At 40.4% G+C, this 121,896-nt stretch overlaps 1 protein-coding gene across 3 annotated transcripts; it reads right to left on the bottom strand.

Annotated features, from left to right (window-relative positions):
• Window positions 1-18,433: 18,433 nt before the first annotated feature.
• TBC1D19 (TBC1 domain family member 19) lies at window positions 18,434-118,656 on the bottom strand. Of its 3 annotated transcripts, XM_054030378.1 has the most exons (22): window positions 118,447-118,656; window positions 107,936-108,008; window positions 103,988-104,033; window positions 100,854-100,929; window positions 89,769-89,843; window positions 88,595-88,658; window positions 87,523-87,569; window positions 83,781-83,891; window positions 81,267-81,339; window positions 80,346-80,384; window positions 74,520-74,632; window positions 53,593-53,667; window positions 43,348-43,410; window positions 38,258-38,342; window positions 34,003-34,047; window positions 33,090-33,176; window positions 32,597-32,629; window positions 30,485-30,594; window positions 28,453-28,544; window positions 22,973-23,088; window positions 21,727-21,797; window positions 18,434-20,667 (listed from the first exon to the last, which is right to left on the bottom strand). In XM_054030378.1, the coding sequence occupies exons 1-22, from the start codon at window positions 118,543-118,545 to the stop codon at window positions 20,593-20,595; spliced, it is 1,668 nt and encodes a 555-aa protein (XP_053886353.1). In that variant the 5' UTR covers window positions 118,546-118,656; the 3' UTR covers window positions 18,434-20,592. The 3 variants fall into 3 exon arrangements, with proteins under 3 accessions (XP_053886353.1, XP_053886354.1, XP_053886355.1); XM_054030379.1 differs by lacking the exon at window positions 33,090-33,176 and having other exon boundaries at window positions 118,447-118,654; XM_054030380.1 differs by lacking the exons at window positions 103,988-104,033; window positions 107,936-108,008; window positions 118,447-118,656 and having other exon boundaries at window positions 89,769-89,838; window positions 100,854-100,926.
• Between the last annotated feature and the right edge of the window lie 3,240 nt (window positions 118,657-121,896).

Genomic DNA, 121,896 nt, shown 5'->3' with positions numbered 1-121,896 from the left:
GCCAGATCCAATAGCCTCCCCCCACTCCCAAGGTGGGCTCCCAGACCATGACCCTGGAGAAGGTACTTCTGGTGAGTGACAGCCTGATCGGAGCCACGCGGTTGTGGGGGGGGGGGGAGGAACCCAGCCGCGCTGGGCTGTTCACATTTAGTTTAAAGGGCTCATCCCTGCTCAGAGCCTCATCAGAGCCATGCAGTGGGTGGAGGGTTAGAGGGGGGTGTTGTGTGAAGCAATCATCCCAGAGAGCCCACAGGCCCTCCTTTTATATGGCAAACCCATCAGGCATTGCTGAAAGCAGTGAAATGAATGTAGAAGAAGCAGAACCCTCCGTGCCCCTAGGCTGCCTGCAAGCTGAGTTCTGTTGCCCAGCCAAGTGTGATGGCTTACTCACACCAAAGTGTCCCCTTTGTTCTCTGAAATGTATCTTTTAAAATACTATCTTCCTTTTTCTCCTCCTGCAGGTGCAAATGTTTCAACGCGGCCCCTATCTACTCCTTCCCAGAGACTGGTCCAGATTAGAAGGCGGAAAAAACAAACTCGGGACGACATGTTCACCAAGCTCATGCAGTCCCCCCGCACTGATTGCCTCCATGCATTCAGCTGGGCCCTAACAATTGCAGAGTCCTGTAAAGCATTACAGGAACACGAAGAGAGGAGGGACGTGCGTGATGAGAGCAGGCAGGACGCTATGGTCAAGCTCATGGGGGAGCAAACTGACATGCTCTGCTGTATGGTGGATCTAATGCGGGAAAGGCAGCAAGACCACAGACTGCTGCTTCAGCCCCTGTATAACCGCCCTCCCTCCTCCCCAAGTTACATAGCCTCCTCACCCAGTCACCCAAGAACACGAGGGGGGAGGCTACGGGGACCCCCACACTCAACCCCAGAGGATTGCCCAAGCAGCAGAAAGCTGGAATATGCGAACTTTTGATTTGGTTTCTGGCCTTGTCCTTCCCTCCTCCTCCTCAACTCCCCTAACCCAATACTCCTCCCCTCCCCCGGTCTACCTTCTGATTTCTCTCAATGTGTTGTGCAACAAATAATAAAGAACAGTTTTTAAACAATTTTGACTTTATTTCCTTTCATAAGAACATAAGAAAGGCCGTACCGGGTCAGACCAAAGGTCCATCTAGCCCAGTATCCTGTCTACCGACAGTGGCCAATGCCAGGTACCCCAGAGGGAGTAAACCTAACAGGCAAGGATCAAGTGATCTCTCTCCTGACATCCATCTCCACTCTCTGACAGACAGAGGCTAGGGACACCATTCCTTACCCGTCCTGGCTAATAGCCATTAGTGGACTTAACCACCATGAATTTATCCAGTTCTCTTTTAAACTCTGTTATAGTCCTAGCCTTCACAACCTCCTCAGGTAAGGAGTTCCACAAGTTGACTGTGCGCTGCGTGAAGAAGAACTTGCTTTTATTTGTTTTAAACCTGCTGCCTATTCATTTCATTTGATGACCCCTAGTTCTTGTATTATGGGAATAAGTAAATAACTTTTCCTTATCCACTTTCTCCACATCACTCATGATTTTATATACCTCTATCATATCCCCCCTTAGTCTCCTCTTTTCCAAGCTGAAGAGTCCTAGCCTCTTTAATCTCTCCTCATATGGGACCCTTTCCAAACCCTTAATCATTTTAGTTGCCCTTTTCTGAACCTTTTCTAGTGCCAGTATATCTTTTTTGAGATAAGGAGACCACATCTGTACGCAGTATTCGAGATGAAGGCGTACCATCGATTTATATAAGGGCAATAATATATTCTCAGTCTTATTCTCTATCCCCTTTTTTATGATCCCTAACATCCTGTTTGCTTTTTTGACCGCCTCTGCACACTGCATGGACATTTTCAGAGAACTATCCCCAATGACTCCAAGATCTTTTCCCTGACTTCTTGTAGCTAAATTAGCCCCCATCATATTGTATGTATAGTTGGGGTTATTTTTTCCAGTGTGCATTACTTTACATTTATCCACATTAAATTTCATTTGCCATTTTGTTGCCCAATCACTTAGTTTTGTGAGATCTTTTTGAAGTTCTTCACAGTCTGCTTTGGACTTAACTATTTTGAGCAGTTTAGTATCATCTGCAAACTTTGCCACCTCACTGTTTAGCCCTTTCTCCAGATCATTTATGAATAAGTTGAATAGGATCGGTCCGAGGACTGACCCTTGGGGAACACCACTAGTTACCCTTCTCCATTCTGAGAATTTACCATTAATTCCCATCCTTTGTTCCCTGTCTTTTAACCAGTTCTCAATCCATGAAAGCACCTTCCCTTTTATCCCATGGCAGCTTAATTTACATAAGAGCCTTTGGTGAGGGACCTTGTCAAAGGCTTTCTGGAAATCTAAGTACACTATGTCCACATGTTTGTTGACCCCTTCAAAGAATTCTAATAGATTAGTAAGACACGGATTTCCCTTTACAGAAACCATGTTGACTATTGCTCAACAGTTTATGTTTTTCTGTGTGTCGGACAATTTTATTCTTAACTCTTGTTTCGACTAATTTGCCCGGTACAAACGTTAGACTTACCGGTCTGTAATTGCCAGGATCACCTCTAGAGCCCTTTTTAAATATTGGCGTTACATTAGCTAACTTCCAGTCATTGGGTACAGAAGCCGATTTAAATGACAGGTTACAAACCTTAGTTAACAGTTCCGCAACTTCACATTTGAGTTCTTTCAGAACTCTTGGGTGAACGCCATCTGGTCCTGGTGACTTGTTAATGTTAAGTTTATCAATTAATTCCAAAACCTCCTCTCGTGACACTTCAATCCGTGACAGTTCCTCAGATTTGTCACCTACAAAAACCAGCTCAGGTTTGGGAATCTCCCTAACATCCTCAGCCATGAAGACTGAAGCAAAGAATCCATTGCAATGACTTTATCGTCTTTAAGCGCTCCTTTTGTATCTCAATTATCAAGGGGCCGCACTGGTTGTTTAGCAGGCTTTCTGCTTCTGATGTACTTAAACATTTTGTTATTACCTTTGGAGTTTTTGGCTAGCCGTTCTTCAAACTCCTCTTTGGCTTTTCTTATTACATTCTTGCACTTAATTTGGCAGCGTTTATGCTCCTTTCTATTTGCCTTACTAGGATTTGACTTTCACTTTTTAAAGGAAGTCTTTATCTCTCACTGCTTCTTTTACATGGCTGTTAAGCCACGGTGGCTCTTTTTTAGTTCTTTTACTGTGTTTCTTAATTTGGGGTATACATTGAAGTTGGGCCTCTATTATGGTGTCTTTAAAAAGCGCCCATGCAGCTTGCAGGGATTTCACTTTAGTTAGTTACTGTACTTTTTAACTTCTGTTTAACTAACCTCCTCATTTTTGCATAGTTCCCCCTTTTGAAATTAAATGCCACTGTGTTGGGCTGTTGAGATGTTCTTCCCACCACAGGGATGTTGAATGCTATTGTATTATGGTCACTATTTCCAAGCGGTCCTGCTATAGTTACCTCTTGGACCAGCTCCTGCGCTCCACTCAGGACTAAATCTAGAGTTGCCTCTCCCCTTGTGGGTTCCCGTACCAGCTGCTCCATGAAGCAGTCCTTTAAAGTATCGAGAAATTTGATCTCTGCATTTCGTCCTGAAGTGAAATGTTCCCAGTCAATATGGGGATAATTGAAATCCCCCACTATAATTGAGTTCTTAATTTTGATAGCCTCTCTAATTTCCCTTAGCATTTCCTCATCACTATCACCGTCCTGGTCAGGTGGTCGATAATAGATCCATAATGTTATATTCTTATTAGAGCATGAAATTTCTATCCATAGAGATTCTATGGAACATGCAGATTTGCTTAAGATTTTTACTTCATTTGATTGTACATTTTCTTTCACATATAGTGCCACTCCCCCTCTCCCCCCGCACGACCTGTTCTGTCCTTCAGATATATTTTGTACCCCGGAATGATTGTGTCCCATTGATTGCTCTCAGTCCACCAGGTTTCTGTGATGCCTATTATATCAATATCCTCATTTATCACAAGGCACTCTAGTTCACCCATCTTATTATTTAGACTTCTAGCATTTGTGTACAAGCACTTTAAAAACTTGTCACTGTTTATTTGTCTGCCCTTTTCTGATGTGTCAGATTCTTTTTTATGTGAATGTTTATCATCTGATCTGGATAGGGGGCAGGTAACTTCAAGAGAAACAAACACAACTGTCACACCGTACCCTGGCCAATCATGAAACTGGCTTTCAAAGCTTTTCTGATGCGCAGTGCACCCTGCTGCACTCTTCTAATCGCCCTGTTGTCTGGCTGTGTGAAATTGGCTGCCAGGCGAGTTGCCTCAACCTCCCACCCACCATAAACATCTCCCCCTTACTCTCACAGATATTGTGGCGCTCACAACAAGCAGCAATTACAGTTGGAATATTGGTTGTGCTGAGATCTAACCGAGTCAGTAAACTGTGCCAGCGCGCTTTCAAACATCCAAAAGCACATTCTACCACCATTCTGCACTTGCTCAGCCTATAATTGAACTGCTCCTTACTACTGTCCACGGTGCCTGTGTACGGCTTCATGAGCCATGGCATTAAGGGGTAGGCTGGGTCCCCAAGGATAACTATAGGCATTTCAACATCCCCAACAGTAATTTTCTGGTCTGGGAAGTAAGTCCCTTCCTGCAGCTGTTCAAACAGACCAGAGTTCCTGAAGATGCGAGCGTCATGCACCTTTCCCGGCCATCCCACGTTGATGTCGGTGAAATGTCCCTTATGATCCACCAGTGCTTGCAGCAGCATGGAAAAGTACCCCTTACGGTTTATGTACTGGCCGCCCCAGTGTGCCGGGGCCAAGATAGGGATATGCGTTCCGTCTATCGCCCCGCCGCAGTTAGGGAACCCCAGTGCATTAAAGCCATCCACAATGGTCTGCACATTTCCCAGAGTCATTACCCTTGATAGCAGCTGGTCAATGATTGCGTTGGCTACTTGCAGCACAGCAGCCCCTACAGTAGATTTGCCCACTCCAAACTGATTTCCGACTGACCGGTAGCTGTCGGGCGTTGCCAGCTTCCACAGTGCTATGGCCACTCGCTTCTCAACTGTGAGAACTGCTCTCATTTTGGTGTCTTTGCGCTTCAGGGCAGGGGACAGCAAGTCACAAAGTTCCATGAAAGTGGCCCTACGCATACCAAAGTTTCACAGCCACTGGGAATCATCCCAGACCTGCAACACTATGCGGTCCCACCAGTCTGTGCTTGTTTCCCGGGCCCAGAATTGGCGTTCCATGGCATGAACCTGGCCCAATGCCACTATGATCTCCCAATCACCACATGCCGTGCTTCTAGGACATCTGTGTCCATGTCCTCATCAGTATAGTAATCGCACTGTCGTCGCGTCCTCGCCCAGTTTTGCAGGTACTGCACATTCTGCTGGATAACGCGCGAGGTATTTACAACGGTCAAAACTGCAGCGGAGATCCGAGTGGGCTCCATGCTTGCTGTGCTATGGCGCCTGCACGGGTAATCCTGGAAAAAGGGCGTGAAACGTAGGAGAGCTGTTCGGTTCAAGATGGCCGATAAAAGGTGGTAAATGGTTGTCTTCTGTAGTAGCTTTCACTGAGTCGGGAAGCTCGCTAGAGCTGCAAGAGCGGGAGAGCAGAGTTTGCGGCAGACGCATGAGCAGAGTTTTCGGCGGAAGCTGTGCGGCTAAGTTCACGATGGCCAAAAAACAGCGGGGAATTGTTGCCGTCTGTAGCTTCCACGGAAGCCCAGGGCCGACACCATGGAAAAAGCTGCGGAAGCTGTGCGGCTCAGTTCACGATGGCCAAAAAACGGTGGAGAATTGTTGCCTTCTGTAGTTTGCACATGAGCCCAGGACAAACAACATGGAAAAATTAGCTAGCGATGCAAGAGCGGGAGAGCAAAGTTTGCGGCGGAAGCTGTGCTCCTCGGTTCACAGTAGCCGAAAAAAGGCAGGAAATGGTTAGATAGAAGAGTAGATAGAAAGATGAGAGGACATGCGAGGTGGATTCATAGTACTAGGAGAAAAGCGGTGCACCGTACTGCACAGTCTGCTGGCAGTATGGCGTCTGCCGTAGCTTTCACGGAGGGAGGAGCAAGTGACGGCACACACCCAGAAACACCCGCGAGAATGTTTTTGCCCCATCATGCACTGGGAGCTTAACCCACAATTCCAATGGGCAGCAGGGACTGTGGGAACTGTGGGATAGCTTCCCACAGTGCACCGCTCTGACATTCGATGCTAGCCTCAGTACTGTGGACACACTCCGCCGAATTCATGCGCGTTAGTGGGGAGGCACAACACCCAACATATAAAATCACTTCCAAAAACTCAAATAGAGTAAGTTCGAATTAATTTCATACTGTAGACATACCCTGAGACTAGAATAGTAATATTAGAGACAACAGCTCTCCAAATCCTCTAACATCACCATTCAATCTACACATTCCTTTTCAGTTATACATTTATTTTTATTCAATAAACTAAGTTTAAAAATACTGAGACAGCTGTTTCATATCTTATCAAAACAACTGTACAGTGTTTTTAAGGTTATAGACACTTTAGATTGTGGCTACTGTATTATATACACATTTGTTTACCTTTTTACAGACTGTTCTCACCTTTAGGCCTAAAGTTAGTCAGCTTTTGCCACCTAAAGGGCCTCAGTTCTGTTCATTAATGATGAACTTGGACTCTTGTTCAGTATTTCTGAACCTGCCATTGTGTTAATGTTGCTTCTGATGCAACTTCCTTTAAGTCATACCTTCCATCCTGTCAATGAATATGAGAGTGGAAGGGTAAATCATCAATTTTTGAATTTTTGCACCATATACTGGATTCGAGTTAAAGTTTCTATTAATACTTCAGAACACAGGAAGGTCTACAATCTTGAACTCCTGATATCACTTGACCCAAGAGGGAAGGAGGGACCAGAAATCAGCCTTCAGACTTGGTTTAATCCCTGCAGTTTTCTCCAAAATATAAATATGGACACTAATAAGAATCCAAGGAAGCAGGTTTGGAGGATAAACATAAATAAACTGCTCATTTTTATCAGGATTTGGCCCTTTACAAACTGTTCAGGCCTCAAGCAGAGAGTGTGGGAAACTCTGAAACTGCAACACACCTGATTCTAGAAGAAATACAGAAAGGCATAAGTCTCTTTATGCAAATGACTTCTGGGCATAAAAGGGTAAATGATACTAAACCTGGCATGAGGAGCTAAGAAAGAATTTCATAGGCAGAATGGCAAATTGGAGGGCACTAAAAAGACAGAATCTACAGCCCAAGGTGCAATCAGTTGAAAACAGAAATTGCTAAGATCCACAAAAAATTGGAAGGCATGGATGATACTGATGATTAGTCATCATCCCTGAAGGAGAGAAAGGAGAAGATTCTCTCTTTCATGAATAACTTAGTCAAGGAAATTTCTGTAATAGAGTTCTCCAAACTCAATTTTGAGATAAAAAGTCCTCCTCACTGTCAACTTCACAAAACCACTTGCTGATAAACTACCAAGGAAGAGGATATCCTTTGTTCTGGGGTATTGTGCTTGACTCAGAGGAATCAAGTTAAAGTTTTTAATAATTTGGAGGAAGTGATATCTTTTCTAGATCTCCTGGAAAACCAAGATGGTTCTAAACAACTAATATGACTCAAGTAGGCCTCTGTTACAAAAATTAGTTGATATGAGAAAGAGAAGCACTTTCACAAAAACAAAGTTTGAAAATTTTCAAACTGCTATAATGATGGTTAAAAAAAAGGGAAATTCTGTGAAAATTGTCAATATTTTCCCCATTTTTTTTTTATTTCAGGATTTTCAATTCAGAAAAATTTTAGCCTGATCTCTCAGTCAATAAAATAGCACAGAGCTATTGTCAAAAGCTGACTTGAAATTATTCGCCTCTTATATGTCAAGGAGTTGGTTACAACCTCAGTAACCCAGAGATAAAGTTTGGAAAACATGCAGAAGGTTTTACCAAAGCACTACACACCAAAGCCAAACATTATTGTAGAACATTTTACAGTAGAATGAGGAGGCAGAGTGAAACTGTAGCTGCGCATGTGGCAGGGCTAAAAAGATTTCAAATGAGCACGATTCAGTTAAATGTCCCAGTGGATATGCTGTGGGATGGACTGGTTTATTTTTTAAATAATTTATTACATACATGTAAAAAGTGAAGCAAAAGAAAAAACCAACACTTAAAACGTAAGTAAATGTTCCTTGTAACTATTTCCCTTATAGCCTCTGATTTGCATAGAGGCTTGTAGTTGCACTTGATTGGTAGTTTTTCAAATGGTGCTAAAGGTTCTTTTGTGGGACAAAGAGCCAATTTTAAGTGGTAGACGTTAGCTCTCCAGTTTTGTTGATAAAGTCCAAGTCTGTTTCTTCTTAAGACACACACTGGAAGAGGAAAAACAGAGAAAGGAAAATGCAGCTTTATGTCTTCTCTTGTTCAGTTGCTGGAAGACCCCTGGCACAATACACAAACGAACCAATTAGCCATTTCTGGACCCCAAGATTTACTTCTCCTGGCTGTGAGCAATATTTAATTCAATTGCTCTGATCTTCCTCCACCCTATTAGCCACTTGAGGTCCTGTCAAGCTTTTAAAAGAATCAAAACAGTTAAGGCAGCATATTTAGCATAAAATTTTATTTTATTTATTTTTAGTTTACAGCAAAGTGTTGCAATGTTAGATTTGTCCTGGCTGGCTACATGGACTCTTGTTTGGCAAAAACAGAGAGGAAAGACAAAGGTGGTAGTGGAAATTAATGCACAAGGGATTGGATGATGGTAGGTACCTTAGAAGTTTCCCATGGAGCAACCATGGAGACAGCAATGACATCTGGGCTCCTCTCTGGTCTAATCAAAATATTTTTCAGGGTCAGGAAAAAGGATCAAACATGTAATGGTAAATCCCTAATCAATGCTGCTGCTCCAAATCTCACTGCCATACTGCCACTGTACATGCCAAAAGGAGAAATTGTCCATATATGGACACTTTATTGAACACCACATTAGAGCCTTTTAAATAGTATGACAATGTTGTAACCTCAGCAGAAGCCCTCAATTCTCCTAATCAACAGGATTTTTAGTTCAAATAAACTCAGTTGCTATCACTTCTGTGATTATTTTGTGCTTTCATTGAACAGCAATTTTACATGAACACATTTATATGTTAAAATGACCTACCAGCCGCTTTGCAGCCTCTCTCTTCGGACAATTAAACAGTGGTGGGAACACACGCTTCCTGAAAACAACAAATGCAGAAGGGAGCACAAATGAGTTCACTGTGCTGATCTTCTACCCTCCATCATGAATTTCAGGACAGGGGTGGCACTTGCGTTTTCCCTTACCTAGAGTGGAGAGGAACTGGAGCCTTAGGTCTGGCCCTCGCTTTCTATCCTGCCAGCTTTAATCAGGGGTGACGGGAGGAAAAATCCAGACAGCCACATTTTAAGATTTTTTATGCTTAGCAATAAATAAAAAATGTCTGACAAAAAATGCTCTGTAATAGTGTGCTTGGAGGGCCAGTCTGCCTAATGGTTGTAATACTTGACTTTCTGCCCCCTGCTTCTGTGATCGAGGTGCGTAGGTCTTTAAGGCAAGGGGATAGGGGGAACCTGTACCTCCCACTCCACCACATCCCAGCCCAGGGCCCTGAGTAAGCAACCCCTGAGTAGGGAACCTCCCAGCAGGGAGTCGGTGTCCACTGCCCTGGACTACTTCAGACTGTTGCCCATCAGTTTGGGGTATGGTTCCTATAGTCCAAATTCCTGTGGTGACTTGCCTCTAGTAGTGCCCCCTGATGAATACTGCTGCAGTCCCAGGTTCTTCCAGGCAGGGTAACCATAAGTTTGACGGGGACAGAACCCCACAAGTTCTTGATGCTTTGCTCACCCACATTCATCTCAGGCCAGGTGCTTCTAGACCTCTTTCTCCATCTCCTTTGTCCAGGAAGATGGTGCTTGGTTCCTGGTGGTTGCCTCGGCTGGGACAGGCTAGCGATCCTTCCCTCAGGCAGGACAGCAGCTAGCTCCTGCCTCTTTGCCAGTCAGCCCCAAACTAAGCTGACTGCCTCCTTCTCTCTCTCTTGCAGGCCTGGCACTGGCTGCAGCTATAACAGAGCAGAGCTAGCTGGGCCCATTGGCTCTCTTTAATCCCTTCCGTACTTGTGGGCAGTTTCTCAACTTCACCACAGCCTCCCTCTATTGCATGCAATTAGCCCTAATTTCAGAGCAGGCTTTTTAGTTGAGTGTGGGGAAAAGTTATAATGAAAGTTACAATTAACTGAAAAATCACTTTTGAACACATTAATTTGGTATCTGCCAAGATTTTAGCAGAGCCTAAGGGAAAGAGGCTTCAGTTTCACTAAATAACGGTTACTCATCTGTAACAGGCGTTCTTTGTGATGGATTCTTTGCACTCACACTCAGGTGGACGTGCCAGCAGTTCAGCTCTGAGAGTGGAACGTTTCATAGCAGTGCTGGTTAAAGTGTTCTTGTGCCCCATCTCGCTTCCCTTCAGTGTTCCTGCACATTCTGAGGATGTCTGCTTTATATCCACAGATATCCTCATCCATGTTTGCAGATCACAGATGGAATGCAGATACAAATTTTGTATCCGTGCAAGGCTCTAGCTATAAGGTGGAAAGTCAAGCACCTCCATTCAGCCTCCTCAGTCCTCTCTAACCGCATCCTCAGGTCTGAGATCGTAAATAGGACTCCAAGGGAAAGTGGAAGTGAGTGGCTGCTGAACATTTCTGCTCATGGGATAGTTTGTTGAGCAGAACTGTCATCTGAGGAAGATAGGACATGGAGTTCTAAGTAAGCACTTTCTACCAAAGCACCACTCTGCCAAACTGATCATCATACCAAGAGGCTAAGTCTAGTGAATGTTTCGCAAACATGTAGCTAGAACTTCACATAGCAGCTCTGACAATTTCTACAATAGGAATATGCCGAAGGGTCTGCCGAATGCTAACTAATCTCTAATGGGAGAGGTACAGATACTAATTTATAGCTCTCGTCAATACATAATCTGTCCAGTTTAGACAGTGATTGTGAAGTAATTGCCTGGCCTTTTATTACTGTGTGCTGCAGTTCACACGCCAGGAAGGCGAGTGTCCTCCCGCAAGCAAGCCAGACACCTTGTGTGTGGGGTCTGAAGTGGGGAATACAGCAGGAGAAAGAGGCACCCTCTAAAATCCTGGCCTCTTCCCCTTCAGTTCCATCACATGATCTATGAGGAGTGAACTAATAACAAATATACATTTATAAAGAAAACAAACAAGCTAAAATGTCTAACATTAAAGCTAGCTATCTCAGAAATTTAAGTAAGGCACTGGGTCTTTGAAGAGGTTGGATCACTCCAGCGCGGTCCTTGACTACGGGGGGGAGCTAGGATTTATCTGAACCAGCTAACTTGAGTTAAAACTACCAACTGCCTTGTTTTACTAGAATTTTACCTCAAGTTAGTTACAATGTGTTAGCTGACATGAGTTAAGAGCACATCTTTTTTCCTAGTGAAGGCAAGATCTTTGTGACATCACAATGCCAGCCTGACCTAAGAGGCCCAGGCTAATGCCAAAATAACTTGCAGAAGGGAGAATGTAAAGATCTCATCTGAACACACAAAACAAAATTCTCCATAAGCTACAAAGTAGGCTTTCATCTATTGTTGAGATAGTTTTTCATGTTAATTTAGTGTGGTGAAGAGTTACTGAATTGACAACCCAGAGAACAGATGTTTTCTACTCATCCACAAAACAGATACCAGACTAGTAGCTGCACTGCAAGCTTCCTGTGCTGTCCCACTCATGTGCATTAACTCTCACCTCGGGGAACCATTGCATGTGGTGCAAGGGCAATTCAACCTTCTATTTTTTTTCAGCTGGCTGTTCTGATCAGACCGTCGACAAGGTTGCCAATTAGTGCCAGCTGAGTGAGAAGTTACTTGCCTGCTAGAAAGTGGACCAAACACCCAAACTTATTTCACTTATATGCCACTGAAAGTCATCAGTTTTACTGCTGCTGATCTGACCTGGTTTCAAACTGGGAAGTTTATCTGGAGGTGAAAAGTTCTAAATCCTGTAATAACTTATCCTTTGAGTGGTCCAGTCCCACCAAGAATTAGGGGTTTTTGGCATACTTCAGTCAGAATTTGGCTGAGTAAAACTCTGTGGCCTTGATCTGTTTGCCTTGGAATGTTTTCCTGAATGTTATCAGCAACATTTCTTTGTTTGAGTGTGTAGACTCAAATTAGGGAAGAGAAATACACTAAGCTCTTTCTTTAAAAAAAAATGCACTTCATAACAACAACAACAACCATTTACCATTGTGTTTTCAGATTAAAGATATTTTTCGAAAAGTAGATCAAAAATTCAGTCTAAAAGAAGTTAACAAGACAACTTTTAAGACTAAGAAACTTGCTTCAATAATTTTGGTTTAGAAAAGGTTTTCTCCAAGCTTTATATAATTTTAGAACTTAATGTTTTATCTTCTGAGGGATTCACAAAAAAAATTAGAAAAGATTTACCATTTAGAATAGTCTGCATAGAATTGTTTTGAAGTGTGAATAAAAAATATTAGTTCCTATCTATTAAGGGTTACTTATACTATAATGTTTTCTGCACTGTATATATCTTATTGTGCAAAGAATAGTTTTGTTTAGGAAAGACTATAATTTACTTTGTCAAAAATAAAAAGACAGGACTGAGATTTTTATGAACATGTTTAGAACTGTCCCAATGTACAAAAATACTGGTTGGGAACACAACAAATAGCATAATGTCTGTGTCTCAAATTTTATTTGCTTCTGATAATTGTAAATACTAGAGTAGGAAAATATAAAGAGATGCTCATAGAATCATAGGGTTGAAAGTGACCTCAGGAGGTCATCCAGTCCAATCCCCTGCTCAAAGTAGGACCAATCTCGGACAGATTTTTACCCCAGTTCCTTAAATGGCCTCCTCAAGGACTGAACTCACAACCATGGGTTTAGGAGGCCAATGCTCAAACCACTGAGTTATCCCCCCTGCTTATTAATAGGCAACAACCCCATTAATTGGAAGGAAAAAATCATCTCTGAAGAGACATAGATAGAGAAGCTAAGCTCAAATATGCTCTTCTTCCTTAGAAAGCAGCTTTTCATTTCAGGGGGGGGAGGGTCTGAACAAATCTGACTGCCATTCAAGGAATACACTACAGAGAACAGCTTGGACTTAAATCATCTAAATTTTTAAACCTCTACTCACATTTTACAGAACTCTATTGTACATGTCATACAAGAATTATTCTAATTTAATTATGTGCCTAATGCCTCCACTCGTTTTCTTTCAGTTAAAACAACACTACATTATTTCTCACTTTTTCTACATCTCTTTATCCTTATGCTCTAGAACCTTGTACAAATACTTCCAATGTACAAAACTAAGGATAAAAGTTCAAAATATGACAACTTCTAAACCAACCCACCCCATCTCGGAGAAATCACCCAAGAAAATTGTAAATTCCCTCATCCAAACGTCTTCTTTTCCCTGAAGCCATCCCTTCAGCAAAAGCCTAGTAAAATAATGACCTTATTAACAGTATAACAGAAGACTATAACAGGGTTCCAAAAAGAACTAGATAAATTCATGGAGGATAGGTCCTTCAATGGCTATTAGCCAGGATGGATAGAGATGGTGACCCTAACCTCTATTTGCCAGAAGCTGGGAATGGGCAACGGGATGGATCACTTGATTACCTGTTCTGTTCATTCCCGCTGGGAAACCTGGCATTGGCCACTGTCGGAAGACAGGATACTGGGCTATATGGACCTTTGGTCTGACCCAATATGGCCGTTCTTATGTTATGTTCAGTAGATTAATTACTATTATATTGTTAGGGTAGTATTGTAGTTACCTGTTTTAAAGTTCAGTTCAACCCAGCAGAGTGTCTCTATAAAACTGGCATTGCGAGATTCTATCTTTATTGTGACCCAATGTTTCTAAATCAAGCGTGTTCAGTGTACACAAGAAAATATGTTTTTTCACCTGCCAGGTCAGCAGATATGCTAACATCTAGCTTGGAATATTGAAATCCACATTCTAGTCCAGATCATACTTGCATGATCGCTCCTCTTGTCTCATGCTTCTTTTCTGATAGGAATCTGCTAGGTACTCTGCATACCCTTTCTTAACATCAGAACTTCTTCTGTCCTTACATGCAGTTCTTGTGAGACCCAACTGGCAAGAAAATGATCCAGATCATCAGCCTCTATTCATAGAATATCTGGGTTGGAAGGAACCTCAGGAAATCATCTAGTTCAACCCCCTGCTCAAAGCAGGACCAATCCCTAGACAGATTTTTGCCCCAGATCCCTAAGTAGCCCCCTCAAGGATTAAACTCACAACCCTGGGTTTAGCAGACCAATGCTCAAACCACTGAGCTATCCCCTATTGTCTTGGGGAAAAACCCCACCAACCATTTGTTCTTCAGTGGATTTTGATTCTCTGTTAACCTTTATTAACCTGATTTGCAGCACAGTATAAGCCTAATATACTTAATCTTTGCCTCCTGTGTTTTCACATTCCTGCCTGTATAGTTTATTTCTTTCTTAAATCAGCTCTCCATATTGATTACTTGTCCTAATAGTGTGTCAAAATTGCCATCTAATACCATGATGGATTGATATGAACCCTTGCGACTTCTTCCAGGATTTATTAGGCAGAGCCTTTTAACTTTGTTGTACCTTCTGTGTTTCCTTCATAACATATTACAGATGGCATCCCTTTGAGAAATAGGTAGTTTTCCTAAAAAGTCCTGTAGGGAGGAAAGTTTCTTTCTTTAAGCTATGGTTTGCAAATACAGGATTTAGGAAACCAAAATGGATGAAACAAAACTACATAAGAGTGCTGAATATACAAAGAAAGGGGAAGAAATCATGGCTTCCATCTGCATGTGTTATCTGTTTCAGCATGCTGGCCTTTCTCACAGTTCATTTTTTTGTTTGTTTTTTTAAACACAGCATTATCCTCTTAGAGGATTGAAAAGGCTATTTCTTTTCCTTGCAATTTTTGACCTTTACCATTACAAAGATACTGATTTTCTTCACAGCTTATGGAGGAAAAGCTTCATTTGGTAACAAGTTTGATGTTCAAAACACATATACACCCCCACCCCCCAAAATGGCATCATGTCTTTCATATTGGAGAGCAAGCCTGGCTCAAGATTTTAAGTTTAAAGCTTTTAAAATATGACCTGACAGCACACAGGGCTGTTTTACATGTTCATTGAGGTACAAGCCACAATAACAGGATGAAGCAGCACTATAAGGCCAGTAATGGGTACTGTTGTTCATTTAGACAACCTAACAGCCAGTAGCCCCTTTCCATGTTGCTAAATAAGAGAAAGGTGTTCCACAGAGTTAGGGCACTTTACAACTTCTTACTATCACTTGAGAATCAGTTTGTTTGTTTACCTGCCGCGTCCACGGTTCGCCGCTCCAGGCCAATGGGGGCTACGGGAAGCAGCAGCCAGCACATCCCTCGACCTGCACTGCTCCCCGCAGCCCCCATTGGCCTGGGATGGCGAACCACAGCCAGTGGGAGCTGCGATCGGCCGAACCTGCGGACGCAGCAGGTAAACAAACCGGCCCGGCCTGCCAGAGTGCTTACCCTGGCGGGCCACGTGCCAAAGGTTGCCAATCCTGGTTTAGATCAGTGTCTCTCAAATGCAGCCACCAGGGGCTTTTCTTGCAGCCACAGCCTTATGGGCAGTGATTGGAGGGGTGGGGGAAAAACAGTGGCCCCTCCCTTGGGACCACCAGGATGGGTTTGGCCCTGCCCCCCTCTGGAGCCACAATGCCGGAAGAGCAGACACCTGTGAGTTCCCCACCTTCCCAGGGCAGTGGGGCTCCAGCTTCAGCCCTGGGGCAGGCTCCGGGCAGGTTCCAACTGCACAGCAGCCGGCTCTGGTCACAGGTTGTGGCCCCCCAGCTGCAGGACCTGGCAGACTCCATCCCTTGACCCCTCCACCCCATCACCCATGGCCTCCACTACCTCCCTCCTCATCTAAAGCTTAATTTATCCCTAGCTTGCCAGGGCTGAGTAAGTCTGCTGTGAGAAGTGATATTAACAAACATACAAATATCATTTTTCACAGAAGCAGACTTACTAGCTAGCAAGTCAAACAAAAATGCAACCAAAAAAGCAATGAAACAACAAGACAAGAACATGCCATGCACATTATCTGTGTTTCTATTCTGTTTAGGTCTAGTAAAGAATAGAGACAACTGTACATTATTTTTATTATTCAGTCTGCAAAAAACCCTTACATAAATAAATTACTATGATTTGGATGTGTATATGTTCTTATTTATATGTTTTTCCTAAAGTTAATTAAGTATTTTAGGAAAAATTATCAAAAGTGGCCACCAGCAAGAGTTGGTGGCCGTACTCTGAGGCTACCAAAAAATTTGTTGTGAGAACCCTAGGCTAGATAATACTTAGCCCTGCCATGAGTGCAGGGGACTGAACTAGATAACCCCTCAAGGTCCCTTCCAGTCCTACGATTCTATGTATTGTAGGGTAGAGGGACAAGGTGGGGTCCTCTGGCCTGAATGTGGAAAGTGTGTGTTGGAGAAGCAGGTGTTAGTATCACTCTTCTTGCATTTCATTTTTAACAATAGCAGTCTTTGTAAGTTGGTTTTGGTAAAGGTTAATGTTTATAATACATTTTTAAGTTTAAGTGTTTGTGTTTGCTTTGTCTGGCATGTTCTAAGTATCATGAACTAAAATTAAATATCTAATTATATGTCTGTCAAGTTGGTGAAATCAAATTTTTCACTAGTAATGTGAATACTGAAAATAACTAACTTCCTTTGTAAGCTGTAACAATGCCAATTTTCCACAGTCCAACCTTCACATCAGCATCAATGAACCAGAATTGGCCTTCAAAGCAAAATTTTTTTTTTTTTTGGTAACCTAAAAGCATCTAAAGAAAGCGGAAAGAGGAAAAATATATCACTAGTTACAAAAAAGTTAGGATGCAATTCTATACAGATAGAAAACAATTAAATACCACTGCTATCTACAGTTCATTTGTACTGATTTAACATTAGTAAGGGGTCTTGGGAACTATAACTAATCCCAGTTTCAGATTTTCAGATGAAAAGTGCCATTTAAGTACAAAATATTTCTATGAACCCCCAAAAAACTGCTGGATAAAACTAACTATAGAGTGACTAGTAAATCCCAGAGCTTACATTGCGCCCTTGCTTGCCAAAATCTAATTTGTGTCCTAATCAGTAGGTATCTAAAGAGATTCAACTTATTTGTTAAAAAAAATACAAAGCATAAAAATTAGCCACACTCTTTGTCTTGCACAAATTGTGTTTACTCCTGTCCATTGAAAAATATAGTCAGCCTTCAGTTCACATGCCAGGTCCTAGTCTTCTGCGATACTACTATTTTAAAATAGATTTGTAATTAACTCTTTTGTTAGATGTTTGTTTTGAGATTGACTGCCTGGCCATAATCATAAGAGAAGTGTCAATGTACTCAAACTGACAAAGGGAGGTGTGGCTTCCATTTGCAATAGACTGCACCACAAACTGTCAGCAGAGAGAGGACTAAGGAAGTTGCCCCAAGGCTCTCTGGAATACATCCAGAGGACTTCCAGGATTCGAGTCAGACCAAGGCTGTGTGCACACAGGAAAGCAATAGGGCTCGGATGCTAGATCCCAGCTTAACATGGGCTTGGACCCTCCAGCCCTGCAGAGTCCTGGGACACTAGGTTTGAGCCCTAGGTTAACACATTGGTGTGTAGATGCCAGGGGGTTAGACTTGAGCTCGGGCTTATATTGCCATGTAGACATAGCCTTACTGTCATACATTCAGCATGCCCAATTTATATGCAAGGTACAAGCACTTTTTTGGGGTCTATAAAAAACTAATATTTGCATTGTTAATGCTGTATATGAATAATGCAGATAATAGTCTAGTGTAAATGGAAGCTGGATCTCTCAAAATATAGAGGGTCAAGTTCCACACACATCCATACTGTATTTGAAAGTAGAAACTGGTCCAAAATAAAATGATATGGTGAATGCAAGGGGTATACAATGTTATACACTTCACTCAATTTTGACTATAATCCTTTTTTAGGTATTAAAATGAAGTAATACATTAATCCTAATGGTTCTGTTTAGTCTTTCAGAATCCTTGGAAAAATCATAAAGAGAAATTATAATCAACAGAAGATGGGCCACCTGGTGGTCTAGTGACAGTGCAAGACACAGTCATGCAGGGATATGAGCTGAATCCTGAATTGAAGCCTGAGCTCTTGGACCAGCAGAGGCCACACACACACATACAGGTCTCGAAAAGGGTTTGTGGGATAGGGGATAAGAAAGATCTGCCATCTTAATTATGCATCCATGCTGGAAGAAAACAGAAGGCAATGGATGTTGTTTCATTAGGCTGCAACTTTATTCACTTAATATATCTGGCAGTACCCAGCAACAAATTGTACAGTTCAGGTTATCATTTTCTTAATTATTTCCATATAACCTCCAATGTTGTCCCAGCATTCCAATTGCTGGAACCCTTCCACCCTCCCCTTATATGAGGTGAAAGTGGGGGGAAGGGGCTATAAAACAGTGGGACTCAAACTTTTGTACTGGTGACCCCTTTCACATAGCAAGACTCTGAGTGCGACCCCCCATATAAATTAAAAACACTTTTTTATATATTTAATACTATTATAAATGCTGGAAGCAAAGCGGGGTTTTGGGTGGAGGCTGACATCTCACGACACCCCCCATCTAATAACCTCATGACCTCCTGAGGAGTCCCGGCACCCAGTTTGAGAGCCCCGGCCGTAAAAGAAGGGGAGTCGGCTCTTCACTGTTCCAGACATAGGAGCACTAAGCCCCCTTCCTTGGCTTTCTTAAAAGGGCCTAGGAAAAGGAGGAGGGTCAGTTCCCCACTGTAGAAGTAGGAGTCCCCAAACCCCCTTTACAGGATGCTTTCCTTCCAATCTTTTTCCAAACCACTTTATCTGATAATGGTATCCGTTCCATAATGAGTACCTGCACAGCACATCCGCAATTAGTTTTACTTACTAAGTTGTGACATTATAACCTAACCCCTCTGCTTCACCCCACTGGGTACCAGACCAGCTGTGGAAAGGCAACCCCCAACACCACCTCACTTTAGCCAATCTAGTGCAGAGGGAAAAATTCCTTCCCCGGTCCCAAGGAAAAGGGCAACTACTGTAATGCCCACAGCAAGTCAAGAGGTTTGCTGAGTTCATGGGTGGGTGGGTGCGGTCAGCCACGGCTGTATAGGGAATAAATACCCCTCCCCCACTGCCGCTCTTCTCATGAGCGGAAAGGGCAGTGCAGTGTCCTTCTCCAAACCTGCCCCTGCTCTCTGCCTTTTTCCTGTCCATCCCTGTAAGCTTCCCCCCTCCACCACACCCATTATAAAGGATTTCCTAAAGGTACAAGTCCCTTTTTATCCCAGTTAGCCAGCTCCATCTGGAAGGTTATGATGAGCACATTCTCCGGGAACTGCTTTGGCTCACTTAAAGCTAGGCTTTGACAAGTTCTGGAGAAAGCTATATCCAGCACTTTTTGCAAGGCAAGACTCTCTTAGGCACTTTTGAAACTCTCATCCTTTGATACTTAGTGATAGATATCTAAGGGTACGTCTTCACTACCTGCCGTATCGGCGGGTAGCAATCGATTTATCCGGGATCGATATATCGCGTCTCGTTAAGACGCGATATATCGATCCTCGAACACGCTCACCGTCGACTCCGGAACTCCGCCAGAGCAAGCGGCGGTAGCGCAGTCAACGGGGGAGCCGCGGCCGTCGATCCCGCGCTGTGTGGACCCCAGGTAATTCGATCTTAGATACTTCGACTTCAGCTATGCTATTCGCGTAGCTGAAGTTGTGTATCTTAGATCGATCCCTCCCCCTCCCCCCCCTCCCAGTGTAGACCAGCCCTTAGAAAGGCTGTGGGGGATCAATAGATTAAAAAGAAATAAGTAAAATGGGGAAGAACATGAAGAGGACTCCTGGAAAACAGAAATGGAACAGAAGCATTTCTCTGATTTCTCCTAGGAAATGACATAAAAGTTCCCAAAAGTTAAAGCACATTTTCAAGTGTTACTGTACTCTCAAGTTGACATTCTTGTAGCGGGGGCTTGAATAAGTTATAATCAGATGAAAGACAGTTTTCTCCAATCTGATATTAGTGGATCTGTTACGGCACTCATATTAGATCAAGAATTTAACTGCATTACCTTTGTTTTATTGCATTTTACATGCATTTTATACATTGATTTGCGTTATTTATATGCACAAGTAATGATTCTCATACCTCATCAGTTATATCTATTGCTGTTATGTTGAAATACAGCAGCATGCAAATGCACAGGTTAGTGTGTAAAGTTATTATTTTATATGTAGAAAAACTTGCATTTAACTGTAAAGAGAACATGATCTGTAAGTGACATATACATACAGTTTAATTTGGTTTTATGCAGACGTTGCATAGTTCATTATTAGTTTCTAATGAAAGACTGGATGTGTGGTGTCAGTGACCTTGAAGCAGATCAAGTGACAGTGGCAAACAGGAAGATCTGAAGAAGAGGCATAACCTTCAGGGTTGAAAGGTCAGCAAGTACAGCCTGGGAAAAAGAACAAAAAGGATTTGCTAAACTTGAAAATTGAATCAAATTTCTCTGAAGTAGTACCTAAGAAATCAGAAAAAGTTGAGGCAAACTTGACTGCAGAATATATTGACAATAATTACCTTCTAAACTCTATTATATTATATCAGTCTGTGGAGGTTCCTTTTCCCCAGATTTTTCAATCTAACATTTCAACGCGTTAAAAAAAAAAAAAAAAAAAAGGTGCACCTATATGAACAGACAGCAAGTAAAGTCACTTTATTTTACCCTTTAGACTTACTTCAAATATAAACCCATGATACCAGGCACAAGAGGTCTAACATTTCAACTTGCTTCTAAAAATAACTGTACATTATGAATCTTTATCCTGTGTCTTGGGTAGCACTTGTAAGATAAGTCTGTGACTTTAATGATGACTTAAAGTGAATCATCATCTGATGGAAGTATATATTTTAAAAAAATATAACTAGTCATCACCAACATTCCATAATATAGAATAGAATTTTATCAGCTTCTTGGGGGGGGGGGGGGGGGGGAATTAACAAAAATAGTAATTAGTAACAATAAGCTTCACTCTGGCCAGTTTTCACATATATAACAAGATGACATTTATGAAGATGAAATTTCAAATTCATTATTTGATAAAAGCAACCTTTTAAAATCTATGTAATATCAAAAGGCATAGAAGCAATTATCTTTTTATATTTATTAATAAAAATGAACGTACAAACCTCCCCAATTTTTAAGGGTAATATTCTTTAATCATATTAGTAGAATAAATTTAGACCACATACTAAAATAGTGGGGAAAAAACTCAGATACACAAAGAGCTCAATGAGAATGTGTTGTTTATAATATTTTATATGCTTTTGTCATGTGCCAAAAAAGGAATTTTATGCACTATATTCTTGTAACTTCCTCTGAGTTTTTACCTAAGATAAGAATTTAAGCATAGAGCTTTGTATTGCATGCCATGTACTTCTAAAGCTTAAATTGCTCTGGTTGGCAATGCATCAAGAACTATTTCAAACTCCTCTAACTGAAACTTATCCTTACTTCAGCTGCAGCCAGTGATGTCACCTCCATCAGGTTCACTGCTCGAAAAGCAAACACAGCAGCTGCCAGGACTGAAAAAGAATGCACAATATTTAAACTGCTGACGTATTAATTAATTGTTAGAATTAATCTTGATCTAAAATTAACAAGACACTCTCTCTCTTTAGCAATCATTCTGTTTTTGAAGGACAGTAAGTAGTGGATTTCAGTGCTCTAGTTCTTACCATGTGGCTACTCCTTCATAAAAATGAATAAGTATGTTACTGTGTTCTTTCAAAAAAGTTGAGTAATATGTTTAAGGTTTTAACTGTGTGAAAGACATGATTAAAAATAACATTTTAAATTGTTTCTTTTCTAGGCAGAGGATAAACATTTATTTAAAATAGCAAAATTTCAATGCATAAAGTGAACAAAGGGCTCATTTATGTTGCTTTTGGGCTGTAAAATTAGTTTCTCTCATAAAGGGAGATATTCTTTCTCTACATATGTCGTACAGATGCAAATCTAACTAAAAGGCTAATTGTCTATTCTTAGGCCAAGAGCTTTTTATTTTATTGAGCTTCTGCCTCAGGCTAGCTTCTTGCCTCACACTGTGCCTCTGTAATAATCAGATGTGTGATATTTTCAATTAAAAAAGCAAGCTTTTAATTCCACTCTAAATTACTTGTGAAATGCTTTGCAAGCTTGTTGTGAATGTAAAAAGATACATTTATAATTAATTAACTTAATTAATGATGTTACTAAAAAAAAGTAAATAAAGTTCACATTTCTAAAGAGCAGGGGTTTAGAGTAGTAGAAAATAAGGAGGATTTTTAAGACTCCTATTGATAGTAAAGGAGTCATCTTTTCCTGGGTCGGGGGCAGGGAGAACAACATCTTTTGTGTAGCAGTGACAAACTAACGTAAACTAGACTATGCACTACACTATCTTTGGGGCAGGGAACATACAAACCTTCTTTTATGTTCACAAAGCAGCTAGCATGTTATCAATGCTATCAAAAGAAAATACTACTACTAATAATATTGGAGAAGTAGTCACAATAAAACCATTTAATTCTCTGACAATTCCTGTAAGAACTGGAAAATGCATGAATTACTGCTTTACCTATTTAATATATATTGACTTTCAGCAAATCTATTTTCAGCAGTCATATAAAAGGAATTGAATTTTCCTCTCTTGATAACATCTATTTTCATTTAGCACGTATTATCTTTAAAATTATTGACAAATAAAATTTTCCATTACCAGCGAGAATTTCTAGAGAATTGTATCCTAGGATTCTGTCCCACAAAAGCAGAAGTTGGTCTGTAGCTAAGTAACCAGAGAATGCTCGTACCATCCATTTAAACGATATTCGTAGTCTGTAAACAATTGGAAAACAAGAAAGTATTATATTTCTCTCACAAATTACAGATACACCATTTCAAAAAGAATTCCATGACCTGCAAGTCTTTGTATTTATTATTATTAATATTTATGCTGCAGTAGTGTCCTGAAACCCTAATCAAGACTTGTAGGGAAACGTTCAGTATCTTCTATGTCTGGGCTCCAAATCAATTTTATTAATATAAAATTTCCTAATCCACGAAACCCACCGAAAGGGTTCTAAGTCACCTCCACCCAAAGCCCTGAAACCAAAGACACCCAACTAGGGGGGTGTGCTCTTCTTGACCGGCTGCACACAAACAGGGAAGAATTGGTAGGGGAAGTAGAAGTGGGTTGCAACCTGGGCAGCAGTGACCATGAGATGGTCAAGTTCAGGATCCTGACAAAAGGAAGAAAGGAGAGCAGCAGAATACAGTCCTGGACTTCAGAAAAGCAGACTTTGACTCCCTCAGGGAACTGATGGGCAGGATCCCCTGAGAGGCTAATATGAGGGGGAAAGGAGCACAGGAGGTCTGGCTGTATTTTAAAGAAGCCTTATTGAGGGTGCAGGAACAAACCATCCCAATGTGTAGAAAGAAGAGCAAAATACGGCAGGTGACCAGCTTGGCTTAACAGAGAAATCTTCTGTGAGCTTAAACACAAAAAGGAAGCTCGAGCATGCAAGAGTGTAATCAGGAAGGCCAAAGCACAATTGGAGTTGCAGCTAGCAAGGGATGTGAAGGATAAAAATGAAGGGTTTCTACAGGTATGTTAGCAACGAGAAGGTGGTCAGGGAAAGTGTGGGACCCTTATTGAATGGGGAAGGCAACCTAGTGACAGATGATGTGGAAAAAACTGAAGTACTAAGTGCTTTTGTTGCTTACATCTTCACACACAAGGTCAGCTCCCAGACTGCTGCACTGGTGAGCAGCCCTCAGTTGTGATAAAACAGGTTAAGGACTATTTAGAAAAGCTGGATGAGCACAAGTCCATGGGGCCAGATGCAATGCATCCGAGGCTGCTGAGGGAGTTGGCTGATGTGATTGCAGAGCCATTAGCCATTATCTTTGAAAACTCGTGGCGATCGGGGAAGGTCCCAGATGATTGGAAAAAGGCAAATATAGTGCCCATCTTTTAAAAAGGGAAGAAGGAGAATCTGGGGAACTACAGACCGGTCAGCCTCACCTGAGTCCCCTGAAAAATCATGGAGCAGGTCCTCAGGGAATCCATTTTGAAGTACTTGAAGGGAAGGAAGGTGATCAGGAACAGTCAACATGGATTCACCAAGGGCAAGTCATGCCTGACCAACCTGATTGCCTTCTATGATAAGATAATGAGCTCTGTGGATATGGGGAAAGCAGTGGACGTGATATACCTTGACTTTAGCAAAGCTTTTGATATGGTCTCCCAGCAAGTTAAAGAAGTATGGATTGGATGAATGGACTATAAGGTGGATAGAAAGCTGGCTAGATTGTCGGACTCAACGGGTAGTGATCAACGGCTTCATGTTTAGTTGGCAGCAGGTATCAAGCGGAGTGCCCCAGGGGTCAGTCCTGGGGCCGGTTTTGTTCAACATCTTCATTAATGATCTGGATGATAGGTGGGATTGCACCCTCAGCAAGTTTGTGGATGACACTAAGCTTGGGGGAGAGGTAGATATGCTGGAGCGTAGAGATAGGGTCCAGAGTGACCTAGACAAATTGGAGGATTGGGCCAAAAGAAATCTGATGAGGTTCAACAAGGACAAGTGCAGAGTCCTGCACTTAGGACGGAAGAATCCTCTGCACTGCTACAGGCTGGGGACCAACTAAACGAGCAGTTCTGCAGAAAAGGACCTGGGGATTACAGTGGACAAGTAGCTGCATATGAGTCAACAGTGTGCCCTTGTTGCCAAGAAGGCTAATGGCATATTGGGCTGCATTAGTAGGAGCATTGCCAGCAGATCGAGGGAAGTGATTATTCCCCTCTATTCGGCACTGGTGAGGCCACATCTGGAGTACTGCATCCAGTTTTGGCCCCCCACTACAGAAAGGATGTGGACAAATTGGAGAGAGTCCAGCAGAGGGCAATGAAAATGATTAGAGGGCTGGGGCACATGACTTATGAGGAGAGGCTGAGGTAACTGTGCTTATTTAGTCTGCAGAAGAGAAGAGTGAGGGGGCATTTGATAGCAGCCTTCAACTACCTGAAGCGGGGTTCCAAAGAGGATGGAGCTAGGCTGTTCTCAGTGGTGGCATCTGACAGAACAAGGTGCAATGGTCTCAAGTTGCAATGGGGGAGGTCTAGGTTGGATATTAGGAAAAACTATTTCACTCGGAGGGTGGTGAAGCACTGGAATGGGTTACCTAGGGAGGTGGTGGACTCTCCATTGATAGAGATTATTAAGGCCCGGCTTGACAAAGCCCTGGCTGGGATGATTTAGTTGGGGGTGGTCCTGCTTTGAGCAAGGAGTTGGACTAGATGTCCTCCTGAGGTCTCTTCCAACCCTAAACTTCTATGATTCTAGTAATTCGCTTCTTAAAAATCTGGGGAAAAGCTATTATTATTTATATTACACTATCATCTACAGGGGAACCAGGTTGGGGCCCCATTATAATAGGTGTTATACAAACATTACAGGAAATGACTGTCTCTGGCTCCAAGTGTTTATGCTGGTAAGTGCCATATCATAGAACCATAGAAATGTAGGAAAGGACCCAGAGACGTCATCTAGTCCAGCCGTCTGTACTGAGGCAGGACCAAGTACATCTAGACCATCCCTGACAGGTGTTTGTTCTAGCTGTTCTTAAAACCCCCCCAATGATGGGGATTCTGCAACCCCTCCCTTGGAAGTCTATTCTAGAGCTTAACTACCCCTATAGTTTGAGAAGTTTTTCCTAATATCTAACCTAAATCTCCCTTGCTGCAGATTAAGCCCCTTTACTTCTTGTCCTACCTTGGACATGGACAACAACTGATCACGGTCTTCTTTACAACAACCCTTAACATATTTGAAGACTTAACTGGTCCCTGCCAGTCTTCTTTTCTCAAGACTAAACACAGCTTTTTAAAAAAACCTTTCATCATTGGTCAGGTTTTTCTAAAACATTTAATATTTTTATTGCTCTCCTTTGTACTTTCCAATTTGTCCACATCTTTCTTAAAGAGTGGCACCCAGGATTAGACACAGTACTGGAGCTAGAGGCCTCACCGGTGCCGAGCAGAACTGGACAATTACCTCCCACTTCTTACATATCACACGCATGGTAGTATACCCCAGAATGATATTAGCCTTTTTAGACACACAACTCACTCAATTTATGATCCACTATAACCTTAGATCCTTTTCAGCAGTACTACCTACCCAGTTATTCCGCATTTTGTAGTTGTGCATTTGATTTTTTTTCTTTTTTTTTCTTCATAAGTGTACTATTTTGCATTTGTCTTTATTAAATTTCATCTTGTTTTCTTCAGACCAATTCTCCAAGTGTCAAGATCATTTTGAATTCTAATCCTGTCCTCCAATGTGCTAGCAACCCCTCCCAATTTGGCCTCATCTGCAAATTTTATAAGCATACTCTTCACTCCATTATTCAACTCATTAATGAAAATATTGAATAGTACTGGACCTAGGACAGCCCCCTACGTGACCCCCTGGATGTGTCCTTCCAGTTTGGCATCAAGCCACTGATATCTACTCTTTGATAACAACTTTCAACCAGTTGTGCATCCATCTTCTAGTAATTTCATCTAGACAACTTCCCCTCTATTCACTAAGCTGTCAAAGAAGGAAATTAGATTGGTTTGGCATGATTTGTTCTTGACAAATTTATAATGGCTATTCCTTATAAGTCTATTATCCTCTAGTTGCTTACAAATTGATGGTTTAATAATTTGTTCCAGTATCTTTCCAGGTATTGAAGTTAGACTGACTGATCTACAATTCTCTGGAGTCCGGTTTCTTCCCCTTTTTAAAGGCAGGTACTGTGTTTGCCCTTCTCCAGTCCTCTGGGACCTCACCCATCCTCTACAAGTTCTCAAAGGTAATTGATAACAGTTTCCGAGATTGCTAAGCTAGCTCCTTAAGATGAAGTTCACCAGGCCCCACCAACATGAATACATCTAACTTATATAAATACTCTTTAATTGTCCTTTCCCTATTTTGGTTTGTGTTCCTTTCCCGCTTGTTGTTCATATTTATTATATTGAATATCTGGTGACCATTAACCCTTTTAGTGAAGACTGAAGCAAAACTCCTCAATCTTCTTGATGTTGTCTGGTATTAGCTCTCCCTCCCTGCTAAATAGAGAACCATTTTCCTTCATCCTATACTTTCCTTTTGCTCCTGGTGTATTTACAGAACCTCTTCTTATTTCCTTTTATGTTCCTTTCTAAGTGTAATTCATTTTGTGACTTTGCCTTTCTGATTTTGTCCCTACATGCCTGTGGTATTCTTTTGTAGTCAACCTTAGCAATTAGTCCATATTTCCATTTTGTTGCAGGACTCCTTTTGTGATTTTCAGGTCATAAAAGAGCTCCTGATGGAGCCATATGGGCCTCTGACTATTCTTCCCATCTCTCCTTTGCATTAGGATAATTCACTGTTGCTCTTTTAATATTCTCTCTTTGAGAAGCTGCCAGATCAGTATCACACTGTAATCCAACCATCAATTCCCCAAGAAATAAACTAAGACAGTCCTAGCAGATCTGGCATGAATTATTGAAATCTGTTTGGAAATCAGATCTTTACTTCAGTGAGTTGGTTCCTCTGAGTTAATTTTTCAGTAATTCAATCAAAAATGTAATATAAAGAAAGCAGAAGTCTGTTTAATATCCAATCTTAATTGTAGAATCTGGCCTCTGGGTAAAATCACACATTGAGAATTTGGAATTTATATACAAGGCAGAAAAGATCTTAAGGATTTTCCTGATATACTATCTATCCTGTAGGCCAGGGAAATTCTTGTGAAGTTCCTTTTGGCTGCAATACTGGAATTCCTATGAGTTCTTATTCTCAGGGGTTTTATTGTTTGGGCATACCTTAAACAAACTGTTGGTTTAAGGTATGCCCAAACAAAGCAAATATGCTCACTCTTCAATTGTCAAAGAGGGAAGTACAGTGCTTACGTTGGAATTTAAAAAGATGCAAGCCCATTTTCTATTTTATGAACTGTAGGGGAAGACTTTCAAAAGCACACATGGAATTTAGGCAACCCACTCAAATTGACTTTCAATGTATGTTGGACACTTAACTGACCTTTGGGCTGTTAAAAATCTCCCCATAATTGTTAAGTTACAATATCACAGAACAGCATTTCTAGAACAACATGAGTTACAGTTATTGTCATGAATAAATGGTGAAACAGGGAAAAAGTACTTACGGTTGCGCCCCAATTTCTCGAAGATGATAGAAGAGCTGAGGGAGATGGGTTTGAAGAAGTGTCTCAAACAGCAAACATAGTGACACGATGCCCTAGCAAAACAACAACACCACACCCTGAAAACATATATTCACTATTACTCATATATTCAAATTTAAATATTAATCTAGTTTTAATGTAAGCATTAAGACAAACCATTAATACATCAGTGATACACAACTAGAGTAACGTGAGCAAACCAGATACCTTCAACCTCTAAGGCCTTGATCCTACAAGCACTTCCACTCCTGAGTAACTGTATATATAATGAGTAGTCACATTCAACTCCAAGTCACTCATGTGTAATATCTGTAGGGTTAAGGTCTAAAGGCCAGATTTTTATAAGTATGTGGACACTGAAAGATACAGATAGGTGCCTAAGCAGGATTTTCAAAAGCACTTAAATGACTACGTCCCATTGACTTCAATAGTAGTTAGGTGACTAGGTACTTTTGAAAATCACACTTAGGCACTTATCTGTATTTTAGGTGCCTAAATATCTTTTTAAAAATCTGTCTCTAAGTCTATTAAAGGCCCAGTAGTACACAACCTATGTGGTCTTAGTTTTAGTCTGATAAAATAGACTCCAGTTACACTACACCTGGTCACTGACAAAAACAGGGCTTTTTGAATTATCTTTTATAATTAGAAAAAGTGACAAATCAAATTATTACAAACAAGGACAAGTTAAGTGATCTAAACTGTGGAATAACATTTAAAATTTTTCCCCTTTTTAAAAATTCCTTTTAAAAATCATGAAACTAGCCTACATTCCCATATACTGGGGTACTATGCTGGTAATATCCCAAAGCATAGGCCCAATCGTGTAAATCTACCACTGTGATGTTTGTTTATTTATTTGACCATCAATGTGACTATTCACAGTACTAAGTGGTATTCCCAAGAGTAAGCATTTGCAGGATCAGCTTTAAGTCACATTTTAACAAAATCTGTATTACAACGGACTCTTAATGGCCCTCATATTTTAATTTTATTGGACATTCTTCTGTGCTGTTCACATAATTCATAATACATTGTTACATAATTGGAAATATGATTGCTCTCTTCATTAATAAAATCTCTTAATGGAAAAAACACGTGTCAGTTTAAAACGTTTTCTATAGCTTAGGTAGGGCAAGAAGAACTTGTAATCATGGGAATTTTCAAAATTGTATACTTAGCTCAATGAATACCATTTTCTTTTAAATAAAAGTATTTTATCAAAATGTAATTAATAACCAGATTTTGTACGAAATAGAAGAGAAAAATGTTATACTTTAATAGTTAATACTGCAGCATAAACAAAAAATAAGGCAACCAAAACTTTCAAAAATTCACTTGTATTTGTATAAACAACTTTGCATGCACAAACACTTGCACATGCAAGTGATAGAACTCACACAGATTCCATCACCTGCGTATGACAGTGCTTAAAAAAAGTGCATTCAAGTATGTTTATACACAAAGATGCGTGAGTAAAAAGGGGCTAGTTGAGACCCCTTTGAAAATGACTAGTAATGACTAAACCTATAAACTAAGACTCTTATGAGAACTGAGCATTAATAATAGAGGTATCCAATGTAATTCTAGTACAGAGTAACTTAAAGAACACTGCAGTCCATCATCTATTACCTCTGTATCACACACAAAACTAACTGGCCTCATTCAGGAAGGCACTTAAACACATGCGTAAATGCTGTTCTGAATTGAGGCCTATAAAAGCTTTGGCTCCCCCCAAAGCCTGACAGCATGACCACTGTATTATTAAATATGTCTTTGCAAGAGAATTTTACTACTATTATTGAGGTATAAATTATAGGATTTCAAATAAAGTTGTATAATGTTACTTCAGCCATGTGTGGCATTTTTATCACAGTTAAAGAGATATAACTCAGCCATGTACACTTAAGAAAATAAAATCATGCTACTATGCATTATTGTTCAATAACAAATAGAAATATAGACTGATTGGGTGTTATCCTAATGAACTTACAGAAGGATGAGAAGAGATGGAATGGAGTCTGAAGAAAAAACGCACATACATCTCACGGAATATCTGATACAATTTGGAAGGTTCATGGTACAGAAAACAAAGTGGAGCAACTGAAATGATAAAAGAATTTAATTGACTCAATGCTGTAAACTGTTAAAATAGTTCAATGAGCAAGTGCATGAAGTAGGAGGAAAAACGAGCCAATAATCTCTTTAGAATAATAAATTTATAAATTAGTTCTGATTTATTTAGAAAGATATTTATTTTTAATATTAGATCCTAGAATTAAAAGAAATGACAAGCAAAGGTGAATGTTGTAGCCCATGTTACAACCCTATAGATTTCAAGAGACAGAATGAACTGGATCCTGCCTATTCCATAGACCCGGCCCTGCATGAGCATCAAAAATATGTTTTGAGGATGGATGGTCCAGTGGTTCGGGTGCTAGATTGAGACTCAGGAGACCTGGATTCAATTTCGTACTCCACGACAGACTTCCTGTGTATGCTGGCAAGTTACTTTGTCTCTCTCGGACTCAGTTCCCCATCTGTAAAATGGGAATAATAGCACTTCCCTACCTCACAGGGATGCTGTGAGGGTAAATGCACAAAAGACAATGAGGTACTCAGATACTTCAGTAATGAAGACTATATAAGTATAATCAAAGGATATATGGACAGTTGCATACTCATTCTAAGATCTGGATGAAAATTTACATTTACTGGGCAACCATTATGTAGTCCTTTAAATATTAGCTGATTCAAAAAATTGCTATCTAATTAAACTAAGCTGGGTAGATTTCTAAAGGGTTGTTTCAATTCTAAACATTAAGTCATTTTAAGAGCCAGTTTTTAAAATAAACCTCCAGTCAGGTAGAGAAAGTGAAGGACTCCTGGCTGTGACTTCAACATTATCAACTGTGAGGAGGTTAGGTGGAGTTTGTAACCAAGCAGGTCAGTACTTAGAAGACCCAGATTCTCTATGCCAACCAGGGTTTAGGGTGACCAGATGTCCCGATTTTATAGGGACAGTCCCGATATTTGGGTCTTTTTCTTGTATAGGCTCCTATTACCCCTCACCCCCATCCTGATTTTTCACACTTGCTGTCTGGTCACCCTACCAGGGTTCAAACTGGATTCCATACTCAAGTGACAGTCCATCTTTTGTAGCTCAAACAGTGGAGAGAATAATGATTAAATCTGTATTGTTAATGGTAGGGAATGCAAGTTACTAATTAGGAGTAGTACCATTCTGACTTCCCAGGCTACCTATGCTCTTCAGAACAGAAAAGCTATTGAAAGTTATCAGAAAAAGCAAAAACTTAACTAAACAAAAACATTCCATCATCATCTGAGGCAGGACCAGTTTTAATTAGTACATTTGTACCGGATGCCTTGTCAGTTCTGAGTGCTAAAGGATTTTTCACAAAATACAGAATTCATGTATTTCTGGAATTCTTGTTGGCATAATGACATGTTCATTTAATCTAAACTTTTTTTTAAAATCAGGATTTCCAGAGAAGACATACTAATGCAGTAAAGGGAGAGAGTCCAAACCATCCAGTATTAACAAGCTGCTAATGTTTTGTGAATTATTCATTGTATTCACAAAAGACATTTTTGTAATTCCATTATATGATGCCACTCACTATGTGTCCCAGCCACATGCTTATGCCAGTGGGCCTTTTACATACAATTCACTTTTATAAGAAACCACTCTTCACACACATTTCTTGCCTATTTGCAGCACAAAGATAATGCAGCCTGGCAAGACATCCTCTCTCCCCATTTGTGTACATTGAAATTCAATTACCATGAATGAAGCTAGCTTCTGACTAGAGATCAGCTGCTCCAATAATAGTTCTCTATATAGGGATTCCCACGTTAGCAAGTTACAACAAGAGCAAATGAGATCAGCCTGGACATTTTTCTAATTATGCATACACACCTTGGATACACAAACACGTGCAATACATAAATGTTTAAAATGCATAAAAGAATAGTTTACATTTTACCAAAAATATGTGGATGGTGTGATATAAACTGTGGTTTATTTACAAAAAATTATGCAGAATTGTTACTTAAAATAGTAATATTTGAAAGTCATACTTACCATACATTGAAAAGCCATGAAAAGGAATTACACCTACAAAATAAGGAAGGTTTTTTTATCCTTTTATTTTTATCTATTTATCCATAGAAGTATTAATATTTATTGCTTTTTCAAATTCCTAAACTGAGCTTTGGGTTTCACAGGAACAACTAATGACATATTCCATATCCTGAAGAGCTTAGAGTCTTAGACCCTGATCTAAGCAAACACACATATGCTTAATTTAAACAGGGGGTATTCCCACTGGGAAGTGGGGGTATTCCCACTACTCACATGGTTAAAGTTAAGCATGTCCTTACGCACCTGTAAGATCAGATTAAGGACCTGATTTAGCAAAGAATATAAGCACATGTTTAACTTTAAGCATGTGCTTATGTGCTTTCATGAAATCAGGGCCCAACTTCAGATAAGATACAACCAGCAAGGGCCATACACTGACCAGAAGGATGGAACAGGGAAAAAAGAAAGTTACAATAATGAGTTCATGCAGTACCCAGTAAAGATATGTAGCCATCTTGGCAGTTGTGTTGTCTGTTTTCCTCTCTTTTCCAAATCATCTCACTTCCCATAGGTGACATGGCTGAAATGAGTGTTTAGAGAGGATTTGAATGAGGAGAGGGAAGTGTTTGGCAAATGGGTCTAAGGAGGATGCTTCATTCTTAGGGGGCTGCATAAAAGAATACATGGAGACAGAGGTGGGAGAATGCAACAGAGGATGTACCAAGACTGGCATCATTGCTGGAATGGAGAAGACGCAAAAGGAGACAAGGTTAGCGATACAGACACAAGACCAGTGACGTAGGACCTTGAAAGCAAGGACAAAGAGCATGAACTTGATATAAAGGGCAATGAAAAGCCAGCAGCAGAAGTCAAAGGGGAGGGGGGGTTGATATGGACAAAATGACCAGTGAGAAAAAAAGACAACAGCAGCAATAAGGGTAACATTAATAGCATTAATGTGATAAATATATTCATACATTCGTGTCTAAAAATCAAGACCAAATGTTCAAAAGCAGAAGCCTAAAATTGGCATCTCAATGGCATGCTTTCCAAAGGTGCTGAGCAGCTGGGGAGTAGCTGGATTAAGTGGTGTTCCAGTCAGGTCCCCTAAGCATGAATCAAGGAGACTGAAATATGAGCTGCTATCCCGACCCTATGCCATCAGAATATTCCCCCACATAGAGAATGCTTAAGTGGCTAATAAAGCTAGAATTAACCTGGCTTTGCAGTGGCGCAAAGCAACATAGCCCAGTGTGAGGTTCTAGCTCAATAACTTTAATCTCATTATACTATTGGCTAAGGTTCACTCTTATTCTGCTTATTTGTTAAGTTTAACTTATTTTTGCATTGCAAAAAGTAGTAATTTTCCCATCTTCCACTAGAGGAGGCAATAGTATAACTCTTACCATTTGGTGGATAAAAAACAGCATATTCTTCCATGCCAAGTTTTCCTGTGAATGAGCAGACATAGGTTTAAACACACTCAAATGATAAAAAGTCTCTTTAGAAACGTGAACTTTATTTATTTTCCAGTAATATCATTAAAAGTTCATTAATGATGAATTTTTTTATCAGTTTATATTGACCACAAAACATTTCACACGAGTCATATAGTAAAAGAAGATATAGTGTTTCTCAAATGTAAAACGCAGACGTGACACAACAAAGGAGATGGACAAACAATAGAGGGGAGATGAGGGAGAAGGAAGAGTTCAGTAATAGGATTGTTACGTTTTGTGTTTCGTTAAATAAAAATTAATAAAGAGTATAACTGACTCACTCACTGTGGGCCTTGCAGACAAAAGTGAGTTTTCAGAAAGGATTTAAATGAAAAGGAGAGTGCCTTGGCAGACCAGAACAGGGAGAATGTTCTATGCATAGGAACAGCACTTAGTAAGGTGCAAAAATATTAGTGAGAGGAAAAGGAAATTGTTGCATTAAGGCTGAATCACTGGAAGCGTGGAGGGGTACCCTAACTGAACTACTTTACCTATTTTTCTTTCAAATCTTAGAATTCCTATTGCTTCAACAAGCCCTTTTTTCAAATCGAATATCGGTGCCAACAACAAAAAATGAACACACAATTTCTTCTATTTCTATGCAAAACGAGCATGTGCTAATACTATACAAAATTATTTTTAGACCCACAATAAAAATATCGACCATCTATTTTGAGGCATACTTCAGTGCTTTTCTTAAACACAACTGCACCTATTTTAAAAGATGTTTTTAATTTCTTTTCTATAGTTTTAAGATAAAAGAGAACATTCAACTAAAACAGATATAAGTTATTACTAGTTATTTAAATTTATGGTTTAAAAATCTTAATAAATGATTATTTGTTATGATAAGAAAAAGGATCTCTTGAAAACATATAATATTCAATCTCTTGTTCTTTGCATTTTGCAAATGTTATAAAGTAGGATCCTCTGCAGTGAGAGAGAGAGATTGCCAAATCCAGCAGGAAACCAAGAAAATCTGTGTTACATTATATAGTTTCCTGTACAGTAGAACCTCAGAATTATGATCACCTTGGGAAAGGAGGTTGTTCATAACTCTGAAACATTTGTAACTCTGAACAAAATGTTATGGCTGTTCTTTCAAAAGTTTACACTGAACATTGACTTAATACAGCTTTGAAACTTTACTTTGCAGAAGAAAAATGCTGCTTTTAACCATCTTAATTCAAATGAAACAAGCACAGAAACAGTTTTCTTACTTTGTCCAAAAATTTTTTTTAAACTTTCCTTTTTTTTTTTTTTAGTAGTTTACGTTTAACATAGTGAATGTACTGTATTTGCTTTTTTTTTTTTTTTTTTTGGGGGGGGGGGGTCTCTGCTACTGCCTGATTGCATAGTTTCGGTTCCAAATGAGGTATGTGATTAACCTGTTAGTTTGTAACTCTGGTGTTGTTAATTCTGAGGTTCTACTGTACTAGGGAACCAATAGTACTGGATCAAAAGCTTCCCTGTTTAGCTGTGGCCAACTGTATATATACAAACACACATGAACCCTGTGGGAAGAGAAAGTTTGTCTACTTAATGGACAACTTAGTAACAATTAATCTGATTTTTAGATTTAATACTATCATATAAAGGAGAAGTTTAACCACAAATACATTAAAATATGGCTATTTGAATATACTGAGATTATATACACAAAAAATATACAATCATGCACAACACATACATAGTGGTGATATACATGGGATAACTTTGAGACTTATTAGAAGCTGCAGTATCATGTACATTCTGTCCACTAATTCATTGGAACCAGAACTTGTTCTAAACTTCTAAGTAAGTTCAAACAAATGCCATTTTTTTAAAACGACTCTGCTAAGAAACTCTCTCATCCTTCACCAAACTGTGGAGTTTCTCAATAAAATTACACTGAATGGAAATCCAAAATGGTCAACATTCAGTTTTGCTCCAATGGTAACTTTAATCTAGAATCTCATGAATGTACTAGCAATGAGAGTATACAACTGGAAAGGGAAGAGTCCCAGCTTTCCAAGATTATATACACCATTTGCTCTGGGCCTTCCTAGCACGACGGCCTAGAGATATTGGACTAAAGTTTCATAGGTTTATAAAATTTATTTGTTATATTCTTCTGTCCTTCCAGGTACCATGCAGTTAAACTCAAGCGGTGAAATCGTGGCTCTATTAAAGTCAATGGGAGTTTTTCTTTTATAAAGTAAGCAGTATATACAGAATACACGATAGTTTGACAGGGTAGGATTTTATTGGCACTCATTTAGAGTATCTAAAGTAACTCTCATGACTTCACCATTCATGAGTAATATAGCTAACTATCCCAAACTTATGTCAATAAAACTTTACACCATTTATTGTCTGTATACAGTAAAAGCTTGTTTATCTGGCATGTTGGAGAAATGGGGGGAGGGGTGCCAGTAAGTGAAAAATTCCGTTAACTAACAGGGAGGGAGTTTGGGTGCGGCAGGGGGTGCCGGCCCACCCCACCCCAAGTGCTGGCTCTGAGCTCCTATTGGCAAGGAGGCAGCATGCAAAGCTGCCAAACTGCACCTCCGCCTAGGAACAGCAGGGACAGGTCACTGCTTGCAGGGAGCAGCTCGAGGTGAGCGCCCGCCGTATCCAGCACCCCCAAATCCCTCATGCGCCCCAACTCCCTGCCCTGAGCCCCCTCCCACCAGGGCCAGCTCCAGGCACCAGCTTAACAAGCAGGTGCTTGGGGCGGCCAAGGGAGAGGGGCCCTGCGGCAATTCGGGGGCGGCAGGTCCCTCACTCCCTCTAGGAGCAAAGGACCTGCCGCCGCCAATCGCGGTTTTGTTTTTTTTTGCTTGGGGCGGCAGAAATGCTGGAGCCGGCCCTGCCTCCCACACCCAAACTCCCTCCCAGAGCCCACACCCCGTATATTAGATGAAGAGCTGGACAAGAGACTGTAAGTGGGACAGAAAGTGCAGAGAGTAAGGATAGGATATGATGGACAAAGAGATTGGGACAGGGACAAGGAGCTAGGGGTGGAGAAGAGATAGGTTGGAGGTGATGGGGCAAGGGGTCAAGTTTGGGGTGGGGAAATGGATAGAAGAACACACTCCTGTCCAGAGCCTGGAATGGATCGCAGATTCCTGAGTCCTCTGCTGTCAGCAAATATCTGTAAAAACCCTGACAAAAATGTCCCATCCCCCATAGTACTTGTCCACACAGAGGATGACAACCTGCTACTGCAATCAGTTACTCCATTAGCTCAAGTGGCAGAGGTCTGTATAGTGGATCTCAAGGTTCCAATCCTGCTGATGACCCCTATAGGTGTCAATATGATAACATATGATGGAATTTATTTTTTCAGTTTGCTTTTTTAAAAACCTAGGAAATTACACATCAAAAAAACCTAAGTTAAAATAATATTAAGGTCAAGCACTCCAAAAATCAGGAAACACGAGAATTAAGATTGCCCGTGCATGTGTGTATTCATTATTATATACTCTTCAATGACATGATCATATATTTCATGCTCTCTCTAATGCTGACCCTCACGCCTTTAAGAAATTTCCTGTAAACATCTTCAAAACATTAGCTTCCTCCAAAACCCTCCATAAAACTCTCCTTTGTCAATGGGCCTACGTAAAATAGACAAAAGCTATACACTGCTGGTATGTTGAGACTGTAGACTATCCTGATGACCAATATTGTCTCACTATTTCTTTGTATGCAACCTTTGGTCTGCCTGTATCCATCTGTGGTCTGTCAGACTGTAAACTCATTGGGACAGAGATTGCCTTTTTGTTCTGTTTGTACAGCACCTAGCACAATGGTGTCGTGGTCCACAACTGGGGACCCTATGTGCTAATACCAGTAAAATAAATAATTATAGTATTTTCCCAGCCTCAGCTGGCTCATTCTGTGCACTGAATAAGGCAGAGGTTCTGTGGAAAAAACAGTATATGATCATGTAATTAAAGACTGTTTCATAATGCACATACATAGGCAACCTTAATTCTGGCATTTCTTAACTTTTGAGTGTTTGACTTTGTGATCTTAACTATGTTCTTCTAATGTACTTTTTGTGTGCATATGTAATATACATAAATTAAGTCCATAGAGATTTGCTTTTTTGGTATACTACATGCAGCAATCAACACTACTCTTCATATTCTCTTACACAATACTTTTTCTTTACCTCGTATGTATGATTTGGGAGGAGTAGCACTATTGTAAGAAAAGTGCTCCAGTACTGATGTATCTCGGGAAAAACAGAGTAATACCTGCAGAAAGCAAAGTAAAAAAACATCAGCTGACTTGCTCGATGAACAAAACAGTGTCAAACATAAAATTATGCACTGGCAGTTGTTTCATTTTAAGATCTTCCTTACCGAATGCTATAGAGTTAATAGTGAAAAAACTCTTACGAGACTATTTTAAGTTTTGAAACATGTTATGGTCCAAGATTTCTATGTTTGTATTTTCAGACCAGTGTATGACGAGATGTGTGTGTAAACCATTTGTTCATGCAGTTATATGTATGCATGTAACTGACCACTTACATGTCTAGCAGGCTATTTCAATACCCAATTACCATGATTGACAGCCAACATACTAACTGCATAAACAAATGAAGCACGTGCATTTTTGTGTATGTGCAGTTCCTAACATTCTCCATCAGACACAGAGCCTTTACAGAATATCTTGATATTGTATATTCTCAACATTCACTTTATTATGAAACACCACAATAGAGCCGCCCAGAGGGGAGGGCAAGTGGGGCAATTTGCCCCAGGCCCTGGACCCTGCAGGGGCCCCCATGAGAATATAGTATTCTATAGTATTGCAACTGTTTTTTATGGAAGGGACCCCTGAAATTGCTTTGCCCCAGGCCCCCTGAATCCTCTGGTCGGCCCTGCACCACAATGGGAAAAATACCAGATTAGGAAGACAGCACTATATCAGCCGCTATCAAAAAGCATATTTAGTGTTTAATAGTTTAGGATAAGAACACAAATATATCTGTACATGGGAGATCATTCTAAATTCTGAAGAAGAAAAGAGGCTAGCACATTGTGAGCAATCCTAGAATATGTATAACTAGGGTGACCAGATGTCCCTGATATTTGGGGCCCAGCTTTTTCTTATATAGTTGCCAATCCCGATTTTTCACACTTCCTCTCTGGTCACCCTAGGTATAACAATAATAAAAGATGAAATATATGAATCTGAAGTTATAGAAAAATTGTGTCATATTAAATTATATATATTTGAAGATCTGAATGTTATCATGCAATCAAAGACTGTACCATCATAAACATACACAAGGTGGCAGAGTTAAAGTTGAGTCTGCTGTTTCCTGACTTGAGTGCTTATCTCTGCAATTTTAAACATTCTTTAATATAGTTTCTAATAGGGAATATTTTAAATCTGGCCTACAATTTAAAAAAAAAAAAAGAAGATCAAAATGTTTTAAATGTTGTAGTGCTGTTTCGTTACATATTTTCTGTATAATAAAATAAACTGTTTTTTTCTTTGAATAAATTATTGTGATTAGTTTTCAAATAATAAAACAGTTTTAAAAATAAATTAAAAAAAATTAAAAAAGTTTTCAAAAACATGCAAAATTGCGACTTTTGTAAACCACTTGCACTTCTATTTGAAAACAGATAATATTCTTTTTGTGATAACATTTTACCTTTTTTGAATCCCAAACTATTTCTCATATTTAAACATCTTTTTAAAAATAAACAATCTATCTTAAATACTCTAAATTAAATATTGTTACTGAATAACTCACAATCATCTTCAAACTATAACAATAAGCAGGCAAAGTTAATACTCAGTATATATTAACTGATGTGGGAGAGACTAATCGAAAAAGGAAATAAACAATGTTCCCCAGTAGGAAAAAGAATCTAACGTTTATCTGCAGCCCTGTCTTAGGAATTCTCGTGTCTGGAAGTTTTTAAATCAAGACTGAATATCTTTCTAAAAAGTATGCAATAGCTCAAACAAAGTTATGGCTCGATATGGAAATTACTAGGTGAAGTACTTTGGGCTGTGTTCTGCAAAGAGTCAGACCAGATGATCATAATGGCCCCTTCTCGCCTTAAAATCTATTAATACTGTGTCTCACACAGAAGAGAAATAAAGCCAAAAGAAAATCATGATAACACAAGCTCTTTTTAAAGTATACAAATATTTGACAAACTAACGAGGTGTTTAATTTTCTTCTTAATTTTGGACTAAATTGGACTAACCGCTAAATTCAAAGGATAAACCTAAAGTAATAAAATCATAGGGTATGTGATAAAGAGCAATTTTACAATGGATGTCAATGGAGCTGAATCATAGTGTAGGAGAGTTATAAAGTGGTAAAAATGTAATGTAGAAATCACATTAATGCAAATAATTGAAAATGATCAACTTTATCTCACTGTATTCTTCACACAAAGGATTATTTATGACTAAGGGTCTACCAAATTCGTGGCCGTGAAAATCAGGTCATGGACTGTGAAATCTGATCTCCCTTGTGAAATTGGTCTCCGGCCACCCAGTTCTGAAGGCAGAGTGGAGAGCAATGGCTGCTGGCCAAGCACTCAGCTCTGAAGGCAGTACCACTGCCAACAGCTGCACAGAAGTAATATGCAATCCTACACTTCTTTGCTGCTGCTGCTGGTGGCGCTGCCTTCAGAGCTGGGCACCTGGCCAGCAGCCACTGCTCTCCCGCCACCCAGCTCTGAAAGCAGAGCGGATAGCAGCTTCTCCCGCAGCCAAACTTGAGGCAGCGCCACCACCGGCAGCAGCAGAGAAGTAAGGATGGCAATACTGCGACCCCAAATGGGCTTGCCACCCCCTTTTGGCATTTCCCCAGTTTGAGAAATGCTGGAAAGAAATCACAAAATGTTTTGTAGGCTGGTCACTGCATAAATAGCAAATGTCTGTTTATGCTGTTACCAACCTGCGAAAAATTTAAGTAGACCCCTATTTATGACTAAATGAGAACCAATGGTACAACTCAATATTATTAATTATTATTATTTAATCTTTATATTATCATAAGCCCAGATGCTCCGGACAGGATCAGGGCCCCACTTTGGGTGCCATACAAACCTAAGAAGTAGACATCATCCTTTCCCCAAAAAGTTTACAATCTAAGATGTAATAACTAATTCTGCCAAAAAATGAAGTACTAGACAGACAACTGATTCCTATATTCCTTTTAAGCTGTAATTTTCAGTGTTCAAATTCTCTTACTTAACCACTTATCCCCCTCACTTATTTGGAATCAGCAAATAATACGCCATAGCAGAGTGATTCTTAAACTGTGGTCTGTGGAGCTGCTTCTTGGTGGTCTACAGAATGAAACAATTTGAGAACTAGTTGAAGCTGAAGATTAGGTAGGAAATGAAGGTTGTCTTTAGGAGATATACTTCTTTTACAAACCATTTTGCAGAATGGAATAAAGTACTAAATGGAATAAGACACAAGGAGTGATCAGAAGTTTAGGGTTGTTTTTCGAATCTTGGAACCAAATTTAGCTCTGCACTTTTTAAAAGCACACACATGGATTTAGCTAGGTGACTGTTGTTGAAGTCATTGGAGATTATGTGACTAAAATCCAATACTTTTTGAGGTTTTTGTTTCTTTGAATTCCTACAATCACATTCATCTTTATTACTCAAGACTTAAATGTTGAAAGGAAACAAAAATAAAACCTTCAAATGTGGCTATGTACTGAGAAATGACTGCAAAAATGTCATCAGATTTAGCATATTTGCTCTCCTATGTCAGTGTGACATAAACTTCCCAGCACTGATAGAGACAAGCTTTTATGTCTGTCATCACGGTAGAGCCAACAAATGATTCTTTCTTCATGACTGTCAGATAACTACTAACTGTAACATATTTATTGAGCCAAAAGAACAGTTTGATTTCAGCTCCCAACCTGAGATGCTAAGACTGACAGAAAAATTATATTCTATGTATATTTTTCTCTGTTTAGGAGTCAGAAGTATTTGAGACTGAATAAATATGGATACCTGGGATGTAATTTTTATGAAGTCTCTTTTCAGAATATAAATTACATTTTAATTCAGATATATTTTTATTTGAAAACGGTCATTGTACTTTTAATTGAAATGAAATAGAGATATAATTTGAAATGGACACTTAAAAGAATTGTGTAAAGTTTTATATATACAGATATATTTGAATAAATATATTTAATTACAAAATGTATACATTTTCTACAAGCAGCATTAAGCATAGTTTCTTGGTTATTTTTTCCTCCAGACCCTAAGCACAGATTTACATAGGGCACACTAACTTCAAAAGGCACATATTTAGTTTCATGTAGCTATGAAAAACAAAATTAAACAAGCCCACCCTAACAACTGTGACCAATCAAGCTGAAAGTGCTGTGAAAATGGTAAGTTTGCTCCATGACATTTATGCTGACACTGCAATCAAATACACATTAGGAAATTCATGAATGTAATCTCCTTCCATTTAAAAAGATTTAAAGGGAAGTAATGTAGATAATTCCATGTAAATTAACTAGAAGTTATTTGCTAGAAATGTTAGAAATGATGAAAAATGACATTGCTGCATCCACACATTATATTTATAAATTACTATATTTTTTATTTTTAAAATAGTTAACCACTTCATTACCCATTACAATAAGCCATTGTCAAGCAACATTTTTATTTTTAAACTAAGATTTTTGACTATTCTTCTCAAGACTTAGTCAATTTGTGTGCCCAACTCTACTTTAAAAAAAAGAAAAGAAAAAGAAAAAGAAACAACTAACTTATGACTACTGGAAAAACAAAGAACAGGCTGGCTTCATCCCTTTTATGTTATTGTATTGAAAAAACAAACAGGTAGAATCATTTCCAATTTGGGGGCTTCTGAATAAGTCTTTGTCTCCTCCAATACATTCCCATCCAAGTGTCTTGCTCAGCTTCTAGACTAGTCTTGTTCAAATTCAGAAATATTCTATTTGATAATTCAAGGGACTTCAGAAAGTCCAGGGCATTGACACAGGAGAGAGAGTGACCCTGGTCTTTCTACAGCATAAAGGTTATTTTATATAACCTATATCCAGAAAGTGATATTATTTATTCTTTGTATTACAGTAGCATCTACGGCCCTCAATTAGGGGCCCCATTATGCTAGATACAGTTCAAACAGGTACAAAAACACAGTTCCTCCCCCAAAGATGTTACAATCCAACAAATACATACTTTCATCTTTTCTAAAGCAGAACTAGCTACTTACCTGATATAAATAATCCTCAAATACAAAATAGTAGTCATCATTGCTTGCTGTCAGCTTTACATCCTACAATTAAAAAAAAATATAGCAGTTTGGTGCTGAAAGATAATTTTCTCATTTGGGCGATGCCTGCAGAATCTAGGCCCAGCACAGTGGTTGAGGACATTGTTTCAGCATTAGTGAGTTTCCTGTCACTTATCAGCTGATGTCATACACAGACTTCAAATTTACAATTACAACACAAAAACACTACAATGGTTTGATTACAATCATATTCTGGACTAAAACTCGGAGACCAAAAGCTCTTCCCTTGGTGTTTATTCAGACCAGCATCAAACAAAAAGCATCCTTGAGTCACCCCAAACATCAACAGTTTAGGGCTCAATCCTGCAGACAAGTCCTCTGTGTTCTTGTGGGGATTTTTAAATAACGACTGGATTCTACAATTGTCATTCATGCTAAAAGGAGGTTACTTACTTGTAACGTGAATACTTGAAGATGGACTCCACACATTCACACTCATGGGATGCATTGGCTGGTGCAGCTTGGACTGTGGAAACTTCTCACACCAGTGCCTGTTAAGGGATCACACATCCCTACTGCTGCTCCTGCCCCTCCTCTCAATGTTTGTGAACATTCTGAGAGTGAGGCTATAAAAGGGGGCATGGTGTCCCATCTCAGTTCCTTCTAGCCCACCGCAGAGTCAATATTTCATTAACACTCTGAAGAAGAGGGGAAGGTGGGCAGGGAATGGGAACGTGCAGCATCCCTCTCAAAGAATTCCAGTTACAAGTAAGTCATCTCCATTTTTTCTTCAAGTGTCCTCTGCATATACTGAGTCATGGGATAGTTTGGCAAGCAACACCCCATGACTGGATGGTGGGATTCAGTGTCGTAACTGAATAAAGATAGTAGTATGGATGCTCAGTTCAGCAGGGCCAATCTAGATGCTGGATCTAATGAATAGTATTTTGGAAAGGTGTGACTAGAGGCTCAAAGTAGCAACCTTACATATTTCAACAATCAGAACATTTCTGGACATGCTAGAGAGGTAACCACTGTGAAAGTCAAGTGTGTCTATAAAAGATGTGTGCCACGCCTGTGTGGCCCCTTGTGTCCAGACGCAGCAGTGCAGGTGCACCCTGTCTTAATTTCCCAGATTGTGTTGTATCAAATAGCGCCTCCACACACCCCTGTCCCCGCACACCTTCTGAGGGTCTGGATTTATTAACAGAAAGTTCAGCAGACACACAAGAAAGACTTTCACCCAAGCTTCTTAGCAGGGAGGCAAACTACATCTGAGTTTATTAGTCCCACCTGAGTCTAGCAATCCCATGGCCAAGCTCATTACCCGCAAGGCACTCTCGATGATGCCTTCCCTGTAACTAAGGGAGTCATAAGGAGGAGGGAGAAAACTTGTTCACCTTAGCCTCTAAGGATAGAACAAGAAGCAATGGGCTTACACTGCAGCAAGGGAGGTTTTGGCTGGACATTAGGAAAAAGTTCCTTACTGTCAGGGTGGTTAAACACTGGAATAAATTGCCTAGGGAGGTTGTGGAATCTCCATCTCTGGAGATGTTTAAGAGTAGGTTAGATAAATGACTATCAGGGATGGTCTAGACAGTATTTGGTCCTGCCATGAGGGCAGGGGACTGGACTCGATGACCTCTTGAGGTCCCTTCCAGTCCTAGAATCTATGAATCTATAAGGCCTCTGCAGGGATTTTGTGTTGAATATAGATCCTCACCTGGCAGCATGCAGCTCCTCACAGGCTGGGCCTTCTGCAACTATCTAGGAAGTCCCTCCATAAATTCCTTTTCCTGAGGATTCTATTGCTGTGTTCCCTGGGAGCACCTCTCCCTTACAAGCCTCCTAGCAGCACCCTCCTCCAACTGAGCATAGGTAGCTATTTATCAGATCCAGGTGTTTGTTAGCTAATTAACCTATTAACCTGGGCACTTAGCTGCTGATTTGTGGCTGACATGGGCTCATTTTCCTTTACGAAGTCCAACACAGGCAGACCGGTCCTGACATCGCTTAAAAGGGCCCAGACACCCCATGCCAATGTCCTAACTTCTGCAGAAGGAGGATCTAATGCAACTGTATATCCCTGTCCTATATGCTTTCTAACACCTAGATAATAGCATGACCCTTATAGTTGTCAGGATAAGAAATAAAAATTTTAGGAAACTTTTGAAGCTCTAAGAAAAAATGAACAAGGAGTACTTGTGGCACCTTGGAGACGAACAAATTTATTTGGGCATGAGCTTTTGTGGGCTAAAACCCACTTCATCGGATGCATGCAGTGGAAAATACAGTAGGAAGATATATATACACAGAGAACATGAAAAAGTGGGTGTTGCCATACCAACTCTAACGAGACTAATCAATTAAGGTGGGCTATTATCAGCAGGAGAAAAAAAAACTGGTGTAGTGATAATCAGGATGGCCCATTTCAAACAGTTGACAAGAAGGTGTGAGTAACAGTAGGGGAAAAATTAGCATGGGGAAATAGTTTTTACTTTGTGTAATGACCCATCCACTCCCAATCTTTATTCAAGCCTAATTTAATGGTGTCCAGTTTGCAAATTAATTCCAGTTCTGCAGTTTCTCATTGGAGTCTGTTTCTGAAGTTTTTTTTGTTGAAGAATTGCGACTTTTAGGTCTGTAACTAAGTGACCAGGGAGGTTGAAGTGTTCTCCGACTGGTTTTTTTAATGTTACAATTCCTGATGTCTGATTTGTGTCCATTTATTCTTTTGCATAGAGACCGTCCGGTTTAGCCAATGTACATGACAGAGGGGCATTGCTGGCACATGATGGCATATATCACATTGGTAGATGTGCACATGAACGAGCCTCTGATGGTGTGACTGATGTGATTAGGTCCTATGATGGTGTCCCTTGAATAGATCTGTGGACAGAGTTGGCAATGGGCTTTGTTGCATAAATTTGTTAGTCTCTAAGGTGCCACAAGTACTATTCATTCTTTTTTCTGATACAGACTAACACAGCTACCATAAATATGTAGTGTAGATTTTTTTTTTTATAAGCATGAGAGCTTGGAAAGGCAACCAGCAATTAACTGATTGATATGAAATCCAGACACCACTTTTGAAAGGATTCTAGGATGAGGTTTAAGGGCAATTTTATCTTTTGAAAAACAGTGAATGGTCAGGTCAGCCATAAGAGCATGCAACTCACTCACTCACCTTGCTGATGTAAAGGCTATTATAAAAGCTGCTTAAATAAACAAATTAAATAAGGAACCATCCACCTTATGTTCAAAAGTAGGATTCATAAGCTGGGTGAAGACCAAATTAATTTCCTATGATGGATTTGAGTCTTTCACTGGTGGGTACATATTAACTGACACTTTCATAAATATTTTAACTGTGTCATGTGCATCTATAGTACATGATGTGCTGCTATTGCTGTTACGTGTACTCTGAAAGAGGTCTAGAGACTTTACATGCAGTAAATATTAATATACTAAATTGGTGCCCACACAGAATCTATACACTTGTCAGGTCATGAATTTATACCACCTAAACTCCACACTTTCTGGGTGATTGCTTCCTGGAAATAACCTTCTAACATGCAAGATTTTTTTCTAGATCCATTAAAGTCCTATAACCCCTGGCAGTTAGATGTAGAGAAAGAGAGCCTGGGAGATGAACCTCCACGTCCACTTGTGAAAACAGCTTTTGCTGCCATCACTGGCAGAAGGTTGTAAACCCCCTCAGAGAAGTGAAGAAAGTCCTTATACCACCATTGTCCCAGCGAGGTGGAAGTTATTAGAATTACTCTGGCCCCATTGTGCTTTATCTTTATGACCCGCTGTATAAGAGGAAAAGGAGGAAGCAAATAACAGGCCCATCCTCCAATTCAGAAGGAAAGCATCCAATGTGTCCATTCTGAGCAGAAACAAGGGTATTTTATATTCTGTCTCGTGACAGAGAGATCTACTTCCAGAAACCACCAGAGAATGAATATGTCCTGAATTACTGAATCCTTAACAGAACATTCATGCAACTGCCTCACAGTACTGATCTATTATGTTGCTGTACTTGCCCCCTAAGTTCAGGGCAATTGGGTAGACGTTGTAGTGGATACAGCAGGACCATAGCTAGACTGCCTCTTCACACAGCTCAGATGAGTGAGCTCCTCCCTTCTCATTGCTGTTATCTTGCACTACTTTGTTCTGGATGTGAGACAGAAAAAATTTGAGAGCTAGACAGATAGCACTCATCTCCAGTTTACATTGTGGAAGCAGAAAAAGAACTGACAAAAAGGAAATTGCAATGCATAACAGTCTATTAGCAAGAGTCAGGCTAACTGTAACCCTAATAACGCGAAATTTGTAAAAGCGAGAATTGTGTAAGGCAAGTAAAAAAGAACTGTGTAAAAAGTTGTTGCGACCTTGTGTAAATAATATTGTATGTAAACTAGAGTCTAAACAAGTGAGGAAAACAAGATAGCAGAATGACCTATGTATAAACAAAATGCAGCTGTTGCTCATTATTGTCTGAAACAAAAAGTATAAATGCTTGCTGTAATTGTTTACCTGTTGAGAGACCTGTTTAGCTCTCTCCCTCTTCGCAATTGCTTGAGAAAATAAAGTATCTAACTTGCTGTACCCAAACAAAAAGTGAGAACTCTGTTATTCTCCGACAATTTGGGGGCTCGTCCGGGATGGTAACGCCCGCAGAGGCACCGGCAGCTCCTATGGATCGTTCCCCTTCGAACTCCATGGCACCACAATAGAGGTAGGAGACCTTTTAAAATCTCTATTGGGGTATCGGAGGAGAACTGTCCGTGGGGCCGTCAGTCCCTGTTGGGCTCACGCCATCCGAACTTATTAACTGTGCAGCAAGATCAGATGCAGAGCGGTTCTGGGGAATTGTTTTGCCGTCCCCAATAAGGTAGTTTTATGCGGTTCTGGGGAACTGTTACTTTGGCCGCCCCCATATGCATAAGAGAAATGCATTAGGTATGCACCAGTGCTGAGGGGTTGTTACCACCTCATAGTGTATTAAGTCCGGACATAAGGTATAGATGCATCGTGGTATTTAGAAATAGAGGCCTTGGTGTGTGTGTGTATGTACACCAGTGTAAATAAAAGTTACCGGAAGACGCCCAGAGTACTCTGCGAAGTCTTTTGGCTCGTGACCAGAACTACTCTAACGCAAGCCCGGTAACTAGAGGATCTTTTAGAAGATTCAACCCACGGTGGGCTAACTCGGCCTGGCATCGTCTGGCAAGGAAGCTACCTGGGTCTAGGAGTGTGTAAACCCATCTTCCCTCCCCTTCCTCTCTGTGTGAGCCACTGACAGTCTGATCATCTGGCTGGATGCAAAGAGAGTAAGCGGTGCCGTCTCCCACAGACTAGCCGACGCTCTTTGCTAAAGGAAGGTGTAAAAGGGTCGTGGCCATTCTCGTTAGTCTCTCCTGTGTAAGTACCCTGTAGGGAGAGATCCTTAGTTTATGTGCCGCTAGCGCGGACAGGGCATCCTCCCTGTGTGTGTAATTGAAAAATGGGTGGGGTACAGTCTAAGCATTCCCTCTCACCCCCTAAGGGTACCCCATCTTATTTCATGTACGTACATTATGGTCCTAAAACCTGCAAGTATTTAGAGAATTGGAATCATTACACACATGCAAATCCATCTAAAACAATACTCACTAGAAGGTACCTTCAATCTAAATAAGATCATACATCTCAGAGGAGCTTTTAATCACCAAAAAGCCTCTGACACACAATGGGAGCAATTTGTCTATTAAGGAAAGGAATGGGTTAATTTAAAATTCAGCTTGGTCCAGAGATAAAGAGAAAGTTAATCTGCGTTCAAGGTCAAGAATCAAAGCAGACCAGCCTAAGTACAAATAATAAATTTTGACAAGTTCCTGAAGGACCGGTACTTGCTTAGCAAGTGCTTCCTTTTCTGCCTGGAAGTTCTGTTTTATGGCTTGCAACTTGCCCTGGGTGTAGGTTTGAGTTACTGCCTGGTTTATGATTTATGCTTTTAATTGCTCAATTCTAGTTATCAAGTACACAACTCTTCCCTTTTCTTCAACTTCTCTATTAACCAGTCTTGCTACGACTGGGGTAGATCCACCTGACACCCTTCCCGGTTAACCGGGGTGGAGAGAGGAATGCTAAACCCCTCTCCGGTTTTTAGACTTCAGCTGCTAAATCTGCAAAACACTGCCAGGCATTAATAAAATGTGTTAGGTTTCTTTTCTCACAGATAAAAAAAGTGCTACCCAAAGACCCTAGCAGCCCTGCCATTCATTAAAACTAGGAAACTGAGTCTACGTAAAGTCCATCAATGAAAGACTGCTTTGGCTCCATGCTGAAAAGGCCCTTTCCAAGGCCTTGTAACCACCAACACTGCTGTAAAGTGCCAAGTACTGCCTACCTGAACCCATGCTTTTCACTCTAAAAAGACCCTTCCACCTCGGAAGAACTCTTCAACTAATAATAAGTCTATTTCTCTTTCTAGTTCTGCTGTGCCTTCTGGACAGCAGGAAAAAAAAAAAAACAAAAAAACAAGGCAATGTGCTAGTAACCTCTCCCCTGTGGAATGATAAGCCACACTTTTTTTTTTTTTTTTTTTTTTTTTTTTGAGAAACAAAGGAACACTTGCTTCATTAAAACCACAAAGTCCAGAAATTCCTGCCTACAAAAAAAACATTAAAAACTAATCAATTTTTAGTCAGTGCTCCTGAAATTACATCTGACATTTAAATGGGGTTAGAAAGTCAATGAACATTTTGGCCTTTAAAACCTCCACAGCTTCAGTGTATCCATAAACTGAAGCCAGGAGAAGTTGTTACTCTTCATAACTAAGTTTGCTGGGAGGATAGAAAACAAGAAACTACCCTAACAGAACACTTACTTTTTCAAGCTAATAATAGCTGTGTGTATGTTAAAGCCACCACATTGCAAAACATACATTTTAATTTCATTACCACTGCAGGCAATCATATTATTTACTGGCCTGCAGATAGCATTTTGCAAGTAGCCCTTAGGTTCCAAATACCCTTTAATTAAACTAGTTTAGTGCCTAATCAATTTCAAAATTTGCTTTCACTGTTACTAAAGGTTCAAAAAAATCTCTAAAATACAAGGGCAAATTCACATGCTTCAAAATACATATCAAGTTAAAAAGTATGCCTTTCATACAGCTTACAAAGTGTTTACTTTATGTACTAAGTATAATGTATTGTGCTTTATAACTAAAATTGTACAACAACCCCATCATATTATTGCTATGAAAATGTTATTGCTTGTGTTGCTATTAGTTAGCTTAGAATTATGTTATTGTTGTTACAAAGGACGTAATAATAGTAATACCTTTCATGTCCATGTTCATCATGCATTGTCATTACATCCAATCAAAACCCCTAAGGTTAAAGCATTTAAAGTAAAATCTAAATTCCAAAACTTAATGCACATAAAAATTTAAAAAGGTTTGTTGTACTAGTAGTACAAAAGGGGGGATTGTGGAAGCAGAAAAAGAACTGAGAAAAAGGAAATTGCAATGCATAACAGTTTGTTAGCAAGAGTCAGGCTAACTGTAACTCTAATAACGCGAAATTTGTAAAAGCGAGAATTGTGTAAGGCAAGTAAAAAAAACAACTGTGTAAAAAGTTGTTGCAACCTTGTGTAAATAATGTGTAAATAATATTGTATGTAAACTAAAGTCTAAACAAGGAAGAAAAACAAAATATCAGAATAACCTATGTATAAACAAAATGCAGCTGTTGCTCATTATTATCTGTAACAAAAGGTATAAATGCTTGCTGTAATTGTTTACCTGTTAAGAAACCTATTTAGCTCTCTCCCTTATAAGCAATTGCTTAAAAAAATAAAGTATCTAACTTGCTGTACCCAAACAAAAAGTAAAAACTCTGTTATTCTCCAACAACATACAAATCTCTTTTCTCCATAACTCCAATGGTCCTGAATTAACAGATCATGAAGGTGCACTGCCCATCTACTCTTAGACTCATCCAAAGTGACTGTCAATGGTGGAGTTATGAAAACTGAATGATCCCCCTTCAGAACATTCTCTTAGAGTATCCACGATGACAAAGATGAAAGAATTTCCTTCAGGAAAGACAAAACTCTGAACATACGGCATGTCTACCGAGCAGCTAGGAGTCTGCTTTCCAGCACAGGTAGACAGATATGTGCTAGCTCTGCCAGAGCTAGCACACTAAAAATAACAGCATGATTATGGTGGAAGGTCAGCGGCTTGTACTAGCTTCCCAAGTATGTATCCAGGGGGTCAGGCAGGATAGTCATATCTAAAACTTGGAGACACACCTTACTCTGAATTAGAACCGAAAATATCAAAAACTAGGTGGGAAGTCTCCTCTAAAACAACTGACAGAAGCGTTAATATTATAACCATTCTACCCATGAGATAATTAAATTGCAAATCCTCCAAAGGTGAAGAGACTGCAGCATTACCAACATTCGCATCAGGAGAAGAATCATTCTCAAGCTCTGGTTATAACTGCTGATATTCCATTTGAATTACAGGCTTCTCTTCTTCAGATAAAGCATCCAACACTATAGTGGGAAAGTGCTCTCTGTAAGTAGATACAAAAAAAGGTCTCGGATCTGAGGTCTGAACCTTTTCCTATCTCTAGTCGGAGATGAGTGCCTATGCTGGTAAGGCTAAAGAAGGTCTCTGTGATGCCTAGGCAATGGGCAATATGGCCACACAGCGCAAGGTGGCACTTGCCAATCCAGCCATTAACCCAACTATGGCAATATCTCATGATCCACACAGATCATATCTAGTTGTATAGTCAGGTTTTTGTGACTGAAAGCTCAGTTGAACATCAGTAACACTAATGTGATCCAATTCTTCTTCGGATTGTGGATCTGATCTCAGATCTGACAATCACACTATTGGCAAAATAACTGATCCTAGCATCTATTCTAAACAATGGATTACAATGGTGGGGAGGGGAACCTGGCTGACTCTTATGGAAGCAGCCAGAGAATACCAAGATAGATCCCTCTCTCTCTTCCTCTCATCTGGTGTAGAAAGATGACTGTCATTCAGATCTGGGAAACACTCCAACTGCGGCTCTGTGTGCACCTGAGCCATAGGAACCAGATGTACTAGCAACAAGAGTTACAGAGGTTTTTTCAGAGCCGATGCAACCCTCTGAACTGAGGAGAGATCCGTTGGGAGAGGTTTTCTCCATTCTGGATCATTTGTTCTCTCTGGCTTCAGAACAGTTAGGCTCTGATCTTGCTCAGAGGTATCTGAGGAATCCCCAGCATGTGGCTCTGTCTCAGCCTTCGGCGCATGCTTAGCCTTGATATTGTCTTTCTTGGAACCAAGGTTTATTGGATCTGTTGTGGCTTGGCTCTCACGTCAGAGGCCACAACCAATTGAAGTTTTAAGCGCTTCAAAGCTATATACCGATAATGCAATAGCCTTGGACCCAGAGCCCAGCTCGGAGACCAGTGTCTTTTGCACTGCAAGGTCTGGAAGGTTCTAGGCATTATATCAGTTTCCTATCTTTAAGCTTGGATTCTTTAGCAGAGTTGGAGCAGAAAGGCTTCACAGCCGGTGCTTCTTGTGACAGTAAAGCTTGTAGCCTATTCTGCTACTCCTTATGTGTTCACAGGGTAAAGGTGCTGAAGTTTGAGCATCTTGAAGAAGAGTGGCCTTCATCCAGGCATGCCATCTAAACATCTAGTGCGAGCATCTGATACTGGAGAGACCACATGATATCACACACACACACACTTAAAATCCGGTTATTTCAACTTTGGATCCACCATGGAACCAGAAGTCAGAATCAAAGAGCTGACTACTAACTAACTAATACTAACTGTACTAACGCTAAAGCTAGACTAGACTAAGGTACTAAAATCTTATTGAGATAAGGATCTGGAGTCAAAGCATCCGGAGAGGTTCATATCTTCCCGCTCCTGCAGCTGGAAGGAAATGAGGCAGCACAGAGCACCACACATTCAGAAACACTGAGGGAGGGATAAAAGGGAGATATGAAGACTCCAAAGAGCACTGCTACAAGAAGTTTCCACCATCCAGTCTGCAGCAGCCAGCACATCCCACGAATGGGAATATGTAGAGGACACTCAAAGATGAGCACGCTTTATTCCCATGCTCCATATAACCAGAACATTTGTGTTTTCTTTATACAGAGTTATTGCTTTGATCAGTAAATACTCACTAATTAATGAATTACTCACTTTGTAGATCAGGCTGTCCACTAAAAGATCATGCTGAATCACATTGGACTTAAGCTGTTCGTAGTACAAAATGTCCTAAAATGAAATAAATATTATTAATCATTCTTCAGTCTGAAATAAACCCCTGATTTATACTTATATAAGTAAAATAAATGCTGATAGTTACATAGGAGGGCATATTACTGAAAAGAAGGAAAAATTATAAAAAGAGATCCATATGCCCGTAAATATCATTTGAAATATCCTTCCCCCAACTGTCAAGAGATACATTCCATTGTTCATTCTAAATTTCCTCCATAAAACAAGTTAAAAAAAACTGGGGGAATGCATGAGGATCCACGTAATACAATATTATTGTTTAGTTGTACGTTAGAGGACACACAAAAAATGAGAATGAAGGGAAGGGAAGAGTTTGGACAAAATTGGAATATCTCAGTCTTCCAAACTTTTGCTCTCTCTAGAGCCAAGCCTTGCCTGCTTGAAAGTTCTGAAAGAACTGTTCTGATTATTCTCTCCAACAACTTCTAGTTTAATGCACTTCTGTTTTTATAGGTCCCATCAAATCTTGTTTAATATTAGTAATGTTAATATCAATTAGAACTAAGTCGGGCATTTGGATACAATATGAATATCCAAATATTTAAACCCACAAAAAGCCAGTCTAAATAGTATAAATGTCAAAAAGAGATCACATTGAAGAAAGGTTCAGACTTTTCCATGTTCATCTTAAATCACCCGGTTACTCCCTAAAGTCTGTGGAGAATATACTGGGGTGAACTCGTCTGCTTTTGCCCATGCTGCCCCCTATGAGTGGGAGGAGCTCCCTGCAAAAATCCACAAAGCCACTTTCTCCTCTTTTAATTCCCTCCTTAAAACTTACCTCTGCCATGATGTCACCAAGTGAATATGGCTTTACACAGTTTTACAAGGATTTTTAAATAATCCAGTTGCCCTCAGCTCCTTCCCTTCCACAGAACCCTTCTAGCTTCAGTGGGACTCCAGAGGACACAGTCAAACAGCTTGAATGATAAAGGCCCTAGACAATATTCACTGGCTGATTTCTTGTAAGTGCTGCAGCAGAAGTGGTTCTTTCAAGTGAGGGACTTGAAGAGTGAATGGGTAGTGGCCTTACGAGTAAGTTTGGGGAAAACATTTGCAAGGGGTAGCATGCAAGAAAATAAGAAGGTGGTGGGAAATAGTGGTTGTTCTTTTCATATGAGTATTAACATGAGGGTGGGAAGAATACTATGCTTAAATTAAATCAATTCCATAAACTGAGGGACCAGTTAAAACTAGTAAATTCTGAAACTAGGAAAAACACTGTTCATTTCATGTTAACTGAAAATAGCTCAGGAGAAAATATATTTTCATTTTTCTTTCCAATAAAGGGCAAATAAAAGTAATAAATCAGAATTTTGTTAAATATTTCCTTTAAACTAGTTCAGACATAAAATGTTCACAAAATGTAAATGATTCAGGATATGTACTAATTGTGCTTTTTTTAAAAAAAAAAAGCTTTGTACAAAAGTTTTACTATTCATGTTTAAAGCCACTATTTTGAAGCAGACACTGTAATCTAATTAAGAAACACAGTCAAATTAAAAATCACTGTCTGAATTTTTTGTTACTGCTATTACAAACAATGAAATACATTTACCATAAAATAGAAGGATTTAAGAAAAAATATCCCTATCTTTTCAGTTTATTTTGTGCATTTGAAAGCAGGCTGTTTCACGGTTTCCCCTTGTATAGGCAAACAGACTCTGCCAATGGGCCATCCTCTGTTGTGCTCAAGGGTGGCACTAACTTTTTTTTGCTGCCCCAAGCACGGCAGGCAGGCAGCTTTCGGCGGCGCGCCTGCAGGAGGTCCGCCGGTCCCGCGGCTTCGGCGTACCCGCCACCGAATCGCTGCCGAATCTGCGGGACCAGCGGACCTCCTGCAGGCATGCCGCCGAAGGCTGCCTGACTGCCACCCTCGCAGGGACTGGCAGGGCGGCCCCCCATGGCTTACCGCCCCAGGCACACACTTGGAGCGCTGGTGCCTGGAGTCACTGCTGGTTGTGCTACAAGCAGCCTGCCTCAGATTCCCCTTAAATGGACTTTTCAAATAAACTTCAAAGGCTTTTTTGTTCAATTATGCCCCTTCTCCCAGCATGTAATTTATTGACGTAAGACAAAAAGCAAAACTCAGTCCTGGGGCTTCTCTTCTTCCCATGCGTCTGTTCTTTGCAGCTCTTCCCTGCCTTGGCAAGCTATTCTCAGCCCTACCTGGCTGCAGTCTTTTTTACTCCCGTGGAGTCTGCTTTCTTTCCATCCAATTCTACCCCTCCTTGGGGGTCTGGTTTAATCAAAAACAGATCAAAATACAGTCTCTTCAAATCCATCAATTTACCCTCTTATCAGGGATCCTCCTAGGCTTTTCCCGTCTATAGACTCATTCCCAAATCCCAGGTCTCTCTCTTGGAGCCTACTCACTCATAACAGCCTCTGTATTCCACTCTGGCTTCCCTGAGCATCCCCACTTCTCTGCAGCTTTCTGCTACTTTTTATAGGGGAATCACCTGATTCCTGCTCAGATGTGCTTCCTTAGTAACTAGAGTTGGCTGGCCCCAGGCCTCTAGCTCTTAAAGGGGCAAGCCACCCTGTTACAGGCTCCAATATACAAATATTTATGCATGCGCTAAGCACAAAAATAGTCCTGTTTAAAATCAGAGGGACCATTCACATACTTAAAGTTAAGCACGTGAATAACTATTTGCAGGACTTAGGCTTTTTGCTAGTTAGTCAATTTCTCTGGTCTGTGTGGGTCTTTCACAAAGCAAAATGAAAAAAAAATTTAAAATATGAAATGTGATTAAAATCCACTAAAACAGGCAGAAGGTCTCAGGCTGATTTCAAGTTAAAATTTTTCTTTAAACAAAATCAAGTTCTCATAGAATTGTACTGTCTGTACAATGTGTTACCACAGCAATCTGAGGTGGTTGTCAAAAGATTGCGCACTAGCAGATGTCTACCAGCCCTAATTGCAATGAGAGCTCCATCATGCTACGCACAATGAGACAGGCTCTACTCCAAAGAGCTTGCAATCTAAATAGACAAGACCAGCACAGAGTGGACAACAGGAAGTATTAGATCTGTTTTACAGATAGAGAATGGAAAGTTTCAGTAACTTGCCCAAGGTCACACAAGAAGTCTGTGGCAGATATAGGAATTAACTCAGAACTCCCGACTTCTAGTCTAGAGCTTTAACCAAAAGACTGATCCTTCCTCAGTTATATGTAATAATGAATATAATGAACATAACACAGCAGTTGGTCCAGAGATTACAGCACATGAATGGGAGACAAGTTTTCTTCTCAACTGTGCAATCATGGGAAAGTCACTTAACTTTTCAGCCTTAGTTCCCCCACTTAAAAAATGGGGATTATAATGTTTACTTAACACTCTCAGATCTGTGAGGCTTAATTTATTATTGTTTGTATGGCAGTTTGAGCTCCTAAATTGGAAAGTGATGTATATATATAAAAACACTTTTAAGTATGTGTATTTAATTATACTTAAAGTGGAGTCTCCTTCCTTGGAGGTTTTTAAGGCCCGGCTTGACAAAGCCCTGGCTGGGATGATTTAGCTGGGAATTGGTCCTGCTTTGAGCAGGGGGTTGGACTAGATGACCTCTTGAGGTCCCTTCCAACTCTGATATTCTATGATTAGAAATAGCAATTTTGGCATATCTGAAACTCATCTGAAAGTCCTGAAATCTTTATCAGAACTATGCTATGTAATTATTTGAAATGCAATAGAGCCAATAGATAAGTCTGTATTTTCTGATGACTTTGTGCAACATAGTATCTTCATACTTCATTATCTTAAAAACACTGATGCTAGGGACCACCGCATTTTCTTAACAAATTAAATGTGCTACACATAGCTTTTGATCTACCAAGTTCAAAGAATGTCTAAAGAATTAAACATTTCTGCTGTCATCATAACCAAGAATCTGAAAATTGTACTAGAGGGCAGTGTGTTTCCTCAAAAGTAGCCTATATTATAAATGATTGTCTCCAGAACAGAAATACAATTAGACAATTCAGCAGAACCTCACTAATTTGTACTTCAGGTACCTGGAAACCCAATAGTTTACAGAGCAGCTCCACTCCTGTCACAATCACCATACTTTATCAGGCAGGATCAATGTAGATGGACCGTGTTCCTTGACTGGCCAATGAGGACCATCAACATCTCATATACACACAGGCTCAGAACCACGCACACTTCACATGTGGTTTCTTGATCAGTGTGAATGAGTGTGGTTTTACCATATTAAACAGGTACACATTATTATTCATTATTTTATTGCATGGTACTCACAAATATGCTTCTCAGAAAACACTAAAAGACAGGTCCCTGTCACAAAGAGTTTACACTCCAGATTATTTTATAGCATTGCATCTCTGTTATGAAACTCTGGAGTATTTTTGTCAGGCAGGTGAAAAGGAAAACTTCAACAATGGTACACACTGTCTGAAGAATGCAGCTCATGAGAGCTTAAGGCGAGGCAATCCTAGTTTGAGCCCCACATCTTTGAAATTTGCTACACCAGAAATATTCTTAAATGTGAAAGAGTTGCAAGATGCATTGATTTGTTAACCATGGCTTTTTCAGGGGACTTTGCTAACTGGCCATATAATTCTCTAGCTAAAAACTAATAAGGCAGCAGGAGAACATGGTATTTTGCTCCTTTACAGGGAATGTTAATGACTCAACTTTAGCTATGCAAGGTATGTCCAGCTACTACTGTAATGGGTGTTCTACAAATCTATGTAATAAAATCATAATCAAGCATTTAGGAAACTAAGGAAGCAGATATTATTAAAGGCCTAATTATTTAAAAGAAATACGTTGCGTAGCAGTGGGCTACAATAATTTTTTTCTGCTTTGTGCAGAGTGGGGAGAGAGAGAGGCTGTGACAGTTTTCTTTCACAATAAAGAACAAGCTGCAAGAGAGCAGTCCTAGGGGACATGAGGTCAAAGAACCAGCAAAACATTTCTGAGACAGCATACTGAAAGGCAACAATCACTTTTTCCATAACTAAGCATATCACTTAGCTCTTCAGAAAAAAATTATGCAGAAACATAGTATTAAGTAAAGTCTTCACAAACAAGTTTAAAATGAAATCTAGGTGAAAGCAGACTCAAGCCAAGCGAAACTTTTAGAGGCAATTTTAGAGCCAAAAATGGAGCTTATGTGGAACATGTCAAGAAGACAGATGCCATAGTTGGAAGAATAAAATTAATGACTTGGCATTCAAATGTCATGACAGCTAGCAACATTTTGTAGGTGGTCATTGTAGCTATTTCTGTGTAACATACAAATAAGGAAAAAGAATAGGATGAACAATATGATTCTGTTAACATGTTCTATTTTTTAAAATTGTATATGAAATTTAATAATTTGTAAAATATAAATATTATGGTCCCTGTGTATAGTACTTCAAGGAATGTTGTCAGCTTTTTCCATTTTATAATTTTAAGAAGATAATGTACTACATATATTAATCCACAAAGGATGGCCAGACATTTAAACAAAATTAAATCCAATCAAAAGCAATAAAAAAGAAACATATAGCCACAGATTATTTACTGAACAAGAACTAGATAATTTAGAACATATAAATAGTCCAGTTGTAAAATATACAGAGACCATGTAATATCCAATTAGGAAAAGATAGGTAAAACTATTCAGACACTGGGAATTATATTTAAATATAGACTTCTGGGGAAAGTTATCCTTTGCTACAATGCATGCAGAGCACATTTTCAACTCAATCAAAAACAATTTTTTTTCTGAACACAATCACACTTTAGGGTCACAAGTGGTTCCAGCCCACAGGTTAGACACCACTTATCTAGTTCTTGACTTCATATTTCTTGTTTTATCCAACTGGCACGATTTTCCCCCCACACCTGTTTGGGAGTTTTGTTACAATTATTTTTATTAAAATATTATAAAACTATAGCTAAAAAGTAATAATTTAAAAATAAATTTTCTATTTAACTTCATAGTCTGAACAATCTTACATTAAGCCCCTTTACTAAAAAGGATAGATATTCTTTATACAAGAGAGAAAAAAAGAGCTTCACAATTTACACCACAATTTAACAGACATGAGTTTTTTAGGACCGTTTTGAGTTTTAAGCTTTGTTTATGGCATTATATTGCATCATGATCAGAATGTTAATGGTTTACTTTTAATTAAAATATTTATTAGCTTTTTATCTCTGGACTTGAAGGGCAGCTTGTATTATTAATTAAGCACAGCAAACTGCAGTTTTGAATAAATTACAATGTAGAATAGACACTAAGAAACCTTCATGGTAGCTAAACAGTCTACGCTATAGAAAGCTGTAAAAATAAAATAATCTAGTTTAAGTGAAACTTCCATTTAATGAGCTATTCCTTAATCTTAAGCATAACAAATATCTTTAATACAATTTTGTAATGTTTCTGTTTTTATTGGTTTAAATGTGAAGAAAATCAGTAATGCCAGTTTAAAAAAAAAAATCACAGCCTTTTGTGATAATTTTAGAAAGCATCCTCCTTTCCAGAATATAATTAATTTTAACCAGGATTCAGACATAGTATACAAAAAAGGAGGATTTTAAACATCCTTTGAGAAAAGAAACAGATACTCTAATGAAAAATTGTATTTGACATTATCTGGTCCAGAACCAGGCATGCTCACTATTAGAACACTGGAGATTAAATTAAAAATCAACATTATGGGTTTTTAAAACAAACCAAAATTAGATCTAAATTAAGAAACAAAGCATATTTCCAGCCTGCTCAGTGTGAAGCAAAATCATGTAAAACTGTTACTTTACCCAATTTTTCCATAAATAGCTTTTCTGTAGCACTTTCCATTAAAGGATCTGCAAGAACTTTACAAACATTAAATAACTTAATTTTCAACCTAAACAATTTACATATTTTGGACCTAATGCTACAGCCACAAGAATGTCACGAATACTAATGATTACTTAATTTTTAATGTTTCAGAGGGGTTGCCATGTTAATCTGTATCAGCAAAAACAATGAGGAGTCCTTGTGGCACCTTAGAGACTAACAAATTTATTCGGGCATAAGCTTTCATGGGCTAAAACCCACTTCATCAGATGTATGGAGTGGAAAATACAGTAGGAAGATATATACAACCGTACATGAAAAGATGGGAGTTGCCTTACCAAATGGAGGGGGGGGGGGTTGAGACAATTCAATTAAACTCAGATATAAATGTAAAAACGGACTCATTGAAGTATTTCAACTATGAGTGTTTGCAATCAACTATATATTTTATATTTTTCCTCCTGTGCCAGAATGATCCTATCCACTCCAGGAATGTTATTTCTGATTTCTCATTGATCATGAATTCTCTGTTCTGCAAGGGCGAGGTGCAAAATAAAGTCAGTGAGTTCTTTTGGTATCACTTGCATGCTTATCTGATACTAGCTGTAATGTGATTGGAGCGGAAATTTCATTAAGTCTCTTAGCAGGTGAGAACATTTCTGCTCTAGGCTGTGGTGTTGCAGGCCAGTTCTTTACCAATTTATTCCCTTGACTTCTCGCAGTGCACTAGGTCATGTACTTTTCACCTGCAATACTTGTTAGATTCCTTATTCCCCCAATATTTTAAGTGCCTAGCAAGATCTCACATAGTTCCTTCTCTTTGCTTACTGATCTCACTGTTTCCCATGTAGGGTATGTCTATACTGCAGTTGAACACCTGTGGCTAGCCCATGTCAGCTGACTCAGACTCACAGGACTCGGGCTACGGGGCTGTTTAATTGTGGTGTAGATGTTTGGCTCGGGCTGTAGTCCAGGCTCTGGGATCCTCCCGCCCCGTGGAGACCAGCTGCTGGTGTTTAACTGCAGCATAGACATACCCTTAGAGCTAGTCAACACTACAATGGCATTTCCAGTACAGCTATCCCGGTATAGCTTTACTGGCAAAGCCTCATAGAGGAATCACAAAATATACCCCCCCCCCCCCCAAAAAAAAAACGTTCTGTTGATATTCTAGTTAAACCAACTTCCCGAGCTCTTTGGCCAGTATAGCTTGTGTCATTCAGAAAGGTGGTTTAACTACACTGGCAAAAGGCTTCTGCCATTATACACTGCGTCTACACAGGGGATTTTGCCCAGTTAGCTATGTTGGTTAGGGGTGTGGTTTTTCACACCCCTAACCAACATAACTATGCTGGCAAAACTTAGTAGGGTAGACCCAGTCTTAGTCTATGTCTACCCTTGTACTTTTGTCAGTATAATTTATGTCGCTCAGGGGGTTGAAAACAACAACAACCCTCTGAACAACAAAAAGAAGAACAGGAGTACTTCTGAACAACATAAGTTACATCGACAGAAGCGCCGGTGTGGACAGTGCTAGGTCAGCAGGAGACACTCTTCCATCGGCATTGAGTGGCTACACAGGAGATCTTACAATGGCGCAACTGCATCAGTACATCTATAAGATCTCTACTGTAGAATCCGTTTGTAACAGAGTCCCCTCACCCTTTTTCAAAATTAAAGTAATGTTTTCTCATTAAAGTCAATGGAAAACTCCCACTGAAATAAAGGGAAGCAGAATCAGGCCCCACATCTTCTACATGCACTTTTAAAAGCATTGCCAGACTTACAAAGGACTTAAATATTGCTCAAAGGTTCTAAGAATCTATGCAACTTGACTACAGGAATAAATTTGAAGATGTAATCTTTATGAATTGCTGTTTGTATATGTATAGACTCAGTAGAAAAATAGAGAACATATTAATAGGAAATAATGTAAAATAACAAGTGGGAGCAAAATAAAGAGTAACGATTTTAGTCATTTTAAAAATCTACTGTTGTATATTCAAGTTATTTCTTTCAGCTTCCCTTTCATTACATAATTTTAAGGACATTTCAAACTGAATATTCCAAAATGTAACTACTTGCCACCCTGAAATGGATTCCTACTACTTCCTGGATTAGTATAGTACAGGAAAAAATCCAAGAATAATTCTGTGGTTTATCACTCCACTTTGGAATGATTCTTCTTATGGGACAATTAACAACTGCTATTCCTGAACTATGAAGATCCAAAGGAAACAGAAGTGCTGTTCTCACAGAAGTAAAGTGCTAGTTGAACTGTGCAAACAACAAATCCAATAGTTATATTTTCTTCTGGACACATACTAATGCCAAAGAACACAATGAGCACTTTCATTTTCTACACCACTATAAGACTTGCAGTACAGCCAGCAGGTGTGTATGTATGAACTTCCTGATATAATTCTTCAAGATGTACAAAACATTTTGCTGACAATTTCAATGTCAGACATATTTGAAATAAGATGATTCAGACTTCATGAAATGGGAAGTGAAATATATTTATTACAAACAGAGCTGGAAGCAATGCCTATGATTAGGGTTGGCCTATACTTCTCATTACAAGACCCTGTTTTCAGTTGTTTACCACTCTGCCAGATATTAACTGTTTGGGCTGAAGTTCTCCATGCTAGGTTGCTTCCTCAGACTGAATTCTTTTGAAAATTTCACCCAAAATGATTCCACAATTTCCAAGAATGAGGTTAGGGTAAAATATGTTGTTTTCCCCATGTCAAAATTTTTTGGCAACTTTTATTTGAAAAGTTCTATTTCTTCCATGCTTTGGAGCAAGAACCTGGAATTTGGAATGGTGGTGGCATTTGTATCAGCAAAGTGCACCAAATTTGGCCAACTTATAGGCATCTGAAAAAACAAACAAACAAACACACATACACAGTTCAGACATGCTCAGCAGAGGCTTTCTTAGATTTTGTCCAATAAATTTCATGAAGAGTCTGTTTGCATTGAGGCTTAGCAGAACTTTTCCTGCAATTGCAGCTCTGGGCTGCTGCAGGCCAGGTCCAGGCACCTGAGCTGAAAGCAGGGGACCTGTTCATGTGATCTCAATGACCTTCCCAACCCCTGCCGGGCTTAGGCTACATTGAGGAGGAAGCTATCTGTTTCTAATGCAGAAAGGTTAAGAGTCTGACCTATGCGAAGGGAGCAGGGAGAATAGATTGGGACAAAGAACCTGGGAAGTATGGAAACAGACTGGTGGGGGAAGAAAAGGGAAACTGAAAATTGGGACGGAATCTGGGAATAGGGCCAGAGACTGGGACTGGCTGGACAAAGAGTAGCACTGGGAGTTGAGGAGGAAAGAACAGGGTCTCACTAGACAAAGAGACAGGGACAAGGAGTCGAGAGGGAAGAGGTTGAGAGACACACTGAGACTGGACAAGGGTCCTGGGCAGAAGGATTCGGACTGGGAGCTATTGGGGACAGTGAGGTTATGGGCAGAAAATGATGAGGGAAAGAGTCAGATCAGATGAGGAGCAAAGAAGGTGGGTACTAGGACTGGCTGGGCAAAGACACTAGAGAAAAGGAGCTGGGAATAGTTGGACAAGGAAACTGGGACTGGAAGCGGGGGAGCTTGAGGTGAGACTAGGACTTGCTGGGTAAGGAGACTGGGAATTGAATGAGATGTCTGAAGGGTGGAGACAGACTGGCTAGGTGAGGAGAATGAGATAAGAACAAGGAGCTCGGACGGAGAAGAAACAGGAATGGGAAAAGAACAAGTAGGAGAGAACAGGGCAGAAGTTATTTTGGCTCTACTGATGAACAATATACAAGAGCTTTGCATTAATTATTATTAATGGGGGGGATGGACACAAAATCTACAGTATATTCCTCATTAGCACCCACTCCTTTCCTGAGCCTAGAATGGACTCAAGATTCCTGAGTCTCACCATTCCTCCCTCTGCTATCAACAAATATCTGTAAAAACCATTGGTGCAAAGTATCCCAGCCCTCTCTTGCAAAGGTCCACAGAGCATGACAACACACTACTGCTATCAGTTACTCTATTAGATCAAGTGGCAGAGGTCTATGTGTTGGATCTAACTGTTTCAATCCCACTGATAATGCAAGTGGGTGTTAATATGATGCCACATGTCCGAAGTTCTGCTTTTTCAGTTTACTTTCTTAAAAACCTAGGAAATTATACATACAATATTACATTAAAAGAAGATTAAGGTTGCAAAGTCAAGCAGTCAAAAATTAGGAAATGTAGAATTGAGGCTCCTTGTGCATCCTAAATTTGGCTCCTGGTGCCTATTCATTATGATACAGTCTGCTTCATTTGTTGCAGAAGTTGGAAGGTATACAGTGAATGAGGCAGAGGATTGCATGAAAACAAAGGAGGGTCTCATGGTTAAGATAGTTGAATGCTGCCCTGGAGAAGTGGATTCTACCCCAGTCTCTGCCACAGAGTTCCTATGTGATGCTAGTCAAGCCACTTGTGATACTCAGCCAGGAAGGCTTAAGCAACCAGCAAGCTAAAGTGACCAAAGATCAACCTTTAAGAACATATTAGGGAAATATTGAAATGGTAAACAGGGCCATTGCTTGTAGATAGTTATCAAAGCCAGGTAAGTAGACTAAATCTTTGGAAATGTAAATCTGTATTGTCAGAGAATTAGAAGTAAATACTAATTGTATTTGTCTGTGTCTACCTTAGGGTTACCATACGTCCTCTTTTTCCCGGACATGTCTGGCTTTTTGGCAGTCAAACCCCCGTCCAGGGGGAATTGCCAAAAAGCAGAACATGTCCGGGAAAATGGCGGCTCTGTTTAAGAGCCCGGCTGCCTGAACGCTACCGGCTTCGGACAGCCCCGTGCCTGGAGACCCTGCGCCGCCGGAGCCCGGGAGGGGAAGTGCCCGGCTGGGGGCGCAGGGTCTGGAGGCACGGGGCTGCCCGAAGCCGGTAGCTCTCGGGCAGCCCGGCTCTTAAATAGAGCCGCGGGGACTGGAGCCTCCAGCCCCCGGGGCTGTGTGTAACTGACACAGTGTCAGTTACACAGAGCCCCAGCCGCTGGAGGCTCTGTTTAAGAGCCGGGCTGCCCGAGCGCTACCGGCTTCGGGCAGCCCGGTGCCTGGAGACCCTGCGCCCCCAGCCGGGCACTTCCCCTCCCGGGCTCCGGCGGCGCAGGGTCTCCAGGCACGGGGCTGCCCGAAGCCGGTAGCGTTCAGGCAGCCGGGCTCTTAAACAGAGCCTCCAGCGGCTGGGGCTCTGTGTAACTGACACTGTGTCAGTTACACACAGCCCCGGGGGCTGGAGGCTTTTCTCCTCTTTGGCTCTGTGTAACTGACACTGGGTCAGTTACACACAGCCCCGGCGGCTGGAGGCTCCAGTCCCCGCGGCTCTATTTAAGAGCCGGGCTGCCCGAACGCTACCGGCTTCGGGCAGCCCCGTGCCTACAGACCCTGCGCTGCCAGCGCCCGGGAGGGGAAGTGCCCGGCTGGGGGCGCAGGGTCCAGAGGCACGGGGCTGCCCGAAGCCGGTAGCGCTTGGGCAGCCCGGCTCTTAAACAGAGCGGGGGCGGCTGGAGCCTCCAGACCCCGGGGCTCTGTGTAACTGACCCAGTGTCAGTTACACAGAGACAAAGAGGAGAAAAGCCTCCAGCCCCCGGGGCTCTGTGTAACTGACCCAGTGTCAGTTACACAGCGCCAAAGAGGAGAAAAGCCTCCAGCCGCAGGGGCTCTGTGTAACTGACACAGTGTCAGTTACACAGAGCCCCAGCCGCTGGAGGCTCTGTTTAAGAACTGGGCTGCCCGAGAGCTACCGGCTTCGGGCAGCCCCCTTGCCTCCGGACCCTGCGCCCCCAGCCGGGCACTTCCCCTCCCGGGCTCCGGCGGCGCAGGGTCTGGAGGCACGGGGGCTGCCCAAAGCCGGTAGCGCTGGGGCAGTCCGGCTCTTAAACAGAGCCTAAGAGGAGCAGAGCCTCCAGCTATGGAGGCTCTGCTCCTCTTCGGCTCTGTGTAACTTATACAGTGTATAAGAGTAACTTATACAGTGTTACGCAGAGCCGCCGGAGCCCTGGAGGGGAAGTGCCCGGCTGGGGGCACAGGGTCCGGAGGCAAGGGGGCTGCCCAAAGCCCGAGCGCTACCGGCTTCACGGTTTGCTGGGCAGCCTCCAGACCCTGCGCCCCCGGCTGGGCGCTTCCCCTCCCGGGCACCAGCTGCGCTGGGGAAGCGCCGGCTGGGGGCGCAGGGTCTGGGGGCTGCCCGGGAAACCGTGATGCTGGTAGCACTGGGGCAGCCCTTTCCCCCTGGCTGGGAGTGGGAGGGAGGAGGGGGCGGAGTTAGGGTGGGGGAAGGGGCGGAGTTGGGGCGGGGCTAGGGGTGGGGAAATGGGCGGGGCCATGGCCCGTGGAGGGTCCTCTTTTTTTATTTATGAGATATGGTAACCCTAGTCTACCTATATGTTAGAATGTGATCTCATTAACTTGTAGATTATAAAACTTCTGTTCCTGTCTGTTACTATAGCCTATTGATTCAGAGATCAAAAGGGAATATTAGCAATAAGATGAAATGTGTGGTGTAATATCATTGTCTTCATTTCTCTTTTTTTTTTTTCCCCATGCACCATCTGCAGCAAAATGTGCACCTCTAGAATTGGCTTGTACAGTCAGAGGGCACACCATGAGACCAACAATAGATGATCTGCACAGATTTGTCATCATCAGATCAATGGACTACCAAGAAAGATTTCTCTTTGAAGTTTTTAGTATCTGGATTGTGAACCTTTGAATGGTTAATTGCCTTATGCTAATCAATGCAACTAATTAACTGTGCATAAATAGGAAATAGGAGATTTACTTCAAAGCAACAACATATATTACCTATTCTTCATCCAAGGAATGCCTGTTGTGTTATCTGCTGACAAGAGGTTATCATAGTCTGCCAGAGATCTATAAAAGAACTTTAGGATCTGATCCTGTTTATCTCAGATCTGCTTGAACTTTGTCAGGGGAAGTTTAAATTGCAAGACTGAGGTCTCCAGCTCCATTCTGGACTACCCTGCAATTTCTCCTAGAAGAATTTAAACAGACTCTGCACATGGATTGCCTATGGGACTATAACCTATGGAAGGGATTCTGAAAGAACTTTTTAAAAAATCAGCAGCTCATCATCTCTGTTATAAAACTGACCTAAGAACTTTATTTATATATGTATGTATAACGATCTTTAACCACAGCACTTTCTTTTCTTTTTCATCTTACTAAACTAAGAATTGGCTGTAAGTGTGTATTTGGGTAAGATCTGAAATATTCATTGACCAGATGGATAAGGTGTCTGATCTCTTGGGATTAGCAGAACTTTATATATGGTGAATAAGAATTCAAGTAATCCTCACCATACTTGATTTGGCTGTCTCTGTGGGAGCCCTGGGCTGGATTGCTTTAGAGGAGCTACATTTCTGGCTTCTGGGTAAGCAGTAAGGTATTGTAGAAGCTCCTATGTTGCTGGCTTGGTGAATCTAATATTTAGAATAAGCCACCAGTTTTGGGCATCGTTTGCCCCATTCTTTGCAGTTTTCCCTGATTGAGCAATCTCACTGGGGCCGCTGCAATTAAACTTTTCATTGATGGTCATTAATTTTGCATTCTTCATTTTCTGGATTCCCAGTCTGAGATCCTGGGGTTTGACATGTAAAAGTGCTGAGCACTTTCAACTGCAACTAAAGTCAACGGGAGCTGTGCTTTGAATATAAAATGGTCTACATAATGCTTGAGTCTCTGTAAAATCAAGTTCTTGGTGTTTCAAATTGAGTGGATCCTTAATCTTTAAAATGAGTGGATCCTAATCTTTCTGTGTCTCAGTTCCCAATTTGCAAAATGGGCATAAAGAGGGGGGTTGTGAAAATAAATTCATTAACGTTTGTCAAGCACTCATATACTATAGCGATGAGCACCACAGACAAAGCCCATGAAAATATCAGTAATTCTGTCTTCATACCAGGGTTTAACTAGTGTGCAGTACTAATGCATGGGGCCATGCATTGGACAACAAGGAGAAAATAAAATATTGAATAGCTGCTCATTAAGTAAGCATCATCCATTCTGTGCACAGAATGAGGCAGGGGTCGTATAGAAAAAACAGTATTTGCTCATGTAAATTAGGAACATAAGAACGGCCATACTGGGTCAGACTAAAGGTCCATTTAGCCAGGTATCCTGTCTTCCGACAGTGACCAATGCCAGCTGCCCCAGAGAGAATGAACAGGTAATCATCAAGTGATCCATCCCCGGTCGCCCATTCCCATCTTCTGGCAAACAGAGGCTAGGGACACCATCCCTGCCCATACTGGCTAATAGCCATTGAGGTACGTATCCTCAATGAATTTATCTAGTTCTTTTCTGAATTAAATTAAAGACTGTATCATAATGCATACACATAAGGGAGTCAAATTAAGCTTGCACAAGCAACATTATTTCTGGCATTTCCCAACTTTTGAGAACTTGACTTTTCAATCTGAATAATGTTCTCTTTAGCATAGAGTTTGTGTGAGTACAGTTTTCTAAGTTTGTTTTTTTAAAAACAAACAAACCCCAGAAATAATCATGTGACATCATACTGACACCCACCTGGATCATCAGCATGGTTGGAAGCTTTGCCACCTTAGAATCATAGAATATCAGGGTTGGACAGGACCGCAGGTGGTCATCTAGTCCAACCCCCTGCTCAAAGCAGGACCAATTCCCAACTAAATCATCCCAGCCAGGGCTTTGTCAAGCCTGACCTTAAAAACCTCTAAGGAAGGAGATTCCTCCACTTCCCTACGTAACCCATTCCAGCGCTTCACCACCCTCCGAGTGAAAAAGTTTTTCCTAATATCCAACCTAAACCTCCCCCACTGCAACTTGAGACCATTACTCCTTGTTCTGTCATCTGCTACCACTGAGAACAGTCTAGATCCATCCTCTTTGGAACCCCCTTTCAGGTAGTTGAAAGCAGCTATCAAATCCCCCCTCATTCTTCTCTTCTGCAGACTAAACAATCCCAGTTCCCTCAGCCTCTCCTCATAAGTCATGTGTTCCAGCCCCCTAATCATTTTTGTTGCCCTCCGCTGGACTCTTTCCAATTTTTCCACATCCTTCTTGTAGTGTGGGGCCCAAAACTGGACACAATACTCCAGATGAGGCCTCACCAATGTCGAATACTACTTATACAGCCCAAAATGCTGTTAGCCTTCTTGGCAACAAGGGCACACTGTTGACTCATATCCAGCTTCTCATCCACTGTAACCCCTAGGTTCTTTTCTGCAGAACTGCTTCCTAGCCATTTGGTCCCTAGTCTGTAGCAGTGCATGGGATTCTTCCGTCCTAAGTGCAGGACTCTGCACTTGTCCTTGTTGAACCTCATCAGGTTTCTTTTGGCCCAATCCTCTAATTTGTCTAGGTCCCTCTGTATCCTATCTCTACCCTCCAGTGTATCTACCACTCCTCCCAGTTTAGTGTCATCTGCAAACCTGCTGAGAGTACAGTCCACGCCATCCTCCAGATCATTAATGAAGATATTGAACAAAACCGGCCCTAGGACCGACCCCTGGGGCACTCCATTTGAAACCGGCTGCCAACTAGACATGGAGCCGTTGATCACTACCCGTTGAGCCCGACGGAGGTGAGGCTGACTGGCCTGTAGTTCCCCGGATCCTCCTTCTTCCCTTTTTTAAAGATAGTCTAATGTAGTGCCCTTTTACAGTCATCCGGGACCTCCCCCGATTGCCATGAGTTTTCAAAGATAACGGTCAATGCCTCTGCAATCACATCCGCCAACTCCTTTAGCAACCTCGGATGCAGCGCATCCGGCCCCATGGACTTGTGCTCGTCCAGTTTTTCTAAATAGTCCTGAACCACTTCTTTCTCCACAGAGGGCTGGTCACCTTCTCCCCATACTGTGCTGCCCAGTGCAGCAGTCTGGGAGCTGACCTTGTTCGTGAAGACAGAGGCAAAAAAATCATTGAGTACATTAGCTTTTTCCACATCCTCTGTCACTAGGTTGCCTCCCTCATTCAGTAAGGGGCCCACACTTTCTTTGACTTTCTTTTTGTTGCTAACATACCTGAAGAAACCCTTCTTGTTACTCATAACATCTCTTGCTAGCTGCAACTCCAGGTGTGATTTGGCCTTCCTAATTTCACTCCTGCATGCCTGAGCAATATTTTTATACTCCTCCCTGGTCATTTGTCCAATCTTCCACTTCTTGTAATAACATTTTTTTAACAGGTGTGTGTGTAATTTCCTGTACAACTCAACATAAAAGACTAATAAGCAATTAATTGCCAGACATTAAACTTATATAGTCCTAAATAATTCTGCAGCATAGAGCCAACAGTTTATTACTCGGCGCCATTGCGTAAGCACACTGCTTGTATCTTTGTGTATGACACTGTAGACGGTTCTTTTTATATGAGCTTTATTGAACACAATCTCTCAAACTACCTTATCTTGATGCTCCCACACACACCACCCAACTCCGCCTTTCAACTTCTAACAAAGGAAATTTACTGACCTATATTAGATTTATATGCTTATACAGTCAGTTATAAATCTGCAAGTCTAGAAAAGTGTCAACTCCCAATGATATGCATTAGAGAGGAAAAATTATTGCAACCATATAATTCAGTAAGGAACAAGCAGAGAATGAGAAAGTAGTGCTGGATAAACCATTAAAGCATATACAAAATATTCAGATATTCTTTGTGATCTGTTACTTGAAAATTGCATCGTTTTACTGAACACCTTATTTCACCTTTGCACAATATATGCCAATGAGCAGCCACAAAAACACTTTATGCCCTGAGACTTTATTACTGTAAAGAGTCTTGGATTACCGTAAGTCATTATACGATTAAGTCTGTGTTTATTAAAGATGACATATGATTAGTATTTCAGTTTATGGATATGCACATCATAACATTGTGCTGTTGTAACACACAAGTCAGCGTGTGTTCCATGTCACCCTTTGTGACCAATTGCAGATATGGGTCTGTTACAACTCTGTTTGAGAGCCTGGCTTTTAAAGCTCAAACTGTATACATTCATGCTTTCAGCTGTCAAGGTCCCTGGTTCAATCCTTGGTACACTAGTCAAGATGGCAACCATCACACTATGATACAAAAATGCTGCTTATATACACAATAATAACAAAATAAACCTCCAAAAAGCTATTTGATCATAAAGTATTAGTTTTCAGTTTAGTACAATAGAAAAATCATGATCTGGAATGCACACTATTTAGCACCACAAGTAGTAAGATTAAGACTAAAGTATTCTGTTTTGTTCATTGATTTGATCATTTCAGTCCCATCTCTGAATACGTCCACTGGCTCACCATCCCTTACTGCATCAAATTTAAGCTTCTTTTCTACACCTTTAAAGCTCTGCATAACTTTATGCCTCCCTACTTAACCTCCTTTCTCAACGTTCTTATCACCCTCTTCATAAACCCTGCCACCCACAGCTCCACCAGCATTGCCATCCACATTCAGCCATTCGTTAGCTTCTTGCATAATCATCACAGTGCCGTCTCTCACTCAGCACCATATGCATGCATGGTATTACCTCCATTAGCTCATCCACAAGGCTCCAAGCCTCTCTACTTTTAAGTACCTCTTGAAGAGCAATTTCAATTGCATGATGAATCAAATTATCTTGTATACCTATTGCCTATTGTTTCCTTTCCCCGAAACTTTGTCTACTAATATTTGTATCAATAGATTTTGAGTGCCTAAGAGCAAGGGCCACTGCTTCCAGAATCCACCTTGCACTTTGTGAATGCTACATAAAGAGATATTAATATTAATAATCAAATAAACTATGCCAATTTTTTGAGAAAAATACGACCATGGCTTTAAAAAGTTATAAGGACTGAAATAGTTGGTTATTTTATTTAAAGAGAAACATTTGAGAATTTTTTTTTAACTGGGTTGGAACTTTTTACCTAAGGAGTCAGTTTTCAAAAAGTGTGTCATGTGATACCCGAATATAAAAATATGGAATATCTTACTATTTCTTTTTTTTTAAATAAACGCCTTGCCCTTCATTTATCAAAATAGAAGATTTGATCTTTAATTCAGTTATTTTACTTTGCATATTAAGACAAACATACCTTTAAAATATGAAGTGCTCAAGAGAATGTAGACAGATGTGCAATGAAGCCAACAAAATGAATTTAATATTTCTAATATGGTTACTGTCAAAGAGAGAAACCTCAGACTTCAGCTGTCAGAATAATTTAGAAGAACTCCAATCTAGCATTAAGCATCACAAATATGTTGTATAATATTTTCATTATTACTTTAGCAGGGCTTTTTTATCTAAAGGGAATTTAATCTGTTATCCATTGTAAACAAATGCCTAGACTATTTCTTCATGAAGGTCTGAACTAAGTGTTTTTATCACTAGACCAAACATCTGTAGTTGGATTTTTAAAAGTCCATTTGTCAAGACTGTTTTTCTTAGCGTTAATGTTCCTAAGGTTTGCTGCCAATGTAAAACTTACAGTTCCTGAAAATATGAAAAGGTGTACATTTCATTAACAATGGCTAATATCTCAAACTTTCTAATGGTCAGTTATCAATGTCCCTCAATTACAACCATATGACTGCATATCTTCAAAAGATACAAAGTACAATATTATATTATTAACAACTGTGAATGTCACCATAGGTATGCATGGTTCCTGTCCCAGTGAGTTTACAATATAAATCTCCAATTCTGCAAAGACTTATACATGTTCTTAACTTTATATGAATAGCCCTATTGACTTCAATGGGACTAGTCATGCTGCATAAGTCTAAGAATGTGCATAAGTATTTCCTAGTATCAGGGCCTACGTTAAATAAGACAAATACAGGATGCTTTGGGAAATAATGTTGGGCAAAGAGATGAGAGGACAGTACACATGTTGGTTCCTTAATTCATACATGTAAGGTGTATGCATAAATGTATATATTAATTTAGAATTACAGATACATAAATTAAAAAAACAGATTGTGTCATATTGTGTCTTACAGAGTGATTGCCACAAGAGACTAGAGTGTCCACACTCCCACTCAAACAAGAGCATTAGTAAAGATATTTTGGTAATTCATAAATAAAATTAAAACATTTACATTAATTTACAGTTAAGGTCACAAAGCCCTAGCCTAAATTTTGCGATGTTTGCTAATTATCAGTTAGGAAGTGTTTGTCTATGTTGTGACTACTTAAAAACAAACATTCAAAATTATTTTTGAACCTCTGCTCCGTATTTAAAACCTTAACTTTGCTTCACAGCTGCAGTTTGCAAAACTCATGCAAGATCCCTAAAACTATTCTGTAATTCCTTCTCTCCTTATCAGCTAACTTCTCACCCCATGTCTTTCATGCAGATTGAAAACACATATTCCATGCCCCATCCTACTATTTTGAGAAGAAGATTTCAACATCTTCACATTGGACACAGCCTATAAATAGAAACATTCTAATATCAACCACATGGATTAAACCAGATTATGGACTAGAACTTCCAATTTCTATAATATGCCACCCACTTTGTCTAAATAGACTGATTCACCACTATGCTTGGCTTACTACTTCTTCCTCACCAACCACAATTTTATACGAGTAAGGAAAATTATATTATAGTTTTGTGGCTTAACCCATGCACACACTCATCAAGGCTGATTTATTAACTGCACAATACTTCTGCTCTGATTGGTCAAACAATGAGCTTTGGTGGAAGTGGGAAAGCTTGTATCCATGCATGTAAGCTTTTGTTTTGCAGGCATGTTAAAGACACACACACACACGCACACACTATTTAAGTCTACAAATATCATTCTTATAAAATGGCAAACTAACCTTACAAGTCTAAACATCTGAAAAATCAGTATGGTTTTAAAATGTTTACTTCTGTGACAAAACAGCAAAATTGGCAAAACATTACTAGCAAACATACATCTATTTTTTCAATAGCCAGGTATATTTTAATTTGATTTTAACCTGGTTTGCCCCTTACCTCAGGCTGATTAGAAATATTCAGAATGAGTGCCCACAATTCAGCTCGGAGTGCTGTTGGGCATCCCTGACGGACATACTGTTGGGCTGCAGCACTATCTTGTTCTGTTAAAACTGCAAAATATGTATATGTCATGAATTTACATAACATACATAAAATCATACATTTCCAGAAATTGTCATGTCATTTTTAAAAGTTTTAACTACACACACTGAAAGTGATGAAGGAAGGAAAGACAAGCACAACCCAGACCAAGTCCCTGCATCAAACAGAAATATTCTACCAACTGAACTTCCCAAGTCTATCTCCATCCACAAACATGTACTTCTTGTAATGCATATAAATATCAAAGGGACATTATATAAAATATATTTCAAACATTTACAATCACTGTATTTACCGTATATACTCGTTCATAATCCAAATTTTTTTTAGTAATAAAGGAAAGCACCAGAGAAGGGGGTCGGCTTATGAACGGGTATAGAGAGGGAGAGGTGGGACACATCCCCTCCCCCCAACAGAGGGAGCAAGGAGAGGCAGCACAACCAGCAGAGCCAGAAGGGAAGAGGCAGGGCCAGAGTCTCTCCGCTTCTGGCCATGCTGCTCTCCCCCCAGCCTCCGAAGCAGCTGCAGCTCCGGGGCTGGCAGGCTGCAGCCATGCTGCTCGGCCCTGCCCCCAGAGCAGGCTGTGGCCACACTGCCCGGCCCGCTGGAAGATGCTGTGGCCGCGCCACCCAGTCTGGCCAGCCAGAGCAGGCTGCGGCTGCGCTGCCCAGCCTGCCAAAGCAGCTCCAGCCAGGCCATAGACATCCTCCCCTGGCCCTCCCCAGATAAGGTGGATGGGATGGGGAGAGTGTGGGGGTCCCAGGCTAGGGGTGGGATCATGTGGGGGGGTGGTCACAGGGGTTACTCCCCTGACCCCCAGCTTCTCCTCCTCAAAAAATTTCCCCATCAGTTGCTGTCCAGGTCCATCAAGGTAAGCAGTTGGTGCGCCAGGACACTTTGTTTACTTAGGTTTACCTCCGTGCCTGCAGACGCTCGAGGTAAACAAACCATCTCGGCCCACCAGTGGCCTATCCTGATGGCCTGGGAGCCAAGTTTGCTGACCCCTGAATTATAGGGTGGCTTATGAACGGGTCATAAAAATTTTCCATTTTTATTAAGGAAACTTTGGGGGAGGAGGGGGGGAGGGAGGGTCAGCTTATAAACGAACCGGCTTATGATCGAGTATATATGGTAGTTTAATATCAATTTATTTTAACCTTACTTCTTTCCCCTTGCACCAAGTATGCTAGTTCCTTATTATATGGCAACTTATGAGCAATGGGTTGCTAATATTTGTTTGATGCAGTCTCTCTCATACAAAAAGGAAACAAGGAAACACTGGGACATTTATTTTGAAAAATACATACAAAAATCAGGAGGACTTTATAAGCAGGACTGTGCGCTTCTTATTCTGAATTTACACATAGGTGATTCCTGGCCCAATGACTACAATGGAGCCAGGATTTCACCCAGGGTTTATCATCCATTTCCTTCTCTTCACATGTCTTTCCTTGCATCTTACTGGGCAATATTCAGCAGCTCAACCAATGGAGGGCTTCCACGTGAAGGGTGTGAAGTATCCCTTTCTATTCCTAAGCCTCAGTCATCAAGCTAATTAAGTAAGACCAATGCTGTGCATCTGAAATCCCAACGCACCACTCTAAAAACTGTCCTAAGAATTGTAGTTCTAATGTAAATAAAAGGACTAGAACTGTAGCCATTTGATTGGGATGGTGCTGCAATTTAGGCATGATGGCTTTACCACCCAGCATAAGTAGGGGCCTAAAGGGCAGTGTACATTCCCCTGATTTGCCATAATGCAACAGTCAGCCAATGGGACGGTACCTCTAAGAGGAGGGCTCTCATTGGAAGACAATTGATATTAGCAAGCAGAGCTAAACACGGGTCTTTCTGCTCAACCCTCTACTGTACAGTCAATTCTTTGTTCTTCATGCTTTCCTTTAGTTTGACAGAAGCTATTACTGTATTGTTGTCAGGTTTTAGCAGAATGTGTTGCATTGTTGTTGGCAGACAAACATCAGGCTTTGCTGTGAATCTCAAAGCCTTCAGCTTCAACACATTAACGTGCACACTTTGAACAGATTACCAAGGTTGTCTGGGTTGGACATTAGGAAAAAGTTCCTAACTGTCAGGGTGGTTAAACACTGGAATAAATTGCCTAGGGAGGTTGTGGAATCTCCATCTCTGGAGATATTTAAGAGTAGGTTAGATAAATGTCTATCAGGGATGGTCTAGACAGTATTTGGTCCTGCCATGCGGGCAGGGGACTGGACTCGATGACCTCTTGAGGTCCCTTCCAGTCCTAGAATCTATGAATCTATGAATCAACTTCCCCACTCAGATTTCCTAACTGTGCCTGGAGTCAGTTGTTAGCTATTCTGCATCTTATAAGGGTAATCCCTATAGAAGTTATGCGCACAGTTGGACCTCCAGTCTAGAAATGTTTTTCATGGGAGTAGTGGGAACTAAAGAGCATTTATGTCAGATCATCAGGCTGAATGCCTTTTGGAAAGCATCACACATCCTGGAAAGACATCAATAACCTCAAGAAGCAAATTAGCAATTATGCTGATGAATGGTTTGGTTGCTACATTGCTTTTGCGAGGACTTAACTTTACTATTAGGTCTCTGATTGGCCTACTAATAGAGTATATTACAATTTAGTCATCTAAAGTGTGCAAGCTTCTATGAGAGAGTGAATATGCTTTATGATTCATCACAGAAGACAAGTCAACTGCCTCTAACTTCTTTGTCCGGACCATTGAGCATAGAATTACACAAATACTACTGCTGAGTTCTGCCACCAATATCACGACCAATTTGATAATAGTATGGAAAAATCATAGCTAAGCCAAAGGGTAGGGACTGGTACTGAAGTGGACCAGACCAACACAAACCTGAAACATATTGGTGGCTAGAAAAATGTGTATGTGGGAAACTTTCTTAATAATAAATGCTAAAATATCTCCAATAGATTGTGACCATAGTGGAATACAGGGGTTTCACACTGTATTCTTTGTACAGATGAATAAATAAGATGCAATTCTGGGGGGAGTTTCTTAGAAAAGTAAACTATGTTCTTGCTTTACTAAATTTTACTGACTCTTAAGTTCACGATAGGTATGTCAGTATTCCCATACATCCTGTGTGATATGGTGGGAGAAATCTGGAAGAAGATTTGGATACTAAACCTAAAGGATATGCCTCCTTTCCTCCTTGGTGAAGAGACCCAGGATGCTGGAATAGCCCAAGATGCTGGAAGTCCCCACTGGAGACCTAGGCAAAATAACTGTGCTTCATGAACTCTGCCTGGTTACATCAATAGGTGAGGTGATGAGACGAGAGAACAGAAAAGGATACAATTCAAAATCCTTGAATGAAGCTAGATAAGTCTGGTTCAGCTGCAGTCACCTCAGGAGTCAGAGAATCAGACCTACCAGACTTTTTCCACATTCGCTGGCTGGCCTGTTTCCCAATCTTCTTCAAATTCATGCTTAGATGGACAAGATATTTTAAGAGGAGGACACATCATGTGGCCAGCTGGTCCAAAGTGAACAAAGGGTCATCTGTTCCAGAACTGCTGGAAGTCTCTGTTTTACCAAATATTTTCTTGGCCTGTAGAGTTCTATAATAGATGGTGCACTCATGGCTTAGGGTTTTTTTATTTTCCACCTTTTTTGGCTTCCTAAATGCTTAGACAGTAAAGGAAAAATAAAATACTGCCACACTACATGCAAAAACTTAGGAAAAGAAGACAGCCTCAGCAGAGAACAGAACAATATACATGATTGAGGTGTTTACATCTTACCACTCCTTGCAGAGGCAAGAAACAACCTCGCTAACAAATTGGGATGCGTTATGCTGGCTGTAGGAGAGAATAATGCTCAGCACATCAGTACAACTGACATGAAGGTAAGGACTATCCAGCAATGGCAACCAAGTCATAGATGGCGACCAAAAGCCTGATCCACTGGAGTTCATAAAAAGACTCCCATTGAATTCAATGAGATTTGAATCTGTGCCCAAATACATAGTGCAGCATTGGTGGCAAACAAGCCTTTTTTCAAGAAGCCTACTGTAATACACGAGAAAAAATATAAATACAGAAATACAGTACTTGACAAGTATAGGCTGCATATAAAGCAGATCTGCCTAATTTAATCTCTTAGCTAGAAGCACAAGCCTTCTTCAGTCCTGCTGTATACTCCAAGCTTTTCTGGCCAACTACCATATGTTGCTGGGGTTTTTTTTTTATTGTTTTTATAATAAAGAAGGCTTCACCTCCCACATAGCAGTCATCACAGTTGCTACTAGAAAGCAAGCCGGTCAGTGACCCAGACTCTTCTTCACAGCTGATTAAGGCTCTGTCTCATGGCTTCATGTCACTCTATGTCAGGGGTTGGCAATGTTTGGCACGCAGCTCGCCTGGGTAAGCACCCTGGCGGGCTGGGCCAGTTTATTTACCTGCTGACACGGCAGGTTCGGCCGATCGCAGCCCCCCACACACCGCAGTTTGCCGTCCCGGGCCAATGGGGGCGGCGAGAAGCAGCGCGGGATGTGCTGGCCGCGGCTTCCCGCCGCCCCCACTGGCCCGGGACGGCGAACCGCGGTGAGTGGGGGCTGCGATTGGCTGAACCCGCCACGTCAGCAGGTAAATAAACTGGCCCAGCCCGCCAGGGTGCTTACCCAGGCGAGCCGCGTGCCAAACGTTGCCGACCCCTGCTCTATGCCATCCTGTAGAAACAAGGTGTAGAAGAAGAGTTGGGAAGTAGAAGCTGCTCTGAATGGTTAAGAGATAGGAAGCCATGAATACATAGGCAAGATACGGGGTTGACTAAAAGTCTGTTTTGCAGGGGACAGGAATTCATTGAGGAAGTATAGGGAAAGGGGGGATGAGAAGGATGGTACCTCAGCTGGTTACACAAAGACAGAATGAGTGGTGAGGAAAAGAGAGACGAAGGACCTCAGAAAAAGAGAGAAGGGAGAGATGCCGCTGCCACCTTAGCCCCAGCAGCGGAAGAGGGAAGTGGACATGTTTCCTGAAAATGCTATAGGAGTGCACCAGACCTGCTGTCTGCCCCTTGAAGTGGGGAGGCTGGCTGGAGGAAATAATAATGAGCAGTTATCGTCTACCCCTAAGACAATAGTAAGGGATACTGTGTGTTTCTTCTCTAGCAAGGTTTGATCTAATGAAGGACTTTTTACTCTGTTTTAAAATCAAGGATAACGTCTCATCCTACAGATACAAGAAGAAGATATAACTAACTCAGAAAGGAGTACACGTATGGAAAAACAAGTGAAAATCATCCATAATGGCTTAGAGTTGCAGTATTTATCAGGTTCAGCAATTATTAATAACCATCAAAAAGAATTAGGGTTATATTCTCATCTGATGCATGAGCATAAATCCCATTAACACTAATGAGAATTGTGTGTGTACAGATGGAAGAACAAGCTCTCTTGATTTTAAAATGAAATTCAAAAGTCGCATGGGTTAAGCTATTGCCATAAAGGTGTGTGTCTATGCTTGCTATTTTGCTTTTAGTGAACCAGCTGTAGAGTTATTTATCTGGCACCTATTGGTAGATGTAAAATGCCAGGTTTTCAACCTTTATCTGAACATCCATGGCATTATCCACTGTGCTTTGTGTTACCATGGGTGAAATACTAAAATTCTCAGGAATGAGTATTTGAAGAAGACGGTTATTTAGGATATTCTTAATTCCTCAGAGTTTATTGCAACTGAAATCAAATCCTTACCTGTTTGCCCAACACGTACATGTTCATTTTCAAAGAGTTCTAAAAAAAATAATGAAGTATGAATAAAATGCAAAAATAATGAAGAAAGAATTGACAAAAATACTTCAGCTATTATTGTGGCAACATTTTGTATTTTTGACAAAAGATTATTTTGACACCTGCAAAATATACATGTCTGCAGATTAATACACATATTTAACTCATTTTTTTTACGGCTAATGTTACTACAATTAAAACAGCATCGGCAGCAATAGTCTTCTGTAATTTAGACTGAAGGATAGAAATACAAAAAAGTACACACCACCTTTAAACAGAACATTTTTCACTTGAAAAGTCTCTCTATATCCTATAATTTTCCATTCTTTGAGACCCTAGAGCTTTTTTTACAAAAATAATAGTGTGCATACAAGAAATAAAACACCATTATGTACTATTTAAACCACATCTTATTAACACACTTTTTTCTGTAATATTTTCTAAAGCATGGATATCAAAAAGGTGGCTCTATATTTTCCCAATAATCCTGTGGCATCACAGCTGCACAACTGTGTTAGTCAAAGCAATTTTGATTTGTAACTTGTTGAGACTTTCTTAAAAAAAAAAAAAAAAAAAAATTATTTTGACAGACATAAAATCCTGAAAAGGGTTTAAACACCTGCCGCTCCATCTGAAATCAACAGGTATTGCAGGCACTCCACATCTTTCAAATCAAGCCCTTAACATTTGCAATGTTATCCACTACTAGTTCAAATATGTTCCACTTTATTTACATGAGAACCATTCGAGTTATAGCTCTGGAACAAATATTTATGAATATTACGGAAAAATTATATGAGTTTCCTTACAATTACACAGTATTCCATGAAAACATATACTTTATTACTTTTCTATTTAAATTATTAAAGCACAGCACACACTAACCTGGAGGCACTTGTGTAGAGTCATCAATACCCAGCTGTCCCGTATTCAAGCCTAGCTCACTGAAATAGTCTTTCTGAAAAAAAAAAAAAAAAAAGTACAAATAGAGAATTAAAAGCACATTATTAAGAGCTAGCAGAAACAGATTCCTTGTTTAAAAGTTTAGGTTTTATTAAAAATCCTTGAACTAAACGTGTCTTTATATCCTAAAGCTTTATACACATATAAAGTAAAATTATTTTAAAAGAGAAAGAAAAATCTTGTACTGATTCTTAGTCTTATTCTAAGACAGAAAAACAGTTTGACTTACAGGCACTGATTCTCACCTACATATGAGCTTAACTTGGACAAAAACAGACAGAAGCTGCAGGGAGCCAATTATGGCTCCCAGATTCACTGGTGCACTACTCTAGGCCTCAAGAACCTTGTGTGTGTGTGTGAAGAATCAGGTGCAGCACAGAACAGATAAACCACATCCCCTTTCTTCCCTGTCTGGCCTACATCCTGTCCCCAGAACGTACCTGACACATGCTATCCTTCCTAGGGTTGCCAGGCATCCGGTTTTCGACTGGAACGCCCAGCCATAAAAAGACCCTGGCGGTTCGGGTCAACACTGTTGACCGGGCTGTTAAAAGGGTTAAGGCAGCAGGGTTAAGGCAGGCTCCTGCCAGCCCTGGCTCCGTGCAGCTCCCAGAAGCAGTTGGCATGTCCCTGCAACCCCCTAGGCGCAGGAGGGGCCAGGGAGGTTTTGTGCACAGTCCCCACCCCAAGCACCAGCTCTGCAGCTCCCATTAGCCGGGAGCCATTTGAGGTAAGCACACCCAAGCCCTCTCCCGCACCCCACTCCCGCTCCTGCACTCCAAATCCCAAAGCCCCAGCTCGAAGCCCCCTTCTGAACTCCAAGCCCCTCATCTCCACTCCCAGGCGGAGCCTGCACTTCCTCCCACACCCCAATCTCCTGTCCCAGCCTGGCAAAAATGAGCAAGTGACCAAGGGTGGGGGAGAGTGAGCGACAGAGGGAGGGGAGTTGGAGTGAGAGGGGGGCAGGGCCTTGGATAAGGGGCGGGGCCTCAGAGAAGGGGCAGGACATGGGTGTTCCGTTTTCTGCAATCAGAAAGTTGGCCACCCTAATCCTTCCCCATGGGGGTGGAGGGAAGAAACAGGGAATCAGGGCCAGCTCTAGGCACCAGCATTCCAAGCATGTGCTTGGGGCGGCACTTTTCAAGGGGCAACATCCTGGTTTTTGCTTCAGTGGTGGTACTCCACCGCGCCCCCCCCCCTTTTTTTACTTTTGCTTAGGGTGGCAAAAAACCTGGAGCTGGCCCTGCAGGGAATGGCTTGTATAGTTGGTGTCAGAGCCACTTCCACTAGCTGTATGCTAGCAGAGAGTTCTCCTGCACAAACTGACTATGTCTGGTCACAGTAACATAGGCACCGACTCCGTGGGTGCTGCAGGGCTGGAGCACCCACGGGGAAAATTAGCGGGTTAATCCTCATTAGTTTGGTAACTATTAAAGCATGTTGACTTACAACTAAATATAACAACTTTATACTAAATTTGTGGCTTCTTTTTGCTAATCAGGAGACTCACTACATCTATAGACATTTATTAAAGCAACTGATTTAAGCAGTTTAACTTTTTACTTGTGTGTTGTATCAAGCTCTATAGGGTTGGAAATTCAAATCAATTAAATATATACAAAAACAGCATTTTTGTTTCTTTTATTAAATAAAACTATCTGAAATGTGTTGGATACATAAACTTTTTTCTCTCATCAAAATATGTTTTGCATTTCAAACAAACATTTATTAAACAAAAGGAAGCAATAACTGTATTTGAATTGAACTAATTGTTGTTTCTGGTCACCATGTCCTTCAAGATTTTAGAACTAGATCTCATCCTCCTCTTACACATGTACTACTTAATATTATTTGTGTATTTAAATTAAATTAGTTTGATAGACATAAGTAGTTTAGGCCTTAACATACATTGTCAATTGAAAATTAAATTTTAAATAGGCTTTTTTAAATTAGCCTATATTTAAATTTAGATTTAAATAAAAAAAATCTTTTTTTAATTAAAAAAAAATCATTGATTTTTGGTCACCTGGTGTGGAACTCACTGCCACAAGGTGTAACTGAGGGTAAGAGTCCAGAGGGGTTCAGAAAAGGAGTATTATTTAACAGATAATATAAACATTCAGTTACATTAGGTAGGAAAATTATATAAAGAAAATATACTACCATGTTTTAAGGTGCAAATCAACCACTAACTAACTGGGGTAGGAGGAAATGTTCCTTTTTCAATTCTGTATTACTTTTTCATTAAGAAGTTCCTTTAATAAATCTTTTCCACATGTTACATTTTATTTACTGACCTATTGTACATCCTTATTCACTTCTTTTAAAAACAAACCTATTAACTAATTAAGATTCCTTTTTATTGTCTAGTATATTATAGATTAGTCAGCCAAAACAATTCTCAGAGAAACTTTTTTTAAATACAACTATACTTACCAATTCAGGGATGTCTTTAACTTTTAGAGGAACCTGAATTAGACCCAGGTGATTTCTGAAACTAGGCTGATCCCCATTTTCATAATTTGGGTTGCGAAGATTCATCAGTACCTTTTAAAAAAAGAATATAATTTGTCATTCCCTGTGTATATACCTAAACTTGAGATTGTGGCCCAACAGTATCAGTGTCACAAATTGTGCTTAGACACAAACGTAGTGCTATTTCCTGCAGCATTCCAACTCCCAGGTGAAGGCCTACATTTTTGGGCAGCCAACTTCAAAATCCATAAAGGGGTCTGATTTTGAGAAAGTGCTTAACTCCCTCTCTGAAAATCAAAACCGAGGCACTGAAAAAAATCATACTCTATGTCCTAATTAACACTAGTTTCCCTATCAAACAGTACCTGAAAGCTAATAGTACCTTCCTCAATGGCTCTAGGATACTGATCTGCATTTTTTTTTGAATGAGCTATTCTATTAGTGTTCTGATACCCAGTGCCTTATGTATTCTGCAATTCCACTGCTAAACAATATGCCACAGGATTCACCTCTTGCCACAGAATAGTGGCCCAGTATCTCAAACTTTCATTTTTTAAAAAGATATTTCTAGTCCTTATGGTGGCGACTCTAACACTAAAAACATAAAACAAGAGCAAACTGATGAATGACTTAGTCTACAGGGTCTGAAATCACAGCTTTGAGAGCTGTAAACTGCCCTATTCATCCGAGTCAGGATCCCATATATTCTGTGATTACGTGACCATGGATTTTGGCATTTTAATTGGCCACCAAGCAAGGAGTCTTTGTACTTTCCCAGCTTAGCTCATGGTTCCCTGAAGAGCCATCCCCCACTGCACTGAAGGCACATGAGGCTGAATTTAGTAAAGTGTTGCCCCCCTTTTTCCAAAGTGTAGCCAGAGGGCTTTGGGGGGAAAAAAAAAAAAAAAAAAAAAAAAAAGAGCATACATGAAACTTTACAAATAAGACACGGTCCCAGGCCTAAGGGCTTGACTACACCTGCCCTATGGGGGAATGATGTCTAAAGCGCATTAATGTATTGCACATTTACTGGTCCATGTACACATCCCCTGGTGCACACCAAGATGTGTTTTAATGTATGTGAGCTCCTACAAGATGCAACAGCTAGGTCTATGTGGACAGATTAATGCACTACGTGTTAGTGTTCTTTAGAAACTACACCCCCATCGGGCACATTTCCCCACTATGCAGATAGGCCCTAAGGCAGTGGTTCTCAACCTTTCCAGACTACTGTACCCCTTTCAGGAGACTGATTTGTCTTGTGTACCCCCAAATTTCATTTCACTTAAAAACTACTTGCTTACAAAATCAGACATAAAAATACAAAAGTATCACAGCACACTATTACTGACAAATTGCTTAATTTCTCATTTTGTTTGTATGACATTTTAGTTTGAACGGACTTTGCTAGTGTTTTTTATGTAGCCTGTTATAAAATTAGGCAAATATCTAGATGAGCTGATGTACCCCCTGGAAGACCTCTGTGTACCCCCAGGGGTATACATACCCCTGGTTAAGAACCACTGCTATAAGGAAATGCCTCCTTAAAATCCTAAATCTGCAACCCTCACTCATCTGATTAATCCAAATTCATGTGACTAGTCCCTCTTGACTTCTATGGGACTACTCTCAGGATCAGGCCCTCCATTGATACAGTAACATGAGAAATGACAGACTATGGGACACAAGGGGAAAAGGAAAGAACAGAAAACAAGAGGAAAATAAACACTACTTTATGAGTATGTCTATACTTACCTCCGGGTTCGGCGGTAAGCAATCGATCTTCTGGGATCGATTTATCGCATATTGTCTAAACGCGATAAATCGATCCCAGAAGTGCTCGCCGTCGACGCCGGTACTCCTGCTCTGCGAGAGGAGTACGTGGAGTCGACGGGGGAGACTGCCTGCCGCGTGTGGACCCGCGGTAAGTACCTGGTAGTTTGAACTAAGGTACTTCGACTTCAGCTACGTTATTCACGTAGCTGAAGTTGCGTATCTTAGTTCGAACTGGGGGGTTAGTGTGGACCAGCCCTAAGAGTAGTTAAAATAAGGTCAAAATACAAGTCAGATATAATTAGATTGAATTACAGATAAGTGTTACATTTATAATTAGCACAACTATGGCATCCAGAAGCCCTTACATTTAATAAATTTATAGTTTGATATTACCAATTGTACAAACGTGTTAAATTAATCTCACTTGCATATGTAAATTAGAATACTTCACTTTTAACATTCACAGTTCCAAACCATAACAGTTCATATTTATCCAAGCAAAAGTTACAAATATGCTACATCTCATATCACTGCAAAAGATATTCCTTTAAATGTATATTAAATCATTTTAAATACTAAATTTGCTGATTATGATTCATATTGCTGTGTTTCCTTTTAAATTTAATTTCTTGCTCCCTACCTACATTATCTAAGGTTCTAGACAAATTTGTTTCATCAACAGCTGACAGAGTATTATACAGTCATTGATTTTTGTATTGTATTTTCATAAGCAATAGCTTTCTACATATTGTCATTATTAACAAGTCACCAGCGATCTCTATTGTGCAACAGACCCTGGACATAATTTTAATTACAGCCTTCAGTATTATGAATTATGCAAAAAACAAACAAACAAAAAAAACACACACCACAACTAAAACTGAGCAATTCTGGCCTTAAGGACTTAGCAGTGAGCTAGTTTTATTTTTCAACTTTTTATTTTGGTCACAGACAAAAGCCTCAAGTATTTCCAGCTATCAGGAGACTCCCCATCTTTCATCTTTGGTTCTGTATTGCTTTCAGTTTTATAAAAGATTTGAATAATCTTTGTAGATAGTCCAAAATTTCATCTTCACATGACACTGTTATTTACCACAGTGAACCTACTTCAAGTAATATTACACCAATCTGCAATTGGAAATTAATAATGAAGCAATGTAACTGTTCATGTTAATAAAGCGAGCGGGAGTTAGTCCCACAGGATTCTTCCTGTAACATTTCAGAGAATTTGAGGCTTTCCATTGTAGACACAATAAAAAGGAAAATTTTTAAAAGGATGAACCAGCAATCTCTCCTCCATAATAAGTGCAATTCAGCATGATTCCCCATCCATGCTCCATAAGGCTAGGTTGTCAAAGCAACAGACACTCTGTTCACATTCGAAAGGCCACTTTACAATAGAAAAATGTTAGAAATTTATTTATTTTAATACAAACTTAAATTCTCAGGCAAAGAGCACTAAAGTAATAAACACCCTATTTCAGGGATCTGATGGGCATGACTTCCTATTGCTTCAAAGTCCTGATTAGTAAGCCAAGTTAAACATTTTGAGCTGACATTTTTCGACACAAGAAGCTCCTTTACTTAACAGGAATTGAAAAAGTTTCAAGTTTTAAAAAAGTTTTCAATGACCAATATGAGGTTAAATGTAATTCATTGGCAGTTAAAAGTTAGTCTTATCAGCCCATTAGATATGATGATTTCTTATAAATTTATAAATGTACCATCAATTCTTTAAAGCAACTTTGTAACTGATTATTTAATCGACAATGATTTGTGTGTTGATTCAGTTTACCTTATTAAGAAGAAAATTAATTTCTATTTCCTATCCATCTATTGAAGACTTACCATGCACAGGTCCCACTTTAAATAGCTAACTATAAAGGATGTAACTCAATGACTGGTTGGTTATTTCATTAATGCTTACCTCAAGAAAATCTTTAGGTGCATAAACAGGTCGGAAGAGACTTAGATCTGAAATTAACATGATTTAAAGAATGCTTTATTTAAATTAAAATTTTATAAAGGTTGGCAATACATATGAAGTTTTTTCCAATTCTGACACAATGTAACTGTCCCTATAATACATCATGACAATGAGATTTTATGAACAGTCACATTTAAAAAGTTCACATCAGTATATAAAAGAATCACTAATTGATGTCACACACAGCAACCATAATCAGGTATTTCATAAACTTGCTATTTAATGATCACTGATTTACAAAAAGACCAATTGGTGCAATATAAAACACAACCCTGTTATTCCACACAAAAATTAAAGCACAAAGGATATACTTGGAATGTTCTTAAATTATAGAAGTTTAAACAGCTTCAAAGCCAATGTGAAGTAAAAATACATCGTCACTTTATTTTTTTCTCTCCCCAGCAGTACATCTATACATTAACGTGTCATGAAACTGCAGTTCAGACCATGAAAATTTTCAAGTTATTATCCAGTTTTATTCACATTGCAAGACAATACATGTATTTGGGGTTTGCTAGCTTGCTTCAAGCCCTGGTTGATCTGAACAGGATCATTAGCTATGAAACTGTACAGAATGTAATTTCTATATATTGATTAGCTGTTTCACTTTTAGCTGTTGAAAAAATACATTATGTGAGTAAGAGAAAATTGTTAAGAATTAAATAACACAAAAAGTAAACAATATGATGTTTTTCTTTCAATTAGTGCACTGCTCCCATTACTACTACTAACTTGAGCTACCTCTCCAAATTCTCTAGGTATTAGTATGTAAGAGAATATATCTACAGACTGCAGGTGTAGATTCAAAAATCCAAACAATAACTCTTCAAATAAATAAATACAGTGAATAGGTATTTGTGAGCTACCACGCACTGCAAACTAGGGAAAAAATAAAGAACAGGAACTAGTTGCCTTTACTATGGATACTACTTTAATCCCCAACTGATAAATAAGGAGATAAATATGCATTTGCTTTGCTGCTACATAAAAAGACACATTTTATTTAGCATACCTGGCTCATCAGTTCCCATTTCATTCCATTTATTAAAAAGTTCTTTTTGCTCTCCTATAGGTCTCTGTAAGTCATAAGAAAAGAAATTGTCTTTTTTAATTAAGCAGCTAAAAATCTAAAATTTCCTGTATGGATGAAAATTAATCTTTTTAAAAAATAGCATGCACGAGACTTTATAAGTTAGCATTAGCCTTAGGCCATATTCTCTCTACTGCACTAAATCCAAGTAAGGATTGGAATCCCCCTCCTCACTCCATGGGGTAGTTCTGACACACTGTATCTGCTATTGAACCCTTTGCTATGTTTGGCTGGCAGTTCTATGTATCTGAGGATTCACCCTGCACCACCCATGTGCTGCCACCAAATTCCCTCTTCACGGTGCCAGAAGCCCTGAAGAGTATAGCTCAGTTACACAAAAGGGGTGTAGATTCCTCTGCATTTCTTTCTCGGTTCCTCCTCACAGCTTTGTCCTCTGCCTTGTACAATAAACCACAGCAGTTCTGCCAGTTACCAGGCTTTAGGGGAGAGGGACAGGGAAGATTTGCCCTATAATACATACTTGCCAATTCTGCTCTGTTTATTAATTTACAGAGATTTGAAACATAAAGATGTCAGTGAGGAATGGATGACAAAGGAAGTGATGATAGTGAAATACTGAGCCTTTCACTCCAAGGTCACAAGTTCAACTCTGGCCCCAATCAGCAAAGAAAGTATGTCAATGTAATTATTGGTTTTTCAGTGTCCGATGTGAAGTTAGTCAGTGGTCTCAATCCAGTCTGTGTGTACTACTGTCCACATCATACAAAATAAATAAATAAATAAATAAATAAATCCCCATCAATTGGCTCCCCAATACGGTATTCCCAACAGAGGCCAATGATTGCAACAGCGAGAGAAAGACTTAGCAACACCCTTCATTCCCAAGGTGGTCCTTCCAGAGTACAATTGAGGCACACTGGTGGGGATACTCTCACACTACCACTATCTCTGCTATCTGTTTGTCCCAGAAGACTTTAGGCCCTAATCCTGCAATTCCTGACATCAATGGAACTACTTATGTATAAAGTTTGCATAAGATAAGTTTTCGCTGTATCAGGACCACAGTTTCCAAAAATGTGAAGGTGGCACAAGCTCTACATTCACTTTAAAAAGATTAAATTAATAAACACAGTACCTTTCGTGCTAATGGGATACTGAGTTCTGTGCACATGCTATTTAGACTCTTCAGAATTCGCTTCTCCCAGCTTCCCTGCAACACAAACATTTTAATCAAAGTAAAACTTCCTTCCTCCCGCCCATATTTATGAGCATACCACAGCCTAGTCAATGAATAACTTTAAAAGAAAAGATGACTAGTGTCACTGATATCTACCAAAAGTTTACATGATTACTTAAAAATGTGAACAAAGGAATGATTTGTTAATTATACAATGAAAAACTTCTTTATATGACAAAGTAACAAAGAACCAGCAAAATAAGGTTGCTCACCATACTGTATGTTCTCCAAAATGCCTCTGCTTTACAGGTACTCATTCTTGGAAGGAAGGCTAGTGCCCAAACTACCTTTCATATTGGTAGCCATGAATTTTACATTTTAACCACACTACTGAACAAGCATGCTCAGGGAGGTAAACTGCGTAAAAATAATGCCCCATCCACCCTTTAAGACATGGAGAGAAAGTAAGTAAGTATCTTCTCTAAAGATATTGCACTAGCTACCCATTTTTAGAGAGACTAAAAAGTTCAAGGGATTTGGAATTATTGTAAGGCATAGATTGGTTTGGCAGATTTTTTTTTATTTTTTTTTAAATATAATTTCAGCAGATTATATTGACGTTAAACATTTTTAAAGATTTTTGTATCTATTTAAATTTTCACAATTGTGGGAAATTATCCGGGGGTCAGACAATAATTCCTTAATGACAGTAGATGCTGAGATTCAAAAAGTTAAAACTTTATAACTGTTAAAATACAAATTGTCAACATCATATACCAAAATATACAAAATAAACAGCCTTAAATCAAACTCTAACAAGTTCTCTAGCAGCATTTTTCTTACTTTGCCCATCAGTAAATTTCGATTATCAATGGAAATATTTTTTCATCCGTTTGTGTGAAGAGTGAAATCAGTTTATCAACATTTACCAAAAAAAATCCAGTCTTTCCTATGCATAGATAACAGTTCTTAAATGAGAAATTAAAAATAAAAGCAGGCAATACCTTAATAACGGAGAGAACAAAAAAGCAGCTTTCGGAGGAATCAGATTCCTGTCATAAATGTAGCATATTTTCAAATTTTCCATACTAGACCAGATCCTCAGTTGGTGTAAACTGGCTTAGTTCCACTGAAATCAATAGATCAGTGCTCATTTACATCAGCTGAGGATCTAGACAACACAGTTCAGTAATACTGCGACAACACTGAATTTATTTATATTTGATTTGTATTAGTTTACTGGCAAATTAGTTATTTTCTTTCTTCTTTGCCCCCTACTGTATTTCAAATGTTGTTTAGATAGTTTTATCTTGATAATGTTATAGCGATATTGCATATGAGGAATTTCACTGAGGATATACCCAAATTAGGGATTTTAACAATCTTTGTATTCTCCTGGAAGCGGATTCAAACCCTACTCAAGTAAATTGAAAGACTCCCATTAATTTCACTGGGCTCTGGTTCAGGTCCCTGATTTCCATTTTGAAGAATATATTTCATTATTGTTTATTATTTGTATCTTGCAGCACCCACAACATTCTAGCTTTTGTCCACACACATGAAAACAAAACAAATGCCCTGCTTCAAAGATCTTTCAATTAAAGATGACAAGCAACACATGAAGGATGGGGGGAATGGATAAAACATACATACATAAAATCAAAGTTTTATTTTGTTTTTGTTTTTTTAAATCCATAGTCTAGTGTTAACAGTATATGTATACAAGAAATTAACCAGCTATGTAAATGAACACCAATAAACCCCGCCAAATTAAACTCTGGAAAAAAATGTTTTTAAACAGTAAAATCCCTCCATCCCAAAACAGATTCAATTCGTAGGCTTTAAGGACAGAAAGGGCCACTATGATAATCTAGTCTGACCTCAGGAATAACACAGGACTTAGAATCTCACCCAGTAACTAGTGCAGGGATCGGCAATGTTTGGCATGTGGTCCGCCAGGGTAATCCCCCTGGCGGGCCAGGCCAGTTTGTTTACCTGCTGCATCCGCAGGTTCAGCCGATCGCGGCTCCCACTGGCCGCGGTTCGCCACTTAGGCCAATGGGAGCTGCAGGAAGCGGCGTGGGACAAGGGATGTTGCCGATCCCTGAACTAGTTCATCAAGCCCATATCTTTTGTTGTTGTTCCCAATAATTAATTACCAGCAGTACTAACAATTCTCATTTTATTTCTAGTCTAAATTTGTTTAGACTCAGCTTCTAATCATTGGAAGTCACTATGACTTTTTCTGCTAGCTTAAAGAGATATCTACTATCAGAAATCTTTTCCCTGGGTAGGTACTTATAGACCTTGATTGAGTCAGCTTTTAACATTCTCTTGGAAAATATATTCCAGTAATGAGGTCATTAAAGTCAAATGCAGAGGTAATACCACCTCCCTCTTAGCTGCAGAGCTGCACTGGGAATTCATGCTCAAGTATATATCCACCACAACTCCTATGTCCATTTCAGCATCCATGCATTCATTCCATGATACACTTACAAGATGGAATGCATGGTGACATACATTCTTTGTTACTAGATGTAAGGTCTTGAGCTTTGTTGCATTTCTTACTGAAAACCTGAAATTCACATCTATGCAAGCCTAGATGTTCCTTAAGGATACAGATACTCTCACATGCAGCAAAGGCTGTCCTTACACATTGCCTAGAAGTCTTCAGTCCTTTACTGTTCAAGTTTCTCTTCTCCAGGAATTTGAATCTGCTAAGTGCCATTGTAATTTTCACCATCTTGGCCAACAGCATGGATTGAACAAGGACCTCCGAAGCTAAAAAGCATGAGTCTACAGCTTGAGCTAAAAAGAGTTAGACTGTGTAGCTGGGGGGCTATACAGACCCACATTGTCTGTTCATCAGGCACAGAGGCGGGATGCACTACATTCACTAACCGGTGGGACTTTCTATGGAATAATGGGAGTTGCGTGCTAAGGCATATAGCTTATCAGACTGAGCCTTAACTATGGCAGAAATTCATGGGCACTGGGGGAGAAAAGAAGAGGTGGCTTCTCTTAGCTCCTGTTCTCTCGCCACTAGTTTCTTTCTCAGGCCAGCATGCAGAAGAAGAGTCTGGTTGTACTGACATAAATCAGTATCAACATCATTTCTACTTCTGCAGAAGGTTTCAAAACCATTGATGCTACTGCATCAACAAAGCTGAAATGAAGAACAGCTACCTGTCACAATGCAGCCACTGTATCCAGAATGCTTAGAGTCCTAAGTAAGCTTTCCTGGCTCAAAACACACTGCACTGAGATCATCAGAACCACCCACCCTGTCTTTTGGAACAGATTCCACAAAACCCACATGCCATGCAGGTTATCTCCTATACCCACAGGTAGTCTGGCTCATCAGATATGCTAAAATCAGGTTTGTTGTTTGTAAAAGGCTCAAGAACATTCCAAAGAGAGGGGGAGGAAGACAGACTAGAAAGACAACAAGGAGCCCGGTGGCACCTTAAAGAATAACAGATTTCTTTGGGCATAAGCTTTTGTGGGTAAAAAAACTACACTTCTTCAGATGCAAACTAGAAAGAAAAAAACTTATCACCTTTTCTGTACACGTTACTGTTTCCAAGAGGCTCCACTGTGCCTGACCGGTGTATTGGCACCAGAGTAAAAATATAGTGATGCACCACAGCTCTCTTCAGTGTCTCAGTTCTACACTTCAGCTCTGCCATTTCAATTCTTCAGCATATTCAAAAAAGTAATTTAAAGGAGTCAATCAAGCTGAAATTGAGAACTTTTAAATAGTTTCAGAGAATAGTCACCCCAAATAAATGAAAATTTCAATCCTTGGAAGCCTTCCTGTACTCATTAGAGACCTATCACACATGCTTTCTATAGGTCTGAAACAAAGTATTAAGGATAGCAAGAGCAGCAAAAAAGTGCTCTTCTTGGCTCAATGAATTATCCTCAAATAGATTTCTTAGCTAATGAAGTCAGGATCTTCCCCCAGGCAGAAGAGAACAGCAATCATGTTTGCTGTTTATAGACACCGCTGGGTATATCACAGCTCTGCTTAAAGCTGCTTTGACTGAGTTCTTGACATTTTCTTGTCTCCAACTACACACTTAGAACAAAAGACAGGAACATTAAAAGTAAATCTCTCCGACAGAATAAAGATCAGGAGGAGAAAAAACCCTCTTTTGTGAACATTTTGTCATAACAAAGGGTATATTTTCACTGCAGAGTTAACTCAGATGTTCAGAATCTGAGTTAGCCTAACTCAGGTGCAAGGAGCCATACTGAAAGGCCATACTCAAGTTACTGTGTTCTCACTGATGCCACACACACACACCCAGATTAGATGGTGTTCCTAAGACTTCTGGGGCATATTCCACAGTTCTTAGTGCTACCATAAGCTGAGCTGCTGTATGGTTCTTTCTCAGGTAATTGTGGGAGAACTAGTCTGTCCTTCTGGGCACTGGGAAATTGTGGGAAGGCACTGAAGGACTACCAGCACTCAAGTGGTTTAGCCTACAACCTCACTGTGGCCTGAGTAAAAGCAGCATGTGAGCTCTAGCCCAGTGGCTCTCAGTTTTTTCCAGACTACTGTACCCCTTTCACATATCTGATTTGTCTTGCATACCCCCAAGATTCACCTCACTTAAGAGCTACTCGCTTACAAAATCAGACATAAAAATACAAAAAAGTGTCATAGCACACTATTACTGAAAAATTGCTTACTTTCTCATTTTTAACATATAATTATAAAATAAAGCCATTGGACTATAAATATTGTACTTACATTTCACTGAATAGTATACAGAGCAGTATAAACAAGTCATTGTCTATATGAAATTTTAATTTTGCTGACTTCACTAGTTCTTTTTATGTAGCCTATTGTAAGACTAGGCAAATATCTAGATGAGTTGATGTACCCCTGAAAGACATCTGTGTACCCCTGCTTGAGAACCACTGCTCTAGCCTATACCCCTAGCTGAACCAGCTAGTCCCACGTTTAAAGCATCACCAAACTTGGATTGATGCGTTTTTTGTGTGGATTGGAGCCAGGTTAGGGGCAACACCCAAGTAAAAGCCTAAGTTAGATGTACATTGAAGACTTACTCAAAGACATCCACCAGTTAGGGCAAGTGCTGGGCAAGACTCTCGCACTGTCAAAGCAGCACATTCTGGAGCCATTCACAGTAATTATAAATAGAATGCAAAATACTTTACCCCACTAAAAAACTCTTTCAAAGCAGCAGATAGGGCTTCAAAAATCATTTTGCTGAAGGGCAGCAAGATGAGTTCCATCAATCTTTGCAGAAATTTAGCTTTAATTTAAAAAATTCTAGTAATTATGACTGCAAAGATCATCTTTAAAATGTGAATTGAATGTAAACCAATGTAGTGCTGTCTTCCTCAGGATGCAGGCAACTCTCAATGGCTCTGCTACAACTCAACACTCCCTCTACATGTTATTTTCATAATTGCCCATTAGTAGGAAGCATCCGGTACTAGCCATGGTTGGAGATTGAATATCTGACTAGATGGAACACTGGTCTGAGCCTGTATGGCAACTCCTATATTTCTTTCAGTCTATTGATGAGAGAAAATAATATTGAGAATTGTTTAAAATTAATTTTCCATCCTGAATCTTAGCTGACAGTTCAAAGAGTAGATGTACAACTCCAATTTACTTAAAAATTGTAGGTTTCAGAGTAGCAGCCATATTAGTCTGTATCCGCAAAAAGAACAAGAGTACTTGTGGCACCTTAGAGACTAACAAATTTATTAGAGCATAAAGCATAAAGATTCTGGAACAGTTTTCTATGGGCTCTTTAATGAGTGGTTAATGGACAAAGGATTTTGATTTGAAGGAACTTCCTTAAGCTTTGACCATTTCTGATCATTTCCCAAAAGCTGAGAAACAAAAATTATCAAAGACAGGAGGAGGAGTTCTTATAAAGTAGCCTTCCTGAATTATTTCTAGTTATATCATTTGCAAAGGTGGCCAAAGATCTGAAGAAATGATTTATCCTTTGGCTGGAGAAGAACTTCCTGAATAAGGCATTAGTAAAGGGCTTTCTAGAGAAGCAAGAGTTAAAAATCCCTAGATTGGTTTCAGGGTTCTTTACAGGAGATGGAAGCCTGATAAGGAAAGAGATTAGGTAGCACTCATCAATCTTAAAGTGCCGCCTTAAAAGACTACCAAAAAATGCAATCCCTTCAGAGTGGACCATAATAAGATTATTCAGCAGGAGGGACCAGTATTCAGGGCTGTTCGTTGCAGAATCAAAACATGCTGTGAAGAAGTTTTTAATATTCCTAACACCAGTTCTAAAAGCAAGAAATAGTAACTCTTTAGACTGGCAGAAAGAAAAAGTCAACTTTAGGAACACAGGAAAAGTTGTTAGATTTCCCTTTACGGATCCTAAGCAGCTTTGAGAGATTATGTTTTTCTTTTTCTTTCAGATTCTGGTTTTCCAAAGAGATTCTGAAGAAGGAAAGGCAGATTGACTTTTATGCAGATCTGTAGATGCAGCATCAGAATCTTTAATATCTAGGGCTAGCATTTTAGCTTTCTTTAGACAGTGAGTGAAGAGCTACTCTCAGTAGTAAACACAGGCACCAACTCCGTGGGTGCTCCGGGCTGAAGCACCCATGGAAAAAAAATAGTGGGTGCTCAGCACCCACTAGCCAATCAGCTTTTGGCTGCAGGCGAGAGATGCTGGGGGAGGAGGCAGAGCAGGGATGGGAAGAGGTGGAGTGAGGCCTTGGGGAAGGGACAGAATAGGGGTGGGGCCTTGGGGCAAGGCGGAGCCGGGGTGGAGCACCCACCTGGAAAAATGAAAGTCAGCGCCTGTGGTTGTGAAGGAATATCTTTTAGATTTTTACTTTATATGCTTTGGAGGGATTTTTTTTAAAAAAATATACGTTTCCTGGTGGAAAACCAAGATAAGAGGAGGACTAACACTCTTTTGCTTGTATTTTAAGGGTGAAAAGCCACTGACTTCAATGGGGCCAGATTTCACCACAGCTCTTTAGGCCAGGGAGCATTTCTTTCTATTCATCTGTACAGCACTTAGCAAACTGGGAACCCTTTCATGACCAGGGCCAATGAGCACTACCTCAATATAAATAGTAAAGATTAAAAGTATTAAATAAAAATCCAATACATTTTTCCAATCAACGCTGTTTAAATATTGACTGCCTTCAGGATGTAAATCTTGGAAATGAGGAAAGAGGGAAAAGGGTGAGTTTGTTCATTTTGGGAGAAGATTTGTTTTCACTTAAATGAGGTCCTCAGATTTCTGTGGAGAGGCAGGATATATGGAGTGGAGGAAATTACATACATCCCAGTTAGGATCTTCTTTGCTGGGAGAAGTACAACAAAGGTGGACCACTACAGATATATAAATGGGAAGGGGCCCACAGAACAACCTTTACTTAAACCATATTCTTCCTTTAGAGGAAGGCCAGCCATATTGAAACCAAATTCAGAAATAATTCCAGCCAAGAAAGGATGGTAAGAAAAACAAAAAACACCACACCAAAATTACCTTAGAATGCAGGAGGCAAGCTGATGTAGGAACTAGCAAGCTGCTCTTACCTGCAGGATCAGGGGTCTCGGGAACTATTAATGGCAGACTGAGACCTACTGCAGGGGTCGGCAACCTCTGTCACACGGCTCGCCAGGGTAAGCCCCCTGGCGGGCAGGATTAGTTTGTTTACCTGCCGCGTCGGCAGGTTCGGCCGATTGCAGCTCCCACTGGTTGCGGTTCGCCGTCACAGACCAATGAGGGTGGTGGGAAGCTGCGGCCAGCACATCCCTCGCCCGCGCCGCTTCCCGCATCCCCCATTGGCCTGGGACGGCGAACCGTCATGGATGTACTGGTCCTCCTCCCTCTTAAAGGGCCAGCGTCACCCTGTCACTGGCTTGTTGAAGAAGTGTATTTTAAGGAAGGATTTGAAGGGGATTAGTTCAGGAAAGGTGTTCCAGGCACAGGTGGCCACATGAAAAAAAAAAAAAAAAAAAAATCAACAAGACTTTTCCCATGCATACTCATTCTAGAAGAGAAGCTGCCATTTCATAAGCTGAACTAAGACATGTAAAATACTAATATTTGTTATATATGCTTTCATAACAGTAACTACATCAGTGAACTCACTGGCATACAGATTATATACACATTTGTCTTACAGTATTTAGTCCATACCAGAAAAAACTATTATTTTCAATATAAGTAAATGAACGTGACAGCGAATTAATTATTTATTAAGTGCTGGCAGTATGCTATGTATTACCCAATACACAGTCTCTGTCCCAAAGACCTAACAAACAATGTAAAATACAAGACATCAAATTAATATACACTAGAATGAACAACAATTTGATAGACTAGGTAGAACAATTTACTGAATGACTTTTGAACAATATTACAATACATTTTAAGATGGGGTGAGTTAAACACACTGTGGCATCCTTCCAAATCACAGACCTTCAGCGGTAAGGAGGGCGGTTGTTTTTGCACAGTCTTTAATGTGGAATTTGTATAATTTATCATTACTGATAAAAGCAAGCAGTTGTCTCATTGGGTTCAACACTATTCAGAGCTATATGCACAAGAAAGAAACATCACCAGCAAATCATTGGACCAAATACCAACTCTAGAGGTCATGCCAGAGCTAGATGTGGAGCCCACTATAGAAGAGCTAAGCAAAGCTATTGATTTGCTATCGAGTGGCAAAGCTTCTGGAAAAGATGGCATCCCAGAGGAAATCCTCAAGTGCGGGAAAGACAGCCCATTACCATATCTTCATCAGCTGTTACTTAAAGCTGGAGAGAGGGTTAGGTACCACAAGAGGTGTGTGACACAAACATCATCACTTTGTATAAAAATAAAGGCCAAAAGGGCGACTGAAACAACTACAGGGGCATCTCGCTACTAACTGTAGCGGGAAAAGCTTTCGCAAAAATCATCTTAGTGCACCTACAACAGCTGGCGAATTGTGTCTACCCTGAATCACAGTTCAGATTCAGGGCTGGAAGATCAACAATAGACATATTTTCTCTGCATCAACTCCAAGAAAAGTGCAGAGAGCAAAACCAACCATTGTACATTGCCTTTGTGGACCTAACCAAAGCATTCGACACAGTCATTAGAGCAGGTCTATTTGCAATACTAGAAAAAACAGAATGCCCACCAACCCTGTCAAGTCTTATACATTCATTCCACAATAACACGAGAGCAACCGTCCAGTTTGATGGGTCCACTTCAGACAGCATTGAGATGAAAAGTGGAGTGAAACAAGGATCTGTTATTGCCCCTGCAGTCTTTGGAATCTTCTTCTCAGTACTTTTGAACTGTGCGTTTAAGGACATGAAAGATTGGGTGTATCTGCACACAAGATCAGACAGAAAACTCTTCAACCTGTCCTGATTTAAGTCAAAGACCAAAGTCAAAAAGGTGCTAATCAGGAAACTTCTATTCGCTGATGATGCTGCCCTCATTAGCCCACAATGAAGATCTACTACAAGAACTCATGGACCACCTTTCAAATGCCTGTCAGGCATTTGCGCCCACCATCAGCATCAAGAACACTGTTATATTAGGACAGGGGGTTCCACAAGATCCTTCAATTACCTTAAATGCAAACCAGCTAGATGTAATCCAGAAGTTCAGCTATTTAGGTTCTACAGTGATCACCAACCTCTCACTGGATGAAGAGCTAAACATTCGCATTGAAAAGGCTGCCTCCACCTTTAGCAAACTAACTAAAAGAGCATGGAACATCTCAAAGCTTACTATCAAGACCAAAATACTAGTGTACCAAGCTTGGGTCCTCAGCACTCTGATGTATGTTGGGGAAACATGAACAACTTATGCGCATCAGGAGAAATGGTTAAACAGTTCCCTTCCACCTACATTGTTTACGCCACATACTCAACACCAAATGGCAGGATAAAGTCACCAATGCAGAGGTTCTTCAAAGGGCAAATTATTCAGTGTGACAGCCCTACTCAAGCAAAGATCACTGTGCTGGCTGGGCCATCTGAATAGGTTGGAAGACAGATGCATACCCAAGGACATGCTATACGGGGAGCTATCAGAGGGAACAAGAACAACAGGACGTCCCAAGCTTCACTATAAAGACACATGAAAGCAAGATATGAAGGAATTTGGAATTGATCCTGACCAATGGGAAATCCTGACAAATGATCGTAACAAGTGGCGCCATCGTCTCCATCAGGGTATCAAAGTTCATGACAGAAGCTAGCTCCTACAGCTTGAAAAGAAAAGAAAAGAGCCCGTAGGAAGCAAGCAGTTCCCAACCAAAATACATACATTGCAATAACAGCCAAAGATCATGCAAATCTTGGATTGGACTATTCAAGTCACATGAGACATTGCAAACAACCTACATCATAGGCTGCAATTCCCACATCTCTCGCAGACGAAAGGATGCCAATTTGATGTGGAATTTACTCGTAAAACATCATGAATAACTCAAACAAGGAAAGTAAAATATTTTCTCTGTGTTCAAGTTCCTCTTTTGATCTGTCTACCTATATTCCTCTTATTCTTCTGCATGTTCACTTAGTTCCTTCAGCTCTAGACTTCTGCCTACTCCTTTCACCATCCCATCAGTTTTCTCCATGCTGGATAATAAATCTTTCTTGTCTGGAAATGCCATTACCTGGGACAGCCTCTTTATCCTTTTGCACCCATTCCACTACCTGACTCTTCAAAATCTCACTTGATTAGCCATAAATGAAATGACAAATACCTCCTAAGCTTTTTTCCTAAATCATATTCTATTCTGTGAACCATTCTATTTTCCACATAATCTTTATAACACTCATTGATTGACCACTGTACCCTACTTCAACCTTATTCTACTTTATCTATGGATGAGGCCATTATGAAATATGACATACATTCATTTTTATACCTAAACACTTATAATTAAAAGTTACCATTTTAAATGTACAAAGATTTTTAAAAATTGTATGGTAGACATATACGGCATAAACTAAAATGCTCCAGTTGAAAACTGACAGATAGATTGATGACAACCAACCTGTGCTTTCCTCATGTAAACTAAGGGTTCCTTCATGTGCTCAGGGGGTGCTGCAGGATGACAGGGTGAAGGGAACCTTAAGAAAACAAAATTATGATTTGAATGTTAGATTATTATTAAATACGTTGATGTCTTTTGCTCTTTGAACAAATTTTTTCAACTCCATAATTATTTTTAGAAGCAGTACAATATATGCAATAATAATTCTAAGCCCAAGGTCAAACCCCAACCTTAAAAAAAAAAAAAAAAAAAAAAAAAGGATCAAGATCAATAAGTGAAATCCCAGTTCCCATCTTTGCATTATAGGTATTCACACTCTTAATTAGAAAAGAAATAGTAAAGGGTACTGTAAATCTCTGGCATGGTTGAAATGTGCACATTCATAACCCCAAACATAATTTCTGTCTTTGGATAAGACAATGAACAATAATTTTGTGGATGGTAATCTAAACTTGAATGATGGGATTTCTCATAAAAAGCAGTCTCTTATCTTACTATGCATGTAGAGTACTTCAAGGACGTAAAATAAATATTCAAGGCTGTAGACAAGATTTTTTAACATAAATAGAACGTTTTGTAAAAACAGTTAATGACATCACAAATATTCATGAAAGAAATCAAATAATGTTTCATAAAATGTTTAAAGCAGTATTACTGAATAAGATAATGTCTAAATAAAATTATTTTTTCTTTCCAGGAAATGGTATTTCTCAAAAAAACAAGTTCAGTCGGTAACTTGATTAATTTTCACAACTGAACATGTCCAAAGTAACTGCAGAATTTTGGAGTGCCAATCTCAGCAAGCTTGAATCTCTAGCCATAAATTGCATAGCAATAAAAACATGAAAGACGCAGGAAGAGAAGTAGCTAGTGGAATGAAGAACTGTCTAGACAAAATGCAAAATATGAGCACCAAGAGATGCACTTCAGAAGTAAGACAGACAAGCAAAGTCCTGCAAAAATAGTAAAGAAATAAAAAAGATAAAGTGTAGGGGTTTTAGAGAAATACCTTTTGTAGGTAAGAAAAAAAATGTCTGTGCTTTACATGGTAGAAAAAAAATTCAGTGACTGACTGTAACCCTGGGATCCCTTAGTTCAAATGGGCAGAGGGCACATAAGATGCAGTGTTTTACAGAGATCCTCTGGATTGGATACATGCGTAATTGTTCACCGAAGGTTAGCATGTGAGGTCTCTACTGAGAGCCATTAGCCCATTGGCTGTCAATCATTGCAAAATGTATGTAAAGATAATATTTAAAGAATTCTGTATCTAAAATTACGCTCTTAAGATCTTGGAGATAAGACGTATAACCAGGAGGTGACATACCTCGGAAGTTTTCCTTTCAAGCAGAAGGTAACAGACATCTATCTCTTGTCTGAGCATTTGTGTATTGTATGCCTCCTAATGTATGCCTATTGGTTTACTAAGCCACAGGTAAAAGACGAGATTATAAAACCTACAAGAGAGGAAATCTACAGGAATAAACAAACAGCAGAGTGGGTATCTTGTCTATGAATAAAGATAAAGGATTGTTCTGCTATATCTTGAAGTGCAAAGCGACAAACAGAATCCCTCACCAAGGGAGGCAAATTGACAGCATGCTTGTGTCTCATGAAAGAAGGGTCAGAGCTAACTTGGCTATAATGTGCTGTAAGGATCTAGGGTGAGCAATACTCTACAAAACATGCGAGTACATTGTTAATTAAGTCTCGGCTCTAGAATGCAGATTACGATTTTATTTTATATGTACCCCATTTGTTTCCTATACTACTTCTTGCTACTACTACCACTTGAATCTCTACACTTTATTAAACTAACTTATATTTGATTTCACTATAAACACATCTAAGGGCGGTGTGTGAAGTGAAGCAGTGATCTGAGATAGAACTGGTAAGCTGGGGTGTACTGTTTCTTTGGAAACAGTGAATCTGTGAATATTGAGTGTGTTCAGTGAACCAGAATCTGAATGGCTCCAGGGAGACACTCTGAGGGCTTGAGGGTTTGAATGTGCCAATCGCTGACCTGCAAAGTGACAGCGCAGTCTGCGAGGCCTAGAGGGGAGTGTTTGTGTTACCCATGGCTAGTGGAGTTGGGATCTGACCAACGGCAGGCATAGTCAAAGCTTCTTGATGCTAAGGCCAGGTAGTAGTGAGGCACCTCACAGTCCTGGGTACCTCCAGAAATCCTCTCACTGAAACAAGAATGAGTTGGCTGAACAGAGGTTCAGATGTTTTCAAATGTGATATAAGCAACAACCATCAAATTAGAGACTGACCTTGTACACTTGGAGAAATATCTATATCTTAATACTAGAGCTTTTAATCGGGGCTCTAAAAGATGCAGGGGGAAAAAGAAAATCAAAACAAGTATGTCCTTTTTCTGCTGTTTTGTCCCTAAGTTAATGTAATTACAATTTGTATTACAACAGTGTCTTGAGGTGCCTCAAACATCATAGGGTGCCAGTGTTCTAGGTAACGTAAATGGACTTAAGAGACAGTCCTTGCTCCAAAAAACATACACTCTAAAGGCAGACAAATGGTCTAAGAAAGGAAGTAATATTACCCCATTTTACAGATGGGGAGCTGAGGCACAGAAAAATCAAATGACTTGCCCAAGGGTAGAGCCAGGAATTGAACCAAGGTCTCCTGAGTCAGTGCCATAAGTAAAAGACCATTCTTATTTTCAAAATTTCTAGTACCCTTATGGAAATAAACTCAACATCTTTTCATAAAAGCAAAACTGGAAAGCAAAAGACAAGGAAAAAAAAAAACACTAGAAAAAAAAATCCAAACATTTTATTTACTTCCTTGTTTGCTCACCTGCGTGTTCAATGGCATCAGTATAGATCTTGCAGAAGATGATCTTGGTGATGTTTTTAAGAGCCTAAATGACTTAGGAGCCTACATCCCATTTTAAAAAGTAGCTTAAGCACTTAGCAGCCTAAATCTCATTGAAAGTCATCCATTTTGGGGGTAGAAAAAGAAATCTGTGATGCACTAAAAATATAGTAACATAATTATACCTCCCTAGTGTGACATATACATAATGGTCTTGCAAATAATGCAGACATATCATACAGACAGATATAAATGTACATAAGCATATATAATAAAAATACTGAATAAAAACTCACACATTGAGTTCACTATAAACAGCATTCTGAAGTCTCTTTTCCCATCCTGTTTAAATAAAAAAAAAAAAAAAAAAAAAAAGAAATTGGCAATCATTTCATAAACAAGTAAACCTTTAAAGATCTGAAGTACGACTCAAGGGAATCTTTCAGATTCACTAAAGTTTGTGGTCTTCAATTCAATTTCACATCTACCTAAGTTCTCTCTCTTTCAGGCTCTCCCTAAAGGCACAGGAGGCAAGAAATAACTACACTAACAGAAGGTTAAAACACAGAAGGCCAAAGTTAAAAGTTGCATGTGCTCCCTTAATTCTGCCCCCTAGTTCAAAGCTTTACAATACAGTCTTCAGTTACAGAATCACAATTAAATGCAACCTTAGATACAATATAATACTTGTTTAATATGTTGATTATTGTATTCTTCAGGGCAAATGAAATCAAGCTCTTAGCATGTGTAGGGGACAATTTTCAAATTCAGAAAGTCGACATAACAACTAGGCAGTCATCCATTTTGGATCTGGTGTTGACCACCACGGATGAATTAGTTGCAAACACAAAGGTGGTTGGGAACTTGGGAGGAACTGATCATGATCTGATAGAATTCAAGATCCTAAGGAAAGGAGGACATGAGAACAACAAAACAAGAACACTGGACTTCAAAAAGGCAGATTTCAATCAGCTCAGAGAAATAGCAGGCGAGGTCCCATGGAAAGACCAATTAGGAAGAAAAGGAGTTGAAGGGGGCTGGCAGTTCCTAAAACATGTAGAGGCTCAATATCAAGCTATTCCAATGCAGAGGAAAGAAAAGAAGAGCCATAGGATGCCAGTGTGGCTGCACAAGGAGCTTTTTAGTTATCTAAAAAGCTAAAAGGATACATACAGGAAATGGAGGGAGGGACATGTCACCAAGGAAATATACATGGGAATAGTGGGACAAAATCAGGAAAGCTAAGGCAAGACTGAGTGACAGCTGGCAAAAAAATGTTAGAGACAACAAGAAGGGGGTCTTCAAATATGTCAGACAAAACAAAGATCAGATTGGCGTGAGCCCACTGCTCAATGGAGAAGGTGAGCTGGTTTCGGAAGGCGACAGAAAGGCAGAGCTGCTCACTGCCTACTTTGCTTCAGTCTTCGTACAAAAAATAACAAGTGACTGGACAACAAGCAAAGTTATCATAGACAATAAAGGGGAAGGGATGCAGATCGAGATAAGTAAAGAACATGTCAGAGATCTTCTGAATTAATTCAAGTCAGTGGCCTGATGCTATTCACCCCAGGATGCTGAAAGAATTAGCTGAAGAAATCTCAGAGCCACTGTGTCACGCGGCAAGTACGCCCCATCCCCTCTTGGGGCAGGGTGAGGGTAATTACTTCCCCGTGGCCACATCTTTACTATCACCCCTTATCTTGGGGTAGCGTGACCTTGTCTTGGGGTAGTGGTAAAAGTCAATATGGCCACTCTCTCAGGGTTGTATGGCCTGATGGCCAGGGTCAGGACGACAGCCCCTTCCCACAAGGCTGCGGGACCCAATGGCTCAAGCCAGTATGATTACTCAGTTTGGCCAGGGTGTATGGCCTAGTGGTCAGAGTCAGTGTGGTCTCCTGTCTCAGCAAGGCCGTGCGGCCTAGTGGCAAGAGTCGGTAAGGTTGTCCCCTCTCAGGGCTGCGTGCCCCAATGGCCAGAGTCAGGATAACTGCCCACTTCCATAGGGCTGTGTGGCCTAGCAATCGGAGTCGGTAGGCTGCCCTGTTCAGCAGCGCTGTGTGGCCTAGTGACCAGAGTCTGTATAGCTACACTCTCTGGGGGCTTTGTGGCCCAATGGCCAGAGTCAGTATAATGGCCCTCTTCAGTAGGAAAACAGGCCCATCACCGGGAGGGGGTGGGGGGGCGGAGGGAAGTGGCCAGGTAGGGGGACCCAGGCCCTCCCTACTTTACAAGGTCCCAGCTCAGAGTCCTGTCAGTGGCAAGTATACCCACTGACACAGTGGGGAATCCACCTGAAACACGGTAACCCCACTCGGGGGTGGGGGAGGGGTTGCATACTTGGAAGATAGAGCCAAATTTCAAAGAGATCTTGATAAACTGGAGAACTGAGCTATAGACAACAAAATTACATTTTTCTTTGTTGAACTTCACATAGGGAAGAAAAACCAAATGCACAAATACAGAGTTCAGGATAACTGGCTTGGCAGCAACACTGCTGAGAAGGATCTGGGAGTTGCGGTGGATCACAACTTCAGCATGAGTCAGCAATGCAATGCTCTTGCAAAAAAACCAAATGCAATTTTGGGTTGCATTAACAGAGGCATAGCATGCAAGTCATGGGAGGTGATAGTAGCACTCTACTCAGCGCTGGTTAGGCTTCAGCCAGAGTACTGTGTCCAATTTAGGTCACCAATGTATAGAGAGGATGTAGAGAAACTAGAAAGGATCCAGAAGCGAGCAACAAAGATGATTAAAGGGATGGAATGCAAGCCATACGAGCAAAGGCGGAAGAAACTGGGTATGTTTAAAAAAGATGCCATAAAAAAGATGAAGAAAAGTTGTTCTCTCTTGCCACAGAGAGCAGGGTAACTGCTTATAAGTGCCTAAATGTCACCCCATTTTCAAAGGTGAGTTAGATGCCTAAGTCACTTAGGCACTTTTGAAAATTTTATCCCTAGACTTGAAAAATGGTAAGTTCCCTTCTCTATAAGGTATGTATTTAAAGATTATTGAGTATGCAAGAGTTTTTTCCTTTTGCAGACAGACTTCTGGAAAGTATTGCAGAATGTCAAGTTGTTTCTTAGAGAAATTCACAGGCATTGTGCATATTAACAGTGTATCTTAAAATGACTTCTCATATTACCCTCTCTTATTTGAACTATTTTATATTTTATGCAACTACCCTTAAACAGTCTTAATAAAGTTCAGATATTACTTTCTCCAATTAGTGAATGTATTTTAAAAAAAAATATTGTTAAAGAGTTTCTTTAAATGTATTTAGATTTTACAAAATCTCAATAAATCATTCCATGATTTGGTAGTTTTACAGAACTTAAACTACAAAACATTCAAAAATTAAATTCCACAAAATGGGCTTCCCATCCAGCTTTAGTAAATGAATAAGTTTAATAACTACATTTAATAAGTTCCCACCAACATTTTTATTTACGACTATTATCTATTGAATCCCTACAACGGTGTCTTACATAACACAAAACAGACTCAGTGCCTGCCTTGCAGAGTTTACAATGTACTTCAGCAAGGTACTTAAGCATGTGCCTAACTTCAGTGGGACTACTCACATGCGTAAAATTCACCATATGCTTAAGTTCCTTGCTGAATCAGAGACTAGAATCCCAGTGTCTTGGGTGGACTATTACACATGCTGGATGTCTTAACAACTTCAGTGGGACTCCACTCAGGCATAAGATTCTGCTCCTACTGATGATCCCTTTGCAGTATCAGAACCTAAATGACCTGACATGGCAAGCAAAGACATGGCATGACAACGTAGACAAATACTGAGGGTAGGATAGCGTCACAGAAGTTACAGACACACGTTTATAAGGTTCTTCAATGTATGACATAATGATCCTTTTCTTCTTCCCACCTGCACATACCAAAGATGTTAATAAAACCACACCAATTTTTTTATGCTTGGAAAGTAATGATTTGAGGTTGCATCTGAATGCACAGCTTTAATTTTGGCCATTTCTTTACTGGAGTAATTAATCATGCTGTCTTAACATGAGAAACAAAAATAGGACATTTAATTTTTGTTTTTAAAAGAAGATAGTACGAGCCTTAGTCTACAACGCTTTCAAGCTCTGCTGGTTTGAAATTGTTTTAAATAGAGCATATAAATTCCATAATCTGGAATTACAGAATATTACATCTATATTTATTCACAAAAGTGTTTATACTTCTACAGATTCATCAACTGAATTGAATGAACTATTACAAACCTGAGGTCTTCAGAAAATCCTTAATATCTTCCTTTAGTGATTCAAGTTTAATTTCTGGTTTGTGTAGACTACCCTAATAAATAAAAAAAAATAAAAGCAGACAGGAGAGTAAGCTTTCTATTTTTAATTATGACATTAGAAACATTCTTATGACTACACAGGTAGAAGTAATATGCACAAGAGGAATGAGTTTCAACTGTTGTGGAAACCATGAACTTAAAATTTCTGAGTTCAGGATCTCTGGAATCTCAGCCATAACATTGCATTTGGAAGATAATAATGGGAGAGTCTGTCATACAAAGATGTAATACATGGGAACTGTGAGTTGTAGACTTGGATATCGTAAAAGAGAAAGGAGCATAAAAAGATGCAAGAACATTAAAATACAGGGGGAAAATAGATTTTTTTTTTTTAGGCTCCAGAAGAACTGAAATAACTTAGTATAAAAATCCCCCACAGCAACTCCATAATATAGTTCCTTAAAAGAAAAAAATCCAGAGTTTGAATAAGATTTGTCCAGACTAAACAAATCCTTTAGGGGCTGGAGCAGACCACTACCAAACTTCCAGGCTAAACTTAAGCCTGGTCTACACACAAAATTGTACCTGTACAACTAATGGTGTAATTTTATATCAATATAATTAAACCAATGCAACTTTTTGTGAGGATTCTCTTTTTCATAGATTCATAGATTCTAGGACTGGAAGGGACCTCGAGAGGTCATCGAGCCCAGTCCCCTGCGCTCATGGCAGGACCAAATACTGTCTAGACCATCCCTGATAGACATTTATCTAACCTACTCTTAAATATCTCCAGAGATGGAGATTCCACAACCTCCCTAGGCAATTTATTCCAGGGTTTAACCACCCTGACAGTTATGAACTTTTTCCTAATGTCCAACCTAAACTTCCCTTGCTGCAGTTTAAGCCCATTGCTTCTTGTTCTATCCTTAAAGGCGAAGGTGAACAAGTTTTCTCCCTCCTCCTTATGACACCCTTTTTGTACCTGAAAACTGCTATCATGTCCCCTTCTCAGTCTTCTCTTTTCCAAACTAAACAAACCCAATTCTTTCAGCCTTCCTTCATAGGTCATGTTCTCAAGACCTTTAATCATTCTTGTTGCTCTTCTCTGGACCCTCTCCAATTTCTCCACATCTTTCTTGAAGCATAAAACTTGAAACTTTATATCAGTTTAAACCTGACATATTGATATATCTGGAACCTATAAATTTGGTGCCGGCTAAACTGATATAAGCAGTTTTAAACTGATAAAAGAGTCCAAAACAAAAGTTGCATTGGTTTAATTAAACCAATTTAAGTTACACCATTACAAAACTTCAATCTTAAAGATGAAACAGGCCTCTACATGAGCCAGCCTAACTTCAGTCCCAACCTAAGCCCCCAAAAGCTAGAGCTGGCTTCTACCTAAATGAAGTTTACAAACAGTGGCAGATTACTGCATGGGCTGATAGGGCCCATGCCCCGGGGCTAAAACCAATTTGGGGGCCCTGACCCCTGCTCCTCCTCCCTTCCCCTCAGCCCTGCTCCTCCTCTTCCCCAAGGCCTCACCCCCTGGCCCAGCTGGAACACAAAGCTTGAGGTAGGGTAAGCCTATTCCCCCTGCCCCAACACAGAGCTGGCCAAGCCGCTGGTCCCACCCCACACGGAGCTGGTCCAAGAGGGACACCCTCCCGCAATACAGTGCAGAGCTGATCCAATCCTCTCTCGTTTTCCCCCCTGCACAGGGCTGGCCCAAGCCCCACTGCTCACCACCCAACAAACCTCACCACTCACCCCCAGACCCTTTTTGGCAAAATTGAGCATTTGTCCTGTTTGCTCTTGCCAGCTGGCAACAATAAACAGGACAAAGGCTCAGTTTTGCCAAAAAAAGTCCAAACATCTGAGGCCAAAATGGGACATATTATCACCCTAGGCCAGGGTCCCCAACTTTTTTGGTTGTGCCCCCTCTGACCTGGTCCACACTCCTCCCCCGGGAGCCAGGACCAGGAGTGGGGCCAGATTTGGGGGCCTGGAGCAGCAGTCAGGGGCCGGGAGCGGGGCCATGGCTGCAGCTGCGGCCGGGAGCAAAGCCACAGTTGGGGCTACGGGCAGGGCAGAGCTGGGCCCCACAGCGCCCCTGAACATTGCTCCGTGCCCCCTAGGGGGACGTGCCCCACAGTTTGGGGACCACTGCCCTAGGCTGTGGTAAGAGCCACCCAGGGAGCCTGTGTAACTGTGAAGAGCCCCAGACCCTCCACTTGCTGTGGGCAGGTGGCTGTGGTGTCCAGGTGGCTGTGGTGTCCGAGAGCAGCCCCCAGCATGTCCCTACCCTCATGGCACGCCACCCAGGGATCCCCCAGTGGCCAGGGTTTCCTGGGCAGCTCTTACCACAGCCAGGCTTCCAGCCAGGATAGGGGGCAGGATCTTGGAGGGTCCAAATGTTCTTTGTACCCAGAGCCCCAATAAATCTTAATCTGCCTCTGTTTACAAATTAACAATCTATTTACAAACTAACTATGTGTTAGCTCCAGGTAGGATCTACCCAATCACCACTGCATCTGAGTTTCTCAGTTGGCAGCAAACACTCTTGTTCAGTTTTCCCAATGTAAATGTATTAGTTCAGTGGAAAGGAGAAACCAGCCCTAAAGACATACAAATGCTCCCCAACTTATGCAAGCATTCCGTTCCAGAATACCTTGCGTAACTTGAATTTTGCGTAAGTCAGAAACGTATACCCGACAATTAGGCAAAAAAAAAAGAAAAGAAAGAAAACCTCCTATTTCTAGTTTACAGAACTTTTTCCGTAAATGCGGATTTGCATAAATCGGGTTTGTGTAATCCGGGGGGGGGGGGGGGGGGGGGGGCATCTGCAGTTGGTTTCTACCTTAAATACCAAGGAAAATGCGAAAGGAAACTAGTTCCAATTACCTGTTAAGTCTTGTACCAATCAATCCCCCACTCCCTGTAACAGTCAATTTTTTGCGGTATGTATCCTCTTTTATACATAATGGAATGATTTCACACTGTGGCTATTTGGATGTATATTTAATTATATGTATTACTTAATTGGAATAGCTATATACATTTAGAACACTTATAATCTTAAATGTATGGAAAACTTAAACATTACTTTAATTTACTTGAAGTTACTTTAATAGGAAACACATGGACCAATAAAATAAGGAAAATGAAGTACAAAACATTCCTTAATCCTAATCTTACTTTGAATTAGTGTTAAATTTGAATCTCAAAGCACAATTGGACAATTACTACAATAGTGACAATTACTAATTACTGGAAGAACAAATTCCAAACATCAAAGTTTCCATTCTGAATAATATTGTTTACTAGGTTGTTCCATTCATTTATTAGTTCTTGAGTGATATGGGGGTGGAGAGGTCTTTCGTTTTCTTAAGTTTTCATTTCTGTCCCTTAGCAAAGCCTTAGGATTGTTCAGAATACTATGGTTTGGAGTATGTACACACGTCGTCCTAATAGCTCACATTTTTTTAGTCCTGGGATCAACCTGCTTCTGTGTTTCAGGAATGGATATCATACTCTCCTCACTCACAACCTTTTTCAGCTGTATATTCAACTGATTTGACTATATAAAGTAATAATATGTTGACCATTTACTAGTTCTACACACTGTCTAAATATTTTCAGTCTTCCATTTAAAGTCTTTTCTTCTTAGGTAAGTGCCATGACTTTTGTATATGTTTATTACTGTTCATCTGGCTAGTTTCACACAAGTGCAAATGTTTTAGCTTTAATTGCTGATATCTCCCTAATCATAACACTCTCTCAAAATGGTCATAAGAAAACGTTCACAGTTTTGCTTGCTAGGTAATTTATATTACTAAAACCCAAAGAAGTCCAAGCGCTAATTTTGGTTGGATTTCAATTTATACCCCCTTTTCAGAAAAAAAAAAAAGTTATGAACATGTTTGAGCAAATTTTAGAGTATAGAAACCTGATTGACATTGACACCAATAGCCTTGTCTACATTTGAGCATTTCTACATTAAATTATGTTTGATAGCTAGGGAACAGTGCAGTGGTAAAGTGAAGCACTGTTCATATACAAGTACAAATAATATAGCAATTGAAATGGAAAACAATTGAGAGCAAGTAACAATTAGTCTCAGCTTTTAGGCAGAAGTAGGTCATTTTAAATTTGCTGGATAGGTTTTGTAAATTATAATATTTGCAGTTTTAATCAACTCCCTAGGTTTCATTTGAAGATAGAAATTTGCTGCAAATAAGGTACACATCTGCAAGGTAGTTCATGTGTACATACATAACTAATAAAGATCTTCCGTGAATCAAACTTAAGTTGTTTCTGAACTCCTTAATCTGTTTAACGTATTCATAACAGTATTCAATTTAAAATTCTTCACACTGCAAATGTTACTGCTGAACAATATAGACAAGATTACAATCTCTATGAATACGAGAACATGTCAGTAAGTTCTCTGTTAAATATGATACATGAAAAGAAATGTATTATCTATAATGACTCATGAGCCTACTATTGTTTGATATATTTTGGTATATAATGTTGCATATTACAGAGATGATCACTTTCTAAATGTGAACTTTCATATCAGCGAAGTTCAGTATCAATAATTCTTCTAGTACTGAAAAAAAGATCAAAATAGTTTCCTTGATTATCTGATCTCACAGTCTGTCCACCCTAGCTAAGCTACTATAATGTCCATCTGCCTTTCCTTTAGCCACACCCATCCAGGTAGTGTCAATATCTTGACACTTACTCCTCCAACCTCAGGTCCATCAAAAAGCTGCTGCTAAGGTTATCTTCCTGAGCAGTCATTCCCATCATGTCACCCTCTTCCCCTTCTTTAATTACCTCAAGCAGCTCCCCATACCAGATATACCTTCTTATCCACACTTTAAGATCCCTTATGATCCTTTCTATCTTATCTGCCTTCTCCACTTGGCCAACCTCTATCACCCAGAAGTCTGCTTCTTCTACAAGCACCTTCACATATTCATATTCGATGCTGATTCTTATGCATGAAACTCCCTCTCATAACTTATCTATAAAGCCACAACCCTGTCTTCTTACAAATCCCTCCTGAAGACCCACTGCTGAGATGCCAACAAAAAATTGCAATCTGAAAAGGGTCATGCAGGTGGCAACAGGAATTACTGGTATCGTTAATATCACATTTGTTTATGTTTTTAAAAAATTACTCTGCTTAAGTTTTCATCTCTTCTTTTACTCCACTTCTCCCCACTGTATGTCTAATGTCTGGATAGGGTTTTTCTACATGTCAGAAGGACAGTTTATGAATCTTCTGCCCCAAATGAAATGCTGGGCCCTATTTTTTTTTAAATTATCTATCTGTCCATCCAGCCAGATATTTTTATGGTTACAGTAGGTTCTGAGTGACTCACAATCATTAACAAATTTTTATGAGCGCTCAATGGAGGTGGTAATTCCATTTCACAAAAGTTTATAAGATTTCAATATTTGGCTTCATTTCAAATCAGAATGAAACCAGAAAATTTCATAATTTTCCACAAAAGTCTGACAAATTATTTCAGATCAAAACATTTCATTTTGATTTTGACGTTATTATAATGTAATAAAAAATTTAAAAAGTCATTTCAAAATGAAATATCAAAACATTTCATTCCAAAAATGTCAAAACAGGGCATTTCAACATTGTAGGAACTTTTTTCCCTTAGAGAAAATTTTTGCAAACTCTACACAATGTCACAAAGCATTTGATTTCAATGGAACCATATTTTTCAGTGGATTAAGACCCTTGTCAAAAGACAACGGGGACAAGTGTGTCTGTCCCCTGTGTATTCAATAGCCCTTTGGTTGGGGCACTTACCTAGGATGTGGGAGACCCCAGTCTGAATCTCTGCTCTGCCTGATTTGGAGCATTGACTTGAAGCCAGGGCTCTCAAATCACAGGTGAGTGCCCCAGAATATAGGGTCTCTCTCTGATCCAATGAATATTTAAATTATTTATATACAGTGGAACAGTTCTAACAAAAGAGATTGAGAGAGACCCACTCCATTACAGGCAATAGACTGGTGGTCAGGCACTTGTTAGAGCTGTGGGAAACCTGTGTCCACATCCCTGCTCCAAATCAGGTAGAGCAGGGATTTGAATATGGGTCTCCCACATTCCAAGTGAATACCCTGACCACTGGGCTATTGGCTTTAGTGTGCGGGGGGGGGGGGGGGGGGGGGGGGAAGGGTGTCTCTCTCTCTCTCATTTTTTGTGAGGAAGAGCCTGACCTGGCTTAGGCACCTAACTCCAGGAGAGGGTTCATGGCTGAAAAGCTGAAGTAGTGCTCTCCAGGGGGGGGGGGGGGGAGAGCACTACTTCAGCTGAAGTAGTGCTCTCCAGCCTTTCAGTCAGGCACCTAAGCCTCTTTGAGGATCTGAGCCTTCAGCCTTGTCCCTTTCCTTTGCATTTCACTTGTGGCTGGCACAGGCAGCTGCCTGCTCAGTTTGCTGGCTTCTGAGAATCCCTTTCTTAAGTGTCTAACTCTCCCCATGCACTGTATGGGAAGGCTGGGTGCCAAACTGTGGGCTATGAATTCCAGTGGGCAGGAGGGGCACTTAGGAGTTCATTTAAGTCCCCTTTGTGAATCAAGCCTTTGGTCCCTACCTTCTAGTTACTGTGGCTCAGAGGTATATTCAAACCTTTTTAATACTCTTGGGTTAGAGCTAATCTGCCATCAGAGTGAATTATCAAAGATAACTCTGAGTTTTTATGCAGGGTTCTAGCATCTCACATCAACTTGATGCCGAAGAATCCTGTAAAATAAGTTGCTGTTTCCACTATGTGCTTGGCAACTTAATTATCCTAACTACTGTAACATATCACACATGAAAATTTAAGAAATAAAGGAGAAGTCTTGTCTCTTCTTTACAATCCCCTTTTCCTTCTTGTACCCAAAAACATAACCAACTTGTATCTCTACTCAGATCCAAAGACTCAACATTCATAAACGTCATTCTTAAGCAACCCAGTTTTTTCAGAAGTTCTGTAAGCTGACAACAGAAACTGTTTTTTGAGCTCTGCCTGCTAGAACTAAAAAAAACCACACACATTAATGAGTATAGCAAGAATTTTGTTGTTATTTTAAATATTAGTTCCCCAATGTTTTAATTAGGCTCAGAAAATATCACTAACTCTAAAAAACTCTGGACACTAATTTTAAGGTTTCAGAGTAGCAGCCGTGTTAGTCTGTATCCGCAAAAAGAAGAACAGGAGTACTTGTGGCACCTTAGAGACTAACAAATTTATTAGAGCATAAGCTTTCGTGGACTACAGCCCACTTCTTCGGATGCAAGCTTATGCTCTAATAAATTTGTTAGTCTCTAAGGTGCCACAAGTACTCCTGTTCTTCTTTTTACTAATTTTAAGGGGGCATTATGTGGACACATATATCTTGACTTACATCCTGACATTTGTCAGATATTGTACATGCACATGCATGTGCATACAAAATGTTGAAGAATGGATTTTGAGTGATTTGAGGGTTTACAATGTTATTTACACAGCACTCCCAAAGTGATTTTTTTATATTTTTTTAAAAACAAATGAGAGCTAAAAGTTAAGTTTTCTCTTGGAAGAATTTATATCAGCAACAAAACAGATCTCAATATCACTGAGATTTATCTAAAATTGGCTTCATGTAGAGAGGTTCAATTCTGCAGTTAGTACAGATTTATTTATACCACAACATTCAGGTCAGAAACAGAATGTAACTAACAAGCAGACTAGAACATAGATCATGTTTCAGAGATAAATAGGAGTTGAGGTGTCTTGCATAAGAATAGCAAGATTTTGTACACAATCTGCAGCTTTAAAGTTAGCCAATTTAATGGTCTGATTAGGCAGTAACTTGAGACTAACAATAACAAAATTCAACAAATCACTAAAACAAAACAGACAAGGCCTGGATCCCTCCCCAAAAAACCCATTACAACCATCCAGTACAGAGAAAACTTGAAAATGGATCAGAGTTTTGGCAGAAAAGATAAAACAAGAGAGATCTATATTGTTCGTAAGGGGAGGATAATTGTGAGGTTCATAAAAACCCAGGATCCAAAGGTAACCTCTTAAAAAGCAAGAATAAATGATGGAACAATTGCAATCAGGACCAAGAAACACTACCTCAACTTTGTCAGTATTCATTTAAACTACAAATCCACCAAAATGGCTAATCACATTTAGAAATGCTTTTGTAGGTAGACATCAAATAATGTCAAGTTCAAGCTGCTCTCTTCACCTTTACAAAGCTTCATCCTACTCTACATCTCTCTACCCTCATCTCCTAAGTATTCGCAATATTTAAACACTGGCCAATCTGCCTTCTTCTTGCCCTATTTGTCTCCTTTACCTTCTTCATATGACTGGAATAATCTCCCTACCAATATATACCAAGCTCCTTCCTTCTCCTTCCACTAACTTCTAAAATCCACCTATTCTGTGAAGTTTTTAAGAGAGACTGGGCTGTGGCCATTATGTACTGTTCTGTTTGTACTGTTAGTTTTCACTTATATATTTAGATTATAAATCTTCTTTTTTGTTTGGTAGTGACCTACATAGCATTTACAACACTATGTTCATTTACTTATCTATATAAACAAGAGAGCAGAAGATACAGATCTGGAACTGCAGACAAATTATATTTAACAATTGTATATAATTATGATGGATAATATAGATTTTTATTTTTAAGTTTTTTTATTTTTATCTATTTAAATTTCACAATTGTGGGAAATTATGTAGGAGGCTAGACAATGGCTAGTCAGACAATAATTACTTAATGACAGTAAATGTTGAGATTCAAAAAGTTTAAGCTTTATAACTGTTAATACACAAATTGTCAACATCATATGTCAAAATATACAAAGTAAATATCATTAAATCAAATTCTAAAAAGTTTGCAAGCAGCATTTTTCTTACTTTGGCGATCTGTAAATTACCTTTATCATTGATGGAAATTTTTTTGTCAGTTTGTGCGTGTACATTGAAATGGACTTTTATCAATAAAAATTTAATCCTTTCAAGACTATTTAATAACAATGAAAGTCAGGGGACAGCACTAATAGATATAAAGAAAAATAATACAGGGTCCAACACAGAACCCAAACAATCAGTCGGAAGCCTACACTGACATAAAAGTGAAATGGCATGATCCCACACAGAACCCAAACAATCTGAGAGCTATAAATTAAATCAATAGAGCAATGAATCATGGAAGTCAAAAGTGGACAGCCACGGAACATAGCCTTGTCTAATACAGGAATACTAACAAAAGTAAGGCAAATAACCATGTGTTTTATCCACTAAAACATCATTTATACAACATAAGGGACACTGTCAATTTAAATATTGTCCACAACTGAAATTTTGTAAAAAAACAAAAACCAAGATTTTATAAAATGTAATACCAAAATAAATGTTTTCATAATGTTTTTAAAGTTTGAAACCCAGAACTAAGAACTTGAAAATAAAACTGATAAACTAGACAAAAGTTAAATTGACTTAATTGATTTTATTACCAAGTCAAGAGAAAGACAAAGAAAAAAAGATAGTAACAAAAACTGGAGTTTCAAAAGAAACTACAGAGAATAGGATCATGCAAACAGATATTGCCATGAGCAATACGACAAGATGTCATCCATAAGAAAAAGCTGGGGGAAGGGCGGGAAATACATGAAGACAGAGTTTTAGGCTACAAATTCATTTCAGGCCATAATGTTTGTGGCTGTTCCGCCTCAAACAATCCACAGGACAGGATGTCCACTAAGGAGATACATATTAAAACAACATCTCTTTGCCTTTAAGAACACCTAAAAAAACCCTAAAAGTGGATGTAGAGTGCAGTGAGAATACCGGTGAGAACAAAGGATCACAATTATTACAACATCATTTTCTGGTGCATATTTCATTTATTTTCCTTCCTTTTCACCAAATCCTTATGTTCTGAGGGGAAACCGCAGGAGGAGAGGGAGTTAAAAATAAAACGCATCCCAAATTAAGGATTAAAAAACGACCCAATTCATTTGGTGGAGCAATTTGAATGAGTGCGACTTTAACCAGATTATTAATATACACAGCGAAATCCTCCCTCCCCGGAGGGTGAGGATATAAATACTGTCCTGACAGTTAAGCAGCGAGTCTCCTGGCCCTGCAGAAGGGTGAAAGGTTTAGGGCAGGTCTGACTCCCTCTCCTCTGGACAGGCACAGGGTCCCCACGTTCATCCCCGCCTTGCGGCCTCCGCCCAGCGGTGTCCGTGGCGAATGCTGGGCGTGTGCGTCCAGCCAGGGAGGGAAGGGAGGACAAGTGGCAGGGGTGACGGGGGGATGGAGAGAGGGACACGGAGAAAGGCCGGGGCGGAGGGGAGCAGAAAGGGAGACGGATGCATGGAAGGAAGGGACGGGCGGGGATGCAGCGGGTCAGGCAAGCAGCGGGGGGAGGGCAGCCGCGGGCCGGGGACTGGGCTCACCCGGGCCTGCCGCTCCAGCTGGGAATGGAGGCTGGAGCCCTTCAGCCGCTGCACGATCTGAGCGATGGCCAAGGAGAGGCCGGTGTCCTGCTCCAGCATGATCCCAGCGCAGACCGGCGGGATGCGTGCCCGGCCAGCACTCCTCGTCGCCGTAGCGGGGCCAATTTCAGGGGGACACCCTGGCTCCTTTCTGCTACTTCACTGACGGCGTTACCAAGCAACTAAGGGAGCGGAAAGCGGCGCTCTGCTGCGGATTCCGGCTGGAAACTGGCTTCCCCACAGCAGAGTTCCGGGCTCCGGCCCTTCCCCCGCCTGGTTCTGCACTAGCCCGGGGCACCATAGACACAGGGTGACATGAGTGCTGGCCCTGTCGATACCAAAGGCAAAACTAACCTTTACTGCAAAAGGCCAGTATTTCACCCTCAGCCCCTGAGCAGGAGACAGGCTCCCAGCCCCACTTGCTGTCCAGAATAAGAGACACCCCCCTCCCCCAGCACTGACTGCAGCATTCACTAGTGTCACCACCAATGTGTTCCACCTACGTAGGGTTACCATATGTCCGGATTTTCCCGGACGTGTCCGGCTTTTTGGGCTCCAAATCCCCGTCCGGGGGGAAATCCCCAAAAGCCGGACATGTCTGGGAAAATTGGGACATGCGGGGCCGGCGGTGCCGAGCCGAGGGCCGGGGGTGCTGGGCCGGGGGTGCCGAGCCGGGGGCCGGGGACCGGCAGTGCCGGGCGGGCTAGGGGTGCTCGGCCGGGGGCTGGCCCAGGGCTGGCACCCCAGGGCCCGAGCCGACCCAGGCTGGAGACGCCGGGGGGGCCAGACTGGGCCGCGCCTCCTCCCCCCCACCCGCCCCCTTGCCTGCTTCAGGCTTTCCGCGAATCAAATGTTCGCGGGAAGCAGGGGAGGGGGCGGAGTTGGGGCAGGGACTTTGGGGAAGGAGTGGAGTTGGGGTGGGGGCGGGGCCCCTTGGAGTGTCCTCCTTTTGGACACTCAAAATATCTGCAGACAGGTAACCCTACACCTACGGAGCCAGTCACCATGACAGGGCAATCTCCACCCCACCAGCACTGCCCTGCTGCCTCATACACTGTTCCTATGCCTCCTGTTACACTTTTCTGGGGCTAACCCCTACGAGCCTACTGCCTCACCATAGCGCCCCATGGCAAAGCCATGACATGCCATCCCAGGGCTTTACATGCCGTCCTGGGCTGGGACCACACCATAATTAAAGCATTGGGGTGGTTAGAATTGGGAGGCATAGGCTGTACGCTTAGCTCTGCACTGACTTTCTCTGAGTCTTTTGGCAAGACATTTAGGCCTGGCATAAAAAATGAGATTGACCTAGCTATGGCACGCAGAGCAGTGAAAATATTTCTGCCCTGAGTGCCAGGCCTAGGAAGAATTATTCTATCACTGTAGCTACAGCCTATTTCTGGAAAACCTCCACCGTTGATATAGGAAGTGTCTATACTACAGCAGCATAGCTGCAGCTATGGTGATCTCTCACATATTCCTGGAATACGGGACTGTGACGTTGCACTCTATATGATTTTATGAAAATATGCTAATGTAACTGGAATATGCTTCATGCAAAAGGTCTTTTGTAAGGTATCATTACAAAGCTTATAATCTACTGAGTGTGGTCATCCTATTTGTATAAAGGTATCACTCTTGTATCTGGAACTAGAAATATTAAATATAAGTCTGAGGGCCTATTGTAATTATGCAAAGTGTGGGCCATTAATGGTGGTTTGGAATCTTGATGACTCCCATTAACCAGGACAACTGTCTGCAGATGGCTCTGTTTTACTTGTAAGTCTCCCTGTATATGTGTGTGCTGGCAAGTGGGTAATGAAGACTTACAGTGACATGTGATCATGTCACCTGAACTGGAATCTTTAACCTGGTGCTTTTCCATTGAAAAGGTGGGGGTGGGAACCCAGAGGGACAAAGGATTCCCGCCTTATGCAAAAGATATACAAATGGGTGGAACAGAACAAAGAGGAGCCTAGCTCACGAGAAATCCCCTAGCTACCACCTGAACTGGAACAAGGGCTGTACCAGGGGAAAGGATTGTGCCCAGACTAGGAAGGTGTCCAGTCTGTGACTTATTGAAACATCTTTCAGGGTGAGATTTTATCTGTACTCAGTTGTATTACTGTATTAGGCTTAGATTTGCATGTTTTATTTTATTTTGCTTGGGAATTCACTTTGTTCTGTCTGTTACTACTTGGAACCACTTAGATCCTACTTTCTGTATTTAATAAAATCACTTTTTATTTATTAATTAACCCAGAGTATTTATTAATACCTGGGGGGGGGACAAACAGCTGTGCATATCAGTGTTATAGAGGATGAACAATTTATGAGTTTACCTTGTATAAGCTTTATACAGGGTAAAACGGATTTATTTGGGTTTTAGACCCTATTGGGAGTTGGGCATCTGAGTGTTAAAGACAAGAACACTTCTGTAAGCTGCTTCTGTAAGTCTGCAGCTGTGGGGCAAGTAATTCAGACCCTGGGTCTGTGTTGGAGCAGACGGGTGTGACTGGCTCAGCAAGACAGGGTGCTGGGGTCCCGAGCTGGCAGGGAAAGCAGGGGCAGAAGTAGTCTTGGCACATCAGGTGGCAGCTCCCAAGGGGGTTTCTGTGATTCTAACCTGTCACAGGGACACTCCAGTACTTCTGGGAACAGCCCCCGCTGGCATGACCTTGGACACTTGGTTAGGGTTACCATATTTCAAGTTCCCAAATAGATGACATTGCCAGGGAGCGTTGGGGGGGGGCAGGGTTCAATTTTTATGACACTATCATACCATGCCACCCTTACTTCTGCGCTGCTGCTGGAAGTGGTGCTGCTTTCAGAGCTGGGCGGTTGGTCAGCAGCCGCCGCTCTCTGGCTGCCCAGCTCTGAAGGCAACGCCACTAGCAGCTAGCAGCTGCAGCGCTGAAGTAAGGGTGGCAAACCAGTAAACATACACACCACTATTAAGACATGCCAGGAATTGTAATTCTACCAGAAGCAATGTTGGAAAAGGACAAGCAAGGAAAAATCATGGACCTTTCTTCATATTCCGCCCAGACGGAGATCAGAGGACCAAAAAGGAGGCCATAGCTGGGAAAATCCATACGTATGGTAACCCTCCATTTGATACATCTGCAATCATGCTGTACAGGGGACATCATTTTTAAAAGCATGCCACTTTACCCCCCTCCCCTACCCCCGCATAACTTTGCATGCAAGGTCACACCAGCAGGGTGGAGAGCAGCACGCTCTTCAAAAGAATTTCCCCCAGCCAATACTGGACCACATGTGTTTTTGTCTGAGTATCAGATAGAGGACAAACCCTAGAAAAGGACTGTCTGGTTTAATACCAGATGAATGGCCTGCCAAGCTGTAGTTCTGCGTTTGTAGTTCTTGTAATGTAGACAGAACCTTAGCCTC

Source organism: Malaclemys terrapin, chromosome 5 (genome assembly GCF_027887155.1).
Source record: "Malaclemys terrapin pileata isolate rMalTer1 chromosome 5, rMalTer1.hap1, whole genome shotgun sequence".
NCBI lineage: Eukaryota > Metazoa > Chordata > Testudines > Emydidae > Malaclemys > Malaclemys terrapin.
Note: the sequence above shows the minus strand (reverse complement) of the source record. Positions and strands in the feature narration are given on the sequence as shown.

Bases quoted from the DNA above. Each gene is read 5' to 3' on its own strand.
- TBC1D19 (XM_054030378.1), bottom strand. From the start codon at position 118,545: ATGCTGGAGCAGGACACCGGCCTCTCCTTGGCCATCGCTCAGATCGTG. The intron at 81,340-83,780 runs GTAAGTATAGTT...TTTTTTTTTCAG, and splicing joins TTAAAGACATCCCTGAATTG to AAAGACTATTTCAGTGAGCT. The intron at 20,668-21,726 runs GTAAGGATAAGT...TCTTTTTCCCAG, and splicing joins CATCACTGGCTGCAGCTGAA to GCTGTACTTGCTGACCTTTC.